Source organism: Cnephaeus nilssonii (assembly GCF_951640355.1).
Source record: "Cnephaeus nilssonii genome assembly, chromosome: 3".
Classification (NCBI taxonomy): Eukaryota; Metazoa; Chordata; class Mammalia; order Chiroptera; family Vespertilionidae; genus Cnephaeus; species Cnephaeus nilssonii.
Genome location: NC_137074.1, coordinates 59,159,645 through 59,283,865, shown reverse-complemented (window position 1 = coordinate 59,283,865; position 124,221 = coordinate 59,159,645). Strand labels below are relative to the sequence as shown.

General features: G+C 44.0%; 5 protein-coding genes and 1 pseudogene across 10 annotated transcripts in view; 3 read left to right on the top strand and 3 right to left on the bottom strand.

Moving 5' to 3' along the window:
- Positions 1 to 757: 757 nt before the first annotated feature.
- Positions 758 to 33,047, bottom strand: CD80 (CD80 molecule; the record flags this gene model as incomplete). The annotated part of the gene is made up of 5 exons (XM_079767229.1): positions 758 to 834; positions 2,016 to 2,129; positions 7,554 to 7,835; positions 21,989 to 22,309; positions 32,951 to 33,047. The coding sequence occupies 5 exons, from the start codon at positions 33,045 to 33,047 to the stop codon at positions 758 to 760; spliced, it is 891 nt and encodes a 296-aa protein (XP_079623355.1).
- Positions 33,048 to 41,556: 8,509 nt separating this feature from the next.
- On the top strand, positions 41,557 to 53,560 carry ADPRH (ADP-ribosylarginine hydrolase). Of its 3 annotated transcripts, none has more exons than XM_079766951.1 (5): positions 41,557 to 41,869; positions 43,062 to 43,164; positions 45,235 to 45,558; positions 48,714 to 49,074; positions 50,106 to 53,560. In XM_079766951.1, exons 3-5 carry the CDS (start codon positions 45,246 to 45,248, stop codon positions 50,518 to 50,520), a joined length of 1,089 nt encoding a protein of 362 aa, XP_079623077.1. In that variant the 5' UTR covers positions 41,557 to 41,869; positions 43,062 to 43,164; positions 45,235 to 45,245; the 3' UTR covers positions 50,521 to 53,560. The 3 variants fall into 3 exon arrangements, with proteins under 3 accessions (XP_079623077.1, XP_079623079.1, XP_079623078.1); XM_079766953.1 differs by lacking the exon at positions 41,557 to 41,869 and adding an exon at positions 42,247 to 42,469; XM_079766952.1 differs by lacking the exon at positions 41,557 to 41,869 and adding an exon at positions 42,536 to 42,845.
- An 8,397-nt stretch (positions 53,561 to 61,957) lies between these two features.
- Positions 61,958 to 106,521, top strand: PLA1A (phospholipase A1 member A). Of its 2 annotated transcripts, XM_079766251.1 has the most exons (11): positions 61,963 to 62,168; positions 77,557 to 77,758; positions 79,203 to 79,380; positions 79,811 to 79,919; positions 87,037 to 87,138; positions 89,655 to 89,744; positions 91,875 to 92,042; positions 93,427 to 93,516; positions 97,240 to 97,348; positions 105,327 to 105,491; positions 106,106 to 106,521. In XM_079766251.1, the coding sequence occupies exons 1-11, from the start codon at positions 62,093 to 62,095 to the stop codon at positions 106,188 to 106,190; spliced, it is 1,374 nt and encodes a 457-aa protein (XP_079622377.1). In that variant the 5' UTR covers positions 61,963 to 62,092; the 3' UTR covers positions 106,191 to 106,521. The 2 variants fall into 2 exon arrangements, with proteins under 2 accessions (XP_079622378.1, XP_079622377.1); XM_079766252.1 differs by lacking the exon at positions 106,106 to 106,521 and having other exon boundaries at positions 61,958 to 62,168; positions 97,240 to 97,352; positions 105,327 to 105,467.
- Positions 77,022 to 77,446, bottom strand: LOC307096669 (ubiquitin-conjugating enzyme E2 variant 2-like; annotated as a pseudogene). Its single transcript has one exon. The product of its transcript is annotated as a ubiquitin-conjugating enzyme E2 variant 2-like (transcript).
- Positions 101,823 to 105,314, top strand: LOC307096667 (melanoma inhibitory activity protein 2-like). Its single transcript, XM_079766250.1, has one exon. The coding sequence runs from the start codon at positions 102,000 to 102,002 to the stop codon at positions 104,151 to 104,153; it is 2,154 nt and encodes a 717-aa protein (XP_079622376.1). The 5' UTR covers positions 101,823 to 101,999; the 3' UTR covers positions 104,154 to 105,314.
- Positions 106,522 to 120,710: 14,189 nt separating the features above from the next.
- POPDC2 (popeye domain cAMP effector 2) overlaps positions 120,711 to 124,221 on the bottom strand; it is a 19,246-nt gene continuing 15,735 nt past the window's right edge. Inside the window, exon 4 of one of the 2 annotated variants that reach the window (XM_079767236.1) lies at positions 120,711 to 121,237. In XM_079767236.1, the coding sequence (XP_079623362.1) occupies positions 121,152 to 121,237 (86 nt within the window). In that variant the 3' untranslated portion in view covers positions 120,711 to 121,151. The remainder of the gene's footprint in view (positions 121,238 to 124,221) is intronic. The other variant, XM_079767235.1, reaches the window with a different exon arrangement.

The following is a 124,221-nucleotide window of genomic DNA, read 5'->3' as shown; positions in this document are numbered from 1 at the left end:
ATATTTTGCAAATAAAATTCAGTCCCCATAAATGGCATCAGATGAAGAAATAATTGAACCAAGGACCTCGAAGAAGAGGAAGATGGCGTCCTTTATTCAACTCCAGAGTCAGATGATTTTTTAAAATTAAAATCAAAATATCGTGGTGTGTGGGGATGGTTTCCATTTTGATGCATGGCAGTTAACTGGTTAAGATTCTCTCTTTGTCTTTAACCTTTAGCATTTTAATTATGATATGTCTTGGTGTGGGCTCTTTGGATTCATCTTGTTAAGGACTCTATGTGTTTCCTGGACTTATATGTGAACTTCCTTCACAAAGTTAAGGAAGTTTTCTGTCATTATTTTTTCAAGTAGGTTTTCAATTTCTTGCTCCCTCTCTTCTCCTTCCAGCACCTCCATGATGCGAATGTTGGTATGTTTTCAATGATGAAAGAGAATCGTTGATCAGCTGTCTCCTGCATGCCCCCTACTGGGGATTGAGTCCGTAACCCAGGCATCTGCCTGGACTGGAAATCGAACCGTGACCTTCTGGTTCATAGGTCGATGCTCAACCACTGAGCCACACCAACCTGATGAGAAATAATTCTTTATGAAATTTGGCTCTGTGGTTGGATCAGTAGGATCAGAATTTGCTACTGGAAGGAAGAAAATCCTGTGCCTCCTGATGCCCATGATCTCATATGTCTCACTATGGTAGAGAAGAGCTAAAGGGAGCTACCTTCACATGTTCTGTTCAGCCTGATGCTTCTGCAGATCCTTAGACGATAGGGGAGCTTGTTTTCATTTCCATACTCTCCCCATTCCTTCTTCTCCCTCTCCATCTTGCAGCAGGTCCTTGAAGATAAACACAAAAAATAATAATTCAGTTAGGTGAGTTTCCCTTAAACTGTCCATACATTTCAGCAAACCTTCAGATTGGCTTAGAACTGGGGTGATTTCTACCTCCTTCCCAACAGGGGCCATTTACAATGCTTGGAGACATTTTTGATTGTCACTACTGGGGCAAGGGGTGCTGTTGATATAAAGGGAGTAGAGCTAGGGATGCTAATAAACATGCTACCATGCACAGAATAGCATCCTAAAACAAATAATTATTCATTTCCAAATGTCCATAGTACTAAGGACGGGAAACCTGAACTAGAGAGATAAGGCTGGGTAGTCTGTATCAGAAACATCCTTGAGCCACCAGACCTTTCTTATCCTACCCATGGGTTGAGTTGTTCATAACAAAGAGTCTCTAGTTTTCTCTGACCTTTGACATTTATTGTGTCGAAGGTTGAGAAAACCAGTAGATTTTCCCCCCATTTTTTCCCCCTTAGTGTACATGATTTCTCCTCCAAGAAAGGTTGATACTCCTTCATGGCAAACTTGGCCTTAACTCTGGCCTAACAGTTCCTCTTCATTTAATTAGAGATTGAAGGAAGTATAAATGTAAGGCCAAACTTTTAAACTTTTAGGGGAAAATATCCTAAATGTATCTTTTTTCCTCAACCACTCCTGATCTTTCATCCAAAAATGTATTCTGTAGAATTGAGAACTGGTAAAATCACTCGTGACTATGTAGTTTCTCAACTCCATTAGTGCATCTTACCCTTCTCCAAGAAAATGATTCCTGTCCCCCAAATCTTGTCATTTATGATTTTTCTCAAATTCTGAATCAAAAATTAGAATATCACATTACATCAGAAATGTTTTCATTTAGTTAGCAAGCCTCAGTGTCTCCAAGAAAATATTATAAAGTTAGGGGGAAAACAAAAGGACTAAATTAGAATTTAGTGTCTTGAGGGCAGTGATTTCTTATCTTAGTAACTCCATTGCCTGATAGAGTGTCAGGCACATAGTAGGTGTTCAAGAAATGTCTGTCCAGTGAGTGAACAGAACTTGCTGAGCCATGGAAAGTAGACACTGAAATTTCCATAGACTTTCCCAAAATGAGAATAGCTTAAAATCTCAGAGAGATGCTAAACCGTACTAATAGAGTTTGGCTTACAGGATGATAGTAGGATAGCACTTACTGTTGCACAGGTGCCAATAACAAAATACTGCAATAACAAAGATCACAAAAATCCCAACCACTGGGATTAAGATCCAGAGCCAGGACTGATTAAAACGAGAGGGTGTTGGCTCAGCTGTGGAGGAAAAAGAATAGTGTTAGCTCTAATGTGTTTCCAATTGCTTGATACCCATTGTATGCCTCTTATTTTGACAGAACTATAAAGAGTATTTTTCACTTCTTTGCCTGATAAGTTCTCCAATTCTCAGCTGATAGCATTTTCTTTGATAACTCACAAATCAGGTATATACTTGTAGGCAGCTGATATCCGATGTCAGATATTGAATGTGAAAAATAAAAGTAAATTTTTAACTTTTGTACTGAGCTAAGCTAGCATAAAAAGAACTCTAAGGCGATACTTTAAAAGCCACCCTGTCTTTGTATCTCATTTTTATAGCTGATATTACTATGTATTACTAATAATCAGTTGATGTTGTGTTCTAGATGTATCTTATTTTTCCTTATCCAGCTCTGTCATGCTTACTCCCTTTCTCTTAGCATGTTCTCTTAACACACACACACACACACACACACACACACACACACACACACACACATACCTCTTAGTAACTACCTAAAGCATTCATTCTGCATTCATTTTCAGATACACATTTTTCACCATACTGCCTAGAGAGTTTCTGGAATGGTAGAAGAGGCTCAACAAAGAACTAAGAGTGGATGTGGCTTTGTGGCTTGGTATTAGGTAGGATCATCCTGGCTATCAGATGCAGAACACAGGGAACAGAGGGAACACAGGGACACAAGGAAGGATGTAGGTGGGGGATGGGGTGGGTAGAAAGGTGTATGTGGTGCTGCTCTGTCCCTCCTGCTCAGGAGCAGCTGCTACAACATCTATTTTTCAACCCCTTGGGGCAATAGTTAGCAACAACATCTGGAGAAAGGGCAGGAACACAAATGAAAAGGAATATTTGTAGCTCATCCTCTTCCGGTTTTTCTGAAATAGCTTACAATAAATATTAAACACTAACTTATTGTTTCTCATATTTCTGATTACCAAGCCTTGTGGATAAATTTCAAAAGTTGAAATGTTTTCTGCCTTGGACTTCCATGACACCACATTTTTCTGTTTCATCTGGTTGTGACTCAGTTTTTTTTTTTTTTTTTTTTTTGTAGGCTCTTCTTCCTCTTTTTGTCCTTTAAATTTTGTTGTTCCCCATGGTTCCATTTGTTGTCCCATTCTTTTGCCACTGACCCCAGTCCTCTTGGGTGACCTCATCCACACCCAAAGTTTGAAACAATAAAAGATTTCTAAATTTGTATATTATACTAGGGGCCCCATGCACAAAATTTGTGCACAGGGGGTGTGTGTCCCTCAGCCCAGCCTGCACCCTCTCCAATCAGGGACCCCTCGAGGGCAGTTGGACATCCCTCTCACAATCCAGGACTGCTGGCTCCCAACTGCTCACCTACCTGCCTGCCTGATTGCCCTTAACTGCTTCTGCCTGCCAGCCTGATCACTCCCTAACCAATCCCCTGCCAACCTGATCAACATCTAACTGCTCCCCTGCTGTCCCGATTGCCCCTAACTGCCCTCCCCTGCCAGCCTGGTCACCCCTAACTACCCTCCCCTGCCAGCCAGGTTGCCCCTAACTGTCCTCCCCTGCAGGCCTGGTTGCCCCCAACTGCCCTCCCCTGCAGGCCCGGTCACCCCTAACTGCCCTCCCCTGCTGGCCCAATTGCCCCTAACTGCCCTCCCTGCCAGCCTGGTCTCCCTTAACAGTCCTCCCCTGGAGGCTTGGTTGCCCCCAACCGCCCTCTTCTGCTGGCCTAGTCACCCCTAACTGCCCTCCCTTGCCAGCCTGGTCACCCCCAACTGCCCTCCCCTGCAGGCCTGGTCGCCCCCAACTTCCCTCTCCTGCAGGCCTGGTCCCCCCCAACTGCCCTCCCCTGCAGGCCTGGCCACCCCCAACTGCCCTCCCCTGCATGCCTGGTCACCCCCAACTGCCCTCCCCTACAGGCCTGGTCACCCCCAACTGCCCTCCCCTGCAGGCCTGGTTCTCCCAAACTGCCCTCCCTTGCATGCCTGGTTCCCTCCAACTGTCCTCCCCTGCAGGCCTGGTCACCCCCATTGCCCTCCTCTGCCAGCCCGGTCACTCCTAACTGCCCTCCCCTGAAGGTCTGATCGACCCCAACTGCCTTCCCTTGCAGGCCTGGGTCCCCCTCTCCCCCCAATGGTCCTCCCCTGCAGGCCTGGGCCCCCCCAACTGCCCTCCCCTGCAGGCCTGGTCCCCCCCAACTGCCCTCCCCTGCAGGCCCAGTCCCCCACAACTGCCCTCCCCTGCAGGCCTGGTCACCCCTAACTGCCTTCCCCTTTAGGCCTGGTCCCTCCCAACTGCCCTCCCCTGCTGGCCCGGTCTCCCCCAACTGCCCTCCCCTGCAAACCTGGTCCCCCCAACTCCCCTCCCCTGCAGGCCCGGTCACCCCTAACTGCCCTCTCCTCCTGGCTTGATTGCCCACAACTGCCCTCCCCAGCAGGCAATCTTGTGGGTTAGAGTGATGGTCAATTTGCATATTACCTCTTTATTATATAGGATTTCTGATCCCATTTCTGAGCTCTAGATTTGTATTTCCAGCTGTTGACTAGATGGTTGGATGCCAGCACCTCACTTGATTAAAACTGAACTCACTATATTCTTTCCAAAGCATATCTAACACAGATTCTCATATTTCAGTGAGTGGCAACACTATTAGTTACGCAAATAAGAGTGAAGGCTGTGTTTGTGCACAGTAGGCTCTCATGGACTTTCTATTCTATATTCAGAATATCTCTGCGATGGACTCATTTCCCCCAACTCTCTTGTAGCAATGTCCTAGTTTAGGTTTTTCTCATCTCCTACCTACTAGCCTCCATAATGGTTGCTTTGCCTCTGATTTCCTGGACTCTAATAATTCCTACATACTGCCATATCCATTCTAAAATACACACTGATCATAGTGCACCTACCCCCTAGGAGACTAGGACAAGTTGGTTTTTTATTTTTCTCTAAAGTACATGGAGACACCAAGTGATTAATAATGTTGGCCACTATAGACCGGAATGACACCCAAAATAACAAAGAAACTCTTGCTGTTACCTTGGGATTCTGAAAGTTTCAGTTCTGACTCATTCCTGACTTCCTCTGAGAGGTCACTCCCATTCATCCTTAAGCCTCCCTCTGCCTAGAGAGAGGATGTGTGTTTAAGGGAAAGAAGGAGGAACCAGTAACAGCAAGCTGGTTCCGTCACAATGCCAATTAGGAACTTGGTAATACACACAGAGCAGACCCAGAATCCAAGTGCATTATTATGTGAGGACATCTGCACTTATAGTTTATGAGACACTATGTGTGATACTCTCTAATTTACCCCTTACACACACACACACACACACACACACACACACACACACACACACGTGCACACGTGCACACACACAACTTCTAGTACATCAAGGATTAACAAATTTGGCAAGCCCAGACTAAATAATCATAGACCGGATTTATTTAATGAATAAATTTGTTGGTTTTTTTTTTTTTTAGTGGATACTTATAAAGTAAAGCTTTACTCACATTGGCTTGTAACATTTCTATGAACTGCACACCTAAGTTATGTGTGCTTATGCAGTGATCACACACAAATGCATTATTTGCTTTGACTCTAAGTGATGCCTTCAGTCCAGTCAACAAGGTTTGAAGTGTTTATACACTAAAGCTCTCTTACCATAGAGACAACACTAGTATCTAGCAAAATGCTTGCGATGTGGTAACTACCTAAAGATTGAATAAAGGAATGAATAAACACATACACTTAGTCATCTCTTCATTAATCATAGTGAATGTAGACCAAATAGGGCAAAGAACTCATATTTTTTAATTAGACTGAAATAGGATTCTCCTCCTCTTTAGCATGAAGGAAGAATTGAGAGAAGGCCTATTAGGGAAAGGATGATAAAGCTGGTTGTCTAATAATGTCATCTTTAAATATAGCTCCACCTTTTTATTGAAGGGCTACATTCTATTTCCTATAAATTAGCACACTACCATGCACAGGCCAAGTGTGACCTACCACCTATTTTTAAAAATACAATTTTTGTTGGAACATAGCAATGTTCTTCATTTATGTTTTGTCTATGGTTGCTCTCATCCTATAATAGCAGATTTGAGCTGTTGCAAGAGACCATATGACCTATAAGACTGAAGTATTTTCTATCTGGCCCTTTTTTGAAAAATTTTGCCAACCTCTGTCCTAGAATATCATATATACCCATATTCCAAATGTAAATAATGTCCAAAATAAAATATGACTGAAACTGATATTACTGATTTGTGTATTACTTCCCACCTCAGTCATAATCTAAAATTGATTAAATAATGATAAATTAAGTGAAAAGTAATGCTGAATTAATGGATAATATTTACTATATGATTCAGATTAATTTTTACACATTTTTGAGAATACATAAAGATGACTGAGAGAGAGAGGAGTTTGGACTATAAATAAAATCATCAAAATTTGTTATATATTTGAACTATTTTTCCCTGGCAAATTTTATCTCATTATCTTATTGAGGAAAATAAAGAATCCACCTCAAGACAGAAAGATCTAGAGTAAATCATTCACTAGAATGAACTATGAGACTATCTAAAATATCTTCTCTACTACAGTTAAGACAAGAGGAACTCATAAGACACACTATACATTATATATTATACTCTACACTTACATACTACTGTATAGTAAACTCAGTGTATTGTTTCCTACTATGTAGCCACAAAACACATTGTTAGGAGTGGGGCTGGGAGGTGGAAAGAGGCCTGTCGTTTCTCTATATAATCAGGCATACAAGTAAGACATGCATCTCGAGTATCTGGGTTCCCTTGTAACAGCCCATTATGGGTTTGTCATGCATAAATTTATATAAACCCAACCTTTTCCATTTTATATTTTCAGGTGATTTCACTTCTTGAGAAAAGAGAATCCTCTAAGTTTACCATTTTTAAAGTATCTGGTCACGATATTTGCTCAAAAAAGACCTATTTTTTCAGGCATTGTCCACGGTTGCTTTTATTCATCTCCTTCACTAGACTTGGTTCTGAATGAACCAGTAGTTCTTTAAACACACTGTCACCCACAAAAGACAGTGATTGACGCCATGGGACCAAGGAGAGGCGATACCCAAAAAGAAACTGCCAAAGCCCTGAGGGCAGTTCCTAAGAAGGACAAATATTAGTGCTTTCAAGCACAACAACATTGTCATCATAAGTTCCTTACATGGACTCTAAATTTTAGAATGTTTATTAAAGAAAATAAAATTAATCTATTAACATAGTCATACCTTGTACAGTGGGTGACCTTAATATGTCACAATAACATTTTATTTCATTTTATTTGCACGTCTAAAATACAGTCCAAGTCGATATGCACAATTCTAAACTGTACCGGGTTGAATTATTTTCCTTTTAGATTCTCCACAGTAGAAACTTCCCAGGACGTGACTTACATTTTTGCCAGTTGAAGATCTGTGATACTGTTGAGTTTCCATACTTGACAAGACATGTGAAGCTGTGGTTGTTTGTCACATTGAAGTCCAGTTCACTGCTAATAGTGTAGAGCTCAGTTTGAAGGTCTTGGGAAACTGTTGTGCTGATGGTATTTAATTCTTTTCCCTTTTCCAACCAGGAGAGGTGAGGCTTTGGAAAACCTCCAGAGGTTAAACAAAAAAATTTTTTGATGTTTGTAGCAGGGTTTCCAAGCTCAGTTATACTTGGGACAGGAAAGTCAGCTAAAGAAAGAACAAGAATATAAGTATATACCATTATATCTGTGTGTGTCTTTGTGTGTGGGTGTTAGATATATTTTTTATTTTTTTCTTTGGGGGTTGTTATCCTATATAATAAAAGGCTAATATGCTAATAGACCAAACAGCCGAATAAACGAACAACCAGTTGCTATGACGTGCACTGACCACCAGGGGCCGTGCATTGACCATGGTGGGTGTCGGTTGTGGTGGGATGGTAGAGCAGGTGAGCGGGGGAACCAGACCAAGGTGGGGTACCATTTGCTGTCATTGTGGCGAGCCTCTGGTGGTTACTGAAAATTCTTTGCTCCTGCATGCCATGGTCCTGCCTGGCACTTACCCCTGCTGCCGGCACCGGCCCCACTTGCACCCACTGCCTGCACTGGCCTTGATTGCTCAGCATTGTCAGCAGGTCAGCAGGTGCGAGCAGTGGCTGCAAGCCCCGATCGCCCCTGAGGGCTTCTCCACCTCCCCCTGCTCCTGAGGGGCTATTGGGGCAACAGCTGCAGCTTGCACCCACTGACGACGTCGGCCCTGTTTGCACTCGCTGCTGGCAACAGTCCCAATTGCTCTGCGCCATCAGCAGGTGTGAGTGGGGTCTGCGCTGTCAGCACCTGGGAGCAGTGGCGGTGGGAGCGGGACTGCCAGCAGACAGGGGACCGGGGCAGTGGTGGGAGGGGCTGGGCAGGGGTGCAGAGGATGGGCCAAGACCCGCCCCTGTGCCCACTGAAGCCTCGTAGCCCACAGTTCCTTTCAAGGTGCAGGAATTCATGCACTGGGCCCCTAGTATTTTTAACCTTTTGCACTCGGATGTCGAGTGTGACTCGACAGGGTTAGCATTAGAATAAAGGAATCGAGAAAAAAGCAAGCGAGTGCAAATGGTTAATAAAGTATCTAGCTTTAATAAGAATGCAAACATTAGATATAATTTACAATTTCCCATAAGTCAGTAGTTATGTATAATCCAAAGACTGACTTGGGAATTCTTCATCACTTTTTAAAAAACTTTTATTATTATTATTATTATTATTATTATTATTATTATTATTATTATTTTAATCCTCACCCCAGGATATTTTTCCATTGATTTTTAGGGAAAATGGAAGAGAGAGGGAAAGACAGAGATACATCAACGTGAGAGAAACACATCGACTGGTTGCCTCTGACCAAGACCAGGGTCCAAGGAGCCTGCAACCAAGGTACGTGCCCTTGCCCAGAATCGAACCTAGGACCCTTTGGTTCACAGGTTGATGCTCTTCATCACTTTTGATAGAAGTAGGAAGGCAGTTATTAGAGAAAAAAGAAGTAGCTTCATGTGAAGAAATATTGACACATTTGTAAGAACTGAAGAGAAAAATAACATGCAACATTTATTGAGCTCTTAATGCTTGTTAGGTCTGGACTTTTCCTCATTTTTGTCTTTACAACAACCCTGGGACGTAGATTGTAGACAAATAAAAGATCAAATATCACTAATTTCATATGATTTAATCTAATTTTCATCCTATATAATAAAAGCCTAATATGCAAAGTGTCCAGTTGTCTGGTCATCTGTTTAACCAATCAAAGTGTAATATGCTAATCATATGCTAAGGCCACTCAACTGCTTGCTATGACATGCACTGACCACCAGAGGGCAGACGCTCCAACCAGTAGGTTAGCTTGCTGCTGGGGTCTGGCCGATTGGGACTGAGTGAGATGGGCCAGACATGCCCTTGAGCCCTCCTGCAGTCTCTCCCTGGCTGGCCAACCTCCCTCATCCCTCCCTGGCCTCAATTGTGCACCGGTGGGGTCCCTCGGCCTGTCCTGTACTCTCTCACAATCTGGGACCCCTCGGGGTATGTTGGAGAGCCAGTTTTGGTCCGATCCCACCGACTGAACGGTGGAACAACTGGTTGCTGTGATGTGCACTGATCACCAGGGGGCAGATGCTCAATGTAGGAGCTGTCCCCTGGTGGTCAGTGTGCTCCCTCACAGGGGGAGTGCCACTCAGCCAGAAGCTGGGCTCATGGATGGCGAGACCAGCGGCCGTAGTGGAAGCTTCTCCTGCCTCTGCAGCTGAGCTAAGGATGTCCGACTGATGGCTTAGGCACGCTCCCCAGGGACATCCCCTGAGGGCTCCTGGACTGTGAGAGGGTACAGGCTGGGCTAAGGGACCCCCCTTGAGTGCACAAATTTCATGCACCAGGCCTCTAGTTTTATAAATAATGAAGTTGTGGTCTAATCATAAACAGTAAGTGGCAGAACTGGTATTTGAATCCAAGTTTTTCAGGTACCAGAGCCTTCCCTTTCCTTGTCTTTCTTTCTTGTACTTTGTTTCCTTTCCTTTCAACCTGATTTTTAAGGTCACAAAGTGGCTCTCTTTTATTTGTCTGTGAACACCTATGAACCCATCAGCCAACTCGAGAACCAGCACACTGACAGTAACTTATGTAAACATTCTTGTGTAGTCTCAGCTCTCCTGTCTCTTTCTTCCCACACCTGAAGTAACCACTTTCCTAGAGTTTGTTTAGCACTCTCTTTCTTTTTCAAAAGTAGTCTTTTAATCAGGTATTCTTCTGTCCAAATTGTACACTAGTAAGCCTGTGATATTGAACATTAGCCTTTGCTAACCCCTCTTGCAATTCTTATATGCCTTAATAGGATAGAAAGGCCTTCCCAGCATTCCCCCAAGAGATGGGAGGCACTCCTACATTTGCACAGTTGAGCCCCAATAAGATACTAAAGTGCATAGATATCAATGTGTCTCTCTCACATCAGTGTTTCTCTCTCTTTCTGTTCCTCCCCCTCCCTTCCATTCTCTCTAAAATCAATGGAAAAAATATTCTCAGGTGAGGATTAGCCAAAATAAATAAGTAAATAAATGAATGAATGAATAAAATAAATAAGTAAATAAAGTGTATACAAAGCAAAGCACAGTGGAATGACTGCGGAAAACACAGAAGAAAGCTCTCCTCACCTCTTCCTCACTTATTCTTAGACTTAAAGAATTTCTACTGCCCAGCCGTCATTTCTCAGTGGTTGAGCGGCAACCTATGAACCAGGAGGTCACAGTTTGATTCTGGTCTGGGCACATGTCTAGGTTGCAGGCTCGATCCCCAATAAGGGGCATGTAGGAGGCAGCGATCAATGATTCTGTCTCATCATTGATATTTCTATATTTCTCTTCCTTTCCCTTCCTATCTAAAATCAATTAAAAATATAAAAATTTCTACTTTTCAGCATGAATGTGGGGAATCAATCTCCCTATATTTCATTCCATAGTTTTCTTTTCAGAATTCTGAGTCCCAAAGAGACTCAGTGATGGCAATGTGATCATCAAGAGCAGCTTTTAAACCCAGTTTTGCCTTTTAACCCTGGACCAATCACTTAACCACTTTCAGTCTTAGCTTGCTCAACTGTGGGATGCAGGTAATAATAACTACTTTGCAGAATTGAAGGAATTAAATTACATCATTAAGCTAAATTACATAGCACACAGCTGACACAAAGGAAGTTAGTTAGTAGACTGATTTATGTGCATCTTAAATTTGCCCTCTCTCAGATGAGTCTCCTCATTTACATCAGGTTGTCAGGTGAAAGTTCCAGGGCTGCCTGGTAGCACTGTGAATAATAAGAGAAAGGGGAAGTGATGATGAGTGCTTATAGCTGCCAAGAAAAGAAAAAATTTGGATTTGGCTAGAGGTGAAGTCACCTCTTTTTTGAATTAACCTTGTTTCTAAATTAAGTCTGACATTTTCCTGAGCCATTTTTAGTTGACATTAATATTTCCTACCCTTGTAATGTATCCTATAAGATCAAATCCTTGCACTAGTAGTTGACATTAAGAATATTTCTTTTTACCAAAGAGATTAAAGAAGAAATTAAAAACATCCTGGAAATGAATGACAATGAAAACACAACAATCCAAGACCTATGGGACACAGTGAAAACAGTCTTGAGAGGGAAGTTCATAGCATTACAGGCCTACCTCAAAAAAACAAGAAAAGCTGGTAGTAAATTATTTACCTCTACAACTTAAAGAATTAGAAAGAGAGCAACAAGAAAGGCACAGAGTTAGCAGAAGGAAGGAGATAATAAAGATCAGAGCAGAAATAAATGACATAGAGACCAAAAAAAAAAAAAAAATACAAAAGATCAATGAAACCAAGAGCTGGCTCTTTGAAAGGATAAACAAGATTGATGAACCTCTAGCCAGTCTCACCAGGAAGCAGAGAGAGATGACCCAAATAAACAAAATCAGAAATGAAAGAGGAAAAATAACAATAGACCCCACAGAAATACAAAGGATTGTAAAAAAATACTATGAGCAACTCTATTCCAACAAACTAAACAACCTAGAGGAAATGGACATATTCCTAGAAAAATATGATCTTCCAAAACTCAACCAAGAAGAATAAAAAAATCTCAAAAGGCCAATAACTATGGAGGAAATTGAAGCAGTCATCAAAAAACTTTCAACAAATGAAAGCTCAGGCCAGACAGCTTCACAGGGGAGTTTTACCAAACATTCAAAGAATAACTGAAACCTCTCCTCAGACTATTCTAAAAAATTCAAGAGGAAGGCACACTTCCAAATGCTTTCTTTGAAACCAGCATTACCCTAATTCCAAAGGACACTACAAAGAAAGAGAATTACAGGCCAATATCCCTGATGAACATAGATGCTAAAATCCTCAACAAAATGCTAGCAAATTGGATCCAGCATGACATTAGAAAGTTGATACATCATGACCAAGTGGGATTTATTCCAGGGATGCAAGGCTGGTACAAAATCCGCAAATCAATAAACATGATACACCACATAAACAAATTGAGAGACAAAATCACATAATCATATCAATTGATGCAAAAAAGGCATTTGACAAAATCCAACACCCTTTCCTGATAAAAACTCTCAGCAAAGTGGGAATAGAGGGATCATACCTCAACATAATAAAAGCCTTATATGACAAACCTACAGCCAACGTCATACTCAATGGGCAAAAACTAAACTCATTTCCTCTAATAATGGGATCAAGACAGGGATGCCCACTTTTACCACTCCTGTTCTATATAGTACTGGAAGTGCTAGCCATAGTGATCAGACAAGAAGAAGAAATAAAAGGCATCCAAATTGGAAAAGAAGAAGTAAAACTGTCCTTATTTGCAGATGACATGATACTATACATAGAAAACCCCAAAGAATCCATCAAAAAACTACTAGACCTAATAAATCAATTCAGCAATGTAGCAGGATACAAAATTAACACCCAGAAATCTATGGACTTTTTATACACTAATAATGAACTCACAGAAAGTGAAACTAAAAAAAAAAAAATCCCATTTACCATTGTACCAAAAAAAAAAAATTTAAGATATCTAGGAATAAACTTAACTAAGGAGGTAAAAGACCTGTACTCTGAAAACTACAGGACATTGAAAAAAGAGATAGAGGAAGACATAAACAAATGGAAGAACATACCATGTTCATAGATTGGTAGAATCAACATCATTAAAATGTCCATACTACCCAAAGCAATCTATAGATTCAATGCAATCCCCATTAAAATACCAATGGCATACTTCAAAGACTTAGAACAAACTCTCTAAAAATTCATCTGGAATAAAAAGAAGACCCCAAATAGCTGCAGCAATCTTGAGAAAGAAGAAAGTTGGAGGGAGCACAATACCAGATATCAAACTATACTACAAAGACACTGTTCTCAAAAATTCCTGGTACTGGCACAAGAACAGACATATAGATCAATGGAACAGAACAGAGAACCCATAAATCAGCCCAAGCCATTATACATGATTAATATTTGACAAGGAGGCAAGAGCATACAATGGAGGCAAGATAGTCTCTTCAATAAATGGTGTTGGGAAAATTGGACAGATACATGCAAAAAAATGAAACTAGACCACCAACTTATGCCATACACAAAAATAAACTCAAAATAGATGAAGGACTTAAACGTAAGAAGGGAAACCATAAAAATCTTAGAAGAAGTCATAGGCAGCAAAATAGCAGACATTTGTCATAGCAATATCTTTACTGATACAGTTCCTAAGGCAATGTAAACTAAGGAGAAAATAAACAAATGGGACTACATCAAAATAAAAAGCTTCTGCACAGCAAAAGAAACCATAAACAAAACAACAAGAAAGCCCACTGCATGGGAGAACATATTTGCCAATGTTACCTCCGACAAGTGTTTACTCTCTAAAATTTATAGGGAACTCATACAACTTAACAAAATGAAGAATAGCAATCCAATCAAGAAATGGACAAGGGATCTAAAAAGACACTTTTTGAAAGAGGACATACAGAAGGCCAAGAAACACATGAAATCATGCTCAAAGTCACTAATCATCAGAGAGATGCAAATCAAAACAACAAGGAGGTACCATCTCACACCTGTCAGAATGGCTATTATCAACAAATCAACAAATGACAAGTGCTGGCGAGGATGCAGAGACAAAGGAACTCATTTGCACTGCTGGTGGGAATGCAAACTGGTGCAGCCACAGTGAAAAAAAGTATGGCATTTCCTTAAAAAATTAAAAATAGAACTTACATTGGACCCAGTAATCCCACTTCTAGGAATATATTCCAAGAAAACAGAAACACCAGTCAGAAAGGATATATGCACCCCTATGTTCATGGCAACACAATTTACAATAGCTAAGATTTGGAAATAGCCTAAGTGCCCATCAGCAGATGAGTGGGTTAGGAAACTGTGGTACATCCACACAGTGGAATGTAAAAAAGAAGAAATTTGAAACAGCATGGATGGAACTGGAGAGCATTATGCTAAGCGAAATAAGCCAGTCAGAGAAAGATAAATATCACATGATCTCATTCATTTGTGGAATATAATGAACAACATAAACTGATGGAAAAAAAATAGAACCAGAGTCATAGAAGCATCAAACAGACTGTCCAACCTATGAGGGAAGGCGGGGGGTGAGAGGGTAAGAGATCAACCAAAGACTTGTGTGCATGCATATGAGCATAACCAATGGACACAGACGCGGGAGGAGAAGTGAGGGCATATGCTGGGGGGTGGAGGCGGGGGGAAAAGGAGACTTATGTAATAGTGTAAACAATAAAGAATTTAAATTAAAAAAAAAAAAGAATGTTTCCCCCCCTGGTCGGTTGCTCAGGCGTTAGAGCATTGATTCCCAACTTTTTTTTGACCATGCCTCACCTAAGCATCTCCAAAATCCTGATGCACCACCTCCTGTGACATATAATTCTTATTATTCCAAAAGTGAACTCCTATTCACATGGAGGGAACCTAAAAGGCCATTAACTTGGTCTAAACAAACTTCCAAAGTACATGGCATCCATAAAAGAGAAAAATAAAAGAAAGAAAGGACAGTTGAAGTACTGAGGAAGAAATCACTGAGAAATTGTTAAAAATCCTATCTAATAAAAGAGTAATATGTAAATTAACTGTCACTCCATGACAAATATGGCAGTGCCCATAGTGGCTGGGGCAGGACGCTGGCGGTGTCGCCCCGGCAATGCGAGCCCAGTGTCCGTGCCCCGGCCACGTGGAGGGAGGGGAGGGGAGGGGCCTCGGGCCAGAAGTGGAAGCCAAGAGCACAGGGAGCACCAGGAATGCTGGGAAATGTGGTTCTGCTGGCAGACAAATTGCTTGATCTCCTAGACACTTGAGCAAAGTGAGCCTGGAGCAAGTTACTGTTGCGGGTTGGGGATGGAGGGAAAGCAAAGGTGAGAGACATAAGTCAGAGTGTGGAGGAAAAATTAAAAGGAAGATATCCTGCAACTTCTAGGAAATCTCCACCAATGGAATAAAGAAAAAAAAAAAAGAGCTCTATTATTCTGTGAGCACCAAACCAGACTGGGCTGGAGTCTCACACAATTCGCTCATATGATTGCAAAGACAGACAGAAACTTCACTCTTTCATGTACCCAGGCAGATACAATGCACAACATGCACGTTTTCACGGAAGAGGACTTAACAGCACCGTTTGCTATACACCCTTTGGTAAGTCACCTTTTTGGTGGCCATCTGTGTTAGTTAATTGCCATAATCGAGAGTAAAAATTAAAACTTTTCTATCTCTATGACAAGCAGGTCCTTACAACTTGGAGCAAGGCAACTATCCTACCTAATAAAAGAGTAATATGCAAATTGACCCTAACTCTGCTACACCCACCAGCCACACCCACCAGCCACACCCACCAGCCAATCAGGAGCAAATATGCAAATAAACCCAACCAAGATAGCTACAGCCACAGAGAGCAGGAGGGAGGCTTGGGTTTCCCCGGTAACAAAGGAAGCCAAGCTTTCTGCCTCCACTCAAAGCTACAAAGTTTCAATTATAGAAGGTAAACAAATCCAAACAGAAATGGCGGCAGCCACTGAGCTGGAAAGAGCAGGAGGCAATGGTTACCCCCGGCAATGTAGGAAGCAAAGCTTCTGCAGCCCTGGCTGGCCTAGGCCTCCGCTCCAGGCTACAAAGTTTCAATTGTAGAAGATAAATAAATCCCAGATACCAGGGCCTCTGCTTGGGTCGCCAGGGGGTATGGCTGGCCTGAAAACCACCACAGGCCCCTCACTCAGGCCACCCCACACCCCAAGGGAAGCCCCACCCTGATCCAGGATACCCTTCAGGGCAAACCAGCTGGCCCCCACCCATGCACCTGGCCTCTATCCTATCTAATAAAAGAGTAATATGCATATTGACCATTACTCCATCACACAAGATGGCTGCCCCCATGTGGTCAAAGATCCTGCCCCCATGTGGACATAAGATGGCCGGCACAAGATGGCCAGCAGAAGAGGGCAGTTGGGAGGGACCAGGCCTGCAAGGGAGGGCAGTTGGGGGCAATCAAGCCTGCAGGGGAGAGCAGTTAGGGGTGACCAGGCCAGCAGAGGAGGGAAGTTGAGGGTGACCAAGCCTGCAGGGAAGGGCAGTTGGGTAGGACCCAGGCCTGCAGGGGAGAGCAGTTGCGGGGGGACCAGGCCTGTAGGGGAGGGCAGTTAGGGGTGACCAGGCCTAAAGGGGAGGGAAGTTAGGGGCAAACACACTGGCAGGGGAGCAGTTAGGCATCAATCAGGCTGGCAGGGGAGTGGTTAGCAGGTGATCAGGCTGGCAGGCAGAAGCGGTTAGGGGCAATCAGGAAGGCAGGCAGGCGAGCAGTTGGGAGCCAGCAGTCCTGGATTGTGAGAGGGATGTCTGACTGCCCATTTAGGATCGGGCCTAAACGGGCAGTGGGATTGGTGGGATCAGGCCTAAATGGGCAGTTGGACATCCCTCAAGGGGTCCCAGATTGGAGAGGGTGCAGGCTGGCCTGAGGAACACCCCCACCCCCACCCCCCGTGCATGAATTTCGTGCACCAGGCCTCTAGTCCTAGCTAATAAAAGAGTAATATGTAAATTGACCGCACTTTTGCTACACCCAAGCCATGCCCACCAGCCAATCAGGGCGAGTATGCAAATTAACCCAACCAAGATGGCAGTTAATTTGTATATTAAGACAGTGTAGAAAGAAGCCAAGTGCTGCGGAAGGGAGCGAAGCTCCGGAGAAGCAAGCAAGCGGGGCATGGGAGAAGGAAGAGAAGCAGGAGGGGCAGGTCGAGGGAAGAGAAGCAGGCGGGGCGGGGAGAGGGAAGAGATGCAGGCGGGGTGGGGGAGAAGGAAGAGAATCAGGCAGGCCAGGGGAGAGGGAAGAGAATCAGGCAGGCCAGGGGAGAAGGAAGCGAAGCAGGAGGGGAGAGAGAAGAGAAGCAGGCGGGGCAGGGGAGAGCACAGCAGGAAGCTCTATTACAGGAATCTTCCTGCAACAGGCTACTAGTAATCTATAATTAAAAAGTGTAATATGAAGGGCAATGAGGCAGGCAGGCAGAGGCAGTTAGGGGTGATCAGGCAGGCAGGCAGAGGTGGTTAGGAGTGATGAGGCAGGCAAGCAGAGTGGTTAGGGGAAATCAAGCAGGCTGGCAGGCAGAGGTGGTTAGGGGTGATGAGGCAGGCAGGCAGGCAGAAGTGGTTATGGGTGATGAGGCAGGCAAGCAGAGTGGTTAGGGGAAATCAAGCAGGCTGGCAGGCAAGCAGTTAGGAGCCAGCGGTCCTGGATTGTTAGAGGTGCAAGCAGGACTGAAGGATCGCCGCCCCCCCCCTCAATTTCATGCACTGGGCCTCTAGTAATAATAATAATATGAAGTGATATGAAAAAATAGCAAATAAAGTTTCAAAACATAGTAGAGAACTGATATGCAGAAATGTGTCACAATATATATTTATATACTGTATACGAGGCCGCTAGAACCATAAGAAATGCAAATAATGTACTACTAATAACTTATTCTTGAATTGTCCCCCTTAAAAATCAAATTTCCCCCCTGTGGGATGTGTGCCCCACATTGGGAACCACTGGGATAGAGTGTTGGCCTGGCCTGTGGACTGAAGGGTCGCAGGTTCCATTCCCAGTTAAAGGCATATACCTCAGCTGCAGGTTCAATCCCCGGGGATGCAGCAGGAGGCAACCAATCGTGTCTGTCTGTCTGTCTGTCTGTCTGTCTCTCCCCCTCCCTCCCACCCTCGCCCCTCCTTTCCACTTTCTAAAAATCAATGGAAAAAATATCCTCAGGCCAAAGATTTAAGAAAAAAAGTTGTTACCTTAATACATCAAACACTAAACACTTTTTAAAAGTAATATTTCCTTTGCTTCTCATAATATCAGTATATCATGTGTTACAACCTAGAATAACAAATCCAAGTAACTCATGTCCTAAATTAATAATTCTAGTTCATTTCTGCACTCTGCTTTTCTGAGAAATAGATAAACCTCAAGGATGCTATTAATACCAGGGATTTGATTAAAAATCATCTTTTCAAGTTCTGGCTCCACTTGGAACAGCCTCAGCTCTGTCTCCTATCCCTTTCCTAAGGTCATCTGTTTAGAATAACAGGTCCCCATCAAAGAATTACTCCTCTGATTCTCATTTTATTCAACCAACCCAAGTTTTCAACATTCTTAATGGGTAATGTAAAAATATTAGGAGAGGAAGAGGTGCACATGTTTTAGAAGGTTAAAATCCATTAACCAAATTGATCTGTTAACTAGTACAACTAGTTCCTCATTGTACTGGTTAATGGAGGCTTTCATATGTGCTGTGCTGTATGATATTATTTTGCAGTCTTAGGCAAATGTAGAGAAACCAACTTGCCCTGGTTAGCCTGAGGTTTTTCCAGTTTTACCATGAAAACCAGGGACTGAGGAAACCCTCCAGTCCTGGGCAAAACAGGGTAGTTGGTCACCCTAACCAACTGAGTGACTGTTTAACTTCTTGTTTCTCAAACTGTGGTCCTCAGCAGCCGTGCAGGCATCACCTGGAAGCTTGTTAGAAGTGCAGCATTGCAGATCCCACTGAGACCTGCTGCATTTGGATTTGCATTTTAACAGGCTCCTCAGGTCAGAGGCACATTCCCATCTGAGAAGCACTGCTCTCGTGGGCTCCACTGGAAACATCAGGATTGGTTCTGGGTCAAATTAAGCAGGTGAAGTTTCCCCTTTTGTCTTCCCTTACCTGATCTTGGTGCCCCACCCTCTTCTGAGGTTCCCAGGACTCTCCTTGGTCCCTCACTGTAATATGCTACTAGGGCTTGTCCTCCCTGAAACTCTGCCTCTTTTCTATCCCAGTGTGCATGTCCTGGGTCTACTCTCTGGGTATTCTGCTAGAGGAATATGTATCTAATGTAATGAATTGATATAGACTAATATGTTTGTGGTGCCACATCCTTTAGGTAACACATTTTCCTTATTAATAAACAGGGGTCTTGGTGGGAAGTGGGTGTGTGTGGGGTGTGTGTGTGCCGAAACTAGCAGAAGAGGCCATAATGGCAGGAACTCCCAGGAATCAGTGCAGGTCAGAACTTTGGAAGAAGTGGGCGTCTTAGAACTCCTCAAATCCCACCATCCTGTATTTCCTCTCTCCACAAGTAGGAAATACACAGAGTGAGGTTTAAGACAATTCCATGTAACTTTGGCTTACCTCCTAAATGTTAGGTGTGATCTGGACACTACAGATCACAGCTAAAGACCAAAGCAGGGAAGAACAATGAAGAATTTACTACATTGTCTATTATCAAGGTTAATCATTATCTTTTAAAATACTATTTTTGTATCCTCACCCAAGGATATGTTCATTAATTTAGAGAGAGAAGAAAAAAGAGAGAGAGGAACATCAATGTGAGAGGAAAACATTGATTGGCTGCCTTCCACATGCCCCTCCCCTCCACGGGGGATGGAAACCACAACTTTTGGTGCACAGGACGATGGTCCAACCAACTGAGCCACCTGGCCAGGGCCATTATCTTTTTTGTTGTTGATTTTCTTTTTGTATGTTTTCAATTACACATGACATTCAATATCATATTAGGTTCAGGTGTATAGCATAGTGCTGAGACATCAATATAATTAAGAAGTGATTCCCCCCAATAAATCTAAAGCCCACCTGGCACCATACATAATTATTATAATACTAGAGGCCCGGTGCATGAAAATTCATGCACTGGAGTGTGGGGGGGGGGGTCCCTCAACTTGGCCTGCCCCCTCTCACAGTCCAGGAACCATTAGGGGTGGGAGGTGACCCAGCAATCAGGGGAAAGCAATGCCCTATCACACCTCTGCTGCTGCCACTGCCAGCAGTGCAAGCCTCATCCAGCCCTGGTTACCTGAGCCTCAGGCGGCCCTGGGCAGCTGGGCAGCCAACATTCAAGGCTTGCCTGCACCTCAGGCTGGCCCTGGGCGGCTGAGGGGCTGAGGGGACTGGAGGACTCTGGAGGCAGGCGCTGAGCGGCTGGGCCTGCCTAGGGGCGGGCCCGGCTTTGCCATGCGCCTGACACCCTGGCGGGGCTGAGGGGACTGGGCGCAGCCATCTTGTGGCTGTGGGCACTGCCATCTTTGGGGGAGGGACAGTCAATTAGCATATTCACTCCTTATTGGCCGTGGATGCTGCCATCTTTGCGATGGTGTGAGGGTCAATTAGCATATTATCTCTTTATTAGATAGGATTATCTTTTATTTTAAAATATATTTTATTGATTTTTTTACAGAGAAGAAGGGAGAAAGATAGAAACATCGATGAGGGAGAAACATCAATCAGCTGCCTCCTGCACACCCCCTACTGGGGATGTGCCTGCAACCAAGGTACATGCCCTTGACTGGAACTGAACCTGGGACCTTTCAGTCCGAAGGCCGATGCTCTATCCATGAGCCAAACCAGTTAGGGCAGGATTATCTTTTATTAAGAGGTTTGGTTTCCATTAAAAGCTCAACCACCCAGAAAGAAAAAGAAATGTGTTTGCATTTTAAGCGTGAGGACACGGCCCAGGCTGTCTTTCTCAAGGAGGCTCAGGCTACCTCGGTGTCCTCTAGTATTATCACCTGTGAGTCCAAGCTCCTTTCTACCCAAGATAAGAAATGCCTACCCTTCACAGTAGATGTACAAATAGGGCTTTGATTCATGAATTAATTTTCTTTCCTGTGGCAGGCATAAACTATGCTTTCAGTTCTCTAACATCTAACTTTGTAGGAATGACTGCTAGATGAGAGTTTCAAATACACAATCTATAATAATAAAAGCTAATATGCTAATTAGACCGGACAGCCGAACGACCTTCCAGATGAAGCCAGGGCTGCAAGGGCCAAGACCCTTGCATGAATTTCGTTCATTGGGCCTCTAGTACATATAATAACAGTACAATAGCCATAGTTATAGACATTCAAATAGTATTTGAAAAATATTTATGCCTCAATTGCTCTTATACCTCTCAACATACTTTCACACGAATATATTACCAGATCAAGAGCAGTTAATAGTATAGTTACATCAAATCAAACGTGTCCCCTAATGACTCAGAAGGCATTTGGGTCAATCTAGTGCCCCAGGATGATGGTCACAAACTTGGATTGTCAAAGTGCAAGAAATGCACACTAACAGATATTTCCAGGACATAACGAGAAACCAATTGGGGTTTACTGTAGAGACTCACTTAACCCTAAGGAATAAAATGAGATAGACCCCTCTTGGAGAAAATTTTCACCTAATTCAATAGAAGTATATCTCAAAGGGCATGAAGAGTCTGCAGGCTTAGAGTAAATCAGAAAATTCCACTGACCTGTGACTGATAACATCACCTTAGTCAAGTGTTCCAACTTGTAAGCCCCCTTTTTTTCAGGCTTCTGAATGACACAGGTGTATGTGCCCTCGTCTGACGGACGCAGACCCAGGATCACAATGGAAGGGTTACTGATGCTGTGCATATAGGTGCGGTTCTTATACTTGGGCCACACTTCCACATTTCCGGATATGACACTCAGCACCATATCATTATTTTTTTGCCAATAGATGCGAACTCTTGTCAGTTCATCAGTGGAGATGTTGTAATCACAGGATAGTTTCATTATATCATTCACTGACTTGGTCACCTGGGTGATGCCTAAGAAGAGGCAAATAGATCAAGATTTTATAATCTATATTTACTAAACATATAGATTCCTGCACAAGCAGGAATTCAGAGTTGGCAGTAACAATGTTATATCTTGTGGCTAAGCATATTCAAATACTTCATTTTGATTTTTTTTGGTTCCCAAAGCTGTTTTTTTCTTTCATTTTAAAAATTGACCCCACCCAGCCTGCCCCCTGCCCCAGGACCTCACTGCCCCATAAAATTTACCATAGTAAGTATTTTTAAGAGCACAGTTCAATAGTGTTAAGTATATTCACATTGTTGTAAAACAGATCTCCAGGACTTTTTCATCTTGCAAATCTGAAACTTTGTGCCCTCCTCCAACTCCCCTCCCCTGCTCTCTAACCCCTGGTAACCAACACTCAGTTTTATCTTTCTATGAAATTGACAACTTTAGGTACTGCATAGAAGTGGAATCATGCAGTGTTTGGTGTCTGTTGTTGTTGTTTTAAATATATTTTTATTGATTTCATAGAGGAAAAGAGAGGGAGAGATAGAAGCATCTATGAGACACACCAATTGCTGCCTCCTGCACACCCAAGACTGGGGATCAAGCTTGCAATTTGGGCATGTGCCCTGATCAGGAATCGGACCTGGACCGCTTGGTCCATGGGACCATGCTCAATCCGCTGAGCCACTCCAGCAGGGCTTTTTTTTTTTTTTTTTTTTTTTTTAGAGCAGCTTTATATTCACATCAATATTAAGCAGAAGGTACATAGATTTACCTTATACAGCATGTCCCCACACATGCTTAGCTTCCCCCTTATCAACATTCTGTACCTGAATGGTACAGTTGTTACAACTCGTGAACCTACAAGGACACATCGCTATCTCAAAATCCTTGCTTATGCTAGGCTCACTCTTGGTGTTGTGCATTCTATGGATTTGGACAAACTTATAATGACATGTCTCAACCATTACAGCATCATACAGAATAGTTCACTGCCCTAAATATCTTCTGTGTTCTGTCTATTCATCCATTTTTCACCCTGACAACATCTGATTTCTTTACCACCTCTATAGTTTTACCTTTTTCAGAATGTCATATAGTTAGAATAATACAGAATGTAGCTTTTTCAGATTGTCTTTTTAAAATAATTCTTTATTGTTGAAAGTATTACATATGTCTCCTTTTTCCCCCCATTGACCCCCTCCAGCCTGTCCCTCCCCCCCACCCCGCCCCCGCCAGGACCTCACTGCCCCATTGTCTACGTCCATGGGCCATGCGTATATGCAAACAAGGTCCTTTGCTGATTACCTCCCACCCACCCACCTTCCCTCTGAGATTCTGGACTCTGTTCATGCTTCGAATCTCTGGATCCACTCCGTTCGTCAGTTTATTTTGTTACTTAGATCCCACATATAAATCAGATCATATGATACTTGTCTTTCTTTGACTGACTTACTTCACTTAGCATGATACTCTCCTTTGGTGTTGTTTTTCTAAAAATTGATTTCAGGGAGGGAGAGAGAGAGAGAGAGAGAGAGAGAGAGAGAGAGAGAGAGAGAGAGAGAGAGAACTGAGTCATACTGGCCAGGGCAGTATTTGTCTTGTGACTGGCTTATTTTACTTAGCATAATGTGCTCAAGTGTCATCCATGTTTTAGCATGTGCCAGAATTCCTTCCTGTTTTAGGAAGGAGAATAAGATCATGATGATAACGAATTCTTTACCCATTTATCTCTTGACAAACAGTGAGGACGTCGGTCCACTAGTCCCATTAGAAGAAGGACTGTGGGAAACCTAGCATGTGAGCTCCCACCACAGGTGAGACATGTACTCGGCTCCACAGGAATCTGGAAGTCATAGTTAAGACATGTGAGATCTTCAAGTCATTTCCATGATTATTCATTCGTACAGATGGTCTTATTTTACAGAGGAGGAAACTGCTCCAGTTTTACATTTTCTGGCCAAAGATTTTCAGGCCTCTCCCCTTTTTACTGGTTTCCTCAACTTTAGGGCCCAGGTCTAGGATAAGTAAGCAGTGCTGCCACCCCAGCCGGGCCCTACCACCAAGTGCTTTTGCTTTGAGAAACAGAATCCTTTTTCCTTCCAGCCCTGGACTGACCCCATGACTTCAGACAGAAATGACTCCCCTCATCCCCACCAGACAGGGCCTTGTTAGCATTCTGGACCATGTCTGACCCCTTCAGCTACCCCAAACAGACCTATATCCATCTTTATCTCTCCTTGCCATCTGCATCCATGCAGCAGTTGCCCTACAACCTAGTTTTGCTAGAGGGCCCGCGTTTAAAACATTCTACCCATTTTCCCATCAGTATATTCCAGAAATGCCAACATTTCAGCCTCCAAACCCCATCGCTTTGTTAGCTCCTGAGTACTCATCAGTAGCACCAAAATCCCTTCTCAGACTCTATTTTATGAATTTTTCATTCAGAAGGCATGGTCACTTTTCCAATGCTGTGCAGAGTCCCTCTGAGCCCCAAGTTCTTTCACAACTGTCCCCCTTCCCCCGTACCATGTCCAGACCCAAAAGACCCCCTGGGGAGGCCCATGTCTAGGGGTTCTAACTAATAGGTTAGTTGTTCCCAAAAAGAATCCAGGATTTCTAACTGATTTTGACATGTTGTAAAAAGAGAAATCTTAACTGAAAGTGGGCTAATTTTTTAAAACAAAATTTATTGGGGTAACATTGGTTAATAACATAGAGATGTCAGGTGTACAGGTTTAGAATACAACATCTAAAGGTCTAGCCTCCTTCCATCCCCAGGTATTTGATCCCCTTTACCCTCTTCATCCTCCCCTCACCCCCTTTCTGCACTAGTAACCACCATTCTGTTGTTTATGTTGTATCTATGAGTTTTGTTTATTATGTGTTTATTGTTTTTGTTTTATATTCTACATAAGAGTGAAATAATACACTTCTTGTCCTTTTTCATCTGACTTATTTCACTCAGCACAATAATCGCAAGATTCATTCATATTGTCACAAATGGAAATACCTCATTTTTTTATGGCTAAGAATTCCATTATCCATGTACTATATCTTTAAAAAATCTTTATTATTGATAGTATTACAGATGTCCCCCTTTTTCCCTCCATTGACCCTCTCCACCCTATTCCACCCCGCCTCACTACCCTATTGTCTGTGTCCATAGGTAATGCATATATGCATATAATATCTTTGGTTAATTTATCGCCAACGCTCCCTCCCCACTTCCCTCTGGGATTTTTCAGTCTGTTCCATGTTTCCATGCCTCTGGTTCTAATTTATTCATCAGTTTATTTTGTTCATTAGATTTCGTGTTCATTTATTTTGATTTTTACATTCCATTATTGATAGATATGTATGTATTGCCATTTTATTGCTAGTGCCAGGTCTTGGGCCTCTTATTGATAGGTTTGGGCATGCTGACACCAGCTGCTGCTTATTTGATAGATTTTAGCAAAGTCTGAAGCCTGAGCCCGGACAGGCCATTCATATGGAAAAGTTACTGCAAACAGCTTGGGTGGGGCTGCAAATTGGATGGGGTGAGATTTCAAGGAATCACCAGGGCAGAGCAAACAGTGTGAGCCATGCTGATGGAAACTCAGACATGGCTGCCAGTCAGCTCTGTCATGATGGGGAGGTCCCAGCATAGGAACAATGACCCCTGTGAGCACCCTCAGCTGGGAGAAAGCCGCCACAGTGTTCCTGCCCTGTTGCCAGACAATCGAGGTCCTCCCTGTATGCCCCTGGACCCCCCAAAGTCACTGCCTGGCGCTGGAGCTCAGAGGAAGTGGGACCATGTAAGTACATGTGCCAGCCTTTTAAGAGGAGCTATCTGAGACTCCAGCAGCCTTTGTGTCACTCAGCCACAATCCTTGCTGATTTTTACAGCCCGAAGTTACGGGGACTTCTCTTCCCAGCTCTGGAACTCTGGGCTGAGGGGTCTGGTGTGGGGCTAGGGCCCCTTGCTTCTCACCAGAGGCCTTGAAGATATCCCTCCAAATTAAAAAAAACACCACACATGGATGTTGGACAAGTCCATTCCATGCCTCTGCCCCTTCTACTAGTCTGGATGTGCTTTCTTCTTTACTTTGATTTTTTTTTTTTTCTGTATTTTAGTTGTAATTTTGATGTGGTTGTAGGAGGTGGCAAGTGCTGGCATTTACCTAAACTACCATCTTGGTTCTCTCCACATCTTCTTTAATCATCTGTGGAAGTTGTTTCCATGACTTAGCTATCCTATATGATAAAAGCATAGTATGCAAATTGTCCCCTCAACTGGAGTTCTTCCAGGAGTTCGACCAGAGGGCAGGCCTTCTGGGGAAAGGGAGGAAGGCCCTGGCACTGGCAGGTGGCCGGGGGAAGGGAGGGAGGTCCCGGCTGGCAGCCAGCAGCTGCCAGGAACCCTACCAGTGCACGAATTTCATGCACTGGGCCTCTAGTTGTAAATAAAGCTGCAATGAACATAAGGGTACATATATCTTTACCAAAAAATTGTTTTAAAATTTTTAAATAGATACCCAGAAGATGTATTGCTGGATCATATTGTAGCTCTTAGTTCTCTTTCTCCTTCCTCCTGGTTCATTTTTAGGTTCCTATCTTTGAGCTTCCTGAATCTCTGTTCCATCTGGTCTGCTCTATATCCAATGCTTTCTAATGCATTCCTCATCTCATTTATTGAGTTCTTCAACTTCAGAATTTCTATTTGGTGTTTTTTTTTTAATAATTTTAATTACTTTGGTAAGGTGTTCTTTTTGTTCATTAATTTTATCCCTGAGCTCATCAAGTGGCCTTTCTTGTACTTCCTTGAGTTTCTTCATAACTGCAATCTCAAATTCTCTGTCATTTAAATTGCAGTCTTCCACGACTTTGAGTTTGGTTTCTGGATACTTTTCATTTTCTTTCTGTGCTCCCATGTTACCTTGATTGCTCATGGTTCTTCATATTTCTAGGTCTGTGCATTCGAGGAAGGGAATGATTTTCTTGTTGAGATACTATTTTGCTCTTAATTGAGTAGGTTGCTTGGTAGGTTACTTTCTTTTGTTTTCCCATAGATGGTGCTATAGCACAAGTTTTTGTTTTCTCTTACCCGTGACATTGCTTAAATTGAGGAAAATGCCACAGAACCACTGGAGTGGTGGGTGTCTCCTCTGTGCCCTGCTCATCTTGGTTAAGGTGAACAGGATAATGGAGAACCAGTTTTGTTAGCTTCAATCACTGCCTCCTCATTATTAATGGCAGCTGACCCCACTGTGTTGTTGGAGTTGTCTTCACTACCTCTACCAGGGCCTGTGGTGATGGGTGGGGCAAGGGAGGCAAGTTCAAGATTTCACAGCTCTGCCTTCCTGTCAGCAATGGCTGCCAGCCTGTTGTGCTGTTTAAGCATCCCAGCCACCTCTACTGGACTCTGCTGCAATGGGAGAAGGGAGGGACTCAGCCTTTGCTTCTCTTATGCTCCAGGCTGTTGTGTGAAGGCTGCGACCTGACTTACCCACCACTACTGTGCTCGCTGGAGCTATGGTGGGTGCCGAACCGTGTTATTTAGCCACTGTTCTTTAGTTTCTGTCCTTCCCCCCATCTCACCTTCCCTACTCATTCCAATAAACCCACCTTCAGATGGGTGGATCTCTCAGGAAGACTTTGTGTGTTGAGCAAGGGATCCTTTGTTGAGTTATTGTTGTCTGACTTGTAAATTTAAGGAGAGAAACAAAGAAGTCTTCTCACTCTGCCATGACGCTGATGTTGGTGAAAATGAGCTAATTTCAATGACGGTTCTTAAGAAATTTTTGTCCACTGAGAAGTGTAAGTATTTCTAAAGGTCAGTGACTTACTATGTGAGGCCTCCTTACAAGATGCCTATGTTGAGGCAGAACCAGACTGAAAAGAGGAACCAAAAATCTTCTGAGCATTTTGGAAATTCCACCGGGACAGCTTCTGTACTTAGGCCCCAGGTAGGTGGTATGCAAAATGAAAGTGTGAGCCGCACTGGTACAGACCACGTCACTCCCCTGCTCGAAACCCTTCCATGGCTTCTGGGTGCCCTCCAAGGAACATTCAGATTCCGGACTGTGGCCATCAAGCCCTTAATGGAGCCTGGTCTCTATCCCCACAGGTCCCCACCCCTTCAGTTTCTCACTCCTTGGTTTCTTTTCCTGTTTTCTTCTGCGTTCTCCCCAGTTCGCTCTCACCACTCTCCCTTCTGGCAAGGAAAGACAGCTTTGTTTGTCATACCTTCAATTGAATGATTATTTGATTAATTTTCATTTTCTTCCTAATGACCATAAATTTCATGAAAGCAAAAGCCATGTCAATTTTGTGCTCATAGCTTGTCCCCAAGACCAAGAAAAGGGTCTGTGCTTAGGAGGTGCTCAGTGTTTGTTGAATTAATAAATGGTTAAATAAAGGAATGAACGCATGTGTCAGATTCATGCTAATTTTTGTGCCTTAATGTTGCCCCACATAGAATTCTCGAACCATCACCTATCTCCCATCTGCCCAATTGCCCCAGCCCACCCTGGTCTGCTTGATCTTGGGCTCTTACAGTCAGAACCAGGTACTTCACTGCTCTTCACTAGTGAGTTTGTTTGCTCTTGGGTTCATTTGTGACTCAGAACAGCAACAGTAAAATCTGGATGTAACTACAAAACAGTGATTTTCAACCAGTGTGCCACAAGAATTTTTAAAACATGCAATACTAAATAGTCAGGACTATTTAGTCAGGGGCACTGACCTCTTTTCCCTTAGATTGTCAAATAAAACAATGACAACAGACAACACAACAATAGTCTGGTGTGAATGAATAAAAATTACACCTATATTTTGGTCAGATTGGCAACAAATACAATACATATTTTGGTGTGCCACAGAATGTTAATATAATTAATTTATGTGTGCCATGAAATGAAAATGATTGAAAATCACTGCTATAGAATAAGGAGCTTTCCTAAATGTCTTTCTTTAGCTCAAAGATTGTCTTCCTTTTGCCTATGATGAATTTTCTGGAATAATTGCTAAAGCCTTGGTTTTCATTTTAATGTGTGTGGGTTTGTTTTTTTTGCTGCTATTATTTTTAATATACATTTTCAATTTTATTAAATTTATTGTTAATGATCTTTTTATATTATCTTTTTTTATTGTTTCTCTCTCTATGTCACATACACACACACACACACTCACACTCACACTCACACTCACACACACCTAGTAAGCCTATTTCCTTCTAAATATTTTGAAACTTATTTAGACTCTCTAAGACTAATTTGGGAGTGCTTTCCCAACTTCCCAGAAGAAAATTGTAACTATTGGAAATGTAATAAAACTGTGAAATATATACAAAACTAGAGGCCTGGTGCACGGAATTTGTGCATGGGGGGGGTTCCCTTAGCCAACCCTGTACCCTCTCACAGTCCAGGAGCCCTCAGGGGATGTCCTACTGATGGCTTAGGCCCACTACCTGCAGGCCTAAGCCGTCAGTAGGCTTCCTTCTGCAGGAGGCAACCTGGCTGATCAGGGGAAGGCGCTGCCCCCAGCACCCCGCTGCTGCTGCCACTGCCGGCTGCCCCAACTGCCAAGGTGTTTTCATCAACACAGAGTCCAGTCCCTTCACCACGAAAAAAATGACACGCTTTCTTTAGGCATTTTCAAGATGTGTCTTTCATAGGATATGACCTTTCTTTCTTTCTTTCTTTCTTTCTTTCTTTCTTTCTTTCTTTCTTTCTCTCTCTCTCTCTCTCTCTCTCTCTCTCTCTCTCTCTCTCTCTCTTTCTTTCTTTCTTTCTATCCTCACCTGAGGATATTTTCCATTGATTTTTAGAGAGTGTGGAAGAGAGAGGGAAAGACAGAGAAAAACATCAATGTGAGAGGGACACTTCGATTGGTTGCCTCCTGCATGAGCCCTGACCTGGGCCCTGGCCAGTGAGGAGCCTGTAACCTAGGTACATGCCCTTGATCAGAATCAAACCTGGACCTTGCAGTCAGCAGGCCGAGGCTCTATCCACTGAGCCAAACCGGCTAGGGCAGGATATGACATTTCTTAGCCCTCCAGCAGTGGACCTTCATTTTTTCCTCCAGGAGTGTGGTGGAAAAACCCTAGATCACCCTCTTGATTCTTATTAGGCAAGTTACCAAGAACACTGCGAGTAGCGTATGGGGAGCTTAGCCAATGAGTGGTCAGAAAAGGTGTTTCCTCTGCGGCTCATGATCAGAGGTGGGACTGCCTGTGAGAGCCTGCCCTCGGCCGTGAGCAGGCCCTCTCCTTCTCCCTCTCCTTTCCCTCCAGTCCACTCTCTCTAAAAAGCAGTGAAAAAATATCCTCTGGTGAGTATTAAAAAACAAAACAAAACACAGAATAATAGGCCTCCTTCTTGGAGATGCTGAATATGTAGGCCTGAAAGAATTCTTGGCTCTCTGAAGATCCCTACATGAATTTTATTAACAATATTTGGAAAATTAGCCTAAGCCACACCAATGATTCAAGTTTGTGCTTTTCTGTGTTCCAGGGAAGAATCAAATGATCTTTTGTTATATTGTGTCAAAACAAAATTTTGCACGTGTTAAAAGCATAATTATTATTCAAATACATAATAGCAGATTCAAAAGTTCTGTTTAACTCAGTGAGAGGACTGGCAGGATGATAATGCTGTTCAAAGGAGATTGCCAAAGATGAAAGCCTGAAGTAAAACTACTTAATTAGATACAATCTGGCTAATTTCCTATAGGACAGTAAAACCATCGCTTTTTGAATTGGTTTGTCTTCTAGACAGAAATTAGTTACATCTTTTTTTTTTTTATTTTATTGATTTTTTACAGAGAGGAAGAGAGGGATAGAGAGTTAGAAACATCGATGAGAGAGAAACATCGACCAGCCGCCCCCTGCACACTCCCTACTGGGGCTGTGCCCGCAACCAAGGCACACGCCCTTGACCGGAATCGAACCTGGGACCCCTGAGTCCGCAGGCCGACGCTCTATCCACCGAGCCAAACCGGCTTTGGCTAGTTACATCTTTAAAAGCGTAACAATTCTTTTCATCTTCTCACTTTGCTGATCATTATATGTAACTTTCTAGGGCTGTAAAATGTCAAAATACATGGAACTCATTTAATTGTAAATAGTGTGTCAGTTATGTGTTTCATAGAAAAGAAAACGATCATTCTGTGGGCCTGTAATGCCCCAAAGGACTTGCTGTCAACGTTTTACTCTGGGCCTGCGCTCACGCGCGGCCTGCGCTTGTCTGCAGAGGCTGTGGGAGAACCCATCCACCCACCCTTTCCTCTCTTGGCCTGCAAACAGCAGTGGAGGCTTCGGGCAAACGGCTGCGGAAGCTGCGGGCAGGCGGGCAAACGGCTGCCGAAGCTGCGGGCAGGCAGGCAAACGACTGCGGAAGCTACAGGCAGGCCTGCCCTTTCCTCTCTGGGCCTGCGCTGGGCCAAGGAGGCTGTGGGCCGGACCCCTGTCCTTGTCCTTGTCCGCTCCAGCCCACCCCGTCTCTGTCTCCGTCTCTGCTCTGGGCCTCACTTGTGCATGCAGCCGCCTCCTGTCCAGTCGTGACCCGTTATGGTGTCCTGGTCTAATTTGCATATTGCCTTTTTATATATATGTATAGATAGTCAAATAATCTGTGTACTCTAACTTCTCTTCCCTTCCCTTTCTTTTTCTCCCTCCCAACTTAGACATTCTGGGCAACACCCACAGTGCAGACAGGTTTTAAGTAAGAGCTCTTAACACAAGGACTTCTGATATTCAGCTCTTTGTAGACTGGCAAACTGTGGAAGCAAAAGCCTTCTCTTTATGTTGGGGAAACCAGATACTATACTGCTCAGCAGAAAGCAAATCTATTGCTTTGACTTTAAAAATAAAGCTGGGCCCGGCGGACATGTCTCAGTGGTTAGGTGTGGATCTATGAGCCAGGTCACGGTTCAATTCCCACTTGGGGCGAATACCTGGGTTGGAGGCTTGATCCCTGGTATAGAGCATGGAGGAGGCAGCCCATCAATGACTCTCATCATTGATGTTTCTGTCTCTCTCTCCCTCTCTCTTCTTCTCTAAAATCAATAAAAATATATTTATAAAAATAAAAAGTTGGGCCTGGCCAGTGTGGCTCACTGGTTGAGAGTCAACACATGAACCAGGAGGTCATGGTTTGATTCTAGGTCAGGGCACATGCCTGCTCTATCCCCAGTGGGGGGCCTGCAGGAGGAAGCTGATTGATGTTTCTCTCTCATCGTTTCTATCTCTCTATCCCTCTCCCTTTCTCTCTCTACAATAAATATAAATAAATACATAGATAGATAAACAAATAGAGTTGGAGCCATCCTATTGCTAGGATGAGTCCCACCCTTCCCAATAGTCCCCTAAATCGAGCACCTAAGATGAAACAAAAGCCTCCAGAAGATAAAATATTCTTTGCAGAACACACATGAAATACCTATGTAGTAAGTTAAAAATAACTAAAAAAATAATTTTATTCTAAATATGATACCACTTAATGTCAGATGCCAGTGTGCACAAAGGGCATCAACACCTAAAGCATAAAAATAAGCATTAAGCGGAAATTTTAACGTAAGGAAGATTATACACCTCAACTGCTTTCTTTCCGTTTTCAAATTAGAAAGATCATCATTTCTCTAAGCCCTGAAACAATGGAATCAGTCAAGTTGCTTACCTGAAGAGAAGTAGAAAAGACCAGCCAGCACCAAAGACTGAAAGAGCTCGAGGTATGAGCACCTGGAGGGTAGTGCTCTCCACTTCATTTGACCCATGGCTTCTGCTCCTTACAATGAAAAACGAAAGCAAACAATTTTGCATCAAGTGAGAACTGGGCCCCTCCCAAGAGAGTCCCAGGCCTGTGCAGAAGATAATTCAGTTGCTTCACACAGAGGACTCAATTGCTAAACACACTGAGGAGAGGCTGATGATGTGCCCAGGTCTTTAAAATCCTGAATATAAAAGATTGTGGATTTATTCTGATACCCTGAAAAAGAAGAAAATAAAAGTCACCCAGGAAGGAAGGACAGTCCACTGTGGCTTGTAAAACTCTCTAATTGCCTGCCTAAAATAATTTTGGGATCCTAATCTGAGCCTCGCCTACACCAGGCATCATGGTGAGTTCACAGTACAGATTGGGCGGATTCTGGGGAGGTGATCTTGCCTTGTACATGTTCTAAGAGCCAACCACAGCTCTCCCATGAAATGGCTCTCTGCTTATTAGGAATGATCAAGACTTAGTTAGAAATACAGAGAACTATAATGGCCAACCCATGAAAGTTCAGGTACTTTTCAGAATATACTGAGAGACACAGACCACCAGTGAGGGTGTATTTTCTCCAAAGCACTACTTAAGTTATGAAACTACTTTTTTATTGAATGTACTAGAGGCCTGGTGCATGAAATTCATGCATGGGGATTTGGGGGGGGGGGGACTCTCAGCCTGGCCTGCACCCTCTTGCAATCCAGGACCCCTCGGGGGATGACCTTCTCACAATCTGGGACTGCTGGCTCCTAACTGCTCACCTGCCTGCCTGCCTGCCTGATCACCCCTAACCATTCGCCTGCCTGCCTGATCGCCCCTAACTGCCTCCGCCTTGGCCCCTGCACCCAGGACTCAGGCTTCCCTCCTCCAGGTGGCTTTGCCCGGACAGGCACCCAGGTCACCAGGCAGCATTGCCCAGGTCCCGGCTTTGCCAGAAAACATCCGGTCTATCTGATCTAATTAGCATATTACCCTTTTATTAGTATAGATTGTGGTGACATAGGCTTGTAAAACCATACAAATTTCAAGTGTACAACTCAATAAAACATCATCTGCACAGGAGGTCACTACATAATACTAAAAGGATCGGTCCAACAGAGGATATAATCCTTGTATACATATATGCACCCAACATAAGAGCATATAAATATATTAAAAAAATCTTGGTGGACATTAAGGAAGAGATTGATAACAATACAGTCTTAGTAGGGGGTTTGAACACCCCACTGACATCAGTGAATAGATATTCCAGACAAAAATAAGGCAAATGACATGCTGGATTTGGTAGATTTACTTGATATTTATAGAATATTTCACCCCAAAGAAGCAGAATATACGTTCTTCTCAAGTGCACATGGAATAGTCGCAAAGATAGATCACATGTTAGGACACAACATAAGTCTTAATAAATTCAAGAAGATTGAAATTATATTAAGTATCTTCTCTGACCACAATGGTATAAAGTTAGAAATTACAATTTAAAAAATAACCCCTAAAAAAACATTCATACACATGAAGGCTAAATAACATGTTATTAAACAATGAATGTATTAACAATGAGATCAAGGAAGAAATCAAAAGTTACCTGGAAACAAATGAAAATGAACAGACAACATCCCCAAATCTATGGGGTACAGTGGAAGCAGTCCCAAGAGCGAAGTTCTCAGTACTACAGGCCTATTTCAAAAGGCAAGAAAAGCCCTGGCCAGAGTACCTCAAAGGTTAGAGCATCAGCCTGCACACCTGATGCTTGCAGGTTCCAATCCCTGCTCCGGTTGGGGCACATGTGGGAGGCAACCAATTGATGTGTTACATAGATGTTTCTCTCCCCTTTCACCCCTCCCTTCCACTCTGTCTAGAATCAATGGAAAAAATTTTCTCACTCCTCAGGTGAGGATTAAAAAAAAAGTAAGAAAAATCTCAAATAAACAATTTAAACCTACTACACCTAAGAGAACTAGAAAAATAACAATAAACAAAGCCCAGAGTAAGTAGAAGGAAGGAAATAATAAAGATCAGAGTGGAAGTAAATAAATGATACAGAAACTAACCAGATTCATCAAGAAAAAGGAGAGAGGACCCAAATAAATAAAATCAGAAACAAAAGAGGAGAAATAACAACTTACACACCAGAAATATAAAGGATTGTAAGAAAATAATATGAACAACTATATGCCAACAAATTGGACAACCTGTGCGAAATGGATAAATTTGTATAAATACAATCTTTATATAATCTTTATATAAATACAATCTTTGTATAAATACAATTTGTGTAAATTTGTATAAATACAATCTTTCAAAACCGAGTCAGGAAGAATCAGAAAACCTGAATACACTGATTACAACTAATGAAATTGAAGCAGTAAAAAAATTTTCCAACAAACAAATGTCCTAGACCACAGGTGAATTTTATCAAACATTCAAAGAATTAATACCTATCCTTTCAAACTATTCCAAAAAATTCAAGAGTCAGGAAAATTTCCAAGCTCATTTCACAAGGCCAGCATTATTCTAATTCCAAAACCAGATAAAGACACTATAAAGAAAGAAAATTATTGGTCAATATCTCTAATGAACATAGATGCTAAAATCCTCAAAAAAATATTAGCAAACCAGATCCAGCAATACATTTAAAAGATCATACTACATGTTCAAGTAGGATTCATTCTGGGGATACAAGGTTGGTACAATATTAGCAAATCAATAAACATGATACATCACATAAACAAAATAAAGGTTAAAAATCACATGATTATAACACTAGATGCAGAAAAAGCACTTGATAAAATCCAGTACCTACTTATGATAAAAACTCTCAGTAAAGTGGGAATTGAGGGATGATACCTCAACATTAAAAAGGACATAAATGACAAGCCCATAGCCAACATCATATTCAATGGGCAAAAAGTAAAAGCATTTCCCTTAAGATCAGAACAAGACAGGGCTGCTGGCCTTCACCACTTCTATTCAACATAGTACTGGAAACGACTTCTTTCTTAACATATTAACGTAGAAAAACAAGTGTCTGAATTCTTAAACACCTCTTCACAAAAAATAAATCAACAGAAAAACCTATCAATAAAAGGAGAAGAAAAAAGACATAACAAGCTATCCCATGTTAAGATAATAGTAAATTGACTTACGCTGAAGAACAATTTCTCTTTTTCTCTTGTGTTGAAAGTCAAAGTAGGAATACCCACTCTGAGATGTTCTCGTTTGGGTAGCTCGAAACGCTGTCAAATTGCTCAGCTGTACTTTAAAGTCTGTCACAAGGCGGCATTCCCCTTCTAACTTCCTCTTACTCAGGCATAATTCAATAAAGGCACAAGGTATGGTTTTGTGATACGATTTGAAGAAGCTCCCGAGCTCAGTCAGTTTCTTAGAGAGATGGGGTGGGGCAAACCACACACTGTCCTAAAGAGAGCAGTAGGCAGCGTGGGGGAGGGAAGAAAGTAGTTGGAGGGTTGACTATTTGGCAGTAGATACTTGTGAGCTCTATGGGCTGCCTGCTTCTGTTCTAATCCCAAGTTTTGTTTTAGCACCTAGAGTTATCCCTCCCTAGTCTCAGTCATGCCATTGCAGGAACGGGCCATCATATGTAGTGGACATCTTTTGGGGAGGACTCAGCTCACAAGGCCACTCTTGATTGCATGCCCACCTCTCCATCCCACCCTCTTCACAGAGTGGGCTCCTGGTAGCCATGGTGGACAGTGTCTCCCTAACCACGGCTGAATGCACCTCAGGGGAGCACAATGATAGAACCAAGGCCCAGGGTGAAGAGGACTTAGCCTCTCATCCATCCCATTTCCAACCAGCTTGCTATGTAGAATTCTGGCGCATTCTGTGGGTGAACAGCTGACCTATGCTAATCCGGCTGACCTGTTTCACACAGGTAGAACCTGACAGCAGCGCCCTGCCTGGGCCGGCACCTTTGACTGCTGTTGGTCCTGAGCTTCTCTGTTGTCTTGGCTTGGACATTTGGCAGTTTTGCACTCAAGGGTGTGCAGTCTGAAAATATGGGAGGAGTTAATGCCTATGGGGCTGTTCTTAACCAAATGGGGCTGGGAGGTGATGGATAACTGCTTTCCCCTTTGTCACCCAGGTGGAGAGTGCCAAGAGACACGATCAAAGCTCACTGAACAACACACCAAATGAGTGCATTTCATTACATGTAAATTGTATCTCAATTTTTTTTTTTTAAAGCTCTCAGGCCAAGTCTAGGTCAGTACAACCAGAAAAAAATAGGCATAGCAAATAAAAAATTTGGGTAGGTATACAGAATATTAATGATAATAGAAAAAATAAAATGGAATAAACATTGCTGAGTCACTTAAAAAGAGTCAGGAGACAATTAAGGAAACGGGGCCCATGGACATTGGTGCCTCAGTTCTCAGAGCTACTGATACGTTGCTAAACCTGCCGCTAAACTCAGCTCCAGGCTGAGCCATAATCATACTGGTGTTACAGAAGACCAGAGAAAAACGAAGCAACTCTTAGAGAAATGGAGTTACACTGTTTATTATGACAGCGGGCTCAGAGAAAGATATCTCTCAAATTATGAGCAAAAACATGGAGGAAGCTTTCCCTTTTTATATCTCTCTAGCCCTTTATCTCCCAAATAAGCGTTTTTCGGTCCCCTTTGCAAATTCTTAAAGAGCCCCATGGGCTGGGGCCTTGAGACCACAACTAAAGGCCTGGCCTGGCACCAGCACTGATAACTCTGTCTGGGAATGGTTTATGGCCTCTCTAAAATGGGAGTAGTATGTTGGGTAAACAGGTCTTGCAGGACCAGATTATTAAAGGGGCAATGGCTATACCAGTGATGGGCAACCTTTTGAGCTTGGTGTGTCAAACTTCGCCAAAAAACTGAGCATAACTCGGGTAGTGTGTCACTTTGAGGAAAAAACTAACTCCAAGACTCTAGTCACAAATGTTTCATCCTTGGCATGTGGCTGCGTGTCATCAGAAATGGCTGACATGCGTGTCATAGGTTCGCCATCACTGGGCTAGACTATAGGCCAGTGATGGCAAACCTATGACACGCGTGTCAGCACTGACACGCGTAGCCATTTTTGACACTCGGTCGCTGAGGCGGCCGCATGCTGAGGATGAAACATTTGCTGCTCCTGAGGATGAAACATTTGCGACTAGAGTCTTTGAGTTAGTTTTTTCCTCAAAGTGACACACTACCTGAGTTATGCTCAGTTTTTTGGCGAAGTTTGACACACCAAGCTCAAAAGGTTGCCCATCACTGCTATAGGCTAACAAGAATGTGCATTAGGTTAATAGCACAAATTCAGATTGCTAGCGCCCCACCCCCCAAATGTCTCATTTTCCCCATCACAGGAACAACTGTTACATGGACGTAAGTGGACTTAACCTCTTTGGAGTTTTGAAACACCCTAGTTTGCGTATTGGACTGATCTCACCCTGTTAACTAGCCGGAAATCCTTCATTTGCATGAAAAAATTACATTTTGTGGTTTTTGCCTTAATAAACCCTGCCTTTCTTTGATCACTGTGGCGTAGTTTGGGTTGCTCCTTGGACAGGCTGTGGGAACTGCACCAGTTGTTAGATGGGCGGGGTCAGACCGCACCTGGGTTTAGCAACCTCCATACTGGAGTCTGGCTAGGAAAGAATTCAGAGCCAAGACTCCATATCTATAATAAGAAAAGTGTAATATGCTAATTAGACCCAACAGCTGAACCACCTTCCGGACGTCCTCCTGGAGTAGCTGGGGCTGCGAGGGCTGAGGCAAGCCGCTGCGGTTGTGAGGGCCGAGTCCCTTGCACGAATTTCGAGCATCAGGCCTCTAGTTTACTTAGAAAATCACAGAGGTGGGAGAAGTAATTCGTAGAAGAGATGGGCTTAGGAAACAAGTTACAGAGGTAGAGGAAAGGAGCTTGGGAGTGAGGAAGGTGATGGTAATGCCGGGGGAGGGAAAGGGGAGATGGGAGGAGGAAGGGAGAGCAAGCTGGGTCCTCTGTCCTAAGGGTGGAGATTTTAGGGGCGATCCCAAGGGATGATCTCAATAGAATATTCAGCAATTTTCCAGGTGTGCCTGAAAGGGCAGAGCAGGACAGCACAAAATGTTCTGTACCCTCCATCCTGTGTAACTATGTATACGACTCCTTTTTCTTAGAAAACCGCGAGAATGTAACAGTTGCATAAACCTGCCAATAGGAATGTAGAGAAGTAGACTCAGTCCAAATTAGGCAAGCTGCACAGTACCCCCCCCCCCCCCCCCCCCGCCCCCGTAACCAGACCCCTGACCCTGCTCCCTGACCAATTAACGGGGCCACGAACGTTCCCCCCCCCCCTCCCCGCCCACTGCTTTGGACCCCCTTTTTAAGCCTTTGTTCTCCCAAGGCTCCTCCCTCTCCCCACCTTGCCGCTGTGCCGTTGTGTGTGTGCGCGTGCGCATGTGGGACTGAGCTCAAGCTAGCTTGAATACAGACTCTTTGCTTTTGCATCAGACTCGTCTGGTTCCCTGGTGGTTTTTCTTGGGGACCCCAAATTCTGGGCATAACAGTGCCCTCTCAGAGTCTAGGTCTCCACTGATTGATTGGTTGGTGCCTGGGCAGGGGGTCATTATTCAATGCAGCTGGTCCTGAGGTCCGCCATGGGGGCCTGCAGTCTGGTTTTGTTGCTTTTCTAGGCCTGGAGCTGAAATACAACTGAGGCCTAGAGCTTATCTCTAGGAAGGGAAGGTTAGGGGGTCCAAACTGCAGGACCATTGATTTGCTAGGGGAGGAAAGGTCACCCTGGGGGTGAGGTCCCACCCTCCAATAGTCGGTCGCCAGGCCCCTGGGGCTTTCTGCTCTGGTGACCTCTGTACCTGGCCCATAGTCCTTGCTCTGCTACTGTGTCTAACTGCCTGCCACAAATTTTTTTTTTCTTCCAGATAGGTAGAGAGAGTTGTATAAAACGATAACAATCACATTTCGGAAACAATTTTAAATTTAATTTTACTTGAATTTCACAAAAGAGAAAGACATGTCGATGGAATTGCTGAATTCATATAAATATTTCCTCTAGACAAGAGGCACTTCCCCTAAAATATCCCTTTGTTAACGAAAAAAACCATTGAAACCTGTAAAGAATTTTAGTGAGTTTATTTGAGCCAAACTGTCGACATATGCCGGGAAGCAGAACCTCAATGAGTTGAGATTATGCTCCGAAGAATGGTGGGTTACATCTGTATTTATGCATTGCCATCAAAGGAGGGACATAGGTGGGCTACATGAAATTCATTGGATAAAGTCAAATGGTGGGAAACCCCTGGGATTGGACAAAAAGTAAAATGATGGACACATACTTAGGTGGGTACAGGAACAGTTAACATGATAATGAAGGAATTTGAGGCATCTGTCCTGGCGCCTACCACATTTGGTTGTGCCCCAGGGGCTCCAGCAAAAGAAGGAAGTTACAAGTTACCCAGACATCTCACAGATATGTTATCTTAGAGGCAAAAAGGCAAATGGGCTCAGTAAAGAAGATCCAAGTTGATCTTTGTCAGGGAAGATAGCAGCCTAGGAATGACTGCCCACCATAACCTGTTTGTAGTTAAATATTTAATTTTCAAACCATCCTTTGTGGTTATTCCAGGTCTCTGAGTTTGCAAGACTGCCACGCAGGCCTCCCCTGAGCTTGTCAGGTTAGCATGTGGCTCCTTTCGTCCACACCTTCAAGACTAAAAAAAACAACAACTGTGAGAACATTAAAGGTTGAAGTCATTATTATTCTCTTCAAGGACATATTCTCATTTTTTGTGTGACTTCCTGCTGTGAAAGATGAGTTCTTTGGCCCAGCCACACTGGCATGAACACGCAGTCCTGAAACTATTGAAGCCCTTCTGTCCCCGTGGGTAAATATCAGCCGCTGCTCTACCCCGGGCTCGCCCTCTCTCCGGGCGGGCGGCCCCACCCTATCACCAGGACCCACCCCAACCCCCCTCTCCTATAGGGGAAAGGGGACTCCGGTCCGGTCTACCAATTTTATATCATATCAATTTTATATAATTGATGGAAACCGAGGACCTTAGGTATGGCTTTGTTTGCAGAAAATATTCAGTGTGAAAACCACTTGAAAACCCCTGCTCACGGTCAGCCCTCGGGCCCTTGCTAGTTTGCTGTCTGGAATTTCCGAGAATGGACCTGCCGCCGATTTTTGTCTCCTTTTGCTCTTACAAATGCTCTGTTCTTCTAGCCTGAATCTCTCCTTAATATACATATAGGTTGATTCTAAATTTAAAAATAAAACTGGCACATTCACTTATTTAGACAAAAGTACGCTTAGCATTTGTTTGCTTTTATTTACTAGCAGGATGAAAAAATAATCTTCAGCTGCCAAATAAATGACAGGAGTTAAAATTAATCCTAGCAACCGCCCTAGGGAGTACTAGTCTCGTCCGCTTTCATGGGTGAGGGGCCCGGGAAGGTGAAAAAGGCCCTTTTTCTAAGTGTTTGGCTACACAGCCGGCGGGAAGAGGCCTCGGCCCGGGCCCACGTGAGTCACCGACCGGAAGCCGGGGCCCAGGTCGCAGCCCAGAGGCTCCCGGCCGAGTGGCGGGTGACGCAGGCCCTGTGGTCCCCGCCGGGCGCGGCGGGCGCTGCGGGGCCAGGAGACGGCTTCCGGGGCCCGGAGACGCGCGGGAGCAGAAGGCACCCCCCGCGGCTGGCTTCTCGGGCGCGGTCCCCAGCCCCGAACGCGGCTCCGCCCCAGGCGCGCCAAGCCCGGCTCCGCGGCCGCCCCGTGCCACCCGCCCGGACCCTGAACTCGCCGCGCCCCGCCCCGCCCCAGTCTCGCGCCCCACTCCTCGGCCTTTAGGTACCCGCCCGGCTGTCCTCCCCTGTCTCCCGCCTCCTTCCACGGCCGCCCCTCTCCCTCCCCCTTCCCCTGCCTCCCCTCTCCTGCCCCCTCCCCTTTTGTCCCTCTCCCGCCCCCTTCCACGGCCGCCCCTCTCCCACCCCCTCCCCCTGCGCGCCCCTCTTCCTCCCCCTTCCCCTGCCTCCCCTCTCCCGCCCTTTCCCCTTTTGTCCCTCTCCCGCCCCCTCCCCCTGCGCGTCCCCCTCCCGCCCCCTCCCCCTACGCGCCCCTCCCCCTCCCCCTTCCCCTTGCGCCCCTCTCCCGCCCCCTCCCCCTGGCGCCCCTCTCCCGCCCCCTCCCCCTGGCGCCCCTCTCCCGCCCCCTAACCCTGGCGCCCCTCTCCCGCCCCCTCCCCCTGGCGCCCCTCTCCAGGCGGTGACCAGGTCCCACCAGCTCTCCCTCCCCGCTCCTGCCTTCCCTTCGTCGGCCTTGTCCCGGGTGCTCGGTCACCCCACCTCCCCAGGGACCTGGTACACCCGGGGCACAGCGTTTCGAGGTCGCCCTCCTCCCCCATCCCGTCTGGGACGGGCGTGTCCCCCGCCCCTGCAAAAAGAAGTCGAGGTCTGTCGGGAAACAGCTGAGCAACCTTAGTTTCGAATTTATAGCCGGGGGGAGAATTGTAAATGCTCCGAGGAGGGTAAGGGAAGAGCGCGGCCTGAGAGCGGAAGGCTAGGGCAGTTCCATGTGAAAGTTAAAAGGATTTTCCAACGGAAAGAGATGGTCATTGGGCCCCCCCGCTCCCCCCCCGCCCCCCTCCGCGTGTAAGTCACAAAACACATATTCGGTGGAGCCAGAAGGAATTACAGGAAGGAAGCTGAGGACAGTGGGAGAGCGGGTACAGAGGGACTAACAGCTGGTCCTGTGAAGCCGCCAGCACAGGACTGGAGCCCAGGGGGCATCTGTGGCCTCCTTCCTGCCCGCCTCTCTAATTACTGGTGTAAGTTGGGAGAATCCAGGCCCAGGGTGGATGGCTTGCCCACAATCACACAGCTGATTCTTGGCAGACTCAGGTCTAGTGGCCCGCAACTCCAGTTTCTAGGCATCATTTATAATAATAAAGCATGTAAATGACGTTTTACAAATATCCTTTGTGAGCTAAGAAATTCGGCATGCTCAGGATTGATATGCTCAGTCTTCATTTACTCTTCCCCAGGTGCTGGCCAGCCTGCGTTCCCAGGCCAGCAGCAGTGCAGCTCGGGAAGGACTCTTGGAAGCCCCAGTACTTGAACTATAAACCCTGAGTCAACAGGGTTTAGGTAAGTGGGAGGGAGGATGGGCATCTTGGCTGTGGAAAGAGCTTGAGCTGAGGAGGTGCTAGTCTATCAGGTGTTTTGCTGGCCTATGCAGTGGAGGGGATGGGTCCAGTAAAGGCTTTGAACTTCAGTCCTAGAACTTGAGTGTTGAGGCAACAGGATACAGTGGAGAACTGGAAACGCACCTGTAGGAGAACCAGCACTTGACCAGGATTAGATTCGTGGAGGTTATCTTAACTGAGCTCCTAGGACTCTAGAAGGTAATCATTTAGAAGAAAAACAAAATTTAAATATTGCTATTGAAAGGAAGGTTGTGAGAAGAAAGTATTCTAGTTCAGTAAGAGAAAAATCTTTTCCCTGGTTGTATCTATAATAATAAAAGCCTAAGTGACCATCGCAACCAAACAGACGACCGAACAGGCTGTTGGGGGGGCGGGGGGGGGGGGGGCGAACAGGCCAGTGTGGAGGGGGGTAGTGAGGAGCAACCAGGCTGGCGGGGGTGGGGGGGGGTGGGGGGGGGGTGGGGGGGGTGAGGGGGACAGTTGGGGGCGACCAGGCCAACAGGGGGGAGCGGCAGTAAGGGGCGACCAGGCTGGTGGTGGTGGGGGGAGCAGATGGGGGCGACTAGGCTGGCAGTGAGGCAGTTAGGGGCGATCAGGCAGGCAGGCAGGTGAGCAGTTAGGAGCCAGTGGTCCTGGATTGTGAGAGGGATGTCTGACTGCCATTTTAGGCCCGATCCCCAGGATAGGGCAGTTGGACATCCCCCGAGGGGTCCCGGATTGGAGAGGCTGCAGGCTGGGCTGAGGGGGACCCCCCCTACCCCCATGCACATTTGTGCACCAGGCCTCTAGTATGAATAATACAAACAGTGCTTATGATGTGCTAAGCACTGGTCTAAGTGCTTAACAAAAAATGTATTTATTTACTCCTCAGAACAAACCCAGGCAATTGTTACTATTTTTATCACCATTTTAGAGATGTAGAGGCTGAGGCACAAAGAGATTGCCCAGTAAGTAGGTCTGTGCTGGGGTGAGTTGCCTGGAATCAGCAGATTGGGGTCCCAGTGCCTCCACTCGCTGGTTGTGTTAATTTACCTTCTCTGAGCCCCAGTTGTTTTTTTTTTTTTTCCTGTCTTAAAAAAAAAATTAATCCTCATCAGAGGACATTTTTCCATTGAGTTTTAGAGAAAGTGGAAGGGAGGGAGAGAGACGGAGAGAAAGAAACATCCATGTGAGAGAGATACCTCGACTGGTTTTCTCCTGCATGAGCCTGATTGGGGCTGGGGATCAAACCTGCAACCAAGGTATATGCCCTTGACGATAATCGAAACCGAGACCCTTCTAACCACTGAGCCAAACAGCTAGGGCAATCCCCAGTTTTCTTATCTGTGAAATGCGTACTGTAATCTTGCCTAAAAATGAGACAGCGAATGTGCAGGTGCCTTGTGAACTGTGCATTGTAATGGGAAGTATTGTTTAACCCTTTGCACTCGCTTGCTTTTTTCTCGATTCCTTTATTCTACTCGGGATTTAATTTTTTAAATACCCCAGATTTTACAAAGCACGGCAGTAGAATAAAAAACTGGAGTTTCTTTTCATACAAACTTATTTATTTGGATTTTTTAATATTTAAAATTATTGATACATTCAAAGAGTAATTTTAATCTCGACATCCGAGTGCAAAAGGTTACGTAAAGGAGGAAAGCACTTCCAAGGCCAAGTCCCCACTAAAAAGAAAATGATAAGCTTGGCTTGCCTTGCAGAATGTAATGGGCTTGACACTCCCAGAGAGGCAAAGATGGAGTGGCAGTTAAAATCATGGACTTAGCTCTGTGACCCAAGACAAGTCACTTAGCATTTCTGAAACGGAATTATCTCTTAACCCTCATTTAACTCATCCATAAGATGGGCCTAATAATATATTCCTCACAGAGCAGTTGTGAGTATTAAATGAGGTGCACTTAATACTGTGCCTATAAGTAGTGAATGCTCAATAAAATGTAGATAAATGTGTTATTTTTTATGATTTTTTTCTTTCTCCTTGTCCTCTGTGGTTCTTAATTTCCCCCTGCAGACAGCCTCACCATGTGTGGGGGACTGATTGAGAGGTATGTGGCTGCCATGGTGCTGAGTGCAGCAGGAGATGCCTTGGGGTACTTCAACGGGAAGTGGGAGTTCCTCAGGAGTGGGGAGAAGATTCACCAGCAGCTGGCCCAGCTTGGTGGCCTGGACGCCATAGACGTGCAGAGGTGGAGAGTCAGCGATGACACCGTGATGCACCTGGCCACGGCCGACGCTCTTGTGGAAGCTGGAAAAATCTCAGACTTGGGTCGACTGTATCCCCTTCTTGCTAAGCATTACCAAGACTGCATGGAAGACATGGATGGCCGGGCACCAGGTGAGGGCAGCCAGTGGGGGTCCTGGGCAAGTGGAGAATAAAACAGGCCCAAGGAAGTCATTACAATGTTGACACTGAAATTTACATATCAAGGAGACAGTAGTTTTTATAATTGTGATAAAAAATAGGCACCACCTAAATGTCCCATAATTTATTTATGGCGATACATTTGCAGCCACTTAAAATTATACAGATAAATATTTTCTGATATGGAAGGATCCATTCTAATAAAAGAGCAATATGCAAATCGACCGTACCTCCGCTACAACCACAAGCCATGCCCACCAGCCAATCAGGAGTGAGTATGCAAATTAACCCAACCAAGGTGGCTGTGGCCACGGAGTGAGCAGGAGGCTTGGGTTTCCCCGGCAATGGAGGCAGCCAAGCTTTCCACCTGCTCTGGTCGGCCCTAGACTCCACTCAAGGTTACAAAGTTTCAATTATAGAAGATAAATAAATCCCAACAAAAATGGCTGCAGCCACGGAGCAAGCAGGAGGCTTGGCTCCACTCAAGGCTACAAATTTTTAATTATAGAAGATAAATAAATCCCAGATACCAGGGCCTCCGCTTGGGTTGCCCGGGGGACGTGGCCGGCCTGCAAACCACCACAGGCCCCTCTCCCAGGTTGCCCCACGCCCCAAGGGAACCCCCACCCTGATCCGGGACACCCTTCAGGGCAAACCAGCTGGCCCCCACCCGTGCACCAGGCCTCTATCCTATCTAATAAAAGAGTAATATGCAAATTGACCATCACTCCAACACACAAGATGGCTGCCCCCATGTGGACACAAGATGGCTGCGACAAGATGGCCAGCAGGGGAGGGCAGTTAGGAGGGACCAGGTCTCCAAGGGAGGGCAGTTATGGGCGATCAGGCCAGCAGGGGAGGGCAGTTGGGAGGGACCAGGCCTGCAAGGGAGGGCAGTTAGGGGCGATCAAGCCTGTAGGGGAGGGCAGTTAGGGGTGACCAGGCCTGTAGGGGAGGGCAGTTAGGGGCAAACAGGCTGTCAGGGGAGCAGTTAGGCATCAATCAGGCTGGCAGGGGAGTGGTTAGGGGGTGATCAGGCTGTCAGGCAGAAGTGATTAGGGGCAATGAGGAAGGCAGGCAGGCAAGCAGTTGGGAGCCAGCAGTCCTGGATTGTGAGAGGGATGTCTGACTGCCTGTTTAGGCCTGATCCTACCAATCCTACCGGGATCAGGCCTAAACGGGCAGTCGGATGCACATCCCTCGAGGGGTCCCAGATTGGAGAGGGTGCAGGCTGGGCTGAGGGACACACACCCCCGTGCACTAATTTCGTGCACCAGACCTTTAGTATTATATATTAAGTGAAAGATACATAGGTTACAAAACCAGATGTATCTTATAAACCCACTGGTAATAAAGGATACATGTATATTTCTTGGGAGAAGTCTGGAAGAACACACACAAAGATATTCATAATTGTATCTGTGTAATGGGAGTATTTATAGTTTCTTATTTTCTTTTTGCTTATTAGTATTTTCTAAGTTTTCTGTAATGAACAAGTATAAAGGAAACATTTTTTTTTTTCTTTTTAAAGAAAATGGAAAGTGTCTTGCAGAGACTCCTTTTCTGTTTCAGGTTTGCTCACAAGTGTTCTTGCCCGCTTGGGAAATTGTTACAGTCACTTGGGTCACCAGGTGGTTTGAATCACCTTTCCCTAGCCCAGTGATGGCGAACCTATGACACGCGTGTCAGCACTGACATGCGTAGCCATTTCTGATGACACGCGGCTGCTGAGGCGGCCGCATGCTGAGGATGAAACATTTGCGAAATAATGTTTTTTCCTCAAAGTGACACACTACCCGAGTTATGCTCAGTTTTTTGGCGAAGTTTGACACACCAAGCTCAAAAGGTTGCCCATCACTGCCCTAGCCCATCTGACCTACCCCTCTTCCTGTATTAGTCAGCTTGAGCTGCCATCACAAAATGCCACAGGCTGGTGGCTTAACGAACCTTTCTTTATTTTCTTACTGTTTCAGAGGCTCAAAGTCTGAGATCAAGGTGTCAGCAAATTTGGTTTCTTCTGAGACTGTTCTCTTTGGCTTGCAGACGACTTCCTTATATCCGTGTCCTCCCTTTCACGGTGCACATCCCCGGTGTCTCTGTGCGTGTCCCGATTTCTTCTTATACTCATCACATTGCATTAGGGCCCACTCTGATGTTCTCATTTCAACTTCATCACCTCTTTAAAGGTCCAGTCTCTTAATACAGCCACATCCTGAGGTACTAGGGATTAGGGCTTCAACATACGAATTTTAGGGGACACAATTCAGCTCATGAGCTGATGAAAAGTGCCTCCTGATGAAAATGCTCCCCGTCCCACACACATACCCAGGGTCTCTGGTGACCCCAAGAATTGGCATTCGAAGCCAGCCTCTTCATTCTTTCTCTACATCTGATGTCTCATCAGATTGACAAGTGGAAAGTTTTCTTTGTCCACTTATGCCTTCCATGACCTTGTTGTGAATAACCATAAGGGAACAGTAATACCACACCCCACCCCGCCGTATATAACTGCCACTGCTTCTTCATGTGTGCGTTCCCAGTTCCCAGTAGGATAGGGTGATAAGACAAGCCTGATTACACTGCTCCCACGTCGTGGGGGAAAACCAAGGGCACATTGTGGCTCGGAACCCATTGCTCCGTCTCTGAGCCTCGTGCTCTTCACCCGAACTGTCCTCTTCCTGACATTTGGGAATTCCAATGGTTAGGATCTCCTCGGGTTCTTTGAGGGCTTGGGCTTGGAGAAAAAGGTTTCGATGGGGCCGCTAATGAGCTGGTTACATGGTTTTGAGCAAGTTTCTTAAGCTCTGAGCCTTAGCTTATTCATTTAAAAAAGAGAATAATATGTTATACTTACCTTTTTGAGTTATTGTGATGTCTCAGTAATAACTGGCAAAGATCCCAAGGCTCTCTACGTGAATCTGCTTCTTTTATTATTAATCTTATCATGCTAAGGGTTATATATAAGGTAAGGCACCATGTTGGCTTGGAGTTGGAGGGCGATCGTCATAATTGTTTTGTTTTGTTTTCAGTTTCCAATGAGAGACTTGAAACCAGAGCTTGGCCTTTCCTCCTGCGGGAGCCTTTGCTTTGGTTACACTGACCCTATGCCCTCCCCGACTCTTCCCCAGGGGGTGCCTCCGTGCAGAACGCCATGCTGTTGGAGCCGGACAAAGACAACGGCTGGAGGATTCCCTTTAACAACCACGAGGGAGGCTGTGGGGCTGCTATGCGAGCCATGTGCATCGGTCTCAGGTTCCCTCACCCCAGCCAGCTGGACACACTGATCCAGGTGAGCATCGAGAGCGGCCGAATGACCCACCACCACCCCACCGGCTACCTGGGCGCCCTTGTGTCTGCTCTTTTTACAGCCTATGCTGTGAATGGCAAGCCTCCCTGGCAATGGGGGAAAGGACTGATGGAGGTGCTACCAGAAGCTAAAAAGTACATTGTCCAAGCAGGCTACTTTGTGGAGAAGAATCTTGAGCACTGGTAAGTTTATAGGTGCATACTCTTGCTGGGAAATCATTGCATCTGTGTGCACACGTGCGTGCCTGTGTGTGCCTAGAGTTTTTAGATCATAGCAACTGTCATGGTTCTCACCGTCCAGTTTTGCCATCTACTGCATCCAGCCCCCTCCCTGCCCACCTGGACCTCAAGTCCTAGCAGTGGTTGCCACCGGGTGGCCCAGTGAAGACCTCGATGAGTAGTGCAGCTGCAGTGCTTCCCTCGTGTATAGGGATCCTGTTCTTTCTATAGTCTTTGTGGCTATCTAGACTGAGATGAACTTTCCCGTCCTTCTCCTGGAACTTGTTTCTCAGTGTTGACTTGACACATAGTAATTTGAAATCCTTGTCTAAGATGCCCGAGAAATAGGTGGTTGTTTTTTTTTCTCCACTAGCTAATTAGTAGGTGGTAAAGCCACATTTCCCCCTTTTTCTGAGTTTACTTCACATTGCCTTTCTTAGAATAAAAAGGTCCAGAGGCTTCCTGCTGAAATCACCCATGATCATGATATTACAAAGTTCCCTTTTGAAAAAACAACACACAACTCTGTAAGAAGATGATGTGTTCATTAGTTTGACTGTAGTAATCATTTCACCATGTATATGTATATCAAATCATTATGTTGTACACCTAAAATATATATAATTTTTATTAGAAAATAAAATAAAATGTATAAGGATAGACTAAATAAATAAAGTGTGCCCCCTGAAAGGTGACATTTGACATTATTCTCAACAAAAACAACAACACACAAATCTTTAATTCTCACCTTTAACTCGCTATGTGCCTTTCTAATTTAGGAATAGGCATCAGTGCCTTATTTATATCAATCCTTAGCAAAACTTTATTGAATGGCTCTTACTTAGAGTTCATTTTAAATTTTTAATGTCATTTATGATATTATTACAAGAAATTGAAGTCATCTTGGAGTTTTTTCCTGTTCACACATCCATCTGGTACCTTTCCTTATGGTTATCAACTTTTCAATTGACTGTAGATTGTTTTCCTCCCTACAGGTCCTACTTCCAAGACCAGTGGGAAAGGTACCTAAAACTTAGAGGGATTTTGGATGGCAAATCAGCCCCTACCTTCCCCAAGCCTTACGGTGTGAAGGAGAGGGATCAATTCTACACCTCTGTGAGCTACTCTGGCTGGGGCGGCAGCAGTGGACACGATGCCCCCATGATTGCCTACGATGCCATCCTGGCTGCAGGAGACTCCTGGAAGGAGCTTGCCCACCGAGCCTTTTTCCACGGTGGAGATAGTGATTCTACGGCTGCCATTGCTGGCTGCTGGTGGGGAGTTATGCATGGTTTTAAAGGAGTGAGTCCCTCCAACTATGAGAAACTAGAATACAGAAACCGGCTGGAAGAAGTAGCTAGGGCTTTATATTCTCTTGGGTCAAAGGAAGATACTGTAATTGCCCTTTAGGGAGAGAGGATGTTCATTTCTGGTGGTTTCTTCTCTTGTGTAGTCCCCTTTCTGCTCAGTTTCTTTTCACTTTTTCCAAAGTCAAGAGTCTTAACCTTGTACGTCTTCAGGGAATTTTGAGGTAACAAGTCCCTGGGGCCCCTGAAATTCAGTCTTCCCAGGCTCATTCTGTTCTCCCGGAATCTGTCTGTCTTCCTCCCCTGAAGAGTCTTTAACTCGGGTGATGGGGTCAGCATCTCCCAAGCTAGAAATTTCATAGCCTCCTATTTGCATCTTCATTTTCATCAGCTAATCTTTCATTAAATTTTTTCTGTTGTTTCAGGTTGAGTTACCCCAAAAGTGGACTCTGAGACAAGGACTTGAGTACAGATAGTTTATGTGAGAGGTGACACCAGGGAGCACTGGTAGGACCATGGGGAAGCGAGACAGGGAAGGGAGGGGAGGCCGTACAAGGTGCAGTAATGAGCAGTTACCACTGTCAGCAGCTGGGACTCGGTCCATGTGGGTCCTTTTGTAAGGCATTCCTCATGGCTGTCCCCCCTGAGAGATAAGCACACCTGGAGTATTGATCCACTGACTTCCATCTGACATCGGTGGTCCTCACTGCTAAGCCCCTGGTGCTTCTCGGCCTGCCTCTTGTGCGAGGCAAACATTAATGCCTTCAAGTAAAGACTCAGATGCTTGCAGTGGCAGGCTGTAAGGTGCATGGGAACAGCCAGCAGTGTACACAGCTGATTCTGCTAGAAATGATTCTATCTCCTAAATATCCTTTAAATGTCACCTCTTTTACCTTTTTTTAAAAAAATACATATTTTACTGATTTTTCACAGAGAGGAAGGGAGATGGAGAGAGAGTTAGAAACATCGATGAGAGAGAAACATCGATCAGCTGCCTCCTGCACACTCCCCACTGGGTATGTGCCCGCAACCAAGGTACATGCCCTTGACCGGAATCGAACCTGGGACCCTTCAGTCCGCAGACCGACGCTCTATCCACTGAGCCAAACCGGTTAGGGCTCTTTTACCTTTTTGCAGCAAGTATTTTTCACTTGGATTTCTGCAACCCAAGCTACTCACGTCCTGGGCATGGCACTTAACGTGTTATTAGCTTGTTGTTGCTTATTTACTTGTCTTTATTCTCCTCTGTGCAGAACCTAGCACACAGAAAATACGTAATCAGTCTACATTACATGAATGTGGTCAGCCTCCTATCTCCAATCTTGCCGTCTTTGTTGCCCTCCAGAGTTATCTTTACAAATAACAAATTGGTCATGCTGCACTGCTAATGATGTCCAATGAATACATCACCCCTCTCTTCATTTCCTGATAAGTTTGTACTCATCCTTCAAACCCAGCTCAGGTAGGCCCTCTAGATGAAACCTGCTCTGATTAATCAGGCACAATCCCTGCTGGTTTTTACAGCCAGAAGTTGTAGGGACTTCTCTTCCTGACACTGGAATCCTGGCCTGGGGGGCCTCGTGTGGGGCCGGGACTTGTCATTCCTCAGGGGAAACTTTGTAGCTGAAATCCCTCCCAAGTTTTTATTTTATTTTTTTAAATATATTTCTTTATTGATTTCAGAGAGGAAGGGAGAAGGAGAGAGAGATAGAAACATCAATGATGAGAGAGAATCATTGATGGGCTGCCTCCTGCACACCCCCCACTGGGGATCAAGCCCAAAACCCAGGCATGTGCCCTTGGCTGTAATCGAACCTGGGTCCCTTCAGTCCACAGGCTGATGCTCTATCCACTGAGCCAAGCCGGCTAGGGCTCCCTCCCAAGTTTTGTTGTTGTCAATCCTCACATGAGGATATTTTTTCCATTGCTTTTCAGAGAAAGTGGAAGGGTGGGAGGGAGGGAGGAAGAGAGAGAGTGAGAGAGAAACATTGATCGGAGAGAAACACATCAACTGGTTGCCTCCCTCACGTGCCCTGACCAGAGGCATGGCGGGGAGTGAACTTGCAAACCAGGTATGTGTTCCTGACCAGGAATCAAATACAAGACCCTTTGTAGTGTGGGCTAATGCTCCAACCATGAGCACACCTGCCAGGGCTTTCCTGATTTTTATCTGCCACACGTGGGTGTGTGATCAACCTGTTCCGAGTCTCTACCCCTCCTACCAATCTTGACGTGGCTTCTTCTTTAATTCTTTACTTGTAAGACTTTCATTCAGCTCTGTTTCAGTTGTTTCTGAATGATGGTTTTTCTGAGTTTAGTTGTAATTTTGATGTGGTTGTGGGAGGACGCAAGTACAGCATTCACCTACGCCAACATCTGGACAGGAAGGCCCTTTCTGAGTTTTGTCCTACCAGTGGTTAGTAGAGCCTGCATTTGCCAGGCGGAGCACTAGAATTCTCTTCGCACTGACCAAACAACAGACCCGAGATGCTTAAATCGTACAATATAGAAAAGGGCAGAAGAGTGTATTTAACAAGTGGAATATGAGGCATGGCCTGTTTTGTAATTGGTTTGGCGAATGGTCTGAATAAGAAGCAAACATGAAATGATTTTATTTTTCTCCAACTCGAGCCTCATGCATACTCTTTTGAAGCTGCTTTTCCTGTCCCTCAGCATCATCTTTGGCAGATCACACAGTTTTTTTGGTCTTAGGGTCGGGTGGCGAGTATTAAAAACCCAATCCAGTCCATCCCAGTCCAGTTTTTTTTTTTTTAAAATTTCAGCTTTATTGAGGTATAATTGATATACAAAAATTATAAGATATTTAAAGTGTGCGTTGTGGTGATTTGATAAATTTGTACATTGTAAAAGGATTTCCTTCATCTAATTAATTAACACCCCATCAACTCACATATTAATCTTTTGTGTGTGTGTATGAGAACATTTAAGTTCTAATCTTAATAAATTTCAATTATACAATACAATGTTATCAATTATAATCACCATGTTTTAAGTCAGATCCTTATTTATCTTACAGCTGAAAGTTTGTACTCTTTTGCCAACTCTTCCTATTTTTCCCAACCTCCAGCCCCTGACAACCACTTTTCTACTCTCTTTCTATGAATTTGACTTAAATAAAAAAAATTCCAAATATAAACGATACAATATAGTATTTGTCTTTCTTGTCTGGCTTATTCCCTTAGTATAATGCCCTCAAGGACCATCCATGTTGTGGAAAAAAAGATATATATATATATATATATATATATATATATATATATATATATATATTATATGCCAATATGAATTAAGTTTCATATATATATGAATGTGTTGGGGAGCACAAGAGACTTGGTTGGAAAGTTGTAAGGAGGACATTCTGATAAAGGGGAAGTGTGTGGAAGGCCACCTGCCCTATTTATCGGAATTCTGGCTTAGGGGAGACTTAGGGGAGTGTCGAAGGTGGCACCCCTAATTATCCCTTGACCTTTCCAAACAAGTCTGTGCACCTGCAGACTCCCAGGGGTTTACTGGAATCCTATGCTTAATCCCCGGATGCCTTTGCCAAGAGGACAATTCAAACACATGTGTCCTCCCAAGATTACTCACTCTACTGGTTGTATCTAAAGATAAAAATTCCAATAAAAGCCTAACGAAGCAAGCAATTGGGGCTGCCTGGCTTCTTTAGCCAGGCCGTCCCTTAGCCCTCTCCCCCACAGTGAATTGTGTTGGAGTAATCTGTTCATCCGTTGTTCAGGGGCTGCTGGTCAGCCCTGGCAAGGTGGTGCCCTGTGTGAGGAGCCCCGGCATGAACAAATAAAGTGTGAGATTATTTTATTTACTAGAGGCCGGGTGCATGAAATTTGTGCACAGGGGAGGGGTGGGGGGTGTCCCTCAGCCCAGCCTGCACCCTCTCCAATCTGGGACCCCTTAAGGGATGTTTAACTGCCTGTTTAGGCCTGATCACAATCCAGGACTGCTGGCTCCCAACCACTCGCCTGCCTGCCAGCCTGATCACCCCTTAACCACTTCCCTGCCAGCCTAATCAATGCCTTACTGCTCCCCTGCCGGCCTGATTGCCCCTAACTGCCCTCTCCTGCTGGACTGGTCATCCCTAACTGCCCTCCCTGCTGGCCTGGTCGCCCCTAACTGTTCTCCCCTGCAGGCCTGATCACCCCCAACTGCCCTCCCCTGCTGGCCAGTTCACTCCTAACTGTCCTCCCCTGCAGGCCGGTCGTCTCCAACTGCCCTCCCCTGCAGGTCTTGTCCCTCCCAACTGTCCTCCCCTGAAGGCCTGGTCCCCCCGCAACTGCCCTCCCCTGCAGGCCTGGTCGCCCCAACTGCCTGCCCTCCCTTGCAGGCCTGGTTCCCCCCAACTGCCTTCCCCTGCAGGCCTGGTCCCCCCCCCCCCAACTGTCCTCCCCTGCAGGCCTGGTCCCCTCCAACTGTCCTCCCCTGCAGGCCTGGTCGCCCCCAACTGCCCTCCCCTGCAGGCCTGGTTCCCCGCAACTGTCCTCCCCTGTAGGCCTTGTCCCCCACCAACTGCCCTCCTCTGCTGGCCTGATTGCCCCCAACTTCCCTCCCTTGAAGGCCTGGGTCCCTCCAACTGCCCTCCCTGCAGGCCCGATTACCCACAACTGCCCTCCCCTGCCAGCCATCTTGTGGTGGCCATCTTGTGTCCACATGGAGGCAGCCATCTTGTGTGTTGGAGTGATGGTCAATTTGCATATTACATCTTTATTATATAGGATTTATCCATCTGTTGAAAACACTTAGGTTGTTTGCACATCTTGGCTATGCTGCATAATGTTGCAGTGAACACAGGAGTGCAGATACCCCTTCAAGATCCTGTTTTCATTTCCTTTGGAGATACCCAGAAGTGGGAATCCCAGTGCAGTTTAATCAATTCTAAGACTTCCATGTCATGCTCTTTTTTCTCCCCACCAAGGTCAGTCCTGGGCCCAAGAGACTCAGAGGAGAAATGGGGACCTGGATGCCTCTTTCATTTCTCCCCTCCCTCTTCTGGGGCTTCTTGCTCTCCTCCATGTTGTCCTAAGACTGGCCTCATGGGTAGACCACTGGTTTGAAAGGCTCAAAAGGGCTCAAACCATCTGTCTTCTGAGGGGTCCACTCAACATGAGGGAAACTCATCCCTCCTGGTCACAGCTGCCCGGCCTGCCACTGTCTTTACATTCCCCGCATCCTGCTCACATAGGCCCTGTGGACAGATCAGGTTGCCCAGGGGACAGCTATCTTGGAAATGGATGCCACTATCACCTTCATGAGGTTACCGGTCTCAGCTATAAACCCAGATGTTGTGAGAGGTAAGGAAGATTCCCCACTCCTGTACCCCCACCCCACGCCCCGCATCCCCTCAGAACTATGACTCATGAATTTATGTGCAGAAGGGAGGTCTGACCACAGAGCAGTTCTGCTACCTCCTAATAAGTCTTACAGGAATTTGTTTTTCAAATCCTTCCATTCTTTTTTAGAACATGGGGGAGGGAGAGTAGGAGGGTGGGGGCTTAGTATTTGTTGTTTTATGGTATTAGACTTTAGCCACAATTGGAGACAATAGGGAAAGACTTTAGAAAACCTAGTATATTTGCTCTGCAGATCCTCACTCTTCATCACAGGCACACTTCAAAACAAATTTAGACTTTCAGACTCCATTTTCTCAAGCCTCAAAACTTTTTCCTCAAACTCAACTGGTGACCCTGCTTCCTATTTCTCTGAGGGGAAAAAAGGAGCAGTCAGCAGAGAGCAATTGCACACTCCCGTCACCACCTCTGCCCATCCACCTGCATCTGGGTCCATGGTCTCTGGCTTCTCTCCTCACTGTGAATGTTGGTGTATGAGTGTGTATGGGGTGCAGAGGGGGCAGGGGAGGGAGGGAGGGAGAAAGAGAGAGATGGTGAGAGGATAAGAATGAACAGGGGAAAGAGATAAGAAACGTAATTATAAGCACAATTTTACGGAAATCAATAAAAATGATCTGACACAGTATAAATTTGTCATGCTTACCAAGTTAATATACATAAACTGCTATGTGATGGTGCTTCATTTGCTTGCTTTGTTACCTAGGATTGCTAGATGTTGTTTAGCAGTCTTGGCAATATGTATCTTTTTAAGATCTGCAAAATTAACGTTGGCCTCATCCATCCACCCTTCTCCAAGCTTCTTCAACCACCACATTCTCCATTTATTTTTCTTTATCTCTCCAGGGCAAGTAAATGTGCCCCCCCTTTTTTTTACAGCCACAGAGCTCCTGGGAGTGTGGGGAAAAGAATGGAAACTCTGATTTCACAGCCATCCAGCCCACTGGGTTAGCTCCTTGAGGCATGGCTGCTGGAGTCTGGTTCCGGATCCAGAGGTCATCCAGACACGGCATGGGGGATAGCTTTGCCATCATTTTTTCATCTTTGGGGTTGGTAGTGGGGAAAGTGACATGTAGGGAGTAGGTGAGACTCTCTCCATTTGGAGAAGGAAAAAGAAGAGGAGGAAGAAAGAGTTGCCGTATGTCTGGTAGTTCACCACAGCCCATTAACAGAAGAAGAAATTAGGCTTAGAGAAGTCTCCATTTATCCAAAGTCACACGGCTGGATGAGATGGAGCAGGACTGTTTGTGTCCAAAGGCTTTTTTCTTTGCACACCCTTCACTACAATGTAATTATTAGCTATAATTAGATTTTATTTTTCTATAATTCAAAGCCAGGAGTGAGATGGTGACAGCAGCAGCCTGTGCCCTCTCTTCACCTTCCCACAACTAGGAGGTAAAGTCAAGAGGAAAGCTAGTTATGGGCTTGAGACCCAAATTTGGGACAAGGGTAGGGACTGAGCAGAGCTGAGACCAGGTAAAACTGACATGGAGCATCTTCACTCTCCTCTCTTCTCTCCTCAAAGAGCCTCCTTTCCTCGGCCACCAAGGAGACCCCACCCAATGCCTGGGTCATGATGTGGATTTCTCTCGGGGCTTGGTTACACTTGCCTCACTTAAGATTCCTCCTCCACGTTGATGGGCATTGGTATCATCATGTGTACGAGTTGGGTGGTCTAAGGCCAGTGTCCTCCTCAGGGTCTCTGGGCTTGGAGCCCATGCACTTTCAACTATAACATCCAAAGAGCTTGAATCTGAAATGGGGTTGTCTGGAGAATGGGGGACAGAATCAAAGGAAGAAAGAACCCTTAGGTTTCTCCTAATCTATAGAGCTGCAAATAGAGGTTTATACTTTAAATAGAGGGCCATGCTTCAAACTAGTGTTTCTGTCATTTTGGATGGTATATGGACAACCATCCCCCATTATCAATGCCAGTGGGTGGAAGTTATATAAATAAAAACTTGAAATACATATTAGCACAGGTGGTAAGTGGGTATGGCAGGAGTGGGGAAGGTAGAACCTGAATGAATGAAATTGGAAAACATGATCTTGAGCACACAAATGAATCTCCAGCAGGATGATCTCCATTGGAGACCACTCAAGGGTAGGCAATATTTGGGAGTGAGATGGGATTTCTGGTGTTGTTATTCCACACCAGCCTGGAATTCAAGAGATCGATGTACCATGCCTTCCCTGCGCAAATATTTCTTGAGCAACAGCTATGTGACTGACCTTGTGGTAGGCACTGGGGATATCGCAAGAAGAAAATCATACCAGAATTTTGCCCTGACATTCTCCTTGGGGACGACAGACCATACACCCTGACTGTAAATTGGTGTTCTCTCAATGTCTCCTGGTAGAAAGGTCTCTATCCTCAATTTCTAAAATATGTCAACCTACTTCCTGTGTTAACGAACTAAATGGGTTTGTTTGCCTACATGCATCAAAGTCCAATCAAATTCGAACAGGTGTTTGCAGCGAAGAAAAGAACGGTTTAATTAAGGAAATGGCACCAGACCCTTCCTTATTTGACTTGTTGTGAGGTAATCTCTTTCTGGTAATTTTCTTTTCTTTCTTTTTTTTTTTTGAGATAATCTCTGATCATATTTTATTTTATTATTTTTAATAAATCTTTATTATTCAGATTTTTACAGGTGTTCCTCTTTCCCCCTCCATAGCTCCTCTCCACCTGACTCCCCCCCATGCCCTTACCCCCTGCCACTGTCCTCATCCATAGATGTAAGATTTTTGTCCAATCTCTTCCCGCACCTCTCATGCCCCCTTCCCCCTGAGAATTGTCAGTCCACTCCCTTTCTATGCCCCTGATTCTATTATATTCACCAGTTTATTCTGTTCATCAGATTTTTTATTCACTTGATTTTTAGATTCATTTGTTGATAGATATGTATTTGTTGTCACTTTGTTGTTCATAATTTTTATCTTTACCTTTTTCTTCTTCTTCCTCTTCTTAAAAAATACCCTTCAGCATTTCATATAATACTGGTTTGGCAGTGATGAACTCCTTTAGCTTTTCTTGTCTGTGAAGCTGACCTTCAGTTCTGAATGATAGTTTTGCTGGGTAGAGTAATCTTGGTTGTAGGTTCTTGCTATTCATCACTTTGAATATTTCTTGCCACTCCCTTCTGGCCTGCATAGTTTCTGTTGAGAAATCAGCTGACAGTCGTATGGGTACTCCCTTGTAGGTAACTAACTGTTTTTCTCTTGCTGCTTTCAAGATTCTCTCTTTGTCTTTTGCCCTTGGCATTTTAATTATGATGTGTCTTGGTGTGGTCCTCTTTGGATTCCTCTTGTTTGGGGTTCTGTGCACTTCCCAGACTTGTAAGTCTATTTCTTTCACCAGGTGGGGGAAGTTTTCTGTCATTATTTCTTCAAATAGGTTTTCAGTATCTTGCTCTCTCTCTTCTTCTGGCACTCCCATAATTCAGATGTTGGTACGCTTGAAGTTGCCCCAAAGGCTCCTTATACTATCTTCATATTTTTTATTCTTTTTTCTTTTTGTTTTTCTGGTTGGGTGTTTTTTGCTTCCTCATATTTCATATCTTTGGTTTGATTCTTGGGGTCATCTAGTCTACTATTGGATTTCTGTGTATTATTCTTTATTTCAGACAGTGTATGCTTAATTTCTGACTGGTCCTTTTCCATTTTTTTGGCATTCTCATTAAGGTCCTTGAAGGTCTCATTAAGTTTCTCAGAGGTCTCACTAAGTTTCTCGGCGGTTTCTAGAAGATTCTTATAACCGTGGTTTTGAACTCTATATCCAGTAGTTTGCTTTCCTCCATTTCTTTCATTCGTGACGTGTTTCTTTGTCTCCGCATTTTGGCTGCTTCCCTGTGTTGATGGAGTGGCTTTGTGTGGTAGGTGACCTATAGGGCCCAGTGGCTCAGCTGCCCCAATCACCTGAGGTGGACACTCTTGGTGCACCTCTTTGTAGGCTGGGTGCACAGTCTTGTTGTAGTTAAGCCTTGATTGCTGTTGGTACACTGGGAGGAATTGACCTCCAGGCCAATTGGCTATGAGGATCAGCTGTGTCTATAATGGAAGAACTGCTGTGCAGGAGACACCCTTATGGGGCAGGACTTGCTTCAGTGGGGCTTTGGTGCTCACTGAGTCTGCCTCTTGAGTGTGTCGTTTATGGATGTGAAGAGTTAAAATCTGGTGTTGTCTCACACTGACCACTAGGTACACCGGCTCCTGGATCTTCAAGGAGTTGCAAGTCAGTTACTGTCTGAGGCCACCCAGCAGGAACTACAGCGAGATATACAGATTTCTCCTCTTTGTTTGGGGTTTGGAAGTTTTGGAGCTATCTGACCCAGCTGCAATTTGTTAGGTTAAGCTGCGAAAGGGAAGGCCATTCATATGCAAAAGCTGCTGCGCACAGCTCTGGTGGGTTTGTAAATTGGACAGGGCAGGGTCTCAGGGAATCATTAGGGCATGGCAACCAGCGATGGCTGCCAGTCAGCCTTCTCTGCATCTCTGCGTTTCCATGTCCCCGATCCCGTGCCCCAGCACAGTAAACAATGATTCCTGCGTGCACCTCTGCGAGAAAGCCACCCTCTCTTTCCGACCTGATGCCAGACAGTCCAGTTTCTCCCCGTAGTAGTCTGGGTCCCCAGAGTCTCGCCGGAAACTGGAGTTCAGAGCAGTTGGGAGCTTGTGTCTCCCTCCCACTTGAAAAAGACAGCTGCATCCTCAGTTGCCAGCCCTCTCTGTGCACGCCTCAATACCTCTGCTTTTCTGGGGCTCTGCACGTCCTACACAGTCTTAATGCGCCTTTTTCTTTCCTTCTAGTTGTAGAACTTCCACTCATCCGGCTTTCCCATGATTCTGGGTGATAGTCATTTTGTCTTTTAGTTGTAGTTTTGGTGTGGTTGTGAGAGGCAGCACATACAGGTGTATATCTTATGCCGCCATCTTGTTTTTGTTTTTTCTTTCTGGTAATTTTCTTTCCTCCCCCCTCTCCTTCACAGGTGTCAGGCCTGCATCACAGTCTAAAAGCTCTCCCTGCTTTCTTCACTTCCCTTATTCTCTGCAAGTATTATCCCCAGTAATTCTTGTGCCCATCTAGTCCCATCTTGGCATCTGCTGCTCTGAGGACCTGAACTTATGCACCTGACTTGGTCTCTGACATCAGAACAGCCTTCAGTTGGGCCCTATTTATTGCCATGCTCCTTCTTGGGGGCAGCATCCTTCATCAGTAGGATCATAAGCAATGGGAGAAGCAAAGGCTAGACTCTCCCAAGTCATTTTATCCTTGTCTTCTGCAGGCCTGGCCCATCCACGTTGGCATGGTAGCAATGCCTCTTCAGGGAATGTTCTGTCTGGTGCAGTGGTTCAGAGCACAGTTCACTCACTTTCCCAGAAAGTTTGATACTGGCCTTGCTGGTGGGTTCTCTGCCTCATAGCAATGTGTTATAATTTAAGGATCTGGGCAAGTACCCTGCCCTTCCTCTTCCCCCGAAACACCTAGAACCAGCTCTCTGTGGTTTCTGCCTCTCCTTTGGGTGGAAGAGGCCACAGGGTACACTGGAAATGCCCTGGTTCCAGGCTAGCTCTGCCACTCTAGCAACAGGGTCGTTAGAAGGTCATTTTCTTTCTCTATTATTCAGTTGCTTTATTTGCAAATCAAGAAGTTGAAAAAAAAAAAAAGTTGAACATCTCTTCCTAGAGACTGAATTTTATTTCTAACCCCAAGACTCCCCGAAAGGCTAGTACTCTCCAGAGGCAAACTTTGTCTTCTTCCATTCTGCCCATTAAACACACACTAAACATGCATTATTAGCTTAGCTCTGTGGCAGACACTGGAGATTCAAACATCTAAAAGAGGTCTTTGCCCTCATGTTGCTCAGAGTCTTCCTAGGGAGACTAACATGTCCACAGATAATTCCAGAACAATGAAGATTTTGTAATCACCAAGAGATGAAAGACTTCTGCTTTGGCTTTTACTAACATTTTGTAATGGGAAGTGGGAGAGGTGCAGGAAATAGTTTTCTGATGACGTTTGGCTCAGAGAGGAAGGACAATGTGTTTCAATGTCCCCCACTTTAAAAAAAGAAAAGAAAAAAAAAGTGTTTATTTTCATTGAGAAGAAGAAACCAAAAAACGGTGGAGGTTGAACAATTAGGGAGAGTTTATTTTTTCTTTTACAGGTCATGAGGCTAGTTAACGATTAACAAGACCCACGTGGGTGTTTGGTGTTCAAAACTGTGAGTGGCTGGGTTATGTGATGTCTTTGGCATTGGGGTCAGCTTTACCCCAGCTCCGAGCGTGAGCTCAGCCATGCGCCCAGGCCTCCGGGGGAGATGCTTCTTCTGGTTGTGGGGGCTCTTTTTGTGGTTCAGCGTTGGAAGTGCAGGTAAATCGGGGACTCAGGCGTTGGGTGGGATGACTCAACCCATTACGTTATGTGTCGCTAATCCTTGGAAGGCCCCCTAAAAGTCCTCTCTCCTGAGATGAATTTACAAGAAGGAAAAAATGGCCTATAATTATAAGGGGAATGTAATCTTTCTCAAGTCAAAAGATTCAACTTCCCTAGTTGTTCTACTCATTTTTCTAAAAACCTCACTACTCATTTTCACCTTGCATAAGTCAAGGTGACTATAAGAAAATAAAATTTAATTAATTCCAAAATGTGATTCTTTTTAACCCGCTAAATATTCACTGTTCCAAGATATAAATTTTCCAAACTAATGATTCTGTCACTGAGCTTGTTAGACATCCTTTTTAATATTGCTGCCCCGACTCAAATCCAGGCTTATCACCCCTCTGAGTAATAACTAGCCCCTGCCAACTGTGGTGCCCGCTAAGACAACTTCTCGCAGATGCCATTTGCATCCTCCCTTTCCAGTTAAAAACCCCACCCACCTCGGGCTTACGATAAGCAAATCGAAACCCTACTGTTGAGATCCTCTGATGGTGAAGATCCTTGCCTGCCCCCAGCAGTGGCCCCACCCTTAGAAAGCTCCCCTCCCCCTGGGCCCAACAGCAGACTGCTTTTATTCTTCTTATTTTTTGTTGTTAATCTTCATCCAAGGATATTTTCCCCATTGATTTTTAGAGAGAGTGGAAGGGAGGGGAGAGACAGAGAAAGAGAAACATCAATGTGAGAGAGACTTACTGACTGGTTGCCTCGAGAAAGCACCCGGACCAGGGCTGGGGATCAAGCCTGTAACCCAGGTACGTGACCTTGACTGGAATCAAACCCAAGTCCCTTCAGTCCTCGGGCCAACGCTCTAACCACTGAACACCCAGCTAGGGCTCCACAGACATTTAATCCTCATTCCCCAGTTTTAGAGAATGGCATTCCCTCTGCCTGGAGTTTTGTTCATTTCAGCTCTTCACAACTTCCAAGAGGGCTTTCATGATTCCTATCTCCCTTGCAATACTTCATTCCTCTACTCAGCCCTCCTTCTCTGCTCCAAAGTTCAGCTTGCAGGAGTATATTTACTATCTGCATTAATGATTTGTTTTTAAAAGGTGCTGCCTAGCTTCATGTGTCATTTGTGTGTGTGTGCGTGTGTGCGTGTGTGTGTGTGTGTGTGTGTAAAATGACCTCTCTCTCTCTCTCTGTATATATATATATATATATATATATATATATATATATATATATATATGTGTGTGTGTGTGTGTGTATGTATGTATATACACACACACTAGTATATATGTATTTGTGTGTGTGTGTGTGTGTGTGTGAGAGAGAGAGAGAGAGAGAGAGAGAGAATCCTTCCATATCAATATACGGAGCTATTTTGTTTTTTTCAAATGGCTGTTTATACACTATATTCTAGATCTGAAAGGATTTATATTGTACACATTGTTGATAGACATGAAATAAATTGCCCTGTAAAGAAGTTATAACTATTTATTAGTATGTGAACAAACCATTTCCCCACATCCCTGCCAACACTTTGTAATACCAAAACTTTTTCATATTGTCAATAGGATAGGAAAAATAGTATTATATTGCTGTCTTAATTCTTATTTCTTATTATGATTTCTGCTTCTGGTGTCTTGCTTAAGCAATTATCCTGTAAAGATTATCTCTCATATTTTTCTTCTAAATCCTACAGACTAGTCCAATCAGACTAAAATCACCTGGGACAAATCCTTTGGTCATGGCATATTTTATTTTTTATTTTATTTTTAATTCTTTATTGTTTAAAGTATTACAGATGTCTCCTTTTCCCCCTATTGACCTCTCCCCAGCCATTCCAGCACATGCTCTCACCCCACACCCTACTGTTTGTGTCCATTGGTTATGCTTATATGCATGCAAGTCCTTTGGTTGCTCTCTTACCCCCTGGTTGGACGGTCTGTTCAATGCTTCTATGTCTCTGGGTCTATTTTTGTTCATCAGTTTATGTTGTTCAGTATATTCCACAAATGAGTGAGATCATGTGATATTTATCTTTCTCCAACTGGCTTATTTCGCTTAGCATAATGCTCTCCAGCTCCATCCATGCTGTTGCAAATGGTAAGAGTTCCTTCCTTTTTACAGCAGCATAGTATTCCATTGTGTAGATGTACACAGTTTTTTAATCCAGTCATCTGCTGATGGGCACTTAGGCTGTTTCCAAATCTTAGCTATTGTAAATTGTGCTCCTATAAACACCTTTCTGATTGGTGTTTCTAGTTTCTTGGGATATATTCCTAGAAGTGGGATTACTGGGTCCAATGGAAGTTCCATTTTTAATTTTTTGAAGAAACTCCATACTGTCTTCCACAGTTGCTGCACCAGTCTGCATTCCCACCAGCAGTGCACAAGGGTTCCTTTTTATCCACATCCTCGCTAGCACTTGTCCTTTGTTGATTTGTTGATGATAGCCCTTCTGACAGGTGTGAGATGGTACCTCACTGTCTTTTTCATTTGCATCTCTCAGATGATTAGTGACTTTGAGCTTGTTTACATATGTCTCTTGGCCTTCTGTATGTCCTCTTTTGAAAAGTGTCTATTTAGGTCCTTTGCCCATTTTTGGGTAGGATTGTTTATCTTCCTTTTGTTAAGTTGTACCTATAAATTTTGAAGATCAAACCCTTGTTGGATATGACATTGGCAAATATGTTCTCCTATGCATTGAGCTTTCTTGTTGTTTTGTTGATGGTTTCTTTTGTTGTGCAGAAGCTTTTTATTTTGATGTAGTCCCATTTGTTTATTTTCTCCTTAGTTTCCATTGTCATAGGAGCTGTATCAGTAAAGATATTGCTATGACATATGTCTGATATTTTGCTGCCTATGAATTCTTCTAAGATTTTTATGGTTTCCCATCTTACGTTTAAGTCCTTTATCCATTTTGAGTTTATTTTTGTGTATGGTGTAAGTTGGAGATCTAGTTTCATTTTTTTGCATGAATCTGTCCAATTTTCCCAACACTATTTATTGAAGAGACTGTCTTGACTCCATTGTATTCTTTTGCCTCCTTTGTCAAATATTAATTGAGCATAATGGCTTGGGTCAATTTCTGGGTTCTCTGTTTGTTCCATTGGTCTATATGTCTGTTTTTGTGCCAGAACCAGGCAGTTTTGAGAACAGTGGCTTTGTAATATGCTTGATATCTGGTATTGTGATCCCTCCAACTTTGTTTTCTTTCTCAGGATTGCTGCAGCTGGTCATGGCATATTTAAAAAAAATTTTTTTTTTTTTAATTTCAGACTGTACTTTTTTCTTTTTGTTTTTTGGTTAATCCTCACCAGAGGATATTTTTGCCATTGATTTTCAGAGAGAGAGTAGAAAGGAAGGAGGGAGGGGAGAGAGAGACAGACAAGAGAGAAACATCCATGTGAAAAACATTGATTAGTTTTCTTCCTGCACGTCCCCGACCAGGCCAGGGGTCAAACCTGCAACCCAGATATGTGTCCTTGACCAGAAATTGAACCCATGACCCTTCAGTGTGTGGGTCAGTACCCTAATCACTGAGAAACACCAGTCAGGGCCAGACCATGCTTTTAGTTTTAATTTTTTAATTGAATTTATTGGGGTGGCATTTGTTAATAAAAGTATACAGGTTTCAAATGTATATTGCATTGTGAGTTCACCACAAAGTCATATTTTCCATCCTTCCATCATATTTTAATACAATGTTGAATTTGATTTACCAACATTTATTTTTGTACATATTTATATTTATTATTTTGCATATACACTGAGTGGCCAGATTATTATGATCTCTGAATGCATAATAATCTGGCCACTCAGTGTATATCCTATATAATAAAAGGCTAATATGCAAATTGTCCCCTCGACCAGGAGTTCAACCGGCAGGTACGTCGGTCAACCGCCCATGTCCCCTCCCCCTGGCCAGACTGGCCGGACCCCACCCATGGACGAATTCATGCACCGGGCCTCTAATATATATATATATATATATATATATATATATATACACACACACACACACACACACACACACACACTGAGTGGCTAGATTATTATGCATTCAGAGATCCTAATAATCTGGCCACTCAGTGTATATTAATAGAGGAATTTATCTATTATTTTATTTCTTATATTTCTTTTGTCTGGTGTTGATAATAAGGTTCTTATAACCTCATAAAATAAGTGTCTAGTCCCTGAAACAATTTATATAAGGTAAAGAGTATCTGTACTTCAAAGGCTTGGTGGAGTTCTCAAATGAAACCATCTGGCATTTGTGTTTTAGGGCCATAGAAGACTCTTGATTGACAATTCAATTTTTGTGTGCTAGGAGATTTATTTAGGTTTTCTATTTCTTCTTCAAGGACATGATGACCATTTGCATATTAGCTCTTTATTATATAGGATATGTCTTGAAACCAGGTCATAAACACATTATGTTTTCAGGTAACAGGAGAAAAAGTGCAGCACAATTTTTTAAGGCACTGTCATTTAAACATAAAGCTGGAGTATTCAAAATAGAATTAGGGTTTACAAGATGAAAGTATGGTGATTTTTACTAAAAAGTAAAAATCTCAAGAAGGAAAAAGAGAAATGGCATGCTTTATCCATCTTGTTTAGTGAAAGAGCTTCCATTTAAATTGTCTAAAGTAGCAGATACAATTAATATTGTCTCAAATTGTTTTAATTTTTAAGTGGTGTGGGTGCTGACTACCAATAGTATCAAAAATATGTTCAGGATTGTTTGGATTGTATTTATAGTAAAAAAAATGTCATGGGGAAGGTCAATGAATTTCTGTTAAAAGCTGTTTCTGTGTGTTACATGTAACAGACATGGTAAATATTTGTTCACAGTCTTTGTTGGACAAACCATACATTTCAGTTTAAGTGAAATCAGCAAAAAGGAATAGGTGAATTGATATGTGATTTTTTGAGATTAAAGTTAGTCTTAAAATGTAAATAAAATGCGGATCGTGTTCTCAGAAACTGTGCCATTTCTATTATATTGATGTGGTACATGGAAAGTACCTTGCTGAGGTAGCAAAGATTGGAATTGTAACTTTTCATCCATATAAACTTTTTATTGTTAATCATGTTTTGTATATTCCTTGTGAATTGGAATTTGCAGAGTATTTTAGAGAACAAATTACTTGATTAGTTTAATTTCATCTTTGGAGAAGAAGAAATCCCAAGTATTATATTTTGACTTTGATTTCACCAGAAATATATTAAAAAGATGTTTGAATTCTAGCAATTTTTATAGAATTATAGATTGTAATTATATTTCAATAATGTATTGAAGTATACATTCTATTTTTGATTCATAACATCTTTTTTTGGTGACATTTTTTCTCCCAATGCTTTTAATACTGACTGGGATTAATTAATCCATTCCACTTGTCTTTCACTTCAGCATCTGTGTAATTTTGAACTGGTGTTCTGCTTTTACCAAAGTAAGAGGTTTTAAGTTATTGTTTTTCATTTCAAAACACTAGGTATACTACTTTCTTGAAAATACCCTTTTCTCATGGGTTCACTGCACAAAATAGAAAAGTCAGGTAACACAGACAAATTTCTTAAACATGCCTTGACATGTTTTTGTCAGGTTCATTCATATCGAAAGCTTTCAGCTACCTTTTCTTAGTCACTAATATATTACAGTCAGTGATAGTTTGGTCAGGTAACAGGAGAAAAAGTGCAGCACAATTTTTTAAGGCACTGTCATTTTTTGACTAAAAAACTTTTAGTCAAAACTTTTTGACTAAACTTTTAGTTTCAACATGGCTATTCTATTTTAATTATCAAAGATATTTAAAATGACACATAGAGAATATATATATATATGCATGTGTAATTTATTAAAATGGGTTTGAAGTGAAATATTACCTTGGAATACATTCTGAAAACTTTTAAATTGGTAAGGGAGATTAAGTTGAATTACACTGATGTCATACAAAGGAGTCTGATGGTTACTAATGGTTTAAATCAATCTCTTTAAGAACTTCTTTTCCACTTTGAAAATGTGTCTTATCATTCATGGGTGCTGAATGCTGTTAAATTATTCATATATTGGTGGGCTAAGAATCTGGGTACCTTGATCTTTTATCCTCTTTCCTTTTCCCATATCCACTAATTGTGAAGGGTTTTTGTTGTTGTTGTTGTTGTTTTCAACAAAATGTAATGTTTATTTCACCTTTTTGTTTTGGGACTATGGATAAATCTGCATGCAAAAGCAAGATTCATTTTGCATGTCACAATCAAGATGTATGTGGCAATCTAAGACACACTGATTGATTATAGAAGTTAATAGAGAAGCAACCTTAATTGTAGTAACATTTCTAAGACAACAGTTTTGAAGCTATTTTTCCTTTGTCTATTTTGTAAAGGGGCTAATGTTGTATGAGTGTGTGGTATTAAATGAACTGTAAAATTGCCTTTGAAATTTGTTTAAAAAGCTAGCAGATGAGCCCTACGGATGATCTTATATTAATAAAGATTACCAAAAAAAAAGAAAGAAAGAAACTTAGACATAAACACCCTAGTTTGTTCCTAGTTCTGAATGGGATGCCTCTAATGTTTCACTAATAAGTATAATCATTGCTATGGGCTTTTGCTAGATATCCTTTCTTACGTTAAGCACCTTTGGGTGCTGAATTTTATCATACCCCTCCCCTACATCTATTTAGATGAGCATATGTTTTCTCCCCACCTTGGTTTGTTTACACATGAATTGCATGAATATATTTTCTGATGTTAAACCATCTTTTCATTCCTCGGATTAAAACCCTTCTTGACATTGATGTGTTTTTGTTCTGTTATCCTTGATGGATTTAGATTTGCTGATATTTTATCTAGGGTGTTTATGTCTATGTTTAATAGTGAAATTGGCCTTTAGTTTCCCTTTCTCCTTCTGTCTTTGTCTAGTTTTGATATTTTGGTTGTTTTTATAGAATGCCTTTGGGTTCTTCCTCCCCCTTTCTATTTCCTGGAACAGTGTGTTTAAAACAGGAATGGAAGGATTGGGAGAATGTCTCTGTAAAACTGTCTTGCAGGGTAGTTTTTTATGAATAGATTTAGTACTGTTTACATTCCTTTAAGTTACAGTCTTACATTTTATTTTTTTTTCTTTCTTGACTAAGTTTCAGCAAGCTATATTTTTATAAGACATTGTCCATTTCTAGAAAAATGTCTGTATTTTTAACTTTTTGGTGGGTATATAAATATGCTCCTTTATGGTTTAAAAGTTGTACTGTATTTATATCCCCTTGTTTCCCCTACATTGTTTACTTGTGACTCCCCCCCCGCCCCTTACTCCATCTTATCAAAAGTAGTGTCTAATTTATTATTCTTTTCAGAGAACTAGCTCTTGGTGTTTATTGTGTGTGGCAGGTACTATTCTAGGAAATAGAGTGGACAAAATGATTAAAAGTGTCTGCCTTCTCTGAAAGTATATTCTAATATGGGGAAATCAATATACAAGAATTTAATAATAAATGAATACAGTTTATAGTATATTGGAAGGTGATGATTGTAATAAAAATAAATAGATCAAGATAAGAAAACTGAGGGGACTGGGGTGAGGAGTATAAACAGGTTGCAATTTAAACAGGGTGGTTAGAAGAGAGAAGATGGCATTTGACAAGCAAAGACTTGAAGGAGGAGAAAGAATTAGTGTCTCTGGGGAGAGACACTCCACGCCAGAGAACAGCCAGTGCGAAGACCTAAAGTAGGAACCTGTCCAGGGGGAAGACCCAGGGTAAAGCAACAGTCAGGTCAGCAAAGGGCTCCTGGAGGGGTTGGTGAGAGTTAGACCATTTAGGGCTTTCGTCCTTTGTTAGAACTTGGGGTTTTATTCTAAGTGAAATGACTTGGAGGCAGTATATAATGGGTTTGGTACTGTCTGTGGTTTCATGCATGTACTGTGGGTCTTGGAAGTAATTTCCCGTGGATAAGGGGGGTCCACTGTAGGTAGTGAGAATGGTTTAATTCTGAGTATCTTGTTCTGAGGGGAGAGCCATTCATAGTCATAATTCTTGTTCTGTGGGTGTGAAAGAAAGGGATGAGCAGAGATGTCTCCAGGAAGTTTGGCCTGAGCAACTGTGTTGCTAGCAATACTATTTATATTTCAATGTTTTCTTTAATTTCAATTATTTCCTTTATAGTTCTTTCCCTATATTTTATTTGGAGTTTTTGCTTAGTTTTTCTTCAACTTTCTTAATTATAACATTCATTTACCTAACCTATTTCTTTCCCTTCATTTACCTACTATTTGCATTTGAGGTTATGCTTATCCCCCACTGTGGTTTTAGCTCTTTACTCAAGTTTTTATATGCATTGGTTCTATTGTCATTTAGATTTTAATATTCTCTAGTCTCCATTGTGATTATTCTTTAACCCAAAAGGGGTTTTTAAATCTCCAATTGTATTTTAAAAATAATTAGACTGCACTTTCTTTAGCTAATGTCTGGATAATATTGATTCTTTGATGTTTGTGTGCCTTGCTTTGTGATGTACAGTGCTCATTTGAAAGGACTCTCAATTCTTTGGTGGAAGGTTTCCCTAAACCAGTGGTCGGCAAACTTATTAGTCAACAGAGCCAAATATCAACAGTACAAATTGAAATTTCTTTTGAGAGCCAAATTTTTTAAACTTAAACTTCTTCTAACGCCACTTCTTCAAAATAGACTCGCCCAGGCCGTGGTATCTTGTGGAAAAGCCACACTCAAGGGGCCAAAGAGCCGCATGTGGCTTGCGAGCCGCAGTTTGCCGACCACGGCCCTAGACCAATAGAGCAAATTTACTCATTTGTGATGTCCAAGTCTCATGCTCAACCAGAGCCCTTTCACTGGTTTTGTTCAAAAGCCAGAGGCTGGCCCTAGCCAGTTGGCTCAGTGGATAGAGCCTGGGCCTGCGGACTGAAGGGTCTCAGGTTCGATTCCTGGTCAAGGGCACATGCCCGGGTTACAGGCTCGATCCCCAGCGGCAGCCGATCAATGATTCTCTCTCATCATTGATATTGCTCTCTCTTTCCCTCCCTCTTCCTCTCTGAAATCAGTAATATATATTTTAAAAAGCCAGAGGCTGGGAAAGGCAGAGCTGTTGTAGTGCCAGGCATCTTTCTCTTTCGTGTCCTTCGGGAGCTCAAGTTGTAGGCTGAGGGGTGTGGGGGCTTCATGCCAGGGTGTCCAGGAAGGGACATACAAGAGGACTTGGGGCTCAGATGCAGAGGTGGTGGAAATGCCGGTGCACCTCAGTACTCTCTAAGGATGGGGTTCCCACCATCTGCTCATGGGACCACAACTCACTGCTCCCAGATCCACATGCTTCTTGTATATGTGCTCCCCGGTGACCTCTAAAGACAGATAACCATTCCAGAAGACTAAAATTGCTGTCTTCTTCATGAAGGGACCTGCACAAACCCAAGTCTGCAGTCTGAACCTCTCTAATTCTGTACATGGCTTTGTCCCATGGCAGTAATGCGAGGCAGCCGCTAACAGTGCCATGACTGGGGCCGTGTAGCCTGGGTCAGTGTGTGCTTGTGTGGCTGCTGCTGGTCCCTCCCTGCAAACCAGGCTGGGAGCCGGGTGCCACACCTCTTTGCCACAGAAGCAAACATGGGGTGCAATGTTGGGTATTGAAGAGGGGCCAGATTTTCAGCTCCCCGGAAAGGAGGAGTTTCATGCTGCCTTTTTCAGTTCAGTATTTTTAAAGGCCCTTCAATGACCTTGACCATAAAATATCCCATTTAAATGTATCTATTGTGAGGTGCTGTAGAGTGGGTACAGCTTGTGACAGGTTTGCTCTGACCTCTGGCTAGGTGGCCATGGGCTGGGCACAGAGGCTCTGGATTGCTCATTAGGATGATAATGATGAGGCTGGACTGGGGTTCAGTCCAGAGTGAGCCTCTTCTCAGCCCAACTGCTTATCTTGCTGCCCGGGTTTTTTGTTTGTTTTTTTATAAATCTGTGTTACTTTGCTAGAGCTGCTGTAACAACATGCCATAGACTGGATGGCTTAAACAACAAAAGCTTATTGACGCATGGTTCTGGAGGCTGGAAGTCCAAGATCAAGGTGGCGGTAGGGTTGGTTCCTCCTGGGGCTGTGAGGGAAGGATCTCTTCTTCGTCTCTCTCCTTGGCTTGTAAATGACCATCTGCTCCATGTGTCTTCTCATCATCTTTCTTCTGTGTCTGTGTCCAGATTTCTCTTCTTATAAGAATGCCAGTCATATTGGATTAGGGCCCATGCTAATGGTCTGTTTTAATGTGATTACCTCTGTAAAGACCCTATTTCCAAATGCAGTCACATTCTGAGGTACTGGAGGTTAGGACTCCAATGTATGGATTTATAGGGAGACTCAGTTTAGTCCATAATAGTATCCATTTCACCATGGCCTTTAATCTTCTATTGTTGAGTACTATTCATATTCATCTCTGGCATTTTATCTTTAGATGTGAAAAATATTCACAGATTTTGATTTCAGAAATTATGCAGGTTTTAATAAATGAATCTGATTATATAATACTAGAGGCCGATGCACAAAATTCGTGCATGGAGAGGGTGAGGAGTCCTTCAGCCCAGCCTGCACCCTCTCACAGTCTGGGAGCCCTTGGGGGATGTCTGACTGCCGGTTTAGGCCTGATCGCTGGACATCCCTCTTGCAATCCAGGACCCCTTGCTCCTAACTGCCCGCCTACTTGCTCCTAACCACTTTCCTGCTTGCTCCTTACTGCCCGCCTGCTCGCTCCTTACCGCTTGGCTCTCGGCTCCTTACCTACCACCCACCTGCTTGCTCCTTACTGCTTGGCTTGCCACTCCTTAGCACTGCCGTGGAGGTGGGAGAGGCTCCTGCCACCATTGCTGCACTCCTGCCACCTGGCTTCTGGCTGAGTGATGCTCCCCTGTGGGAGCACACTGACCACCAGGGTGCAGCTCCTATGTTGAGCGTCTGCCCATGGTGATCAGTGCACGTCATAGCAACTGGTCGTTCCAGTGGTTTCAGTTGTTTTGCCTTAACAGTCACTGGGCTTTTACATATATAGATATAAATATATAATATATGTAATCTAATATGTGTATTATACATATGAATCTAACTGATTTACAATGCCTGTAAGCCCCTGTTTCTTTCTTTCTTTTTTTGGTAATCTTTATTAATATAAGATCATCTGTAGGGCTCATCTGCTAGCTTTTTAAACAAATTTCAAAGGCAATTTTACAGTTCATTTAATACCACACACTCATACAACATTAGCCCATTTACAAAATAGACAAAGGAAAAATAGCTTCAAAACTGTTGTCTTAGAAATGTTACTACAATTAAGGTTGGTTCTGCATTAACTTCTATAATCAATCAGTGTGTCTTAGATTGCCACATACATCATGATTGTGACATGCAAAATGAATCTTGCTTTTGCATGCAGATTTATCCATAGTCCCAAAACAAAAAGGTGAAATAAACATTACATTTTGTTGAAAACAACAACAACAACAACAATAACAAAAACCCTTCACAATTAGTGGATATGGAAAGGAAAGAGGATAAAAGATCAAGGTACCCAGATTCTCAGCGCACCAATATATGAATAATTTATATTCATATAAATAAGCATTCAGCACCCATGAATGATAAGACACATTTTCAAAGTGGAAAAGAAGTTCTTAAAGAGATTGATTTAAACCATTAGTAACCATCAGACTCCTTTGTATGACATCAGTGTAATTCAACTTAATCTCCCTTACCAATTCAAAGTTTTCAGAATGTATTCCAAGGTAATATTTCACTTCAAACCCATTTTAATAAATTACACATGCACTAATGTGTCATTTTAAATATCTTTGATAATTAAAATAGAATAGCCATGTTGAAATTAAAAGTTTAGACAAACTATCACTGACTGTAATATATTAGTGACTAAGAAAAGGTAGCTGAAAGCTTTCGATATGAATGAACCTGACAAAAACATGTCAAGGCATGTTTAAGAAATTTGTCTGTGTTACCTGACTTTTCTATTTTGTGCAGTGAACCCATGAGAAAAGAGTATTTTCAACAAAGTAGTATACCTAGTGTTTTGAAATGAAAAACAATACCTTAAAACCTCTCATTTTGGTAAAAGCAGAACATCAGTTCAAAATTACACAGATGCTGAAGTGAAAGACAAGTGGAATGGATTAATTAATCCCAGTCAGTATTAAAAGCATTGGGAGAAAAAATGTCACACAAAAAATGTTATGAATAAAAAATAGAATGTATATTTCAATACATTATTGAAATATAATTACAATCTATAATTCTATAAAAATTGCTAGAATTCAAACATCTTTTTAATATATTTCTGGTGAAATCAGTCAAAATATAATACTTGGGATTTATTCTTCTCCAAAGATGAAATTAAACTAATCAAGTAATTTGTTCTCTAAAATACTCTGCAAATTCCAATTCACAAGGAATATACAAAACATGATTAACAATAAAAAGTTTATATGGATGAAAAGTTACAATTCCAATCTTTGCTACCTCAGCAAGGTACTTTCCATGTACCACATCAATATAATAGAAATGGCACAGTTTCTGAGAACACGATCCGTATTTTATTTACATTTTAAGACTAACTTTAATCTCAAAAAATCACATATCAATTCACCTATTTCCTTTTTGCTGATTTCACTTAAACTGAAATGTATGGTTTGTCCAACAAAGACTGTGAACAAATATTTACCATGTCTGTTACATGTAACACACAGAAACAGCTTTTAACAGAAATTCATTGACCTTCCCCATGACATTTTTTTACTATAAATACAATCCAAACAATCCTGAATATATTTTTGATACTATTGGTAGTCAGCACCCACACCACTTAAAAATTAAAACAATTTGAGACAATATTAATTGTATCTGCTACTTTAGACAATTTAAATGGAAGCTCTTTCACTAAACAAGATGGATAAAGCATGCCATTTCTCTTTTTCCTTCTTGAGATTTTTACTTTTTAGTAAAAATCACCATACTTTCATCTTGTAAACCTGAATTCTATTTTTAATACTCCAGCTTTATGTTTAAACTAGAGGCCTGGTGCACGAAATTCGTGCACAGAGGGGGTTTGTCCCTCAGCCCACCCTGTACCCTCTCCAATCTGGGACACCTCAAGGGATGTCCGACTGCCCGTTTAGGCCCGATCCCAGTGGACAGTCGGACATCCCTCTCACAATCCAGGACTGCTGGCTCCCAACTGCTTGCCTGCCTGCCTTCCTGATTGCCCCTAACCGCTTCTGCCTGCCAGCCTGATCACCCCCTAACTACTCCGCTGCCAGCCTGTTTGCCCCCAACTTCCCTCCTCTGCCGGCCTGGTCACTCCTAACTGCCCTCTCCTTCAGGGTTGATCACCTCCAACTGCCCTCCCTTGCAGGCCTGGTCCCTCTCAACTGCCCTCCCTTGCAGGCTGGGTACCTCCCAACTGTCCTCTCCTGCTGGCCATCTGTGGTGGCCATCTTGTGTCCACATGGGGGCAGGATCTTTGACCACATGGGTGCAGCTATATTGTGTGTTGCAGTGATGAGCAATCTGCATATTACTCTTTTACTAGATAGGATAGAGGCCTGGTACAGGGGTGGGGGCCAGCTGGTTTGCCCTGAAGGGCGTCCCGGATCAGGTGGGCGTTCCCTTAGGGTGTGGGCAGCCTGAGCAAGGGGCCTGTGGTGGTTTGCAGGCTGGCCACGCCCCCTGGCAACCCAAGCAGAGGCCCTGGTATCTGGAATTTATTTTTCTTCTATAATTGAAACTTTGTAGCCTGGAGCGGAGCCAAACCTGGGGCTCCCTCCGAGGCCGGCAGCCATTTGTGTTGGGGTTATAATTGAAACTTTGTTGCCTTAAGCGGGTGAGCCCGGCCAGGGTGTGCGGAAAGCTTTGCTTCCCCTGTTGCCGGCGGCAACTCTGGCCTGCTCTCTCAAGCTCCATTCTGCCGCCATTTGTTTGAATTTGTTTACCTTCTATAATTGAAACTTTGTAGCTTGAGTGGAGGCTTAGGCCTGGCAAGGGCAGGCAGAAAGCTTGGCTTCCTCTGTTACCTAGGAAACCTTGCTCTCTGTGGCTGTAGCCATCTTGGTTTGGGTTAATTTGCATACTCGCTCTGATTGGATGGTGGGCGTAGCTTGTTGGCATGGCTTGTGGGTGTGTCAGAGGTATGGTCAATTTGCATATTTGTCTATTATTAGATAGGATGACAGTGCCTTAAAAAATTGTGCTGCACTTTTTCTCCTGTTACCTGAAAACATAATGTGTTTATGACCTGGTTTCAAGACATACCCTATATAATAAAGAGCTAATATGCAAATGGTCATCATGCCCTTGTCCCTCACGCCAGGGCCAGGGTACCTGAGGCCGGGCCGGGGGACCTGAGGCTGCACTACGCCCCATGCCCCACGCCCTTCGGGGCTTGATTGGGGTGGGGCTAGCCAGGTCTGGGTCTTGCGAGATTTTGAGGCGCACGCGAGTGGGTGGCAACTTGATTCTGGGTCCCATGGCATGCCCCAGACTCTGACAGGAGGGAGATTTTCATATATATTTTACTAATTTTTTCATCTCTGACACTTCTATTATAGAGAAAGGGCAAATAGCAATATTAAAATATTTCCTCTAATTAATTCCCTTTTAATGTGCATGAATTTCGTGCACAGGGCCACTAGTATTAAGTATTTACTTACAAATGTCCAGGTCATGTTTACCAGTTGGCATTCTTTTACTTAATGAGTGGGTATTTTGCATTGTGACATTTAATCAAGACATTAATGTGAGTAGAAGACTGTTGATTTAAGACAAGTTTGAGACCCACTAAAATTAATTGTTGTATTTTGTCCTTCTGGTTGCTGTGGAAGCTTCTTTGGACATCATTAGCCATCTTAGTTCTTGAAGTACAACTTTAATGCTATTTGAATTTTGCCATTTTGCTAATACTGATAGGCTCTGTGCACCTACTGTTCCACTGGAATTCTTTATTCCATTCATATTAATTTTGATTACAAATCTGATGGAGGAGCTTCTGGATATTTAGGTCCACATTCTACTTTCAGGCTACATATTTTGTTTTCATAATTTGTCCTTGGTGGCCCAATAGTCATGCCTGTTCACCTTGTAAGGGTCATATCTTCATCATCTTCAAGGCCCCAGCTAGCCATACCATCATCTACTCCTTTTTCTCCTTCTTCAAGTTCTTCCAATGAGCGAAAATTATGAGGAACTTTAACCCCTGTGGAGACCGCCATCTTCTTCTGTACCCATGTTTCTTCCTTCCTTTCAAGAACATCTTTCTGTCCTCCCAACAACAGATGCCCTCACCTTGCATTGCTCTTGTTTTGTTTTGTTTTCCCTCCAGGAGATACACCTCCTACCGAACAGCCAAAGTGCACTGACTTCCAGAATGCCAACCCCTTCCGAGGCACCAACCTCAAAGTCCAGTTCCTCCTCTTCACCCCTTCGGATCCTCACTGTGGGAACCTTGTTGAAGAAAGTAGTGACCTCCAAAACTCTGGATTCAATGTCACTCTGGGAACCAAACTAATAATCCATGGATTCAGGTGGGAGCTAACCAATCAATAGGATTGCCTGTGCTAAGTGCTAGAAAGTGATCATGGGAAGGTAGTGGGGAGTAAGGGGAGGAATGAATTGGCTCACTGTCACATGTCCCATCCCTCATCTCCTGCTGTCTGTAAAGGTGTCTCATGTCAACATGAACACACATTATGTTGTTTATTCCTGTTGGTTATATATGTTATTCCTCCCTCAGTCCCTGTCTACAATAAATATGTGTGATCTTGGACAAATCACTCCAGCCCATGGAGCCTTGGTTTCCATAAGGGAGAAAAAGGGAGTTTGTAGAGATGGTCTCAGGGGCCTTTCCTCCTTGCAGTGTGGTTGTATGATTCATCTCAGCCAATGAAGTCACAGGCTTTTCACAATCACTCACCAATCACTCAGGGGTAACGGCCTGGTGTTGTTGTTTTTTAAATACAGAGTTTTCTTTTCTTTTCTCACTTCTTCCCGGGGTTTTAAGACCTAGGAAACTTCCACTTATGGGTGCTACTTCTGTCCCACCCAGAGGCTAGCATTTCTCAGGAATGTGCCAAAGTCTCTCCCCTAGCAAATCCTACATTTAGCCACTATCCAAGGCTGAGTGTGTGCCCTCAACCCGGGGATAGCTAATAGAGCTGGGAAGCTCATCAGGCTCCTCACCGTGTGTACTCCTAGATCCCCCAAAGCCACTTCCATGACAAATGTCAGTCTGTGCTCCTCTGTCCCATGAGCATGCTCTGATTGTTCCTGTGCTGTGACAGGCCATTGAGAAAACTTCTTTCTTGGGAAGAAAGCATTCTGAAATTTTAAAAACCATTCTCCTTTTTTTCTAGAAAGGTGCTATTACACTGCAAGTTCCAGAATGATAGGGGCTGTATTTTATTTATTTATTTATTTATTTATTTATTTATTTATTTATTTATTTTTTGCAAAGCACCTAGCACTCTGCCTGGCTCATTGTTGAAGAAATAAATAAGTGAATGGATAAATAAAAGCATCCTCAAGAAAGTACCTATTTTCTGGAATGAGAATTAAGATTGCAAATCTTAACTCTAATGTACAAATCTATCCTTTCTTTCCCACGAATCACACAAGTAAGGCCAGTGCACATGGCTTGTGTAGTTGATACTTTGCACAGAGGGCTGGGGGCTGGGGGTTAGGGGGCTAAAATGCAGCCTGAGTTCTGAGCCTAGCACAGAGCTGCAGCTACCCGGACAAGAGGCACCCTATCGTAATTTACACAAAGGCTCCCTACGTGCAGGCAGAAGCCCTGGTCACTTTGGGACTCTGTCCTCCCTATGCTCAACTTGCTGCGACTTACTGCCCTTGTATCCCCCTTGCCTAGTCTTGACATTTTTTTCTGGGTTTATTCTGGTAACAGAGGTTCCCAGGACAATGGATATCAATTTGGCAGATAATTGTTCTATCTTTTCTTGGCCTCATGACTAGGGCTTTAGGAACAAAGCCTTCCTGGATTGAGAAGCTCATCAGGACCCTTCTCAGGGCAGCAGACGCTAACGTGATTGCCGTGGATTGGGTGTACGGCTCCACAGGCGTCTACTTCTCAGCCGTGGAAAATGTGGTTAAGCTGGGACTCAAGATCTCCAGTTTCCTCAGTAAACTCCTGGTGGGTTAGCAGGAGGGAAGCAATACATGAGGAGGGGATTTAGGGTGGAAGTAGAGCCACCCAAGGGGCTTGTCAGTCTCCTCCCCTCCCCCTCTCCTCCTCTGTATATTGGGCCCCTGCATGTCAGGTAGAGAGAGCCAGTGGCCAGCTTCAGTCATCTCTCAGAGGGAGAATGTGCTAATGACTCACACTGGGCACCAAAGGGAAAGTAAGGGGATTACCCCTGGAGCACCCAGCAAGAGGGCAGGGGCTTACCAGAATGAGGATTCTGCCCTCCCCAACCCTCTCACCTCTGACCTAAGCATGTGAAGCACCTGTATTATGCATGCCCAGGGCCCTCTGCTGCTAAAGCCTCAGGGGAAAGTGCAGACTTGTGAGGCCAGGCGGCTGCTGAGGCCCAAATTCAATCCACTGTAAATGTCTGTTGTAGGTGCTGGGTGTGTCGGAGTCCTCCATCCACATCATTGGTGTGAGCCTGGGGGCCCACGTTGGGGGCATGGTGGGACATTTCTACAGAGGCCAGTTGGGATTGATCACAGGTAACATTCTTCCCTGCCCATCCTCCCAGGTTTAGAGAAAAGTAGAAAGAATGCCCTGAAAATGTCTTTGTTGAGGCAAGCAGATAGAAGCGTTAAACCTTTTGGTGTTATGATAAAGTCATCCATGACCACTAAAATTTATTTATTGGGACACTTTTGCCTAAAGTGATATTGTGTTATTGCATGAGCTCTAATGTCAGTGTAAGAAGCCATGAAGTTCTTGCTAAGCCTCAGTTTCTACATCTGTGATGCAAAAATATAATCAACTAGAGGCCTGGTGCACAAAATTTGTGCACTCAGTGTGTGTGGGGGGGAGGTGGTCCCTCAGCCCGGCCTGCGCCCTCTCGTAGTCTGGGAGCCCTCAGGGGATGTCTGACTGATGGCTTAGGCCCATGGGGAGCGGGCTTAAGCCATCAGTCAGACATCCTTAGTGCTGCGGTGGAAGCGGGAGAGGCTCCTGCCACTGCCGCTGCGCACGTCATTGCTACCAGTTGTTCTGCCATTCGATCGATTTGCATATTAGCTTTGTATTATATAGGATGGAGCCACTTTAAAATGGATTCAGAGTTGTCATCCCAGAAGAACTGCCTTGCACATCTTATGCCCAAAACCTTTGGAATGTTAAAACAGGGCAAAATAATCTTTGGACTGGGCCTTAAGCAACATTGTGTCCCAAAGAACTGTTTGCAAGGATAACAGGAAAGTAGGTATTATGACTACCAGCTGATGACTACCGGACTGAATTAAAAACACTGTTTAGAATTAGTGTTGTTGTGTTAGTTTATCTGCATCAATAAATGCTGTCCTTCCATTGATGTAATGGTTCCTCTTCCCTTTCTCATAACTATCCCTTGCTTTGTGTCCTAATCAGAACATTATTTAGGTTTCTGCCTGAATCAGTGATTCTGAATAGCTACTCTTTTTTATATCAAATAAATGCTTGTTGCCTCTCACTTTGAAAGATCTTTTATTTCTATGTTAATAGCTCATATCTTCTTGACCCACTGTGGAAATCACCTTTAAACACTATGCTAAATACTTGCAAAAGTGCGGTATGCTTTATGCTTCAGGAGCTACTCTTAATCAATTAGGGGCTAGACTTGTGTGGAAATTACCATCTAGTGTAACAACTCTGAGTCACGTTCTACAAGCCTCTCAGAGGAGCCCCAATGGGATGAGACCTACTTGCCCAAAGTGATACTCTATTCATTAAAAATGTCCTTCCTTCTTTAACTCCATTTTCCACTCCCTCACTAGCTTTCTGTGATCTCCCAAATAAGCCAGTTGCAATTTTAAAATGTTTATTGTTGAGAGTATTACAGGTGTCCCCCCAGTTCCCTCCCCCATTGCCCTCTCCACTTGGAACCTGCTCCACCCAAGGCCTTCACCACCCTATTGTCTGTGTCCATGGGTTATGTATATATGCATATAAGCTCTTAGGTTAATCTCTTCCCACCCCTTCTCCCGCTTCCCTCTGAGATTCTTCAGCCTGTTCCACATTTTCATGCCTCTGGTTCTATTTTATTCATCAGTTTATTTTGTTCATTAGATTCTTTGTTCATTTTAATTTTCAGATTCAACTATTGATAGATATATATTTATTGTCATTTTATTGTTCATACTAGAGGCCCGGTGCACGGAATTTGTACACGGGGGGGGGGGGGGGGCGTGTTTCTCAGCCCAACCTGCACTCTCTCCAATCTGGGACCCCTTGAGGGTTGTCCCACCGGAATCGGGCCTAAATGGGCAGTTGGACATCTGTCTCACAGTCCAGGACTGCTGGCTCCCAACTGCTCACCTGCCTGCCTTCCTGATTGCCCCTAACCACTTCTGCCTGCCAGCCTGATCACCCCTAACCACTCCCCTGCCAGCCTGATTGATGCCTAACTGCTCCCCTGCCAGCCTGTTTGCCCCTAACTGCCCTCCCTTGCAGGTCTGGTCACCCCTAACTGCCCTCCCCTGCAGGCCTGGTTCCCCCCAACTGCTCTCCCCTGCAGGCCCAGTCACCCCCAACTTCCCTCCTCTGCCAGCCTGGTCACCCCTAACTGCCTTCCCCTGCAGGCTTGATCGCCCCCAACTGCCCTGCAGGCCTGGTCCCTCTCAACTGCCCTCCCCTGGTGGCCATCTTGTGTCCACATGGGGGCAGAATCTTTGACCACATGGGGGCAGCCATCTTTTGTGTTGGAGTGATGGTCAATTTGCATATTACTCTTTTATTAGATAGGATAGAGGCCTGGTGCAAAGGTGGGGGCCAGCTGGTTTGCCCTGAAGGGTGTCCCGGATCAGGGTGGGGGTTCCCTTGGGGTGTGGGGCAGCCTGGGCGAGGGGCCTATGGTGGTTTGCAGGCCGGCCACGCCCCCCAGCGACCCAAGCGGAGGCCCTGGTATCTGGGGTTTATTTATCTTCTACAATTGAAACTTTGTATCCTGGAGCAGAGCCAAGCCTTCTGCTCGCTCTGTGGCAGCAGCCATTTCTGTTGGGGTTTATTTACCTTCTATAATTGAAACTTTGTAGCATTGAGTAGAGGCCTGGGCCGGCAAGGGCAGGCGGAAAGCTTGGCTTCCTCAATTGCCGGGGAAACCCAAGCCTCCCACCTGCTCTCTGTGGCCGCAGCCATCTTGGTTGGGGTTATTTGCATAATTGCTCCTGATTGGTTGGTGGGTGTAGCTGGTGGGTGTGGCTTGTGGGTGTAGTGGAGGTACAGTCAATTTGCATATTACTCTTTTATTAGATAGGAATTTCCTCCTCCTCCTCCTCCTCCTCCTCCTCCTCCTTCTCCTCCTCCTTCTTCTTCTCCTCCTCCTCCTCCTCCTCAAGAAGACCCTTTAACATTTCATGTAATACTGGTTTGGTGGTGATGAACTCCTTTAGCTTTTTCCTGTCTGTGGAGCTCTTTATTTGATTTTCAATTCTAAGTGATAGCTTTGCTGGCTAGGGTAATCTTGGTTGTAGGTCCTTGCTTTTCATCATTTTGAATATTTATTGCCACTCTCTTCTGATTTGCAAAGTTTCTGTTGAGAAATCAGCTGACAGTCACAGGGGCATTCTCTTGTAGGTAATTAACTGTTTTTCTCTTGCTGCTTTTAAGATTCTCTCTTTGTCTTTAACCTTTGGCATTTTAATTATGATGTGTCTTGGTGTGGGCCTCTTTGGGTTCCTCTTGTTTAGAACTCTACGCTTCCTGGACTTGTAAATCTATTCCTTTCACCAGGTAGGGGAACTTTTCTGTCATTATTCTTCAAATAGGTTTTCAATTTCTTGCTCCTTCTCTTCTCCTTCTGGCACCCCCATATCCCAGAGACTCCTTATACTATCTTCATATTTTTTGGTTCTTTTTTTCTTTTTGCTCTTTTGACTGGGTGTTTTTTGCTTCCTCATATTCCAAATTCTTGATTTGATTCTTGGTGTCCTCTACTCTTCAGTTGAATCCCTGTAAATTATTCTTCATTTTAGTTAGTGTATCTTTCATTTCTAACTAGTCCTTTTTCATGTCTTTGATTTTCTCACTAAGTTCTTTGAAGCTCTCATTAAGTTCCTTGATCATCCTTAAACCATTGTTTTGAAATCTGTATCTAGTAGTTTGTTTGCTTCCATTTCATTTAGTGTTGTTTTGTTTTTGTTTTTTTTTTCTGGTGTTTTCTTCTGTTCTTTCGTTTGTGACATGTTTCTTTTTCTCTGCATTTTGGCTGCCTCCCTGTGTTTGTTTCTATGTATTAGGTAGAGCTGCTATGTCTCCTTGATTTGGTAGAGTGGCCTTGTGTAGTAGATGTTCTGTAGGGCCCAGCCTTCCCAAGTCACCTGAGTGGGTCACTCTAGGTGATCCCCTGTGTGAGGTATGTACACAGTCCTGTTGTAGTTGATCCTTGATTGCTGTTGGCATCACTTGGAGGAATTGAACCGTAGGCCACAATTCCTGCTGGTTTTTATAGCCTGAAGTAATGGGGATTTCTCTTCCTGGCACTGGAACCCTGGGCTGAGGGGTCTGGTGTGGGGCAGGGATCCCTTGCTCCTCATGAAGACCCTCCATTCTGCGCCTCCACCCTTCCTATCAGTCTCAGAGTGGCTTCTTCTTTAATTCTCTAGTTATAGGACTTCTGTTTGGCCAGATTTCAGATACTTATGAATGATGGTGGTTCTGTATTTTAGTTGTAATTTTGATGTGGTTGTGGGAGGATGTGACTGCCACATTTACGTGTGCCACCATCTTGATTGGAAGTAACTACTTGCATTTTTAAACTATATTTGTAATTTTATTTGTTTATCAAACTTTGATATAATACTTAATACAAGCCTGCATTTTTTAAAAAAATATTTATTGTTAGATTATTACAGGTGTTCCTCTTCCCCCCCACCCCCATAGCTCTCCTCCACCTGGTTCCCACCACACTCCAGGCCTCCCCCTGCCCCATTGACCTGATCCATAGGTGTAAGCTCTTTGTCCAATTTCTTCCCGAACCCCCCACAACCCCTTCTCCCCAAGAATTGTCAGTCTGCTCCCTTTCCATGCCCCTGATTCTATTACATTCACCAGTCTGTTCATTTCATCAGGTTTTTTATTCATTTGATTTTTAGGTTCACTTGTTGATAGATACGTATTTGTTGTCACTTTGCTGTTCATAATTTTTTATCTTTACCTTTTTCTTCTTCTTTCTCTTCTTAGAAAATACCCTTCAACATTTCATATAATACTGGTTTGGCGGTGATGAACTGCTTTAGCTTTTTCTTGTCTGTGAAGCTCTTTATCTGACCTTCAATTCTAAATGATAGCTTTGCTGGGTAGAATAATCTTGGTTGTAGGTTCTTCTTATTCATCACTTTGAATATTTCTTGCCACTCCCTTCTGGCATGCATAGTTTCTGTTGAGAAATCAGCTGACAATCATATGGGTGCTCCCTTGTAGGTAACTAACTGTTTTTCTCTTGCTGCTTTCAAGATTCTCTCTTTGTCTTTTGCCCTTGGCATTTTAATTATGATGTGTCTTGGTGTGGTCCTCTTTGGATTCCTTTTGTTTGGGGTTCTGTGCACTTCCTGGACTTGTAAGTCTATTTCTTTCACCAGGTGGGGGAAGTTTTCTGTCAATATTTCTTCAAATAGGTTTTCAGTATCTTGCTCTCTCTCTTCTTTTGGCACCCCTATAATTCAGATGTTGGTACGCTTGAAGTTGTCTCAGAGGCTCCTTACACTATATTCATATTTTTGGATTCTTTTTTTTTCTCTCTCTCTTCCGGTTGGGTGTTTTATGCTTCTTCGTATTTCAAATCTTTGACTTGATTCTTGGGATCTTCTAGTCTGCCGTTGACTCTGTATATTATTCTTTATTTCAGTCAGTGTATGCTTAATTTCTGATTGGTCCTTTTTCATATCATTGAGGTTCTCACTAAATTTCTCAGAGGTTTCTAGAAGATTCTTGAGTAACCTTATAACTGTGGTTTTGAACTCTATATCCAGTAGTTTGCTTTCTTCAGTTTCTTTCATTTGTGACATGTTTCTTTGTCTCTGCATTTTGGCTGCTACCCTGTGTTTGTTTCTATGTTCTGGGTAGCTGCTAAGTCTCCTTGAGTTGATAGAGTGGCCTTGTGTGGTAGGTGTCTTATAGGGCCCAGTGGCTCAGCCTCCCCAGTCACCTGAGGTGGACACTCTTGGTGCACCCCTTTGTGGGCTGTTTGCACAGTCTTGATTGCTGTTGGTATCACTGGGAGGAATTGACCTCTAGGCCAATTGGCTGTGATGACCAGCTGTGTCTACACTGGAAGATCTGTTGTGCAGGAGGCACCCTTATGGGGCAGGACTTGCTTCATTGGGGCTTTGGTGCTCACTGAGTCTGCCCCTTGAGTGTGTCTCTTATGGATGTGAAGAGTTGTAATCTGGTATGGTTTCACTCTGACCATTGGGTACACTGGCTCTTGGATCTCCAGGGAGGTGCAAGGTCAGCCACTGTCTGGGGCCGCCCAGCAGGAGCTACAGAAACATCTGCAGATTCCTCCTCTTTGTATGGAGTTTGGAAGTGTCCAGACGAGGCCTAGTTGTGAAGCAATGCAGGCTGCTGCTGCCAGGCCTTGGGCCTTCTTTTGAAAGCTTTGGGGCTCTCTGACCCAGCTGCAGTTTGACAGGTTTTAGGTGGAGAAAGGACAGGCTATTCATATGCAAAAGCCTCTGCGCACAGCTTGGGTGGGGTTGTAAATTGGGTGGGACGGGTTCTCCGGGAATCACCAGGGTGGAGCAAACAGCAATGGCTGCCAGTCAGCCCTGCACCAGAGATGTCCCCGGGTCTCCACGTCCTGCACTCCCGTGCAGGAACAATGATCGCTGTGAGCACCTCTGAGAGAAAGCCGCCCTCATGTTCCTGTCCCAATGCCAGACAGTCCAGTTTCTCCCCGTAGGTCCCCCAGAGTCTCACCCAGAACTGGAGTTCAGAGCAAGTGGGAGCTTGTATCTCCCTCCTGATTAAAAGAGCAGCACATCCAGGTGCCAGCACTTTCTGTGCCTCCACACCTCTTACCAGTCTCAATGCGCTTTCTTCACCTCTCTAGTTGTGGAACTTCCACTCGACCAGCTTTCCCGTGGTTCTGAGTGGTAGTTGTTCTGCCTTTTAGTTGTAATTTTGATGTGGTTGTGAGAGGCAGCAAGTATAGGTGTTTACCTATGCCGCCATCTTGGTTCTCTCCACTACTTGCATTTTTGAATCCTTATCTCAGGGTCTGCTTTTGGGGAGGGAGAGAGCAAGGGGTCCAAATTAAGACATGGGGATAGTAATATTTCCTTCATTATGTTCTTGTGAGGACTAGCGCGTGTAAAACTGCCCAGCAGATGGCCTGGCACATAGTGGCTGCTTAAAAATTATACTATTGTTACTCCATGAGGATTAATATCACTCACATTAACAAACGGTTGGTGTTATTAAGCTTATTGTAGAGCCAGAGAAAGTGGGTCAGTAAGAGGTTAGAGACAGTAGAACAGAGGTTCCTGGGTATGGGAGTTCTGAGTTAGTTCTCTACTCTTGGGTTCTTGTTGGGGGACTCTGAACCGAAAGGGCTGCCAAGGTAGGTGCGTGGTGGACCTAGGAGAGTTCCTGTGGCTGAGGGGAAAGGGGGCCGTTGCCATCAGTCTGTCCTTGTAGGCCTGGACCCTGCTGGACCAGAGTACACCAGAGCCAGCCTGGAGGAGCGCCTGGATGCTGGAGATGCCCTCTTCGTGGAAGCCATCCACACAGACACCGACAGTGAGCTGGGAGTTCCTCCTGGGGTGGGGGAATGAGAACAGGGTATGGGCTAGGGGGCTGCCATATCTCTGGGTGGCCCTGGGCAGATTCCCTCTCCTGTTGCGCTTCTGTTGCACACCGTCCTGCAGGCTCTCTCATTTTCTTAGCACTGAGATGAATGGTTTTATTTTTAGCTAGTAGCAGGCCTGAGATTTTTTTCATCAAAATTACAACTAAAAGGCAGGCTCTCTCAATTCCCCCGCACACTGCAGGCTCTTTCATTTTCTTAGTACTGAGATGAATGGTTTTATTTTTAGCTAGCAGCAGGCCTAAGATTTTTTCAATCCATGGACCAGTCTCACTCTCTGATTCAACACTAACCCTGTGCTGACATAGTGCCAGTGTGGGCGCTGCTGCTTGGCTGACATACGGGCAAGTCATGCTGCTTTTTCAGGGTGATTGTGCCTGGCCTGGGGGGAATGGAACATTCTACTCCTGGGACAGATTCTCAGGCTCCCAGGGGATGAGCCCAGTTCTTCAGTCCACTGAAGAGTGAAAAGTCCCCTCTCCAGTAGTGACAGGCCCAGGAAAGAGTCCCAACTCTGAATCCACTATGACCAAATTAAGCTCTTCTGCCAGTTAGAAAGGAAGTGGGCATTCCTCCTCATTTTAACTCCCTATCAAATGCCATGAATCTGCGCCAGGCTCTGTGCTCAGCATGGTGGGTAAAGGAAGAAATAGCATCTGTCCCTACCAAAGTGTGTGCAGTTCAAGTGAGAGATCCATGTCTCATTCCCTTTGCTCAGAAACCTTCTTTTAGCATCCAAGACTCACTGATTGATGATTCTGGATGAAACCCATGCAATCATAGTGTTCAAACCTCTCCTTCCTTCATCTCACAGAGAGGAAACCAAAACCCATAGGGCTCTACCTAAATTTGTCCCTAAGTTTGCTAAATAGGTGATGTATTAGTTCTCTGTTTACCTGAGCCAAGCCTTTCAGTGCCTCTTGAAGTCAGAGCCTCTCCTTAATGTGACCAAAGGAAAATAAATCATTCCATTCATCTCAGTCTTCATTGAGCTACGTAGTAGACACTGAGAACACTGCAGTGAACAGACATACATTAGGCCCCTGCCCATGTGGAAGTTACAGGTTAACTGGGCAAACATTCACTCATTTATTCCTTCAATAAGTATTTATTAGGCACTCACATGTGCCAGGTATTCTGCTGGATTGAGGATGTAGCAGGAAAAAGACAGGTAAAGGCCCTGCTGTTGTGGAGCTTACATACAAATAAACGGACAAGGTAGTTACACATTGTGATTATGATAAGGAAGGATATGCGTTAGAGGGTGACTTGGGTAGGCTGTCTCCTTTAAGTGGAATTATTGAGGACAGTCTACCCAAAGACATATTTGACGTGAGACTTTGCAGATGTGAATGAATCAACCCTGAGAAGAGCTGGGAGAAGACCAATTTAGTTAGAGAAGATAGCCAAAATGAAAGCCTGGATGTGGGTGGGGGCAGGGCAAAGTGCAGTGAGAGAGGCACTGAGTGAGGTTGAAGAGGAGGAAGCAGAACCAGCTTGCCATGGCAAGGAGTTTAAATTTTCTTGTATGATCAGTGAGAATAGGACAGTGATTGGATATCCTTAAAGGATTACTGTGGCTACTATGCAGAGAATGGACTTGCAGGGGAGCATTAAGAGAAGCCGGGAGGCACATTAGAGGGTGTTTGCAGTAAGACTGAGAGGTGATGGTGAGAGATGACGGTGGCAAGGGTGGTGGCAGTAGAGACAGAGAAAAGTAGAAAGATTCAAAATATATTTTTGAATATATTTTGAGCGGGCCAGACAGGTGATGGGATAAATGTAGGGAAGGAAAGAAAGGGAGAAATCAAGAATAACTTCTAGGTCATTGCTTAATACCTGTACAGATGGCATTAAACAAATAATACACCATCAATTGCTTACAATAATAATAGATGATATGAAGAAAATGTGTGTCTTTGGTAGCTGGATCTGACCCAGTTTGAGGGATCAGACATGGTCATGATGATGAAATGAAGTCTATGGTCTCTCAAACTCCTCTCTCTATAACCAGGTCATATTTCTGCTCTATCAGGAGAGCACAAAAATATGTAGGAGAATGTGCAAATGTGGCCCCAAACATATATATCTGAACTATTGCTTGAAATAAAATAGAAACTATTCCACAAGGAAACTTACCAAGCTTATAACATTTACTGATTTATTAAAACCTATGTTAATGGTTAGTTTTCTTGATTTTCATTAGGCAAATATGAGCATCATCTTAGGAATTTATTTTGTGCTTCCTGTCAGCAAACCCTCTTTAGAAACCTAAGGGTTAGTTCTGCATTCTCATAGCATGTAGGAGTGAGGTGAGTGCTCATTCAGAACACAGAGTAGGTGGGCTCATAAGGTCACACCTCAGGCTCTGCTGCCAGTGGACTCTGCTGTGGTACCTGGGCAATATGCCCCTGCAGTAAGATAGTAACAGGCTTCTGTCTCCTTTCAGACTTGGGTATTCGGATTCCTGTTGGACATGTGGACTACTTTGTCAACGGAGGCCAAGACCAACCTGGGTGTCCCACCTTCATTCATGCAGGTCAGAAAGCCACAGAGAGTAGGTGTTTGGCTTCCCCAGAGGCCGGAAGTCACCAATACCCTTTGTGTTGAGTCTGCTAGTGTGGGCCACAGAAGGTCTTCCTTCCAGTATCCTTTGCTATGTCCCATAATGTCTTACTCAGCACTTATTGAATGGATGTCTTTGGAGCCCAGGAATTCTGAGGAGAAGACTAAAATTGAAAGCCTTCCACATACATACAGCGCCCTCCCCACTTCTTAGGTGCTGCCATGATATAACATCACTCAAGGCAATAATCTCTATTCTTGGGTCCTACTTTGTGGCAAGAGTCCAGACTAGCTACATCCTTTACAGACCTAGTTCTGGAAGAAGTATACCAACATGCCCAAAGCTAGGTAGCCAAAGGATCAATTCACTGAGTGACCATATTCCCAAATGCTGAGAACCAAGATCAACAGTAATTAATATAAATGCGAGAAGTCTGGTCAGAAGGCTGAATTGGGCTCTTTAATATTCACAGGGTGAATATTTGCATTTTATTACCTACTGCTGACTCAATGGCCTAAAGCAAACTCCCCCAACCTGATAATCTTACTGTTTACTAAATATTACCATTGTTTGCATTCCTAAAAGGCAATTATGTATTCTAATAAATAAAAACAGATGGGAATGGAGACTCAGTGGAACTTGGCTACTACAGCTAAGCTTTCCCTGGCTTCCCCCATATTTTCCAAATTTGTATTTCTTGTCTTGTGTATTAATTTGTGTGCCAGCCCTTTCTCCAAGCCTTTGAACCCAAGGCCACGCTGGCCGTGGCTTCACACCCAAACTTACTAAATTTAACAGTCCTCCAAAACTCTTTTCAAGATAATCTTCTTGAGTACATCAATAAACATACATTTCTTCTCTTCTAAATATATTTTTATGAATGTTCTTTTTGAATATACACATGTTCATTGAATATATTCTTAGCATTTTAAAAACATTACATTTGTCAAAAGTTAAATATTAAGGGTTGTTTAGTCTTCTTATATTCTTCTTATGAATATAGTCAAACTATCAGCATTTCATATAGGAATTTTATCCTGATATCTGTTGACTATCTTTTTAGTTTCTTCCTGGTTTACCAAATTTTTGACATTTTCATTTTAAGGATTATTTCAACAATTGTATTGAATAACCACTAATCAAATTTACTGATTTTCCAGCTTACATATTTCCCAGCAATTTTGATCAGATGGGATAGTATGGTTTTAACGGCTTTTGAAAATTTCTATGGCATTTAGTTGGCCACTTCTAGTTTATTCTCCATAGCATAATTTGAGAGGGATTTAGTTTGTCTCTCCCAGCTCCCTGTTGCAGCTAGAAGGAGGTTGGCCATAGAGCATCCCAACCGGGGGCAGTGTGTGGGTGGGGGGGATCAACACGCAGCTCAAACTTAGTTGCTGATTTCAGGGTTGGGGGTGGTGGTGTCCCAAGGTGAAGGGAGAGTTTGAACATTCCTGAACCCTGAAATTTTGGCTCACTACAGACCTTTTAGCCCTAGCCAATTCATCTAATACGAGTTACTGCAAATTTTTAAATAGTAAACAAAAACAATAACAAGAAAACAGAGTTTTTGGTAAATTGGTACATTTGGCAAAGTGAGCATATCAGTCAGTTGGCCAGGTGAACCCCAGCACATTGGCTTCAGAGGTTGACTATGCACCGCTTGCTACTGACTCCTTTGATAGTCTTGTTACTGGATTGGGTTTAATGAGATTGTAATTTTTTGTAAAAAAAAATTGGTTATGTGAGTGATGATGAAGGTAAAATGTGCAGACAAGGTATCCATTTAGAGAAGTGGAATTAGAATTGCCAAGTCTGTATGCTCTCATTTTCTAAAAGAGAATTAGCATGATCACAGAAGAATCCCTTTCAAATTCAGCAATTTTCTCCATAGATTAAGCGTAGGTATCTTTGTAAAATGAAAATGAAAAGAAAGAGTGCAGTAACCATATCTACTCGTCATCTTTAAATGTGACTCAGGGGACACCTGTGTATCTATAGACTGCTGGAATAGAAAATTCAACAGAGTTATGGTAAGTAGCATGAGGGAGTTTCCCTTTGCCTCTAACTGAAAATGTGGTTGTGTTTCTTTCCCCTGTTCAGGCTATAGTTATCTGATCTGTGATCATATGAGGGCTGTGGACCTTTACATCAGTGCCCTGGAGAATCTCTGTCCTCTGATGGCCTTTCCCTGTGCTAGCTACAAGGCCTTCCTTGCTGGACACTGTCTGGATTGTTTGAATCCTTTTCTGCTTTCCTGTCCAAGGATCGGTAAATGCTACCTCTTTGTTTCCTTTGACAACTTGGGGGAAGTTCAAGTATTGCTAGTTGTCTCCGCTTTAAGTCCTGATCTATGGTCAAGAAATCTACCCAACTGTGATAAAGAAAATGCAATCGATGGGGTGTTCAGCCTCTTCTAACCTGGAGGATGACATTTGGCCCTGGGTCCCATCCCTCACTCTCTATATTGCTGCCTGATGCCATACTCACCCTGCACACACCCTTCACATACACACAGCCCATCCCCTGCAGGACCAGCCTCACGACGCTCTCTAGAAACATTGCTATATTCCAGAGCCTCTGACTCCACTCGCAAACTGGATGCTTGACAAAGATCTTTTTAGTTGGTCCAGCCATTCTTGAACTCCTGGTAGTCCCTAAATCAAGGTGCTTTGGGGAAGTCCCCAAGATTGGCACACATGGCCCACTTTAAAGGTGTGAGGCTGTGGTGGCCATGTGCCAGCTGGAGGGGTGCCTAATTGCTGGCCGGCTCAGGCATGTTCCTGGATGATCCAGGCCAGTCTGAGGAGAAGGGCTCAGGAAAGACTGAGGGATCTGGTGTTGACTCACCTGTGCAGATCATTACTGGAAACATCTTGGGGTTATCTATCCTGAATGAAGGGCTCCAGGAAAAACTCTGGGAAGTGTAAATGGTTCCTTCCCCTCCCTCTCTCTCCTGGCTTCCACTCAGAGCTACAATAGCCTGGCATTGCTCACATGAATGAAATTGATTTCATCTTGACAAAATGGTAAAGTAGGGCTAGCTTCCCACAATAAAGCAAATCAACATTACTGCCTACTTGTTGGGCCTATGTCATGATTTCCCTCAGATGTGTCAGACAGGCTGGTGTAACAACTACTCCTCTCACAACAGCCTCATCTCTCACTACACTTTCACTGACATGGAAGACCCCGGGGATGCTAACTACTGTACTCCCAAGAGCATTGTATGTTTCCTTACTCTTTGTGCCTTTGTTGGAACTGTACTCTCGGCCTAGAATACCCTTCCCAACTTGTCAACCACTATTCAGCTCAAACACTTCCTGTGTTCCTACTACACAGGAGGTAAATGCCATTAAACAACTGTCATGTAGATTGTTTTGCAAGTTGGAGACATAATTTCAAATTTCTTAGAAATACCTCCTGAGAATGGGCCAGGTGATCTAAACTTCCTGTTTACTTGTGTGTTTATCCCCAGCTGGTCTGAGTTGCATGTATCCTGGGACTCACCATAGGACATGGCATGCAATGAGCATGCAGTGTGGTTGTTTGTAGAATGAATGGGTGCATGAATTAATCAATATGTGGCTGGGTGCCACGGACCCTGAAATGGCCGTCTCAGGACTCTGCTGTCTTTGTTTTTCTTGACTTCCAGGGCTGGTGGAACAAGGTGGTGTCAAGATAGAGCCACTTCCCAAGGAAGTGAGAGTCTACCTCCTGACCACTTCCAGAGCTCCGTACTGTGGTGAGTTGGGGGGAAGCATGCACAGCTCAGCTCTGCCAGTGTGCTGTCCAGCAGAGTCCAGGGCTCTGGCTTGGGCTGTGTCCAGCCCAGCTTGGTAGCCAAGGTGGGAGGTGAAGGACTGGGGCAAAGATGTCTTGGGAGGGGTGGGGCACAGCCACTACTGGTCTCAGATAGACCCTGAACTTTCAGAGCCAGTTTATCCCATTACTCTACTAAGGATGAGGACTTGGGAGCATCTTCCTGTTTATATACTGATCCTAGTCCCCCTTTCAGCTCCCCCCAAATCTGCCCCTCCAGTGTGGGCTCTCTCTAGAGTGGTATTTGAATGGAATTCTGGCTTCCTCCTTCCTGCATACTTTTTTACCCCCTTCTTGATGCCCATTCATACATCCCAACTGTTCACCGTTGCTTCTAACCTTAGCATTTCATTGAAGCTAAGGTGCCAGTGATTATAAAGATGTTAAATGTGAGGGAAAAGTGTGCCTTAGAATCTATGAACTACATTGTAGGCCGAAACATCATCTTTCCCTATATGATTTGCATCTTAACTAGGGTGACTCTACTTCCTGGTGTGTGTTTGTTATCCTGGGATCTCGTCTGGTTTATTGTGTGCGCAGAACAGAAGCAGGCTGGGTTAGGATGATAAATTATATGGCCAAGCTAATTCTAGCTGATTTTCTGATCAACTGTGTCTGGTTGCTGGAGGGATCTTTGTGGCCATACCTTACTGGTACTAGGAAGTCGGATGCAGTGTGATAGGGAGATCAAAGTTCAGACTCTGTGGTCTTACAGACCAGGATTTGAATCTCAGCTTCTCCACTCACCAGCTGTGTGACCAGAAGCAAGTTACTTAACCTTTCTGAACTGCTATATCCTTATGTAGAAAGTGGGAACAATAATTATACTGTACCTACTTTGAAGAACCAATTACACAAATAAAATAGTATATAGAAAGTTAGTAGGTCAGTGACTAGAACCTGATAATTAATAATACCCTTCCCTTTATCAATCAATTTGGGAAAGTAGATGCAGGTGTTTCCAATGTTATGCCAGAGAGAATTCATGGCTCCTTCTTAGGAACAAAGTGGGTTACAAGAGTTAACTGTGGGCTTTTCACATGTGTCAGCTCCCTTGATAACCCAACTCTGAGAAGTAGGTGTGAGGAAAGGGAGGCTCTGAGAGACTGAGTGATTCAACTCTAGGCCTTCTGACTCCAAATTCTATACTCTTCCTATGCCACCTGCCTCCACACCTGCTTCTTTGCTCCTCTTCTGAGAACCTGTCAGCTACTCATCTGTCCTCAGCACCCCTTGGAGATCAGCCTGAAGGAGGATGCTTAGTCCAGCGGTGGAGGCAGTGCTGTGGGGAGCAGACGTCCAGTTCTATTTCCCGGGCAGCTTCCAGGCCACCTGAACTGGCTCCTCCCTGTCTGCCCAGGGAGCACATGCAGATTACAGGCATTTGAAGATCCCTACTGAGGCAGATTCATGTAGTTCATGTAGCCATAATTTTTCTGTTTTAAATTTGTTGTGAGACCTCCTCCCAATGCCCCCAGAAGCATGGTCCTGTCTGTTCAGGAACAACTGTTTGCCATTGTGCTTTGAGGCTTCTGTTCTGAGTGTTGAAGCTGGGACCTTCCATGCCCTCGGCGTATAGCCTTCCACCTGGTAGTGCAGGTGGTGCTGGCAGCTGGCAGCTCCCTGTTCTCACCCACTCCCAGGCCATCATGGCACTGGGCCGGGCTCAGCAGTGCTGACCAGGACAGGGATTACCCTATACTCCTGCCAGGCATGCACCAGCAGGGCAGAAAATCTTCTCTAGATAAGTTTAAATGAGGTGATAGAGCAGAACCTTTTCTCTATTACCTAATTCTCATCATGTTCTATGAGGTGATGCTGGAGTTATTGTTTTTGTTTTTGTACTTTTTAAATATATTTTATTGATTTTTTTTACAGACAGGAAGGGAGAGGGATAAAGAGAGAAACACCGATGAGAGAGAAACATCGATCAGCTGCCTCATGCACACCCCCTACTGGGGATGTGCCCGCAACCAAGGTACATGCCCTTGACCGGAATCGAACCTTGGACCCTTCAGTCTGCAGGCCGATGCTCTATCCACTGAGCCAAACCAGTTAGGGCATGGAGTTATTGTTTACAGATGAAGGAACTGAAACACAGAGAGGTTCAGTGACAGACAAGGCAACACAGCGGGTAAGCAGCAGGGCCGGGCCTTGTATCCAGGTCTCTTGACCAACCGTTCAGGGCTCTGTGTGCTGCTTCCCATGTCATGCTCCTGTGCAAATTGGTTCCCACTGACTCAACGTTAGCAGTCCTGGTCCTCCTGGGCCTTCCAGATAATGCAGAGCAGGGAGAAGCAGAACCTTAGGCAACTTTCTTGGTCAATGATAACTTCTGGCAAAGAAGTGGTCTAATTAAATTCCTAAGGCTCATGTACGTTAGCTTTTATTTTTTCACATCACAATGCTCCACTTCAGTTCAACCTTGTCCATCACCCTAACAATCTACATCCCATAGTAAACAAATGAGAAAGAGAGATGGCAGGGGTGTGGCACTTTCTTGGGTGGGGTGGGGCACATAGTGCTGTCTTTTCTTCTGGTGAGTTCTTGGCATCTTGGCGTCTCTCCTGAGTCCTGTCACTAACCCCATGAGCCCGGAGGGACCACAGGCAGGGGAAAGGGGAGGGACTGCTTCTCCAGCTACTAGCATGTCCCAGTCACCAAAGGAGTCTGTGAAAATGCTCCAAGACCAAAGTTAATACAAAATGCCACCAGGTGGGCCTACCTCTTAATAAGAAAACAGTGGGGTGTTAGGGAGGCTGCACTCCTTAACCTCTCTTGCCAGAGGGACAGCAGGTTCAGTGACTTAGACGGGGATTGCCCTGAGCCAGGCACCTCCCACAGTCCGTGTCGATGACACCAGCTTTGAGAGCCCCAGTGTCCACGCTGCCTGGGAGGGTGGAGATGCCACAGGGAGGGCAATAGTCATCTCCGGCACGCAGTGTGCTCCCCGCCACTGTGCGTATGTATGGTGGGCTTGGGGAGGGGCGTTACTATATTTGCGACTTAATTATTTAGTGTAAGGGATATCCTTTTTGGTTCTTTTAAAACCACACTACCAGATAACGTCACCAAACAGGGCGGAGTGGGACATTCTAGCATTACAAGTAATAATAAAAACGAACATGGGCCGAAACCGGTTTGGCTCAGTGGATAGAGCGTCGGCCTGCGGACTGGAAGGTCCCGGGTTCGATTCCGGTCAAGGGCAGGTACCTTGGTTGCGGGCACATCCCCAGTGGGGGGTGTGCGGGAGGCAGCTGGTCGATGTTTCTCTCTCATCAACGTTTCTAGCTCTCTATCCCTCTCCCTTCCTCCCTGTAAAAATCAATAAAACATTTTTTAAAAAACAAAACTAACATGGATTGAACGCTTCTGAGGCACAGGCACTGTCTATGGACTTTATATGTAGTCACACATTTAATTCTCATTGAAACCTGTGAGGGATCTATTTTATTTTCCTCAATTTACACTTGAAGAAGCTGAGGATCTGCAGTGACAGGTAATCTGCTCCAGGTCACACAGCTACGAAGAGGCAGGGCCGACATTTCTAATCGCCCTGCTGTGCGCCCCCGCCCCCCCGGGGGCTTTTTGGGCACTGCACCCACCAACCTCTAGCTCACTTGTCTGCTCTACTTCGGTTTCCTAGCGCATCACAGCCTTGTGGAGTTTAACTTGCAGGAGCCGAGAAACAAGGACACCCATATCGTGGTCACCTTCTTTAGCAGCAATGTCACCTCCTCAGCCAAGATCACCATGTAAGTAAGTGTCCCTCACGGCTGGCCTCTCTCCTTAGGACATCGTTTTATTTTACACACACACACACACACACACACACACACACACACACACCAGGACAGGCACTGTGTCATCATTGGTGAGTGAGCCGAGCACACTGGGCTGGGGCTGGGGGTGAGGGCAGAATCTACCACAGACACAGACACACAACTGTCTCAAGTTCAGGGTCAGTCCTGGGTTCAAGCATATTGCATTCAGACAAGAGCAGATGAGGCAGGCAGGCAGGCAGCAGTGAGGGGGTGTCCCAACAGGTGGTAAAAACATAGAAATTGTGTCCCTGATAGGAAGCAGTGCTCAGGTATCCAGGAGGGGGCATCAGGGATGTCAAAAGCAGGAGGGCTTCAGCCCTGAGGAAGGGCAGGCCACAGCCTGGGAAGCACCCGCGCCTGAGCAGGGGCGCAGCACTGGGTGAGTTACCAGAACGGAACTGCAGGCGGTGTCAGGTAGCAAATGAATGCCAGGGGAGGGCCAGCAGGCTTGATGCTGGGTGGTGCCCGTTACTGGAACGACGGCTGAGCGTTTCCTTCCTTGTTGTCGCACCTGGGCCTAGCAGCTGGTTGGGACCAGGCTCGAGGTGGGAGGGCAGAGGACCTCACCTCTAGGACATCACAAGCAATTGGTTGGTTACTCACAAACTAGGAAGACACTCACTAATCAGATAAAACAGCATCTCAGTTAGGGTCCAGTCTGGGAACCAGAACCCAAGCCAGGTAGTCCAACAGAAGGGATTTAACTCAGGGAACTAATTATGAAGGTGCTGGGAGAGCTGAAAACCCAAAAGAATGGGAGGCAATGCCGAAATCAGCCACAGGAGGAGCCATGCCACCCCGGGGCTAGAGGGATAAAGCCAGGGCGGTGTTGGCAGCGCACAGAACAGAGCTAGATTCTCCCTGGCACCTGCTGGCAGAGGAGCCTGAGATATCTGGTTGGCAGGAGAATGGGAAGCACACCAACGGGAAAACGACCAGTGTGCACACACAGAAGTGCACAACCGTCAACAAGGGCAGGTGCTATGCCAACATGTAAGGTGACACCTGACCAAGTGTGAGGACATGATATTTGAGTAGAGATTTTATTTTATTTTATTGCGTTCAGAGAGGAAGGGAAAGGGAGACATAGAAACATCAATGATCAGATACAATCATTGATTGGCTGCCTCCTGCATGCCCCACACTGGGGATTAAGCCTGCAACCCGGGCATGTGCCTTGACCGGAAATCGAACTGGGGCCCTTCAGTCCGCAGGCCAACACTCTATCCACTGAGCCAAACCAGCTAGGGCTGAGTAGAGATTTAAGATTCTCAGGAGTTGCTCAGGTCAGGGGTTACTGAGACTATGACCCTGGGAGGGGAAGCAGGGGGTCAAAGCCCCATGTGAGGAGGCTGGAAGGGCAAGTCAGGGCTACTCCAAACAAGGCCCTGAAGGACAGGTTAGAGATTTGGGTTTGATCCTGAGATCCAGGTTGGGGAGTTTTAAACAGGAGTGTGACCAGATCAGTTTCGGGTTTGAAAACATTTCTCAGGCTGCAGGGCTGCACATTAACTGTGCTTTCAGGGAAGACAAGTCTCTGCTGGAAGGAGCAGGAGGACTTCTCGGCTCCCAAAGAGCCTGGGACAGCCAGGGTACAGCTCACCAAGGTCGCACCATGAACATGGCAGGCAGTCAGGACCCCAACCAGATCTCCAGGTGCCTAGCTGAGCCCTGTAGATTGTAGCTTTTCTCCTTCAGATCACTTCAAAGGTGTGTTCCTTCTAGAAGGGTGTTTTCGTTACCTCTCCAGCCCATTGGCAGTCCAATAGAAGGGATTTAACTCTGTGACAGTGACACACAACTCTGGCTGCACATTGGAATCACCTGGAGAGCTTTGAAAAATACTGCCACTAAGCTCCACCCCAGAACAATCTGAGCAGAATCTCTGGGCATTGCCTCAATAGCTATACTTTAAAAAATAAATAAATAACCTTTTATTTTTCAATTACAGTTGTCGTACAATATTGTATTAGTTTCAGGTGTGCAAACCAATGAGATTTGACATTTATATAATTACAAAGTGATCAGCCCGATAAATCTAGTACCCACCGGACACCACACATAGGTATTGTTGACTATCTTCCAACAGTTATACTTTTAAAGGGGTGGGGAACACCTGGCCCACTAGTAGTATAAGGCCCGGGAAATCATTTGGTCTGGCCCTGCCAAGGCATTAGGGGTGAGTTAGTTAAATGTTTGACCAAGTATAGCAGGCTGATTGTTAAGTTGATAATTTTGTATGGCCTGAGAGTGATGTTATAAATATCCAAATGGCCCCTGGCAGAAAAACGGTTCCCCAACCCTGTTTTAAAGACTCCCTGAATGATTCGAATGGACATTCACAGACCCCTTCTTCCCTTTCTCAAGAGACTGGTATTACTCTTTTGAAGAAGGCTCTCAACATGACTACCTTAAATTCCTTGGTGTTTTTGTTTTCTTGCAGAACAGAAATTGAAAAAAAGGTGGGGGGAGGGGGCTTGTGGGTGGTCTTTCCCCAACTTCCTGTAATTTTGTGAAACCCCCAAATTTCCTTCTAATTAGAGAATTTACCCGGGGCCTAGTCCCCAGCCACTCACAGCGTCCTTCATACTCCTAGTTTGCAAGCTCCTCCATCCAAGCAGCTTCTTCCGGGGAACATTAAATATTTCAAAATCACTTCCCACATGTAAAATAACAGGAACAGCTTTTATACAAAATTATACTGGATCTTCCTCAAGAGGGAAGAACAACTTAAATGACTAACCCTGGGTTAAAAAATACATAAAGAAGACATTCCATCTCTGTGGAGGCCAGAAACGAAAACGAAACCTTGCTGCTGAGCCAGGCCGGGCCTCACCCACCTTCTGCCCCAGAGCCCAGGCAGGACTGGAAAGGCAACCCGACCAGGGCACAGGAGGCAACCTGGCGCCCTCCTGGCTCTGCGGGGTGGGCCTGGCCGCTGCCAAGCCTGTCCTGCTTGGCAGGCGTCTTCTCCCCATGGAGCCTTGCTTTTGTCTAGGGTCCTGTGGCCCTTTCTGGAGCGCTTCTCTAGGTTCATCACTTCCTACTCCTCTCTCCATCTTTGTCTCAGGACACGAGTCCAGAGTGGTGCCTGATCTTGCAAACGGGTGGGGAACCAGGGGCAAGGCCAAGGGGGCGGGTGGGGAGAGTCCTGGATCCTGTGTTCCCTCTGAGCCTCCGGACTTCCTTCGTCAACACCAGCACACCCTGTGCTGCAAGCTCACGGCTGGCGGCTGGCGGGAGGGCCTCACCCACACCTATTGCTCCGCGACTCCAAAGCCTTCCCGCTGGGAAGAGACAAAACCTGAATCTCACCCCAGCTCTGTCTAATGTCCAGACCTGATTTTATTTTATTTTATTTTTTATTTTTTTAAAATATATATTTTATTGATTTTTCATAGAGAGGAAGAGAGGGATAGAGAGTTAGAAACATCGATGAGAGAGAAACATCGATCAGCTGCCTCCTGCACACCTCCTACTGGGGATGTGCCCACAACCAAGGTACATGCCCTTGACTGGAATCGAACCCGGGACCTTTGAGTCCGCAGGCCGACGCTCTATCCACTGAGCCAAACCGGTTTCGGCCAGACCTGATTTTAGTTTGTTTCTTCCCATCCACACATTCATCCTCAGTCTAAAACAGAGCAGTCCTCGCATTTCCTAACTGCAATGACAGCGGGTTTTCCTGCACCGGCGGGTTCCACGGGGTACACTGCCGTCGGGGTGCAGACAGAGGCTCTCGGGGGGCTGCTGAGAGGAAAGCGCCCGGATTGGGGCCGAGATCCAGGGGAAGCCTCAGTGCCCACGGCCACTGAGGAGGGAGGGGAGTCCTGGGCCAAAGCCTTCCTCGTCTCGCTGAGCGGCCCCCACCACAGCTAGGTGCCTGAGCCCGAATCCCATTTTCTCAGCCCCAAGCCCCTGCACTTCCAAAGGCGGGTGGCTTCGCCGGGCAGGGCGTCAGCCCCTTTAATTAGGAGCGCGCTCCCAGGACGCGTCTGGGAATCTCCCGCGAAGGAAGTGGGGAATTTCACTGCGTCCCTGCGTCCCCGCCTCCCACCCTGGGCCTGGACCAAACCAAAACGAGGGGTGGGGTGGCGAGGGTAGGGCAAGGCGCAGGCTCTTGCGGGATGGGCTTGGGCCTTCGGATCCTCAGGGCGCAAAGCCTAAGTAGCAGCCGAGGCTCCTCAGCGGGCCGCGTGGCGCCAGGGAGGAGCCCAGGAGGCCTGGGGGCGCCGTTCCCCCCCTGCAGTCGGCTCCGCAGTGGTCCGGTCCTGTTGACGTGCGGAAGCTCCGCATTCTCTGCTGTTGATTGTGGCTCAGCCAGGCCCCGGTTTAGGCCTCTGAGCCCAAGGCAGCCCTGGCGCCACGGAGGAGCCAGGGTCTGCCTCTCCGCCCACTTGGGGCTAGTCCTGGCCAAGCTAGGCCGGGCTAGGCAGCATTGCCGAAGATATGAGAAAAAAGAAACACCCCATAATCCCTATGGTTTTCTATGGGAATTGCTGATATGTGCAACCATTGTTGGATTTGTTGTTGTTGTTGCTGTTTTTGTGGATAAGTTTTTGTTGGATTAGAAGCCGGCTTTATGTGGAAAGAGAAAAAGCATGCTGTAGAACTTTCTACACTAATGGAAGAAAACTGTAAAGTACTTGAAAAATGTAGCCTCGTACAAAAAGAGTGTGAAGGCTTTGAGTCATTAAAGGATTCCAGCTTTGAGGAGGAGCGGACAGAAGCTCAAAGTTTGAAGGCAGTTTGTGAAAAGCTGAACAGTTCCAAATCTGAATTTGAGGATGAAATTCTCTTTCTAGCAAGAGAGTTAAAGGAAGAGAAATCCGAACAAGATGAATTGGTGGTGGATATTTCCAAAAGGATACAGTCCTTAGAAGATGAATCAAAATTACTCAAATCACAAGTAGCTGAAGCCAAAACAACCTTCAAAATATTTCAAATGAATGAAGAACGACTTAAGATAGCTATAAAAGATACTTTGAGTGAAAATTCCCAACATCAGGAAAGCCAGAAACAACTTTTACAAGAAGCTGAAGAATGGAAAGAACAAGTAAGTGAACTTAACGAACAGAAAATAACATTTGAAGACTCCAAAGTATATGCAAAACAAATTTTATGTGACAAAGAAAATCAGATCAAATCTCTGACTGAATACTTGCTAAAGATGCAAGATTGGACTGCAGTGCTTGGAGAAGACGTAAGGGATGATAACTTGGAATTGGAAATGAGTGATTCAGAAAATAGTTCGCTCTTAGATAATCAACCAAAAGGAGATTTGAAGAAACTGATTCATACTGCTAAGTTAAAGGCTTATTTAAAAACCCTAGAAGGAGAAAGAAACCAAATATACACCCAATTAACTGAAGTAGATAAAACAAAGGAAGAGCTTATAGAATGTATTAAAAATCTCCAGGCTGAACACACATCTTTGCAGTCAGAAAATGAACATCTTGAAAATGAGAATCAAAAGCTTCAGCAAAAACTTAAAGTAATGACTGAACTGTATCAAGAAAATGAAATGATACTTAACAGGAAGTTAACAGTAGAAGAAAATTACCGGCTAGAGAAAGAGAAAAAACGTTCTAAAGGAGATGAAAAGATCACCCATGCAACCGAAGATCTGGAGACCTATAGAATTAGAGCCAAAGATCTTGAGGAAGAATTAGAGAAAACTATTCATTCTTATGAAGGGAAGATTATTTCCCATGAAAAAAAAGCCCATGATAATTGGTTGGCAGCTTGGACAGCTGAAAGAAATCTCAGTGATTTAAAGAAAGAAAATTCTTACCTCAGACAAAAATTAACGGAAACAGAGCTTAAATTTGAACTTTTAGAAAAAGATCCGTATGCACTTGATGCTCCAAATACAGCATTTGGCAGAGAGCATTCCCCATATGGTCTGTCACCATTGAGTCCACCTTCATCTGAAACAAGAGCTTTTCTCTCCCTTCCAACTTTGTTGGAGGGCCCACTCAGACTCTCACCTTTGCTTCCAGGGGGAAGGAGGAGAGACTTAAGAGGCCCAGGGAATCCTCAGGACCATCAGATTACTAATGAAAGAGGAGAATCAAGCTCTGATGAGTTAACTCATCCTCACAGGGAACCTTCTGACACTGGGTCCCTTTCATCTCCATGGGAACAGGATCATAGGATGATAATTCCTCCATCGGGCCAACCTTATCCTGATCCAGCTCTTCCTCTACATAGGCAAGAAAGATTTTATTCTAATATTGGTAGACCATCTGGACCAGCAGAACACAGAAGTTTTAATATGCCATCATTGGATAAAGCAGATGGGTCAATGTCTTCCGAAATGGAATCCAGTGGAAATGGTAGCAAAGATGATCTTGGTAATTTAAATATGCCTGATGCATCTCTCCCCACCAAAAGTGAAGCACCTGGCCCTGGCTTTGTTCCTACAATCAGAGGTCCATTGTTTCCAATGGATGCAAGGGGTGCCTACATGAGACGAGGTCCTCCTTTTCCTCTACTTCCAGGAAGCATGTATGGAGCTTCCTGTGATTATTTTCCTCCAAGGGACTTTTCTGGCCCACAGCCTCCTCCATTTGCAATGAGAAATGTCTATTCATCAAGAGCTTTTCCTCATTATCTTCCCCCAAGAGCTGGATTTTACCACCACATCCTGAAAGAAGTAAGTACCCATCAGGGTCGATTCTGCCTTCAAGTGAGCCTACTACTGAATGAACAACCAGAAACACGAGAGTCTTGACAATAGTTTTGGTCTCCAAAAGTAATTTTGACTTCTTCCATTTTCAGTTTAAGTAACAGCTGTTACTTAAGTGATTATACTTATGCTCAAATTGGAGCTTAATGGATTATATTCTCAGGATAGTATTTTATAAATAAAGATTATTTAAATATGAATCGAATTATTTCTATTTTATTTTATTCTACATAATGTAATTATTTTAATTTGATTAACAAATTCACTATCATATAAACAATAATGTGAGTTTCCTATACGTTATCTTGTAGTTGGGGATGTTTTAAACTCCAAAGGCTATGTCTTTATGCCAAGAACTGTATTTCCTATTGTTATAGACAAATGTGAAAATAACTATGATTAATTAATTAAATTTTAATTGATTTAAATATTTGCTTGGCATTGATTATAATAATAGAATCAGCTAGGTTTTTTTTTTTTTCCATTAAAGATAAAAAGAGTGGAGTAGTCCTCACACAAAAGTCCTTTGACCTGAATGCCCTAAAAGTGCGCTCTAATTCAAGACTGGTAAATCTGAAAGTGTAGATCTTTTCCAACTAGAAATCTAAGAATGAGGGACATTTTTCAGATGTGAAAATCCAAGGGCTACTACTTTGCTGCAATGTCCACTTGTTTACTTTAAAAAAAAAAGAACAAATATATATATTTTTAATTTCTTTATTGATTAAGGTATCACATATTTGTCCTCATCCCCCCATTCCCATCCCAAACCCCTCCCCACGCATGCCCCCACCCCCCTGTTGTCCGTGACCGCTGGTTAGGCTTATATGCATGCATACAAGTCCTTTGGTTGATCTTTCCCCCTTACCCCCACCCTCCCCCTACACTACAGACTGATCATTTGCCTCTCAGCATATCCATTATTGCTTGTCTCATTTTCGGTTCTTATAAGTGTATTTCTAGTATCACATGATCTCACTCATCTAGGGGAAATAATGAACAACATAAAATGATGAAGAACAAATATTTTTTTGAGTCATGCTCAAAACTGTGGGTATGGGCAGAAGGACTTGTGGTAATACAAAGGACCATGGTCCCCACCTACAAGGGGCTGACTCTCGTACATAACGGCTAACCAGTGCTACCAGCAGAACCTCATAAGGACCAAGGGAAGCAAGGTCAAAAGTGCTACATGATTACTCTCCCTTTCCCTTATAGACCGAAACAGAAACTTCAGGGGAGAGGAGTCCTAGCTCACCCCACTCCTCAGTGCCAGATACACCAAGTGAATCTCAAGTTTCAGGCTTCTCGCCAGTTTTGGAGAAAAGACCGGACTACCATTGTTGGGAAATTCTGCACTGCTCCTTTGCCTGTCAATGACAAGTAAGCCGAGTATGCACCTACCCCCGACACACCCATAAGGACCAATCCTGACCTTAGATATGATGCTTGTTGAGGTTCGATCTCATCATAAGTGATTTGCTTCTTTGATGCATGGACGACAACAACCCAAGGTTTTTTCCGACACACTTGCAGGGCTATCTTGGGTTGGGAATGTTAGGAAGCCAAAGAGGGTGAACTCTAAATCCTCATTCCCACTTCAATATAAGAAACCCCATTTTACCTGATCTGTCTGTCTATCTATCTATCTATCTATCTATCTATCTATCTATCTATCTATCTATCTCTTATTTGGTTTCTATATAATATTTTATTGGAATAAAGATTCCTAATTGCATTTTTCTTCCTCCTTAGCATCCACTGGTCACTCTCATGGGTGTGGATTGAGTCTCCCCATTCCCTTTACCCTGCCTCTAGCCTTTATATTATTAGTCCTACCATCCTGGACCTTTGGAGGACAGTAGGCTCCTATAGTAGACAATTGTAGATTTCTTTCACCTGACATCATGAAAACTCTTAGAGAGCTCTTAGCCCTCCCTCCTGACCAAAAGGAACCTGCCCTGAACATATACCTTCTTGTTGCTTTTCTCTTGCAGTAAAAAGACGGTCTGCTTACCTGAGCCAGTGAACTTACAAGCAGGTGTGACTATTTGTCGTGACCTCAAAATTACATGTGTATAGTAAAAGCCTGGGCAGGACGTATCCCTGGATTGTAGGGATGTGGGTGGGAAGGGAGGGCGGGAAGGGGTTTCAACTTATTCTAGGCCACTGCTACTAAGAATGAAGGCAAAACTCTTAGTTATTTCCCCCATAATTCACTACCTTAGAAGGGAAAGATAGCTCATTTTATAGAGCTATCTTTATTTGCATGCCAATTTGAAGAGCCTTATATAGATATCACTTCAGCTTTCTTACTCATACTTAAGAGCAATTACCCCACGTCCTTGTGCTCTGTACAATAGAAACATATACAGGAAAAATGCTTTTATAAAAAATAAAACTCCATGGAATATCTGAATTATTTATTGTTTTATTGGGGTGGAATTCTGTTACAAAAAAAAACAACGTGATTTATAGTCTGTGGGACTGGAGAAAACAGTAGATGTTGAGTTCTCTGCGTTAAAATAGCAATTGGAAAGAAGAGCTTGGAACAAGAGAGGGGATGAAGGATGGGGCTGAAGATGCTGCCATTCACGCCCCTTACCATCACCTTTTCTGGATATCTGGAAAGTTTGGCGGGGGGGGGGGGGGGGGGGGGGGATCAGAGAGATCTTTGGGAAAATATAGGTAGATTTTCTTTGTGTCAGTGTTTCCCAAACTTTGATCTTTATAAATAATCTTGTATCAGCCACAGTCTAGCAAGAAGCAGATGGTGCACTCAAATTAGGTAATTTGAGGGGAATTTATTAAAAGGACTATTTACAAAGGTGTTAGTGGGAAATGGGGAAACCACGCAGGATAGTGCAGCTGCAGGGCTAGCGGCAGTGGGAGCCGCTACTCCCCCTAGGTATAAGGAGGCAAGTGGAAGGAGCACCAGAACCTGGAGCCAGCATGGGCTGTGGACCTTAGGTCAAGGGACACAGTCATCAGGCAGCAATATTGCAGGGAGGGAGCCAGGGAAACAATCCCCAACCTCACTCTTCTTTCCTCCCTCATTCCCCTGCTAGTACTCCCATTGAGTGACTACAACTGGAAGCTGGAAGGCAAGAGGCACAGTGATGCGGCTCAGGAGGAGAAGCAGGGCAGAGAAGGGTAGAGAATGGATGGGTGGGAGCGGGGAACAGAGAGGTATGGCTCACACCTTCATCACTTTCTCCAGAGCCAGGTACGACCTGGATTCTTCTAAGCTTAATGGCTTCCTTTAAATTAGTTCTTTAAAAAATCATTCTAATCACTTTTAAGTGAACAACAATTCAGTGGTTTTAAAGCATATTCGCATTGTTGTTCAATCCTCACCATGATTCATCTCCTGAACTTTTCATCATCCCAAACTGAAACTCTGTACCCATTAAATAACTCTCCACTTGCCTACACCCAGCCTGTGATAACCAATATTCTACTTTCTGTCTCTACTAGAGGCCCAATGCACGAAATTCATGCAAGGGGCTCGGCCCTCACAGCCCTGGCTTCGTCCAGAAGGTCGTCTGGAAGGATGTCCGGAAGGACATCTGGAAAGTCGTTCGGCTGTCTGATCTAATTAGTATATTACGCTTTTATTATTTTAGATGCATTCTACTATTCTAGGTACCTCATACACTATCTGTCCCTTTGTGATTGGCTTATTTCATTTAGCATAATGTTTTCAATGTTTATCCTTGTTGTAGCATGTGTCAGAATTTCCTTCCTTTTTAAGGGTGACTAATATGCTATGTATGCATATACCACATTTAGTTTATTGATTCATCCATCATTGGGCATTTGAGTTGCTTCTGCCTCTTAGCTATTGTAAATAATGTTGCTATTTATATGGGTGTGCAAATATCTGTTCAAGACTTTTTTATATAATAACCTACATAAATGTGCTTTGAAAGGAAACTGCAGATTTTCTGGTTCACTCTCCATTGTAAAGGCAGGGGCAATTGATACAAGCAGCAGGCTATCATTGCTCCATTTGAGTGAAGTCACCTACGTCACCAGGATAGAGCTCTGTCCAGGCTGTAGAAATGTAGCCAAAGGGACAGGTGATGCAATGTGAATACTGTTAATCTAAAAATAAAAGCCAAAGTGAGAGGCAATAAGCATTTATTTGAGATCCAGAAGAATAGCTATCCAGGAAGCACTGACTCAGGCAGAAACCCAAATAGTGTTCCGATTAGGAGATGAAGGGAAGGGGAAAAATTACATGAACAGGAGGAAGGAATTTCCATAAATGCAGATGAGCTAACACAGTAATGCTAATTCTAAAGAATGTTCTGTAGTCATAATGTCTGCTTTCTGGTCACATTTCCAAACAGTTGTTCGGGATATAATGTTGCTTTAGGCCCAGTCCAAAGTTTATCGTGTCCACTTTAACATTCCAAACGTTTGAGGAATAAGATGTGCAAAGCAGTTCCTTGGGATGGCAACTCCAACTCCATTTTATTTTTATTTTTAAAAATATATTTTATTGATTTTTTTACAGAGAGGAAGGGAGAGAGATAGTTAGAAACATCAATGTGAGAGAAACATTGATCAGCTGCCCCCTGCACACCCCCCACTAGGGATGTGCCCGCAACCAAGGCACATGCCCTTGACCAGAATCGAACCTGGGACCCTTCAGTCTGCAGGCCGACGCTCTACCCACTGAGCCAAACCGGTCAGGGCTCCAACTCCATTTTAAAGTGGTCCCATTGCTATTGGTTTTCACCACAGTAACATACATGCTTTATTTTCTGCACAGTCCACCATAGTCAGTTTGAAAAACCTAGATGTTCCCCAATATGCAGGCTTGGAGTTCTTTTTTTCAAAACCATCTCTTCTTTTCTTACTCCCTCCCTTTACTCACCCAGGTTCCTGGCAAGAACCTCCCTAGATAACTCTTACCCTGAGCTATATTAGGCTTCATTTTATGTTTGCTCAGCTTCCTGTTATTGTAACACGGTTGCTACCTTATGAGACAATACTCAGTTTTCCCGGCTGCTTGTTGCTCCAAAGTATGTGTAAGTGATGTTATGTTTCTGTGATCAAGATTAGGTCTTGTGGTGCTGATGCTGATTGCTGATACACTGAGCTGACCTCAGACTTTTCCATTTTGTGGTTGGGCACAGCCCTGTGTCTCTTGGCTAATACAGTCTTACTTTAAAGTGCTTTTATTTAAAAACATTTTTTTTAAAATTCTCACCCGAGGATATTGATTTTGAGAGAGAGTGAAAGGAGGAAGGAAGGAGAGAGAGAGGGAGTGAAAGAGAGAAACATTGATGTGAGAGACATACATCAATTGTTTGCCTCCCGTACACATCCCTGACCCAGGCTGAGGATCGAGCCTGCAACCAAGGTATGTGCCCTTGACTTGGAATTGAACCGAAGACTCCTTGGTTTGAGGGCCCACGCTCTAACCACTGGGCAACCGGCCAGGGCTTTAAAGCACTTGTAGACTATCTCACATGTTATTTAGTGCCCCCTTAGAAACTTGAGATCATCACTGTAAATGATAAACCAGTTTCTCTGATCATAAATTAATCCTAAAAACAACTACAATGAGAACATAATAATGTTTAAACTTCCAACTAGATATTGTGGCTTGCTGAAGGCTTCATGCCCTCGGCCTGTTTTGCCCTTATAACAAGGGAAGATTAGCAAGGATGAAAGAGGTGTCAAAAAATTTATCAATGCCCAGGACTCTCTTCTATATGTAATCAGTGGGTTGAAAATTAAAATATGAATAGTAATTGCACCAAGAGATTTAATGTTATTTAATGCTGGGTCTATGTGCTACCTTCAGCCATCTTGCCCAGTGTCGGTTATATGGCCCTCACTTTCAGAAACGTGGCTAAGTAAGTGGGGTGTTTGTGGGGTAAGGAAGAAGGGAAAGCTAACAAAGACCGAGTCACTGCTTGATAACATTGTATTTTTAGAAGGCCTTTTTAAAGCTTGTAACTCAGGGTTTGGATACTAGGATTCATTTAAAGTAGCTCATTGATTTCTTCTCAATCTTGGTCTTCATATTAATTTTTCCACCAAATTCACACCAGCTTACTCTCTCTATATATATATTTAACATTATAAAAGCAATACACGCTCATTTTCACAAGTCAAACTATAGACATATAGTCACCACAGCCCTGGTAATCAATGTTAATAGCTTGGTTTATTCCCTCCTACTCATTTCTCCATTTTAATACAAATATATACATACAAAGTTGTTTTTTGGTGTTTTTTTTTTAAACAAAAATGAAATCATAGCACATGTATTATTCTACACTTTTCCTTTGTTACATAACAACATATCATGAGCCGAAACCGGTTTGGCTCAGTGGATAGAGCGTCGGCCTGCAGACTGAAAGGTCCCAGGTTCGATTCCGGTCAAGGGCATGTACCTTGGTTGCGGGCACATCCCCAGTAGGGGGTGTGCAGGAGGCAGCTGATCGATGTTTCTCTCTCATCGATGTTTCTAACTCTCTATCCCTCTCCCTTCCTCTCTGTAAAAAATCAATAAAATATATTTTTAAAAAAAAGAAAAAGAAAGAAAGAAAGCAAGGAGAGAAAGAGAGAGAGAGAGAGAGAGAGAGAGAGAGAGAGAGAGAGAGAGAGAGAAATCAGTTTCCTCCCTCTCAATACCTGATTTACACGCAAACACTCTGCCTCTCAGTTTCTTTAAAATGTGTCTATATCGGCCCCTGCTGTCTATTGCCTTGGATTCCTAGTAAGGTCCTGGATTTGGCACAAACCTCTGAATTGGTATCTTTTTTCCAATTTCTTCCCACTCTAGTGCACTTGGTTTACCTGTGCCAGATAATTCTTTCTACACACTCTTTAATGTATCACTTTATCACTCTAACATTGTCACTGGATTCTCCTGATGTCCTAAGAATGAGGGCTTTCTTAACTTCTTAACCTGTAATTCAGGAATTTCTGTGTCTAGATCCTTGTCTTTCTTCCTGGATTTCTCTCTTACTCTTTCCCTAAAGAAATTTTTAGCCCCTGCTAGATTGATCTACTATAATAATTATTACTGTGTTCTTTAAACAATGCTTACATTAATCATCAAGCCACAGTGTCAGGAGAGGAAACCAAAGTGCAGAAAGAAGAAGGGAATTGCCCAAAATCCAACAGCCACCAGAGAAAACCACAGCCACGCTCTCATTTATGTTGCTCTTAACCTGGGCTGCACTTTTATTGGATTTTAATAATTCTAAGTGACTTCTCATTACATGTGAGTGTGAGCTTTAATAAGTTTTTGAAGATAGAGTAGGGACAGTGTTTATCTGGAAGTGAATTCCTGCTGCTGCCTTGAAGCTCTGGGTCTCTACCCAGGCCTAAGCCAGGAGACAGGTTTTTTAGTTTTTTGCTTTTTTAAAAAAATATGTTTTTATTGATTTCAGAGGGGAAGAGAGAGGGAGAGGGAGAGAGAGAGAGAGAGAGAGAGAGAGAGAGAGAGAGAGAGAGAGAGAGAACATCAATGCTGACAGAGAATCATCGATCAGCTGCCTCCTGCACACCCCCCACTGGGGATCAAGCCCACAACCTGGGCATGTGCCCTGACCTGAAATCAAACTGTGACCTCCTGGTTCATGGGTCGATGCTCAACCACTGAACCACACCAGCCAGGCAGATTCTTATTTTGGACAGAATGGAAGGGTAGAGATGTTACAGAATTTACCAGGCAACTGGAAAACACACAACAGGTACTAAGAAGATTTAGTCAGGAAAAACCCTTTATTTGCAGATGTACTAGTACGGTGACTCAGGCTTTCCAAAGCCTGAGTGATGACTATGGATGAAGCTTTCCCGTTATACCCTTAGTTTCTTTGTCCCCAAAATATGGATCAGGCTTCGGGACTTTTCGCGGCTTTGCAGCCCCTCGTGAGTTGGGATGGGGGAAGTGAGATTACACTCAGAGGCTTGGCCTGTCTGGTGCCAGCACTGCCAACCCCCTCTGGGGGTTGTATATGGGTCATGGTTTATGGCCTCTGTAAAACGGGAGTATTCCGGGAAGCAGGTTCTGCAAGGCAAGACAGGCATCACAGATAAGAATGGAGTTTATTATTGGCTAGCAAGAGTTTGTGTCAGAATGCAGGTTACTGGCATAGATTCAGACAGCTAGCCCCCACAAATGTCTTATTTTTCATTTCAGAGAGGTGGAAAGAGATCTAGGTAAATATGCTGGGAAAGGCACCCCAATATATGAACACTCCTCTTTGTGGCACTGAGGCCAAAGTGCAGAAAGAAGAAGGGAATTGCCCAAAATGACAATAAGAAAAGAACCTTCCTCATATGTTTTTTGGTGAGAATTCAATTAATATACATATACACTAAAGCACTTAAAAGCATGGTAAAGTGTCTGACTCAACTAAAAATGCCCCTTCTCCCTCGCAGTTACCAGCCCTCTCAACTATAAAACACTCAGCCCTCCGGATTGAAACTCAATCCACCCTAACCTCAAGATCACTTCCCGTGACTCTCAACCTAGGGTTAAATTTAGAAGCTGTCCTCTGCTATATTTCTTATCTGGAAAGTACGGGAAAATGGGTAAAACTGGAGACAAGCAATTGTAAAACCAGGATGTTCATTCATTCATTCATTCATTCATTCATTCATTCAGCAAACCTTTATTGTAAGCCCACTATGTACCAGGCACTAATCCGAAGGCAGTCCTCTACATATCAACTACAATGTATTAAATGCTTACTATGTGTCAAGCATGGTTTTAAGTGCTTTAGTATATATGTATATTAATTGAATTCTCACCAAAAAACATATGAGGAAGGTTCTTTTCTTATTGCCATTTTACATATGAACAAGCTGAGGTGCTGAGCAGTTAAGTAACTAGGCAAAGAATGACACAAAGCTAAGTGGCAAGGTGGAAATTGAACCCAGGTGGTCTAGCTCCAGAGGCTTGTATTCTTAATCCTATACTATGTTGACGTAGCATCCTAACCCAATACCTACTTATGTCACCCCCATCTCCTTTTCAAGAAACTTAATTTAACACACAATACTTGGTAAAGTGTCTGTCCAGGGGCCGGGTGCTGAGAATGCAAATAAAATAAGACAGGAAGGACTATGTCTTCAGAAGCTCACACATTAGTACAAAAATACTAAAAAGAGCTATTGTGTGTCAATGTTGGTGGTTTATAATTTACTTAAAACACTGCAGCATACACAGTGGGATAAATGAGTGATCTTTAGTTGCCATTCTAGGAAAGTTTGGTCAATTATCTGAATTAGAAATAAGTACCGTTGGGGCAGTCATCTAACATTTCATCGAAAGTTCACAGTCCAGAGGTAGCTCCTATGATCACTTCAATCCTCTCCAAGTCCCCATGTCCCCATCTCAACCCCCAGAGTCCCTGGGAAGCTTTACAATTACAGATCTAAGGCCAGGGCCCCCAGAAATTCAGTTTTAATGGCTTTGCTCTGGGTCCAGTTTTATTACTATATGCAAAATAATATATGTAATATGTAAATACTTATATAAATACTAGAGGCCTGGTTCACAAAATTCGTGCATGGGGGGGTACCCCCAGCCCAGTCTGCACTCTCTCCAATCCGGGACCCCCAGGATCAGGCCTAAACCAGCAGCCAGACATCCCTCTCACAATCCTGGACCACTGGCTCCTAATTGCTCACTTACCTGCCTGTCTGGTCACCCCTAACTGCCCCCACCCCCAGCTGGTCTGGTCACCCCTAATTGCCCCCCCCTGCTGGCCTGGTTGCCCCTAACTGCCCCCTGCTGCTGGCCAGGTCACCTCCAACTGCCCCCTCCCTGCTGGCCTGGTCACTCCTAACTGCCCCCCCCCCACCATCCTGGTTGCCCCTAACTGCCCCCCCCCCCGCTGGCCTGGTCACCCCCAACTGCCCCCCCATGCCGGCCTAGTTGCCTCTCACTGCCCCCCTGACAACCTAATTGCCTCCAATTTCCCACCCTGCTGCCCTGGTTGCCTCTTACTGCCCCCTCTGCTGGCCTGGTCACCCCCAACTGCCCCCCCTGCCAGCCTGGTCACCCCTCATAGCCCCCCGCCCCTGCCGGCCTGGTCGCCCCACACATCCTGCTGTTCAGTTGTTTGGTCGTCCCTCACTAACCCCCTTGCCAGCCTGATCGTAGGCAGCCATCTTGTGAGGGTGTGAGGGTTAATTTGCATATTAACTCTTTCTTATATAGGATATAAAATACATAATATATATTTAGTTTTTAACTTTTTATTATGGAGCATTTTAAATGCATACAAAATTAGAAGGATGAAACTCCAGGTACCCATCATCCACCTTCAACAATCATCAATTCTCATGGCTGTCTTGTTTTGTCTATGGCAGTGGTATTTTTTTAAATTTCCCAGTTTATTTTAGTATACAGCCAGGGTTGAGAATCACTGCTCTAAAGAAATAATTACAGTGCGATCACTGCAAACACAGAAGTATGTACCTAACCTGGTGGAAGCAGGGAGGGGGATGACAAACTCTGACCACGGAGGGAAAGGGGGTGGATTTCCACGGCCCCTCCCTGGATCCCATGCCAGAAGCTGGAATCATGTAGGGGGATGGGGGGGGGGGGCGGGCTTCTTAAATATATATATGCACACACACATTGTGGAACCTCGGTTCTCAAACTTAATTCGTTCAGAGGGCTGTTTGAGAAGCGATTTGTCAAAAAACGGAATCATTTTTTCTCATTAGAAATAATGTAAACGGTGGGTGTAAGAAGAAGAAGAAGAAAAAAAAGGCCTTTCTTTTTCTTTGCTGTGGCCTTTCACAATTTATGAGACGCACCTGGTAAGTAAACCTCAAGATGGTTAGCGCCTCTGGTTCAAACAGCCCTTCTATTCAAACTGAAGACAAGGTACTCTCAAGGCTAAGCTCTTGCATTTAATGACTCGGATTTAATGACTCAGGGGAAATCGAGTTGGAAATCCAGTCAGCAAAAGGGCTCTGTTCCCTCCCTTTCAAACCCACGCTGCCCTCCCTTTTTTGAACCCTTTGTAACTTTCACTCCGAGAATGTTTTACAGGCTTGTCAAAACATTGCTAAAGACACCTCCCTAGGACATCTGCCCAGTCTAAAAACAGCAAACAAACTTTTCAAGGACAACCCCTCTGATGTCTGCTCAATTTCAGCCCCCAAGTCCCCTCCCTTTTAGCAACAGCAGCCATTACCCTTTAAAAGACAGGGCCGCAGTTTATTTCTTTGCCTTTGCAGTGATTAGAATGCACCGCCCTTTCCCTTCAGAGAAAGTAAAATAAAATTCCTCTCTGCATTTATCACTTCTTTTGGTTGTGAATTCTTTCACAGCCTGCGTCACCGGCCCAAAAACCTTATCGTAAATTTAATTCATTTGTTCCAGACTTCCAAATGATCCCCTGTTTTAACCTTTCTTATATACAGTACATGTCTAATGTACTGTTTAATCTACTGGGGTCTATTTTTCTTGAATTTATCGAACCACCCCTTATTGGCTTGAAACGAATCACGTTTAGCACTCAGTCCAGGGCTATCTTTCAGGAGGTCAGTATGTGGCATCTTCGCTTTTTCACATATCACTTCCTCTGAAAGACTACTTTCCGTTTGTCTAAGTCAACAACAGTTTTTCTAACTTCTTCAGTTGCCTGTGATCATTGTTTCCTTCACACCCTTAGCAACATTAGCACTCTTGAAGGCCTCTTTATGTTTAAAAATTGTGCTGATCATCCATTTTGCCAGCAACAAAAGCAAAGCAAAAAAAAATCACCAAAATATTCCCAGCACAATTTCCTAAGATGTTAACAACCGAGGTTTAGTGGTAAACTTGACTCCCATTCTCTCCTATGTTTGTGGCCTGAGAGCTGCTTTTTGTCTTGCTGACTGTATTCATTTAGTTGCATTAAAGTGGGGTTTATAGGTTAGATTAAGTGACAGTATAAATGTGAGGGTTTTAAAAAAATATGTTTATGTTTGTGATGAAGATAATACAGATGCTAACACAATTTAGAAACTATTGGAGGGGAAAAGGAGAAGAAAAATAGGAGGTACATGATGAATAATAATAAGGAATAAGTTACAAGAAACAAAATTCAGGGTGAAGAGAAGAAACCGAATTGGAGGAAGGTGGAGTGGCCAGTGCTTTCCTCTCAGACACTTTAGGGAGGAGCAGGGTGGGAAGGCCGAGCTGCCCATGGGCAAGAGTTGGCACAGGGAACGTCTGGCCTGAGCTCTGCGGCAGGGCCTGGGGAACCCAGACAGAAAGAACCTCAATCACGTAAGTGTCAAAAAGGAAGTGTTCTGGCTTGAATGGGTGGCAGAAGAAAAAGAAAACTGGAAAGTGAAACTAGAAGTCTCTTAAAATTCCAAGTGTTAAGCTCATCCACGTTTAGCAGCTGAGTTTAACAAAGATCTAACAATTATCAACTACATGCCAGGCATGTGGCACAGTGTGAGGTGCTGGGACCACAGCATTAAGTAAGAATCTGCCCAGCCCACAGTGCCGAGAGGATGTCTAGAGAGGGTCGTGATACCTGGGGGAAGTGGTCTCGAGGACCCTGAGAGGACTGACTGAAGGGGACAGGTTAATGCTGGCAAGGGTGGGGTAGATGGCAGGGAGAGTGTGGAAAGAGGTGGCCAGTTGTACTAGCCTTGAGGGATGAGTAGGATTCAGGGTGCAGGGCCCAGAAGTAGAGGGCAGGACCTGGCCAGGTAGCTGTTGGTTAGAGCGTTCTCCTGATACACCAAGGTTGCAGGTTCGATCTCCCATCAGGGCACATACAAGAAGCAACCAATGAAGGCATAATCAATCTCTCTCTCTCTCTCTCTCTCTCTCTCAAAATCAATTTTTTAAAAAAGTAGAGGGCAAGTCCAGGCTGTTGAGTATCTGCCAGCGGCAGCTGGCGATTGGAAATCATGTGCTATGCAAAAGAGAATTCTTGGGAAGGATCACGTCAGAGAAGAGAACTAAAATCTCATGATCTCCAGGGAATTTCTGAGCATGGGACACGCGTTGGTGTATGAATTCAATGACAAGTGAAAGTAAAACCTTTTTTTTTTTTTTTTTAGAGCACTCACATTTCTTCAGTTATCAAGGTCTGTGGTGGTGTTGACCACATTTCTCTGTTGGTTAGAGCGTTGTCTTGACATGCCAAGGTTGAAAATTTGATCTCTGGTCAGGACACATACAGGAAGCAACCAATGAATGCATAAAAAAGTGAAACAACAAATCAATCTCTCTCTCTCAAATCAATAAGTTAAAAAACATGTTTAAAAAACCTATTTGTGGGGGAGTCTACAGGAAATTAGGGTGTCAAGAATATAAAGGGATGCCCTGACTGGGTGGCTCAGTTGGTTGAAGCTTTGACCCATAGACCAAAATGTTGCGGGTTCGATCCCGGTTTGGACGTGTACAGGAGGCAACTGATGTTTCTCTCACATCAATGTTTCTCTCTCTCTCTCAAGTTCAATAAAAATATACTGTTGGGTGAGGATTAAAAAAAAAAAAAGAACATAAAGGGAAGAAGGTACAGACTATTAAGACTCCCCTGCCGGGCGCTTCTCTCCAGGGTCTCTGTGTTCCCATTGCCACCACATGTCTGGCCTTTGGAACCTCACAACCCCGCTGACCATTTCAGTGGCCTCAGCTGTTTTCGTGGCTTTGTTCTCTCTACTCCAGCCCAAAACAGGCACATGTATGCCAGACTCTGGTCTGCACTGAGCACAAGCCCCCTCTGCGCTGCTTTGGGTGCCCCATTTCCCTGATCACTCCCCATTGCCTTTGATCAGAGCTCGGATTCCACCGCTGTCACTAAGAGCCCTGGTTCTCTTCTTCTCCAGGCATGCCTTCCTGCACCTCCCGGGACTTTGGTGTAAAGAGGAAAATGCATCATAAATAAAATTGGATTTGTTCCAGGGATGCAAGTTTGTTTTTAACATTTGCATATCTAGTAATGTAATTTATTAATAGAATAAATGAGAAAAATAATCTCTATAAATGCAGAAAATCATGTGATAAAATTTAATACTCATTCATGATCTTAAAAAATGCTTTTAGCAAATTATGAATAGAACCTCTTTAACCTGATAGAGGTATCATAAAAACCCAATAGCACACATCATACTTAATAGTGAAATATTTCCTTAAGGTCAGGTATGAGAGAAGAATGTCTTCACCATTCCTTCTAGTCATCCCTGTACTGGAGGTCCTACCCAGTATAACAAGGAACCAAAAAATAAAAATAAGAAATAAGGAGGAGAATTAAGGTATGCATACGTCAGGAATGAAGAAATAAAGCTATCATTATATACAGATGACAACTGAATCTATGGAAAATCCTGAAAACTATGGATTAATTATTAGAATTGATAAATGATTTTATCAAGATCACTGGATGGAAGCTAAAGATACAAAAATCAATTCTATTTCTGCATACCAGCAATAAAAAAATTAGAAAGTAAAAATATATTAAATGATAACACTTATAATAGCATCAAAGTAATCAAGTACCTAGAAATAAATCTAACAAAAGCTGTGCAAGGATCTCTACATGGAAATCTACAAAACACTATTGAAAGAGAGAAAAATAAAGAAGATCAAAATAAATGAAGTGCTTAAAAATCAATATTTTAAATACATCAATTATTTACCAACCTGATTCACAGTGTGCATGTAATTCTAATGAAAATTCCAGCAGAGTTTATAATTGTGTGGAGTTTAGCAAGCTGATGGAAATACAAAGGGAAAGGCTAAGAATAACGAAGACTTGAAGAACGAAATTTGAGGATCACCAGATATCAAAACTTATTGTAAATCTTTAATAATTACAAGAGGTGGTATTGTCAACGGATAGAAAATAGACTAATGGAACAGAATAGAAGATCCAGAAATAGACCATCAGGTATATGGCAAAGGGGCACTGATCACTAGTGGGGAGAGGATAATCAGCTCAGTAATAGTGCTCAGTCTATTGGATATCCTCTGGAAAATAACAACTTTGATCCATATGTCATAGATACACAGATATCCAACTGAGGTTGATTGTAGATCTGTGAAATGTAAAACAACAAAACATCTAGAAAGTAACATAGAATATTTTCAGGGGAGGAAAAGATTTATTAATCATGACACAGAATACACTGGGATAGAGAAAACAGAATGCTAAATTACATTAAAATTAATCATTCAGCCAAAACAGGTTTGGCTCAGTGAATAGAGCATCGGCCTGTGGACTGAAAGGTCCCAGGTTCGATTCCGGTCAAGGGCATGTACCTTGGTTGTGGGCACATCCCCAGTAGGGGGTGTGCAGGAGGCAGCTGATCGATGTTTCTCTCTCATTGATGTTTCTAACTCTCTATCCCTCTCCCTTCCCCTCCTATAAATCAATAAAATATATAAAAAATAATAAAATTAATCATTCATATTCATCAAAAGATACCATTTAGAGAAAAAAAAGAGTCATAAAATGGGTGAATATATTTGAATATATAAGCAACAAAGAACTCTTAACTTGAATATATATATATATATATATATATATATATATATATATATATATACATATACATATATATGTATATATACATATACATGGACAAGAACTAGACCTGACACTTCACAATAGAGAATATGTATATGGATAATAAAAACCCAAAGAGGTACTCAACCTCATTATTCTTCAGGGAAATGAAAATTAAAACCACATGATATGCTGCTACATACACCCACATGGTTAAAAAATGTTTAAATGAAAATGCCAACTATTTGGAAGGATGAGAAACAACTAGAACTCTTATACACTGCTTGTGGGAATATTAACTGGAATAATCACTTAGGAAAACTGACAATGTTTACTACAGTTGAACACACATGCCTTAGTAATTCCACTCCTAGATATATACCTAAGAAATATATGCATATGTGTACTAAAAGATATGTGCAAGCATGTTTAAAACAGCACTACTGCTATTATAAACTAAATGCCCCAAACTAGAATCTACCCAAAGATCATCAGTGGTAGAATGGATAAATTGTGGTATATTCATACAACATAGTACTCATAAAGCAACAAAAGTGAGCAAACTATCAACAGAGCAAGAGATGCCCAAGGATCTCTAGCTGTTCCAGCTGTTTGAGTCTTCCCAGACTGGGCCCCAAACATACAATGGAGAAGCCTTTGAGATGGTTCTAACCCTAGTCACTATCTGAATGCAACAGCATGAGAAACCTTGAGTGGGAGCAGTCCACCTGAGCCCATTCAAACCTCACATTCATGAGCAAAATAAATTATTGTGACTATTTTAAGTCACTGTTTTAGGGATGAATGTACACAGCAATAGGTAACTGGAGTCTAGGTTGAAGTACTTAGGGGGGAAATTAAACAGAATATATTAAATCTATAAACCCACTTTAAAACGTTTAAGGAAACAACTGAATTTGTAAAAATCCCTCTTAAAAACTATTGTTTAATACTCGGGTCATAAATAGAACAATAGATTTGTAAATTGAACTTAAAATCTTAAGGGAAAACTAGATTTTAAAATTTCTACTTCCGCACATTGAATTTTAATTATATACAAACAAACAAAAAACCACAGTGAGGACTTCTTGGATCACTGACTTTTCACTGATCTTTTCAGAAAGTTAAAAGAAACAACACAGGAAAAGGAACTGAGTGATTTATTGAGTGCTTACTAGGTGCCATGCCTCGTCCCAGGTGCTTTGCCTAAGTCAACTCGGAATCCTCACAACAACCCTGTGAGGTGGGTTTGTAGTCCCCACTTTGCAGATGAGTCCCAGAGAGGCTATGTGACTCGGCCAAGATTCTGCAGTTGGTGAAGGGTGGACCCTGTGCCTTTTGTCCTCGAAGATGCCTTCTGCTGTCAGAGGAGCTGGTGAAGGTGAAATCGGCATCAGGGCCCTGGTGTAGCTGCAGGGCTGGCACCTCCGTGTCCTCCGACCGTGCCTGTGAGCCCTCCGGTGGGTGAGGAAAGGGTGTGCGCACAGCCCTGTGACCACGAACGTGGCCAGAGAAGAGCATGGCCCAAGGATCCTTACAGTTCAGGAGTGTGGATTGGAGCCAAGGGGGCCTGTCCCGTGGACATGACTTGAGAGTAGCTATGGAGAGGAATTCTAGAAGCTGTGGAAATAAAAGGAGGAAGGATTTCAGCACTGTGGCTCCCGATAGCTTGCCTAACTTCATAGGGTTCTTTTACCTTTTTTTTTTTTTTTAACCTCTAAGAATTCCCAATGTTTTAACTGTACCCTGTTGGGGAGCACATGAGACTTGGTTGGAAAGTTGTAAGGAGGACATTCTGAGAAAAGGGAAGTGTGTGGAAGGTCGCCTGCCCTGTTTATCAGAATTCCGACGTAGGGGAGACCGAGTGTCAAAGGCAGCACCCCTAATTATTCCTTGATCTTTCCAAACAAGTCTGTGCATATGCAGACCCCTGGGTGTTTACTGGAATCCTATGCTTAATCCCTGGATGCCCTTGCCTAGAGGACAATGCAAACACAATGTGTCCTCCCAAGATTACTCACTCTACTGATCGTATCTAAAGATAAAAATTCTAATAAAAGCCTAACGAGGCAGGCAATGGAGGCTGCCTGGATGCTATCAGCTGGGCCATCCCTTAGCCTTCTCTATCCCAGTGAAACTGTGTCGGAGTAATCTGTTCACTCGTCGTTCAGGGCCTGTGGGTCGCCCCGGCAAGGTGGTGCCCCGTGTGAGGAGCCCCAGCAGTACCCAATGCCGACCATATAGGGGCAGTTGTATCTTTGAATAATTTCATTCTAGAAAGAATCTTAGGGTGAGTCAGGTCTGAAGTTATATAGTTTGATCCTCTCAATTTATACGTGAAGAGGCCAAGAGATCAACTTCTGTTGCCTCCTATGAAGAAGTTCTAGAACTCTACTTCCTGACACTAGTGAATGAGCTTTGAAAAATGCTGTCGAGAAAAATGGGGAGTTTTCTAAGACCTCTGTCTTATTTTTACAGAGAGGGGGGTAGGCGCGAGGCCTGTGAGACGTAAGTGGAAGAAGAACCTGGGAATGAGCACCGGCTGCAGGCCGCTGGGACCCAGAGGGCAGGGAGGGAACTGCTGCTCTGACCGGACACAGAGCCTCAGCGGGGAGAGTGGCACTACCTCCTGCAGACCCAGAACCTGAGATCCCGGGCCATCACCTGTCATGTTGCCTCCAAAGGCAAAGTTTTCCGCCCAGGAGTCTTTACAGGTTCTGGGAGAAAAGTGCTGTTTAACAACACGGACAGCTACCAAAACACCTCGCAGCCACTTCAGAGGGCAGGGGCCTGAATGCAGTGTGGTGGTGATCTGCCTCCTCCCGAGCAGATAAGGAAAACAGATGATGTCTGGCCATCCCTTAGTTATTCAGGGGCTGAGAGCTACCGTGCGTTTCCTTTGGGCCTCCATGTTTTTGCTGTTCCTTTTGTTGTTAGGAGATTCTGCTAATTGCCACCTTCCCTGAAAAGCCAGACTGGGGGAAATAAAAAAGGGAAGTCATGTAAGTCTGACAGAGAGAAAGAGAGAGACAGACACAGAGAGAGAGAGCTTGCCAGATAACTCTACAACATAAAAACACCTTACATATTAAACTAGTGCTTTACAACTTACAAACTGCCTTTATAATTTGATCTCAATCACTCCTCACACACAGCAGCCTGGGAAGGTAGGCAGAGGCTACCTGTCTACCTATTAGAAAGTGTTAGTTATCTCTTAGATGAAACCTCCTGTTGCCCACCCTGTACACTAGATCCTCGGTAAATGTTTGTTGAATTGGTTCTTTGGCCCTTGGTATGCTGTCTTGGTCCCGAATTCTTTCCCTGACCACAATCAATCTCCATATTGTAATCTCTTTCTCATTTGTTTGTTTATTTAAATAAGAGAGAGAAAGGAGATAATATATAGTTTTTACTTTCCAACCACAGAGATTTGAGAACAACTTGAACACAAAATCAGCCAAAGTTCAGATAGCTTTTAATGAATTAACGATAACGGACTCATTATTTGACTTAACTGACCACTTCACGGTGTATTCATTGAGCATCTCCTACAGCTAAGACACCAAACGGAACACTGTGAGAGTGTCCGTGGAATTAGAGGGGCAAGTTCTAGTGATGGCGGGGATAACGTGGGGCCTGCTGTAAGACCCTGCGTGGATACCCTACCCAGCAGCACTGCTTTGCCTGTTAAAAGAAGTAGCACCCATTTGTGCTCAAGTCTGGGCACTTCAAGCCTAAAAAATGTACTCTCTTCAGAAAAGAGCTGCAGTGGAAGCTCCGAGTTCAGCTGGTGTTTACTTGGGCTGGTGTGGGGGACCAGCACGGTGTCAGTGTGGCGAAGCTGTGTCCCACTCAACCGTGCAGAATGCAGCCAGCCTCCTGCCGCTATGGAAGGGCTGTGCCGGGGTGAAGAGCAACGAGCTTACGGCTTTGGTAACCGAAGAGCCAGGGAATAGCTGGCGCATCGTGTCCTGCTTTATAAAGGAAACGATAGTGAACTGCTCCCAGTCACAAGGCGCTGTGCTTATTCATTACAGCAGTCACTCTTGAAGGAGTTTAATGGCAAATAAATGAAGCCAAATATTCAAAACACAATTCCAAAAGGGGGTCTCCAGTTTAAACTATCCCATTATCACGGGCTAAACTGAAAGGCGTCTTAAATTTGGCCTATTTGATCATGTTTTCAAGTTGTTCTGAAGACTGTGTGGTTTGGAAGGAAACAATATGATTTTTCCTTTCTCTCTATTGCTTAAACAAACATTTAAAAACCTACTCTCTCTGTACTGCAAATAGCAGTACTTTAGAGAGTGAGATATATTGGCAATTTTCTCATCTTGAGCTTCAAAAATGGCTGCATTTGGAAGGAGGCATTTCACAGGAGAGTGTTAGGGGTGGAGGACCTCGGAGACGGAGCAGTGGCCTTTCACGTGGAACATCGGCACCGCCACACAGGGCAGGTGACAGGCTCCTCACGGCTCCAGAATGGAGGGAACTCTGAATCAGGCAGGACCCACCACCCAGCAGGGAAGAAGACAGTCTTCAGACATAAGGGAAATTACAGTGAAAGATAGCGGAGTTCTTGCTAAAAGACACTCCTGTGTCTC

Coding starts and splice junctions, on each gene's coding strand:
- ADPRH (XM_079766951.1), top strand. CDS start 45,246: ATGTGTGGGGGACTGATTGAGAGGTATGTGGCTGCCATGGTGCTGAGT. Junction 45,559..48,713: donor CATGGATGGCCGGGCACCAG/GTGAGGGCAGCC, acceptor ACTCTTCCCCAG/GGGGTGCCTCCGTGCAGAAC. Junction 49,075..50,105: donor GAGAAGAATCTTGAGCACTG/GTAAGTTTATAG, acceptor TCCTCCCTACAG/GTCCTACTTCCAAGACCAGT.
- PLA1A (XM_079766251.1), top strand. CDS start 62,093: ATGCGCCCAGGCCTCCGGGGGAGATGCTTCTTCTGGTTGTGGGGGCTC. Junction 89,745..91,874: donor TCCCACCTTCATTCATGCAG/GTCAGAAAGCCA, acceptor TCCCCTGTTCAG/GCTATAGTTATCTGATCTGT. Junction 92,043..93,426: donor GCTTTCCTGTCCAAGGATCG/GTAAATGCTACC, acceptor CTTGACTTCCAG/GGCTGGTGGAACAAGGTGGT.
- LOC307096667 (XM_079766250.1), top strand. CDS start 102,000: ATGTGGAAAGAGAAAAAGCATGCTGTAGAACTTTCTACACTAATGGAA.